Consider the following 116,892-nt stretch of genomic DNA (forward strand, 5'->3'; position numbering starts at 1 on the left):
CTCCTGACTCAGTTTTTCCCTCCTGTGCTTGCCAAACAAGCTGTTTCTTGGAAAAAGGTTGTCTTTGTGGTCCCTAGACAATATGCTGCTTCATTTTTGCATTTCTTATACACATTACAAGAAAAATGGAAGATTGACCAGTATTGATGTGCATGTGAAGGTAACATTTGTCCAAATTAATTCAGAATATCCATGGCAGGGTGCAACTCTTCTGAGCCCTACTCCAGTGCTCTATCCACAAGGTTATATTGCCTTTATAATTGGCAGTAGTAATTTACTAAGCCTTAAATCATCAAGCTCTGCTTAATTTAATGTCAGTGTTTGATACTGAAAATAGTGATGAGTCTGGCTCATTGTGCCTCCCTCCAGTGTTAGTTTCTTATGGAAATGAGCATATGCCACACTGGTATCCATACCATAATTTATCTCCAAATGTTTTTTAACCTGAGGGCATTTTATCAGCATTCAGGAGACAAAAACCTGAGGTAAGTATGTTCTGTAAGAAATAGAAAAGGGAAATACAAATTTGTACTGCTTAAGAGAGAGGTTATAATGTGATTTCTTGTACCTGCTGGGCACTCTCTCTGTGCATCCCCCTCCAGGCTCCTGTAGGTCACCCATGATGGGGAGCTGGTGACACTGTAGGAAAAGGGTGATATCCTGGCAGGGGGAGGCTGAAATCACAGAGTGAGGATAGAGGAACACAGGGGACAATTCATAACCAGGCTTTGTGTGTTCCACTCAGGAAAAGCTCTGCTGCCCTTTTCACTGGAGCAGGGACACTGCTCTGGGGGTGGGCAGTTTGCTGGGCTGCTTGGATCCCCTGCCTGAAAGCATCAGCATCACCTGGAGAGGAGCTTCTCACATCCTCACTTCCTTCCTATCAAGGACACAGAGGCTGCCCTAGGCAAAAGTTTGAGTTTTGGGGTTTGGATTTTTCCATATCTCCTCCCAAAACGACTTGCAGGTTGTCAGAATTCCCAGAAATCTGGAGGCTACTGCCAGCTACAAGGGTTGACTTTTTGCGTGGGTTTGAGGGCAGCTTTGCTTTGCTGAAGTAGCACTGGCAGAAATCCTCCAGGAGGGGAACCCCCTTTGCCTCTGAACATCAACACTGATGTGGAAGTGCCTCTCCAACACCTGCAAGCATCTTAATTAATCAAAATTATGAGCCCAGTTAAACAACCCAGCCATTAAGCCCCAGCCATTAAGCATCATCAAGCTTTATTTGGTTCCCATAAGAAGCAGCTTGATTAAATGTATTGCAGTTAAGTGGAGGGTACTGCAGATGTGGAACTGAGATAGAGGCTTGTTTGCAGCAGCATCCCAATAAACTGCAGGTTCTCATCTCACCTTGTTCACAGTCTGTCCTCCAGTTGTGGTTGCAGAGCCACCATCCCCATTTTGACTTGTTCCTGCCTTCTCTCAGAATGATGGTGGTGTACTAAAATACACAGCCCAAGTCACTGTCTGAATTTCACCTCTCTTCATATTCCCCTTTGTCCACTTACTGCCCTGGGGCCAAGACACTTGCCTTATTCTATTGCTGGAGGAAGAGAAAACCCAGATGAGTTGCTCCATGTAAACACCTGAGACAGCACAAGAACATAAATTTAGATTCTTCCCTTAAATCTGCAGGCTCTCATTCTCATCTTCCTCCAGGTCTGCTGTTCATCATATACCCCTTCTGTTTGTCTTAAAAGACTACTTCATTTTTCTGCTGTTCAGATTGAAGTTTGTATCCAAACTCTGTGTACTTCTTGCACTGTGTGAAACACTGCTTTATCAGTTTATCCTTCCCTCCAGACCGAGTTTATCTAAAATGACTGAGCTGTACCTACGTGTACAGACACATCTGTCTCCCTCCTGCTGCAGCAGCTCCTTTTCAACCTGCCGCTGTTGCTGTGGACTTTCACCCTCTGCTCTGCAGCACCTGCAGCTTGGATTGCTCCTTGTTCCCTGGGATCCCCTTCAGGAGCTGCTGCCACAGACAGAGGCATTGTCTGCCTGTGGTCCTGGCTCCAGGGAAGGTGCCTGGAATATGCTGGGGGCTGGTTTGTTTTTTTCCTGTGATCTTCACAAACAGGAGATGATTTTTCTCTTGGTGTCTGTCTTGGTGTCTCTCTTCATTCTGTTTTCTCCTTCGGGCAAAATTCACTTTCAGGTTGTGATGAATTCATCAGAGGATGCTGAGCAGCATCTCTGCTTTTCCTTTCCCATCACGATTGTTTGTTCTGTGCTCTTTTCAGGAGACTCTGATCTCTTCTCTCCTTTCCTAAGTGCTTTATCTCCCCTGATTGTTCTCACATTAGGACATTTCTCACCAGAGCCTCCTGGCAGATTGCAGTTGGCATATCTGACCCTTGCTGGATGTTCCTAATGTGGGTGAAGGGTGTGATTCATTTCCCCTCACTCAGATCAGAGCTGGGTGAAGAGCTCTGTCCTCCCTTGATGTGTGTCCTGTCTGAAGGGGACACAAGCAGCAGCACCACAGCAGAACCTGGAGGGTGTTAAGGCACTGCTAGTGAAGGACCATGGCACAAAAGCAGCAGATGCTGCAGGCTGTGAGGAGTGTTGACAGAATTGAGAGGCCTCTTGAGCCCTTGCTTCAAAGGTAGCCACACATCCCCAGTGAGTCTGCTTATAAAGAAATGCACCAATTCAGAAAAAGTTAGAATCATTCAGAATTTCAGCCTTCCCCAAGGCCTGAAAAGTTTCTCTCTGCTTCCTGATGTGTGTCCCCACATCCCAGGTGAATGCTTAAAGAAGGTTTTGAAATCTACTCCAGGGCAACAGTGACACAGGCAACAGAGGAATGCCTTTGGTTCTGGAGTACTTCTCTCAGTCCATGGGAATCTTTGATCATTTGGGGCTTTCTCATCTCAAGGCCTCCCTTTCATCTTTTTTCTCTGCCTCCACACACTCATTTCTGAAGAGAAGATCATAGGAAGCTGCCAGAATGACAGCAGCTACTGTCCACCTCCAGTCCTTAGAGACCATCTCTCTTTAATTGGGTGTCTCCTTTGTGCAGCTCAGCAGCCTGGAAACTCACTTCTGATGCTGATCAATATTTTTTTTTTAACCATGCCATTTTAACTTGATGGTATCACAACTCAGCAAACACTTCCAAGAGTGCTATGTTGTATTTACTGAAACAATTCTCTGATTCTATTTGGCAACCTGTCTCCTGCAGCTGCTGAGCAGAGAGAAAAAGAGCCACACACCTCTTCTGGAAAACTCTTGTCATGTCAGAAAGCTGTGTAAAGAGGAACAGGATGGGAATGGAGATGGACACAGCTGATTTTGTTAACTCATCAGGTGATGTGGGCAAGGCAGACATTTGCCAAACAGGGACAGATTAGGAAATGTAAGCACCAATACTTGAGTTAAATACTGTGAGCTCTGGGTGGGTTCCACCCCTCACAGGGGCCCAGGTAATGAGAGTTTAACACCCCTGGCATTTCTGTGACTGGGATCTCCTGACCCAGATTCCTGTACTTATGTCCCCAAAGCTGCTCTTGGGGGGCACTGGGGCAAGCTGACAAATACATAGAGGAGGATGAGGGATTGACTCACCTGGGATAGTCAGCCATACCTTTTCTCACCTGAGCTGAACCCTAGGGAGCCAGAGGATTCCATCCAGGATGAGGTAAATGGAGAGGAGCAGCACTGTGAGAAACTGGATGAGCCTTAAACTGTGTTTAGGGCAAACTAAATGGTGGGTGTGGATTGAGATGCTGAAAGTGAGGGAGTGATGTGAACTGGGCAAAAGCACAAGTGGGAGAAGAAAGACATGATCAAAGTTTCTTTAAAGCTGCTGTGTTGAAAGGGAAGTTCAGAGCAGCCAGCCACCCTGGCTCAGGGCTGATGAGATACCTTTGTTAGAATGTCACCAGCACTGAAATTCCTGTGCCAAAGGAAGCTGTGGGAAGGGGACTGTGCCTGGAATAGCTATGAGGTCTCCAAGAGGGCCTGAGCACTTGAGTCATGGAGATTTATTGGGCTGGGAACCTTGTCTCACTCTGGGAGTCAGACTAAGGTGGCCCATTGCAATTACTTTTATCAACAGCAGATGAAAGGGGAATTGGTGTTGGGAGTTCATGAACCCTCTCAAGTGCTCCCAACAGCCTGAGTCTCTGTGCTGTCCTTGCAGCACCTATTTCTGGGTAAGCAGAGCTGTGTGTGCAGTGCCTGGGTGACAGATTGCTGTGCCCTGACCTGGAACAGGGGATGTCACATCTACTTTTAGGCCTACATGCATATGCATGCTTGCCTCCATCCTTTTCCCTATTTAAAGCAACCCATGTTTATTTTTAAAACATAAAAAATAAAAACAAGAAAACAAACACCCACAAAAATAAACACAAATAAATACCACAAGGTTCTGCTCTAAGATCAGTAGGTAAATAGATAAATGAGGGCATTAGAATTGTTCTTATTCTGGAGCCAGGTGCTGCCTTCAGACCAGGGGTAGGGCATCCCTCAGATGAAGGGAAAAGTTTCAGAAAGATTCTGCAAGGTTGTCTTGAACCAGTGCTTGGATAAGAGAGCTGAAGGTGATTAACTGCTTGCTGTAATACAGATGCTGAATGAAGAGAATGCCTGAAGTAATAGAAAATCCCATTTCTGTTCTCTTGCATCATGAGTTCCCAAGTTTATGCTTGGTGAGTTTATTTAAATTGGACCACTGCTTCTATTTGGAACTAATATTCTTGTTTTCTTGAATGAAATGTGTTTTCCAATGTTGTTGCCTTTCCCCAAACCACAGCCAAGCAACATCTCAGCCTACTTTCTTAAATCAAGAGAATTGTTTATGTCCTTGGGAGCTGGCATAATAACATCTGAAGGAAGCCATGAGACACTACAGGAATTCATTCATAAGTTAATGAAAGCTGTGCAGTGCAGCATAAGGATGATCAGGGCAGGTCTTGGGCAGCATTTGTCAAACTAAAATCCTTTCTGTTGAAATTGTTTTCCTTGGAAGGATCATGGACCAGCTTAAATACTGCTTCTATACAGGTTTGTTATATAGTATTTTTTGGTATAAAAATGTGTAATAGAGGAGGGTACAGCACAGAAAAAGAAGAAAGAAAGAGAATTGCTTAAATGCCCACCAAAGGGTGGGGGAAACCCATCTGGGTAGTGTGGCATATTGTCCATGGAATTTGTCACCTGGAAGCAGAATGTTTTGGTACTCACTGGAGGGAAATGGAGATGGGGCTGATGCCAAACAGCTGATAAAACCAAAGCACACAGAGCCTGAAGCCCTCTGAAGAAGCCCTGAAAGAGCTGGATTGAATGAGTTTGTGTGCAGGATCTTAACTAGAAGACAAGCTGCTATGGTGAGCAAGGTCAACTCTCCCCCTTGATTTGGGATTGCTCTTGTGGTGGGAAAATGAGGTCCTAGAGTAAATATGGCCTTGAATGCTAAAGCTGTGTCTCAGTGCTCAGAGCAGGTGGCCAGAGCAGGCCAGTGGTGCAATATCACAGCCTCTCCTGGGCTGTGAGTCAGAGCAGACTCGTCACCATCACGCGGCTCTCCCGTCACAAGGACGTGTTTGTCCCCTTGCATTGCCCGGTGCCTTCAAGGAAAAGGAGCCCCTGCTCAGCTCTGTGCCTTACTCTGCCTCAGGTCTGCAGCAGGACACTGTGCCCAAAGGAACTGACCTGCTCCTGCTTCCCCTTGCTGCAAATCCAAGTGGGAGTGTGGGAATGGAGATGGCCATGGCTGTACTGGGCACTGTGAGGGCACACCCTGAGTGCTGTGCCCAGCTCTGGCCCTTCAGCTTAGGAAGGACTTGGAGATTCCTGAATGTAGGCAACGAGGCTGGAGAGGGGCTGGGAACACAAACCCTGAGAGGAACCCCTGAGGGAGCTGGGGGTGCTCAGCCTGGAGAAAAGGAGACTCAGGGCTGCCCCCATCACTCTGCAGCTCCTGAAAGGTGCCTGTGCTCAGCTGGGGCTGGGCTCTTTCTCCAGCAGCACTGACACACCCAGAGCACACAGCCTCAAGCTGCACCAAGGAAATACAGGTTGGATGTTAGGAAAAGGCTTTTACAGAAAGGGGATAAAGTTCTGGCATGGCTGCTTGGGGAGGTGGTGGAGTCCCCATCCCTGGGTGTGTTTAACAAAGCCTGGATGTGGCACTGGGTGCCAGGGTTTAGTTGAGGGACTGGGGCTGGGCTAGACTCGATGATCTTGAAGGTCTCTTCCAACCTCATTATTCTGTGATTCTGTGAAGGTCTCTTCCAACCCAGTCATTCTGTGAATTCTGTGAAAATGCCCTCCTGAAGCATGGGCTGGAAGAAAAGCTGGGGGTGTTAGCCCTCTCCTCCATGGAGGTGGTCTCGTGCTTTTCCTGCCTGGGAAAAGTTAAAGAGAGTCAATTTTGCTTGTGTGAACAACCTCTGTCAAATGAGAGCAAGGTGCTGAGCTACCAAAGCCTGTTTTCCATGGATCTGTCCCTCAGTGCACACAGGAGGATCTAAGAGGGCCCTCAGTGATCAGAGCTCTGTTGCAGAGCAGGATGTGCCTGTCATCCATGTGGATTGAGATGCCTGAATCAGCACACTCATTTCCCCAGCAGTGGGAGCATCAGTAGGTTTATTTTCCATCTAGATGCTTGTTGACATGCATGGTGTAAACCCATCATTCCAGCTAACACTGACAGAGGCAGAGAGGTCTCATAGTCATTAACCACCAAGCTCAGATGTTGCTGAGAGTGGGAGGGGAGAGGAGCTGCAAACAGCATACTGGCATCAGCTGCCTCTTTCTTAAAAAAAAAAATAAAATCTGCCAAACAAGTTTAAATTGCTTAGAAAGCTTTGGGAGTAGGAAATTAAAAAAAAATTAAAATTAAAGAACCCAACTGCAGTTGCTCTGGGGAAGGAAGAGAGTGGCAGATTTGTGGTACTCTAACAAAGCTGCCAAGAGCCTAGCTCAGAATAGCTAGAGAAGATAGACATCATGCTTGCAGTGACTTCTCAGACTGGAAAGGGTTAACCAAGCTGTTAACTTTTCCATTCCCAGCGCCTCAGGCTACCAGATAAAGTTGAGTTCCTAGGAAAGACCCCTTCCCCAAATATTGGCAAGCTGTGAGCTACAGCTGGGGTTTGGCTGACACTAATCCTTGAAAGCCCAACTGCCTGTGTTCCCCAAGGCTGCTCATCAGCCTGAGAGCAAAGGAATGGTGTGCCCAGCAGGAGCAGGGAGCTCATCCTGCCCCTGTCCCTGGCATTGTCAGGGCACACCCTGAGTGCTGTGCCCAGCTCTGGCCCCTCAGCTTGGGAAGGACCTTGGGACACTGAGCACATCCAGAGGGGACAACGAGGCTGGAGAGGGGCTGGGAACACAAACCCTGAGAGGAACCACTGAGGGAGCTGGGGGTGCTCAGCCTGGAGAAAAGGAGACTCAGGGGTGCCCCCATCACTGCACAGCTCCTGAAAGGTGCCTGTGCTCAGCTGGGGCTGGGCTCTTTCTCCAGCAGCACTGACACAACCAGAGCACACAGCCTCAAGCTGCACCAAGGGAAATACAGGTTGGGTATTAGGAAAAGGCTTTTACAGCAAGGGTGATAAAGTTCTGGAGTGGCTGCCTGGGGAGGTGGTGGAGTCCCCATCCCTGGGTGTGTTTAACAAAGCCTGGATGTGGCACTGGGTGCCAGGGTTGAGCTGAGGGGCTGGGGCTGGGGTAGACTCAATGGTCTTGAAGGTCTCTTCCAACCTGGTGATTCTGTGATTCTGTGAAAATGCCCACATGCAGCACCTGCAGCCCCTGTACTCACAGGTAAATGGAGGCAGCTTTTTCACTTGCTGCAATACTGCTTCTGCTTTGTAGGGAAAGAAGAGTTAGTGGGCAGTGGAGCAGCCACTCCTCAAAGTGGGCTCCAGTGCAAGTGGGGGTGTCAGGGGTGGATTTTACCTGCCCCAGAGCCGCTCCCTGCTCTGAGCAATCTCAGGCTGCAGCTACACCAGCACGAGTGAGGCAGCCCCAAATCGCTGGTTTATTTTCCTGCCTCTGCTTTATCTCACCGAGATCTGTCTGCTGCCTCCTGGCCTGAGCTCTGCAGGCTGGTGCAGTTGCCAAGGGAAGCAGACATTCCTCCCCAGGTCTCAGCACTTGCTGCTGCTGTCTGAGCTCGATGGAGATCAGGGGCTCTGTGGGCAGGGACACGGCTGCCCTCTTGCTGATGCAATGCCAAGCAGGCTGGGAGCTTTCAATAAAAAGTAATTAATGGTAAAGCAGACTCCTGCAGTCCTGCAGTCTCTTCTATTTCTGTTACTTAGGCTTTTAAAGGCAACGGGATCACAGTGGTTTGACTTCCTTCTCTGGCCAAAAAAAGGAAGCACACTTAATCTGGTGACCTCACATCCATCTCCTGCCCTTTATTAGCACCATCTGTCTCCTTCTGCCTGCTGAAAGGAGACTCTGCCTATCCTCATGGCTGGGAGAATACAAATATTGCTCAATCACAGCCATGCTCCAAATGCAATTACTCAATTGCAGTGTTAATTGAATTATTTGAGTTTAATTATTCCATTAGGACTTTTGTCAGTAAAGCTAAGCTGCTTGCTTTCTCTCTGGGCTAGCATCACAATACAGCATCTGGCTGCACAGGGAAGGACTGATTTCACTCACTCAGACCCAGTGAGGCTGAAGGAAGTCTGGCACTGTGCAGAAATGGTGCTCTCAGGTTCAAGGAGAGGTGTCTTGGCTGCAGGGACCTTCTTTTCTCCAGTCCAAGCACAATGATTGCAAGCAGAGGGCAGGGACTATTTATGCAGAAATAATTTTGTCTGAAGAGTCAGTGACAAAAATACCTGTGAGGGTTTTGGAAGTGAAGGGATCAGTCCTAAAAGATGCTGGGCAGAAATCAAAAGGAGCAGTTGCACAACATGGGCCTGTGATAGAGCAATATATACTCAGGGAGACAGCTGCTAAGGGTTCCTTACAGCCCACAGAGAGGGGCTGAGGTGGGGCTGCAGTGGCAACTTCTCCAGTTCTTGTGGTAAATTCACCCAGGCAAACAGAAAAACTGCTTGGAATTTATTTCTGATTCCTATCCCAATATCCTGCCACTATCACCAAATCACAGAGTTGTTAGGGTGGGAAGGCACCTCTGGAGATGATCTAATCCAGCCCTACTTGGGTTTTCCTGACTCTTACCATCATGCAGGACCCTGTCCCCTGCCCGCCCCTGTGCCCCTGCTTGGTGGCTTTGCCATAAATCCATCCCTGGTTACATCACAGGCAGCCCCAGCCAAGCCCAGGGGCATTGGAAAGCAGCCTCTGGATTTGTAATTTTGTTCTTTTTTGACTCCAGTGCCTCATTTAATATTTCACAGCCCCAGCAATGCATTCCTGTGCAGGGACAAAGGCTGGCTGGAGGTTCAGCCACTGACATTTACATTATTAGGCTGGGGCTCCAGAGCTTGTGCTCAGCGAGGTGAGCAGGGTTCTTCCTGTGCTCCTAGCTGGAAATACAGGGTTGGCAAAAACTTTTGGCACTTGACTTTTAGTGCTGATCCAGCTGATGGTTATGGATGGTGGAGAATAATCGAGATAACATTGCTTTTGGAAACTTTGCCCCAAGCTTGCTTTAAATGTGAGGTCTGGACTAGGATGAAGCCATCGAGAACAGTGTTGGGCCCACACAATCCCAAGTCAGAAGCTGTTTCCAGTGCTCCTGCTCTGAACAGCTTCCAGACCCTCTAAACACACAGGTTTAAATAATTGCCCTTCAGTCTGGAAATATTGGCTCTTCTCTTGTATCAAATAACACCTAATGTCATTGTTGCTGAAGGCAACCAGGATGAAATTGCCTGCCTTATTTTTCCCAGTGTGTTGGCTTTATGCACTTGGCAGCATTTGGAGTCAAATCAATCTTGCTTTCCTCTCCTGGACAGGTACTTAGTTTTGCTGATGTCAGGGTCCAGCTTTAGTGCAGAGGAGGGAGAGGAGGCAGGGCATGGCTGAGAGCACAGGGACTTGGCTTGCAAAGCCCAAGGAAGGATTGAGGCTACTGCATTAAATCATAAAATGGTGGGTTGGGAGGGATCTCAAAAACCTCCTCCCTCCAGCCCCCTGCCATGGCAGGGAGACCTTCCCCTATCCCAGACTGCTCCAAGCCCCATCCAGCCTGGCCTTGCACATTGCCATGGATGGGGCAGCCACAGCTGCTCTGGGCACCCTGTGCCAGGGCCTCACCCTCACTGTGAACCATTGTTTCCTTATGTCTAATCTAAACCTGCCTTCTGTCAGTTTAAAGCCATTCCCCCTTTCCTATCACTCAATGCACTTGTTAAAAGTCCCTCTCCAGCTCTCTTGGAGCTCCTTTAGATACTGGAAGGGCATTCTCCACATTGAAGAGGTTCTCCAGGCTGAGCAATCCAAATTTTCTCAGCCCGCCTCAACAGGAGAGATGCTACAATCTGAGTTTCCCTGGCCTAGTGCTTCTTCCTTGTGCAGAAAAGGGCTGGCAGAGGTTTGGAGAGCTCAGCTGGGGATTTGGGATGCTTGGGGATTTGTACCTGCTGCTGCCCAGGAGGTGTTCCTTGGCCTGCACCAGGAGCTCCTCCTGTGGCAAAGCTGCCTTTCAGATAAAGGGCATTGGATGCTCTGAAGAGGAGTTTCAAGGGACAGTGAAGTACCCCAGGACCTGTGGGGACTCCTGACCAGTGGATGGGTGGCAAATCAGCCTTGGGAGGAGCTCAGGGGATGTGCTTTGCTGTACACTGAACATGTACAGCTTCCCCTGGGCTGTGAGTGCCCAACTGGCTCACAGAGCCAGACCTTCCCTTCCCTTCCCTTCCCTTCCCTTCCCTTCCCTTCCCTTCCCTTCCCTTCCCTTCCCTTCCCTTCCCTTCCCTTCCCTTCCCTTCCCTTCCCTTCCCTTCCCTTCCCTTCCCTTCCCTTCCCTTCCCTTCCCTTCCCTTCCCTTCCTTCCCAGCGCTGTCTCTTCTCTCCATCTCTGCACATTATTCCTTTCATCCTCTTCAAGAGGCCTCCTGCTGTCCTAAATCTCTTTTTTCACCTTGTTTAAACACTGCAGCCCAGTCCAGGACCTGAAAAGGCTGAGCACGACCAAGATTATGGCTGTCCCTGTGGGGTGCCCATGGGCAGCCTGGTGGCAGCTGGACAGAGCACTGCCACGGGTGCTTGAGATGGCCGGGGTGACCTCCCTGGGCACACAGATCTTTAGGAGGTTTGAGCTTCAGGATCTTTGCTGGTTTGAGCCTTTCACTTTGTTAAACTGCCTTCATCTTGACCCATGAGTGGTTTTTCCACCTGCTTTTGTCCTCCCACTCCATCCCATTCCCTCTCCTGCTGAGGAGGGGAGGGATAGAGCAGCTTGGTGGGCACCTGGCATCCAACCAAGGTCAGCTCACCACAGGAGTGCAATCTTCTTTCCTTGCTTTATTTGTGCTGTGACTGCTTTGGGCTAGTTACCTTTAATTACTAGCTCTGCTGAGGCTGGTTGAGTCTTTTCCAGTGAATGGTTTGGAGGTCCTTGCTCCCAAACAATGAAACCACTTACCATCACTTATCTTTTAAATCAGAGTTTATATTTAGCTGGTGCCTTCCATCCAGGCTGCCTCTCCACAGCTGCACAGAGGAAAGCCCTGCAGTCCTGCTGTTCACAGGAGGATTGCAATGCTCTCCCCAGCCCTGCTGCCCAGCTGAGCTGTGATCTCCAGGAGAACATCAGGCCCCACACTGCTTGCCTTGATGTCGAGCTCAGTTTTGGCAATTCCTTCACTTTGATCATCATTATAGAGTGGAAAACTCTTCTAGGTGTGTACAAAGACATTAAAGCTCTCACAGCCACCACACAGAGGAGAGAGCAGCTTAGAGTCCCCTGTGTGAGAGCAGCTCTGCTTCTCTTTCCTGGGGGTGGGAGCAGAGCTCAGTGAGGGGACCAAGCATCTGCTCTGGATCCCAAAGGGCTCGAGACTTCTGAATGTGAGTGTTGTAAACCAGGAGATGGGAGGGTTTGTCCTGAAATAACTTGTGTTTAATGCAGGCTGAAGGGAGCTGGGAGCAGCCTCAGCATTCCCCAGCCTGTTGTTTCCCTTTACACACAGCCCCAGGAGCAGGAACTGCTGCAAGGATTTCCTTCAGCAAGCACTGCCTGCACCAGCAAGAGCTGTGCTCCCACCAGCCCTGCAGAAATGGGGCAGTGGGCAGGGAAACTGTCCTTCCACTCATCCCACCCACTGATCGTGGCTTTGGGACAGCTCTCTGGGGACACAGTGCTTTAAACACCATGGGATCCTTTTGGTCACCCACACCCAGCAGCCAAACCCAGCTGTGTGGTGTCCCTGAGAGCATCTGGGTGTGCAAACTCCCTCTAGGATGCCCTGATGGGGAGACCCCTAAATAGTTCTGTGCCAGGACTGAGAAACAAACAGACTTTTGGTTTTTTCAGTTTTCAGGTTTTTCTCTCATCAACAGTTCAGCACTCTGTCTGCACGCCAGACTTAGAGTACAAAGGGAAAGGCACCAAAAGTCACAAGACACACAGGTTCAAGGTCTTTTAAAACTATTTTGTCCAATTAACTCTTGGAATGTATTTTATTTCTATCTTTCTACCAATTAACTAATTATTTGTCTGTTCACACAACATCTGCATTGAGGCTCTTTCTAACCAATCTCCCTGTGCCACCAACACTACAGAAAATGGAGCAGATGAAGAGCAAGAGGGAAATCAGACAACACCAAAACCCTCCATCTTGTCTCCTATCCACCTCCAAACTAAAAACCCAGGACTCTGAGTTTTTCACCCTGTGATAAACTATACATTCTGGTTTGAAAGCAGTGAGAGACTCCAAGTCAGAAATACAATTTATTAGGAAAAGGAAAACCAAAATACATGCAATAAAACAAAAGAAAAACCACTGACAGAGTCAGAACCCAACCTGACACTCTGTGGGTCAGGGTGTTGGTATCAGTCCAGTTGGAATTGTGGCTGCAGCCCTCCTGCAGTGTCAGGGGTGGTTCTGTTGGAGCAGGGATCCTGGAGAAGGGTGGAGTCTCTTCCTCTGAAGAGCCAGTGGAAAAGGCAACTGTTGCTCTGGGAATCCAGTGGAAAGACTGACTGTTCTGTCCCAAACCCCAGATTATATCCAGGTGGGGATGCTTAGCTCCTCCTGCCTGGATGGAGCATCTCACAACGGGCTGATATCATTCTCTGATTTATGTGATCCATTGTGGTCCAATGTGGTCCATTAAACAGAAATGGCTCCTGGAGGGAATTACTCTGAGTCGTGGGGAAAGGCATTGATGGGCCTATTAACAGGAGATAAGGAAAAAAACGATGCCCCTCCTGGTTTCAGCAGCTCTTGAGGATGGGAATAAAATACATCTTTATATTGTAACCTAGGACACTACCACCATCTATTTAACACTCTTCCTAGATTCCAGTTCATCCCAAAGCCTTGGAAGCTTTCTCCATGGGTGAAGGTTAAAAGCAGTTTTCTCCTGGGGGTCAGGACATCTCAGGACAGGCAGAGGAACATTCCCTTGTGCTCTGGGTTCCCACACCTGGGGGCTGTCCCCCTGTTTCTCAGGATGGAGGTGTGTTTGGGCTGAGGCTGTGAGCTCAGAGGATGCTGTGCCCAGCCCCACACGCCCTGCTGGCTGCCTGACCCTGCTCCACACAGGACAAGATGCCAATGAGAGGGCAAAGAGCCCTCATCTAATTATTGTGCTATATTTGTACATGAGAGAAGGGAACTGAGCAAGAGCCACGCTGCTGCTGGGAACTTGATGGCTTTAGGTGAATTGAGAGACAGGGCACTCCAATTAAGGCTTTTTCTTTCCTTTTTGCACACAATTCCTCCTTTTTCCTCTGCCTGCCTGGGAGGCTGGACTGCCTGCAGTGCTTCCCATGGCAGGAGGTGGCTGCAGGGGGGTTAAGTTGTGCATCCCTGGGAGGATGCAGAGGGGTGCAGGGACAGTCGGGAGCATCAGGGGACAGCCTGTCCGACCAAGGGGTTGTGACAACACCCTCCTGGCGCTGGCCATGCACAGAGGGAAATGAAATGCACCACTCTCTTGACGGTGTTTCAAAATGCCATTAAGGGATCAGAGCATGCTCCAGCCCGGGTGCTGGCAGCAGGCAGGGGAGTGAAAGAATTGATTGGCTTCTCCCCGTGATCCAAAAGGGTTCCGATGTCAGGCCATTCATTGTGGTGGCTGGAATGCTAACACCATCCACAGGAGCCAATGGGTGACTGTGCTAATGGCTAATTCGGGCTGATGGATGGCCTGGGGGAGATGCTGCTGCTGCTGAGTAAGGGGGAGGCAGCAACAGGCTGGGACCCAGCAGGCACTTTCCCAGTGTGAAAAACGCCAATCACTTGGTTTTAAAATTTTAAAAGTTCAATAATAATAAAATGGTTATAAAATAGTAATATAATTAGAGTAATATTAATTTGGACAATTTGGATTAGGACAATACAAGACAATAAGAATTGAGAGTTAGGAACATCCGGGTACCTCTTTCTGGGCAAAATAAGCCCGAAAAAGGACACAGTTAACAGAGGATTAACCCTTAAAAGCAACAGCCTGTTGCATATTCATACATCTCATACATGATGCATAAATTCCATTCAAACACAGGATTCTGTCTGGGCAGTGTCAACTTCTTCCTCTGAATCCGGAGGCATCTTCAGGGCTGAGTGAGGCAGGAAGAAGTTCAATTCTTCTGATAATGGAGCAATAAATTCTTTTTCTCTGAAAGATTTTGGTGTCCCGTGGCTGCTATCTCCATGTGAGTACCTCATTCCTTTCTTTAAAAAAGCATCCCACATACATAGTTTCTATTTTAACTTTTTGTTATAACCTAAAACTATATTTAACACACTACTTAAGAAAATTAATACAGCATAACTCTCTAACATAACACATATAATATTCATTTTAATATTTGCAAAAAGCCAGTCATAAAATAGGCATTTTTCACAGCAGCCAGTGTGGGAGCTGGAAGGGGGAGGCAGTGGGCAGGCAGCTCAGGCAAGTACCCATGTCCTGGCCCCCCTGCTCAGGGTGCTCACACAAGAGGTAACATCTGAATTTAGCCACTTGGTTTTTGCCAGGTCTGAACTACAGAGTAACAAAGAGATGGCAAAAGCCTTCCCTGTGTCCTCTCTGCAGCCCTTTTAAAAACTCAGATATATATCTTTATTTTGAATTAGAACTGCACTGGGGTTGCCAGCATCTTCAGAAAAGATGAATGCAAAAGAGAGGGCGGTAGGAAATAATAAGATTAGCAATCCCATGGAGGGCAGTCGTGCTAATTAGCAGCAGACAGGGGCTGATGTGTTCCCCAGCACACCAGCCCAAGCTTCCTGTGGCTCTAGGGACAGGTCCTGCCTCCCCAGGCACATCTCTGTGTTGAGGGAGCTCCTGGTTTGCACTGGGGTCAGGAGGAGCAGAGCTGGTGCCTGTGGTCCCCCTGCCCTGAAGGGGGGGCCCACTGGGGAAGGTTTAACTGGACCCCACCCCTGTGGGGGGATAGAATGTAAGAAAATAAAGATAGTGCAGGAGGCAATCTCACCCCTGAGGAGCTGCAGCTGTGCTAATCCCCAAAGATCAGGAACAGGCCTGCCCTTAACAGGGCACAGCTGTGTCCAATGAGGATGAGTGCTATAAAAGAGTGGGGTAGCTGGGTGAGAAGGGAGTTGGAGTTTGTTGGCTGTGCTATGAAGAGGAGTCAGTGCTGTGAGGAGCCGCCCATGAGAAATCACCAAGAAGGTATGGGACTTTTGCATTAAGATGACAGCAGCACCCCAAACCATGGCTTGTGCTGAGCTTTCAGTTCATGGCCAGGCTGGTGGCTCACAGGGGGAGGGCTGGGGCTTGCCAGACCCCTGGTTCCATCTGCACAAAGGCTCTCCCATAGCACCTTTCCTCCAAAACACAGCTTCCATACCTGTGTGCAAGGGAACAGATTGACTTCAAATGGCTGCAGCCCAAGGAGCCTCTCTTGGTGTTATTGATCACCTACTGATTACTCCAGCACTTGGTATTCAGCTTGTAAATAAGAGTACAGGGTAAATCTAAAATGGAAGCAGAGGGATGATAACATTCTGCTCATTTACAATAAACTCAAAGAACTTTCCCCCTTCTGCCCCCCCCTCCAGCTTTATTATGAAGTCCAATAAAATACCCTGGGGACAAGGAGGAAGAGAGAGTATCAATTCAAAGGCAACATCAAAAGGCATCTCTATTTATTTCAGCGTGTCAACAGGCACAGAGAGATGCTCCCAGCCAAATGCAGCAGCTGCTCCAAGTGCAGCAGCCCAGCCCCTTCCCTGCCATGCCCAGCCAGCTCTGCTCAGCCCAGGGCTGTGCTGGAAAGACAGGCCCAATCCCATCCATTGCCCTCAGATAAGTTTCTATTTTGATGGCAAGCACTTCAGGTGTTAGATGGGGAGTTCAGTGCCATGGTCTCTTCTCACTGCTTCCAGCCCATCTCTGCAAAAGAGAAAAAAAAAAAAAAAAAAACAAAAACCAAATGTTCTGTGGCTAAAAATAGCTATTCCTCTTCTCTCTCTGTGCTCTGCAGGGCTGTCCTTTGGGCTCCCAGCAGTGCCAGGTGCCCTGCACCTACCACAACCAGCTGAAGAAGACTGTGATTTAATGGCAGGATGTTATGCCCACCTTTGCCAGCCTTGCAAACATCAGTTTGTGATACCCCATGGTTGAAGTAAGCCCCAGCTGCTGGGGTCATGGAATTAATGAGGATTTTCAATCCTGGGAGAAGCCCAGTCTCTCATAGACAGCCATGGGAGGTTTCTCCCATCCTCTGAGGGCAGGGGAAGCCTCTCCCTGCTCTGACTCCCTCACAGGGACCTGTGCAGGCACTGCCCAAAAGGCAAGGCTTCTCTGCACCTCCTTTATGGAAAAAGCAGCCTTGGGCCCACCACTGAAGCCTATCCATAAGTATTAATAATATTTAATGTATGGGTTTTGTCATTGTTGTTATGTTAATAATGGTCTAATTTGACTAGACAGTGTTTGGTAAATCAGCTGTTTTCCGCTCATTTAGTGGAGTAATGTTAATCCAGTCTTCCTTTGATTAAAATACTGACTAGAATTGGTCAGAAAATATCAGAAAAGCAAGTCTAAAACTAAAATAATTGTTTCCATAAAGGAGAAAGTAAGACAGCATTGGGTAGACGTGTATGGCAAGTTGTATTCCTTTGGAAAGTACATTGATGCTAAGTAAGGAAAATGCTACTTTTTGTCAGTAGCAAATTATACTTCTAGTGTTTTCTCACACTAGGTAGAAGGATTTTGGATATTGGCTAAACTATGATCAAGAGAGGTTTGTTTTCTCTCTACTGCTTCAAGCAAGGGAAAAAATCTCCTGGAGTCACTTGAGGCCCTGACACCTTTCAGGTGCTCCAAGGCTCAGGAGGATGGGCTGTCCTGCCTTTCCCCTCTGGGCTCTTTAGGAGACCTGGGAATGTTTTGTCTAAACTGTGCTTTTCCCCAGAACTTTTGAGGTGGCAAACCCTGAGCAGGGACTGTGCCAAGTTATTTCCCCTCAGTGCCATGCCAGGGGAAGCTGCAGCCCCATCCCCTGGGAGGATCTGGGCTCCCTGGTGCTGAGGGCAGGTTGTGTCCTTGCTGCTGGTGTGGGGCACCAGCACTGCTGCCCTCCAAGGGTGCCACACTCAGTGCCAGCACTGAGGACAGAGTGCTTTTGTGGCAGTGTTCCCTCAAGAATGAGGCTTTTAAATATAGCAGGATTGACTCAAAATCCCAGATTAATTCACTTCTAAATACCAGCTCTTGGATTCTCATCCTCTGCTTCTAGGTGCATATCCCCAAGCCTCAGTGGGTGTTTATGAGATCTTGAAATTTAATCCTCGAAGAATACATTAAAGCTTCAATTCCTTGTGCAGTCCAGTGATTTTGGAGGCTGAGGCCTGGAGGAACAAATAAACATTCTGAGACAATCAGGACCAGCAGTGTTTTGTGCTGATCCCCTTGGGGCAGTGACAGCCCTGCACAGCCTGAGGCATTTATCAGGTGGATTGAATGAGGGTTTTCACAGCCTTTGGGTAGCTACTGAGTTCCCCCTTTTCCTGTGTTAAGAGAAGGCAAAACCCTTCCCTTAACTTCCTTCAGGGCAAGGGCTTCTGCTTGTGATCCACAGAGCCTGAGTGTCCATTATTTCTTGGGTTGAGGAAAAAGATGAAGTGTTTGAAGCCTCTAAGTGCAAGGGTAAATTTCCAGAGGGGGTTGTGCCCTCTGGAGAAATTTCAGTGGCATCTACAAAGCCTTTCATATGCAGTTTCTGGCTGCCAAGGGATGGGGCAGCCCCTGAGCTGTGGAATCATTGGCGTGAAGCTTCCAGATATTTGCAAGCTCAGCTGAAAGTCCCCTCAATTTATATTTTCAAGCCCACAGCCTCACCAAGATGCTGGGGGAATATTCAGGTTTTCAGCAGGAAAAAAAACTCCAGCACCCAAGGAACACCTATCCCACCCCACAGCCTCTGCTGCTGGGCTGGAGTGGTGGGGAGCAAAGCCTGCAGCCTCATTTCCCCAGCAAGAAGAGACCTCTCCAGCCTTCAATGCACCACAAGAGCTCACAGCTACACTGAGGGCAGAGGAAAAAAAAAAGCTTTCTCCTATCTGAAAAGAGAGGACAAAGTTAAAAGCAACTCCACAAGTGACTGCTGAGAATAGAAATCCCCTGTGTAACCATGGCTTCCTCACCACATGCACGCCTGAAATGCAGGTGCCTGATGCTGGCCCTGCTGTGCTGCAGGTAGGGCTGGGAGATGGCCCAGGCAAATGCTGCCCTGCTGGCTGTGGGTGATGCTGGGGACAGCGATGGCCTCGGCCCAGGGTGGGGGTCCCTATGCTGGAAGTGCCTGAGCAGGGGGCACAGAAGCAGAAGCACCAGTGACTCCCTGTCCCAGAGGTGCCTGAAGGCGCTCAGGCCTCTCCTGCCAGAGCCAGCCCCAGTGGAGGGGCTTTGCTGGCTGTGTGACACCCAGCCTGTCCTTGGGAGCACAGCTGAATCCTCCTGGGACAGGCCAAGGCCACTCTGCCCAGCACAGCCTTGCTTTCAGCCTCTTGGGTGCCTTTTGATCCTCACTGGCAGAGAGCAGCCAACACTTGTGTTGTCATCTTATCACAGGGGTTCCCTGCTGTTATCACCTCATCACAAGAGTTACACACCTGCTTGGTGTTTCTCATGGGCAGCTCCTCAGAGCACTGACTCTTTCTTCTTCTCAAAGCAGCCAAGTGACTCCAGGTCCCTTCTCAACCCCACCCCACTCTTTTATAGCATCTTCTTCTCACTGCTTACAGCTGTGGCCTGGTAAAGTCAGGCCTGTTCCTAATCTTTGATCATTGGCCCAGCTGCAGCTCCTTAGGGTGAGATTACTTTCTACACTATCCTTATTCTCTTATATTCTATCCCCCTACACACCCCAGAGCCACAATTCTGCTGCCACCAGCTCTTCCAGGCCCTGCACCATGGAGGGATTCATCATGCAGGCAGGCAACAGGGGAATAAACACGTGCCAAGACTGAGAATGGCAATATGTGAATGCCTCCAGTTCCTTCCTCCAAATCAATCACTCTGGGACTCTAATTACCACACTTGCCCTGGCTACACACCAGCTTGATATGGAAAATGAGTGTGGAGCATTTATTGCTGCTGATCCTAGAGCCTTCATTTTTGATATTAAACCATGTTTAAGTCATTGCAATGCAGATTAAAGCAAGGCAGGCCATGGGCAGGCTCTGGTTTGCTTAGGGAGGGTTTGGTTGCTCCCTGTCCAGGAGCAGGATGGTGCTGGCCCTGCTCCCCTCTGTGCTGACTCTGTGTCAAGCCCTGCCTGAATCCTGTCTGCTTTCACCCCCACACCTCCTCTGCATGTGGATTTATGGTTGTTTAGACACCAGGACTAGGGAGACTGCTGTAAGTGTGGTATTTTCACCAAAGGGACAGGTTGCAGTGGTGCTTATAACCCTGCTAGATGCAGCAGAAGTGGTGGTTTCTGAGGTTTTAAGCTTTCCTAAATAGATGGCCATGCCTGTCAGTATGAATCAGCTCTTGCTTTCAGAAAAGCTTGCTTTCTTTATTTTGTTACAAGAGCCCTTGACCTTCAGTGACTAGTTTGCATTGAATCTTCAACAATTGTGAAATCATTTCTCACACAATCTGGGAGTGTGCTACAGAGCCCAAACCTTTTTTTGCCCTATTTTGCAGTACAGCTCCTGCAGGGTGATGGGACCTTGGCCACTTACACAGGGCCTCAGTCATGAGTGTAGGGACACAGTTTGGGGTCACTGGGATGGGGCTGTGCTGTGTGCACACAGTGTGGGGTCACTGGGATGGGGCTGTGCTGCAGGCACAGTTTGGGGTCACTGGGATGGGCTGGCCCAGCCTCATCCCCAGTGGGCACAGCTGTGAGCAGCAGGTGAGCAGCACTGGCAGCAATGAGCCATGGAGTGCCCAGGTGTGCTGAGCAACCACCAAAGGGAGCACAGGGCACACAGGGGCAGTGCATCAACGTGAGGGGGGTAAAGGGTTGGGCTAAAGAACAAGAAGGGCAGATGCTTGCAGCCTTCTGAGGTGGTCTGGTGTCACTCTGTAGGGGTTGAACCTTCTGAAATTGTATGGTGACACTCTTTATTGTGGCTGTCTTGACTGTGGCATCTACTGTGACACATGGGGTCTCAAAGTGATTTTCAGAGCAGGGGAGGGAGCAGAGAGGGTCCAGGGATGAAAAGACATGGAGCAAACACCAAGCTTATGGTTCACCCTGAGTAGGCACAGGCCAGGTGGAGGAAAGGGAGAATCAATGTAAGGCCAGCCTGAGCAGGAGGGCTCCCTGGTGGCACTGGTGACATCCCAGACAGCCCAGCTTCTTGCACACACACCTGGTGACACCAGGCTGGTCACCAGCTGCTGCTCTGTCCTTACAGGAGGGACCTGCACCAGCTCCGCCCCATCCAATGCTTTCCCATTTCCCCGATCCCACCCCTGGCGGCAGCTCAGGTGAGTGTGAAATGTGATTCATGCAGGGCACGGCGGAGGGGAGGAGTGGCCGCTGCTGAATAATTCATCCCTGCCGGAGCAGAGTGTCCCCTCCCGGGCAGAGGAGCAGGAGGATGTCACCTCGGGCTGGGTGCTGTTCCTGCCCCTGGAGGGGAATGAGGACCTGCACTCCCTGCTTGGCCAGGGCATCTCCAGCCCTGTGGCATCAGCACAGCCCTCCCGGGGCAGCTGCACATCTCAGACTCCCTCTAGAGCACCCGTGGAGTGCCAAGGCTGGGATCTATTCCTCTGAGCACACCTGGACAGGACGTGTCTGTGATTTGGGGCACACGAGGTGGGGAGTCCTGGAGGAGACCATGTGTGTTAGCTGGCTGGAGGGAGAAATCAGTCTCTGGGGCAGCAGTGTTTCATCTGCCACAGCTCTGTAAGCCCCACTCTCCTCCTGCCACCACTGAAGCACATCTGATGGGAAAGGAGCTGCTCCAGCCACGGGCCTGGGAAGGGCAAGAAATGAGAAGAAAAAAGCACAGAAGGGAAATGGAGGGAAACCACATGGCTCACCCTGACATCTCCTTCCCTCTCCAGGCCAGCCCTGAGCCCTGGCTTGTGTCTGGTGGTGGGACAGAGGATGGGCAATGCACCCCAGAGCTGTCCCAGCAGGCACAAGGAGCCCAAAGCTGCCCCGAGGGGGGATCTGCTGCTGGGCAGGGTCCTGTCCCAGCCCAGGGACAGAGCGGGGAGGTGGCAGCGCTCCACATCGCCATGGCAACCTGCAGAGACAGCTCCATGCCTGGAATCCCGAATCGCTGGGTGAGCCTGGCAATCTCTGACCGCAGCAGGGACAGACAGACAGACAGGCTCGGGCTGGGGGCCCCTGCTGGGGATTGGCCACAGGGCGTCTCTGCCCTCCGAACAGGGATTCGCTGATCCTCTCTGGAGCAGTTTTGTCCCGTGCCAGAACAGCTGAGCCAGAGGTGCTGCTCCTGACAGGGCACCAGTGTTTCTCTGCACGGATATTCACACCCTGACTCCTGCTGGGAGGGCTCTCTGCTGCTGAAACTCAGTGGAGCCTTGGTTAGTGCATGGCAAGGGAGAGGCTGTGTCAAACAGAGCTGATGGGGAGCTGCTGTCCCCTGTGCTGGTGGAGCTGCTGGTTAGGGACATGTTCCTGCATTTCTAACACTCTGGAGATCTGGTCCAAGGAGATCCTCAGAGGAGATCAGCAGCCTGGAGATGCTCTTGCAAGGCACAGTGTTTCTGCTCCAGTGGGATGTGTCCCCATCCCTCTGCTGTGGTGACACACAGGTGCCTGGTACCCCCTCTCTTCCATTTCATCAGCATGGCCCCATATGGGACCAGAGCATGGATGGGAGAGTGGGGCTCCCCAGCTTTGCCCCTGCTGCAGTTCCATCCACATCTCCTGGTGTGGGAACCCAGAGCATCCCTCTGGCTGTCCAGGACTGCCAGGACCCCTGCCAGGGGGCTCAGAGACCCTGGCACGGAGCCCAAAACACCTGTGGGTTTGATTATGACCCATGGAGCAAATTACCAACCTTGTATGAAGGTCAGCAAGCCACAACAGTTTAGGTAGAATAATAGTGAAGCTATCACAGGGTGGAAAAGTAGATTTTGGGGCTTTTGGTATGGGGGTTCAGGGGGCAAGATGGAGGGAACTGGGCATGTCCAGCCTTTCTCCTTCTTCTTCTTGGCCTCCATCTCCTGCTGTGATGTTGGCACTCACAGATTGGTTTAGAGTAGAAGCTCAGTGTCTAACATAGGTGATGGGTATTGGGAAGTAACTGTAAACATTGTATAGGTAGTTTTTAGTATAAAGACATAACCCCACCCCAGGGGCAGGCAGAGTGCCTGGAACTGTCCTGCTGGACAGACCTTGGCTGGACAGGAGGAAATTTTTTATAGATAAGATACAATAAACAACCTTGAGACCGAGAACTGAAGAGCTCTGACTCCTTCTTCAAGCGCTCAGGCTGGGAAGTGAGACTTTAACATCTCTCAGGGTCACAGGAACCAGCAAAAGATTCTGAGATCCTGGGAGAAAAGGCTTTGAGGAGTCCCATTTTAGGAGACAGCCCTGGGGCTGGGTGCAGGCAGTGCTGCTGTCCCGTTTCCTACCCTCCTGATCTGCCTGCTGGTGAGGTCCTGCCCAGTGAGCATTCCCAGCCACAGGAGCCACTGTGTCCCAGCATGTCCTTGAGACACAGAGCACATCCCAAGGCTTCCCAAGAGCCTGGCACGGGCACAGTGCTGTGCCCAAGCCTTCCCCAGAGCAATGGGCAGTGATGGCCCCGTGTGGGATGAGTCTGTGCACACTCAGCACGGGGCACTGTGATCTCCCCAGCCCTGCTGGTGTCTGCCCTTCATTCTCAGCTGAGCCATTTAACACATGGCTGCATGTGCCATCACACCAGCCCTGTGCCACCCTGCCCAGCTCCCTGCCCTCTGCTCAGGGACAGACCCCTCAGCACTCCTGCCTTCCCTTTCCCCAGCTCTGCTCCCCCTTCCAGCCTTCCCCCAGAGCCCAGGTTTATCTGGGGCTGATTTGTGCTGGGGCAGAGGAGCCATTAAGGCTCTTGTTAGCAGAGAGGGAAGGATGCCTGCTGTGTGCCCATGGCTGGGTGAGGGCAGTAAATAAGGTTTCACTCTATTACAATGATTGGAAAGCCTTGAACGAGAGCAGCAGGCTGGCAGAGCTGCAGAGGTGTCCTCCAAGGGGCCATTGTCACTCAGCACCTTGCCAGCTGTCCCCATTTGTCTTTCTGTCTTGCCAGAGATGATATCAAGCTCCTGGTGCTGCTCGAGGTGCTGAGGTGGCCACAGGTGTCCCTGGGGTTGTCCTGTGGGCCAGGACAAAGGGAAGGACTCCTTCAGCAGCAGGAGCTCTGGCCCTTTGCTGGGTTATGGGCAGAAAATCTGCTTCCAGGGGATCGTGGAGGAATGTAAAACATGGGAAGGGTCTGACCAGCCACAGGTGGCACAGAGCCAGAGCTGCAGCTGCCCCTGGCTGGGATGCAGAGGGTGGTGGAGATCCCCACTCCTGCCATCTCCCTCCCCCACTGGAGCATCTCTGTGTGCTGGTTTCACCCCCAGCCCAGCAGCAGCTCTGCTTTCCTCTCCTGGCTGGCTGTTGGGACACAATTCATTAGCATTAACGAGGTGTGCCTGGCTGTGCTGCAGCAGCACCGTGGCACAGCTCAGCTGGAGGAGTCTCAGCCCTGGGAGATGCTCACAGAGTGAATGTGCTGTGCTTACAGCCCTCTCTTCCCCCTGCTGCTGAGTCACAGCCAGGCTCAGCTGCAAAACAGGCTGTGAAGTCCTTGTTGAGGGTTGATGGGGTGCCTGGTCCATGGCAGCGTGTCTGAGCAGCTCCAGTGGCCCTGCAATGGGCCAGGCTGGCAGCAGGGCTGAGCTCAGCAGCTCTGAGCTGCCCCAGACACACAGGCAGCGTCAGGAGAGGGGCAGTGCTCACTGAAGGACTCACAGTCCTTAACTCATCCCTCTGAAGGGCAGCACCAGGTGCCTAAAATTAGACTCCCACCTCCTAATTTAGGTAGTTCAGAAAATAGGCTGATTTGTGTATTCCTTTCTCCCTACCCTGCTGGCACAGCTCAGCATCCAGAGATTTCCAGGGAGCTGCTCTGTTCTCAGGCAGCTTGGAGCACTCCAGCAGCACCCAGCGAAGGAATCCCAAACGTTCCTGTATCCCTGGCTAACCCTGAGTGGGAAGAGAGGAGCTGCTGCTCCATCTCTGCAGGGGAGAGCCCTCCTGGTGCTGCAGGAGCCTGATGTTAACCAGAATTATCAAAGAGCAGCCTGGTCCTGGGCCTCAGCTTACCCATGGTGGGCTAGGGTTGCACCTCAGCCTGAGGGGTTTGTGATACCCCAAAGCAGGGTCCCTGCAGCACCTCCCTGCTGCCTCTGCACAGCCAGTCCTGGGGTGCCCTGGGGCTGTGCCAGGGTGCAGCAGGCAAGGACAGAGCTGCCACCATGTGTAGCCATGATATTTTATGAAAAATCCTTTCCTTAGGATTTTTCCTCCTGAGAAGCTGAGAGGCCTCAGGAACAAAATGTAACCAATGGTTATCTGCTGCTGTGGGATGCAACAGGTGCATCTGGGATTGGGCTCATGTGGTTGTTTCTAATTAATGGCCAATCACAGTCAGCTGGCTCAGACAGAGAGTCCAAGCCACAAGCCTTTGTTATCATTCCTTCTTTTTCTATTCTTAGCCAGCCTTCTGATGAAATCCTTTCTTCTATTCTTTTAGTATAGTTTTAATATAATATATATCATAAAATAATAAATCAAGCCTTCTGAAACATGGAGTCAGATCCTCATCTCTTCCCTCATCCTGGGACCCCTGTGAACACGGACAGAGCCATGCTCCCAAGGGGCAGCTGTGGGGAGATGCTGGGGCAGCAGCACTTTGGAGGTGGCTGTGAGCAGGAGGACCCTGAGATGTGGGAGTGACAGGGCTGCTCTCCATATGGCAACCTCTGGAAGCACCAGAGTGGTTCTGACACAGTAGGGAAATGGGGGACGTGGCCAGTGCTGTGCAGGCACAGCTGGGGCTCCAACCCTGTGTGAAGGGAGCCATGGGGCCATAGCAAGGCCACCCTGGCCCCAGTGCTCCCTGCCCGTGCCTGGGAAGGTGGGTGACAGCCTGGCAGCTCCTCACACGAGCCTGCAGCTGCAGGAATCTGCACGTTTCATAGTACACGTGTCCCATTAAGAAAAAGATCAGAGTTCCCAGGAGCTAAAAATAACAGCAGGCAGTGGAGTTTGTCCAGGAGACAGTGAGGGATGCGGGGGTGTGGAGCAGAAGGTGTCATTTCACTGCTGGCTTCACCAGTGACAGGGTGCAGGGGAAGGGGAGTCAATCAACCCTGCCCTGGTGCAGGAGATCACTGCTGAGGGAGCAGCCTGGGGCTGTGCTTACTCAGCTCCAGACCCACTCCTGTCACACCTGAGGCAGTGCAGGCTCCTGGGGTGCCCTGGGGCTGTGCCAGGGTGCAGCAGGCAAGGACAGAGCTGGCACCATGCTCCCCAGGGGCAGCTGTGTGGAGATGCTGGGGCAGCAGCACCCTGGAGATGGATGTGAGCTGGAGGGCCCTGAGATGTTGGAGTGACAGGGCTGCTCTCCATATGGCAACCTCTGGTGCTGAGTGAAAGAGTGAGTGCAAACACAGATCCTAATTGCCACAGCTCCTCCACAGCCAGCTCTGCCTGCTCTCCCCAAGCTGTCAGATGCTCTCTAGCAAATGCCTCCATCTCTCTTCCATGGCTGAATTGAAGCTATTTATTCTCTCCTCAAGATCCAGCAGCTTCTGTTTTACCACTAGTTGAACAGCTGGGAGAGAGAGCAGGAGGAGTGAGGAGGGGAGAAACCCCTGGAGCTCCTTTTAGCACAATCCTAAATGCCAATTCCTTTAGCACCAGCAAATCCAAGCCCTGTGTGAGAGAGAGAACAGAGGCCAATGCCTGTCCTGGGCCAAGGAAGCCCCTGGCCTGAAACAAGCTTTGCTGGAGAAATGACCTTCATTCCCTGAATGTTGTCAGTGGCAGGAGGAAGGGGATGGGCAAAGGAGTTTGCTCTTCAAGGATATTTAACTCCTTGCCCTCCAGGTCCTGCATCCCAGCACGGGTTAGGGCACCTGGCAGGGCCCAGATCATCCTGTGAGGACAGGCTGGGGGAGATGGGGTATCCAGCCCGGAGAGGCAAACACTCCAAGGAGACCTAGAGCCCCTTCCAGTGCCCAAAGGGACTCCAACAGAGCTAGAGCAGGACTTTGGGCAAGGGCCTGAAGTGACTGCAAAAGGGGTAAAGGCCTTAAGCTGAAAGAAGGCAGGGTTAGGTTAGAGAATAGGAAGAAACTCTTTACTGTGAGTGTGGTGAGGTCCTGGCACAGGGTGGAACAAGAGGGTTTTTAAGGTCCCTTCCAACCCAAACCATTTTGTGATTCTTACCCCAGGCTCCCACCACAGCTTGGAAGGGAAACCACAAAAAAAACACCAAACCAAAAAACAAAAACCCAACCTAAACAAGCAAACATGGTAACAGGTCCAATTAGCAAAGGCATTTGGCTTCCCAGCACCACTCCCCATTGCTGCTGGCTTTTGGAAGGGCTGGGTGAGATGAGTGGCAGCTCCAGCAGCTCTGTGCAGATGGACACATCCACTCTCTATCTGGAGAGCTCTTGTTCCCCCAGCCAGCCCTGGCACTCCTCAGCTGCTGCAGCCAGAACAGAACCAGCACCCATCACCTCTCCTGCTCCCAGCCTCAGCCTGCTGGGACCTCAGGGTGGGTCAGCACCCACAGCACGTCCAGGGTGGCTGTTCCTGGGTGCTGCATCCCTGCAGGGGCTGGGCTTGGACCCTCAGGTGTGCAGTTACTCTGCCCCAGGGCTTTGGGGTTCCTGCATTTGGGGGCTCATACTCTCAGCATCATTTCCCTGGGTGCCTGTGCGTGTTTGCCTCTCTGGCCTGCCCTCAGCTTTGGGGTGAAACCCAAAATCTGTTTAAATCTGAGATACCCAAAGATGATATCCAACAGGTTTCTTGAAAATCAGCAACTGAGTGGAAGATGGAAACACTTTTTCTTGCCCTCCATAATGGGGAAAAAACATCTGGTCTGAAGTAGGAGACAAATCACAGGGAAATGGCTTTCCTTGGTGCCTGTCAAGGGGGAATTCCATGGTCCTCATGGGTCCCTTCCAGCTCAGGATATTCTATGATGTCCACTGAAATAAGTGCAGGTGCCAGCCTGTCCTGCCTGCTGTGATGAACCCTTTGGAAAAGGCAGTGGTTTCCCATTGCTCCCAGCCCTGCTGCTGCTCTCCTCCCAGCTGGTGAGCCTGTTGATTATATAAACTGCTCATTCTCAGCATTGATAGAGCTGTTTGCCTCCCACCCCACTGGGCTTTGCAAGCTCTTTTTGTTTTTTTCTTGACTTAATGGGTTGTTTACCCCACAACAGCCTTCCCTCAACAGCCAGCAGGAGGAACTCTGAGCCACCACCCCAGCAACCCGCTGGCTTTCACTCTGAGCTGGGAGTACACATGAGTTTCCTCCTTGCTGCAGCTCCTGACACTGCTGGGGTTGAATGCTGGTCCCCAAATCCAACTGAGGGGTCTTGCAGCTCATTTCTGCCCTGGGGAAGAAGGAGGGAGCTCATAGGTTTGGAAATAGGGACTCTGAGGTTTGGAGCCTGAGGACTCTTCAGCCAGATAGGGCTGGGTCTGAGGTGTGTCCTGCCCTGTGGTGACAGTGCAGCTCTAACCAGGTGACAGGGAGGTGGCTTGGCAGCTGCTAGCCTTGCCTCATGACAGCTGCCAGGCAGGCATCAGGTAGTCGTGATTTCTCCTACTCCCTCTGCCTTGGAGCGAGGGACAGAGTGGGAGGGGTCTGCTCAGCTTTTCCTGGGCAAGAAAGCAAACACAGATATGCAGAGACTCCTTTCTCATCTGTCCACACCCAATGCTCCCCACCTGCTCCCTTCATCTGCTGCCCCAGGTGCTGCTGCTGGGGCAGGGAAGGTTGTGCCAGGGCAGGAGTTCTCACAGCATCCCTGCTTCGATCAGTGCCTGTGCATATTGATGGGCAGCACCATGACACCTCTGCCACACACTGGTGTCATCTTCCCTTACCTGAGCCTCCAGCACTGGAGTGGCCATCACTGCTCATTTCTTCAGAGAACAAGAGCCCTGTGGAAGTTTGTCTCGTGCTTTCCATGAGCTCTGTGGTGTACTTTGGTGTATTGGCCTCACCTCCATCCTGCTGTTCTTTCTGACTATCAAAATCCCCAGCAGGCTCTCAGCTGAGCTTCTCCCAGTGCTGCAGTGAAGCTCTCACCTTGTCATCACAGGACAGCAGGAGTCCCGGGGGGAAAGCAGCAAAGCAGCTGAATCCCAAGGGGATAATCCAGCAGGGAGCAGCAGTGTGGAAGAGTGGCAAGAGTGCAGTGCAAAGCCAGCAGCCTTTGTCCCATCCTGCAGCACGGAGCGGGGGATGTGAGAGTCTTGACTCCGTGTTTCAGAAGGCTGATTTATTATTTTATTATATATATTATATTAAAAGAAAAAGATATATTTAAACTATACTAAAAGAATAGAAGAAAATATTTCATCAGAAGGCTTGAAAGGAATAGAAAAGAATGATAATAAAAACTTGTGACGCTCAGAGTCCAAGCCAGCCAGACTATGATTGGCCATTAATTAGAAACAACCAACATGGACCAATCAAAGATGCACCTGTTGCATTCCACAGCAGCAGATAATTATTGTTTTTCTTTTCTTCTGAGGCTTCTCAGCTTCTCAGGAGAAAAGTCCCAGCAAAAGGATTTTTCATAAAATATGTCTGTGGCACATGAGCAAGGGGCAGGGCAAGTCCACGGCACCCACGGGAGGGAGGCCTCTGGTGATGGCATTGTGAGAGCAGGAGATGCCAGAGAACTGTCTCTGAATTAACTGCAGCACGTAGGGAGCCTTAAAACATTTGAAGAGGGCAACACATAACCACAAAGGAACGATTCAGGTGCCCAGGGAAGAGAAATAAATTTGTGTTTCCCTCACAGGAAGCGCACAGCATAGGGAGCAAGTTGTTCATGTTACAGTTTCCCACTGCTTCCCAACTCTCACCCAACACCAACTGCAGAACAGTTGTCTGGCAAATAAGCTATGAAAAAATAGGGAAACTTTGCCAAAATCGCAGCTGAAAGAGTAAAACTCTCGCAGATGATACTGCTGCTCAGAGACACTTGCCTCCTGCCTTTAAGCAGGCTTTATACCAGCATCCAAACATAAAGAAAGAAAATCTGACAGGTGTATATAAGCAGTTGGAGACAAACAAACAAATCCTCAAACTCTGCAAGGAATAGGTTATGTTTTGAGGGGGCTGTCTTCATGTACAGACGTGCAGGGAGAAGGGTGTTTTATTTTGGGGAAAAATTTCTGATATTGAAATCTAGAAAAGCATTTGAGCTTTGCTATATCTTCTCAATCTCCATTCTGGAAACATTCTTTTAAAATCCATAGCGGCATCTGTAAAGGGCCAGAAAATGCAAACAGGTTTAAAATGGATATATGAATGAGTCAAACAGATGTCAACAGACAACCTTAAAAAGTGCATGCTGTATCAAACAGGGAAAATGGGAGAGGATATAAATTTGGGGTGAGCCAGGTTTTAAGGTGTGACATGCTAAAAGCATAAGAACATATAATGAAGACTATGCCAGGTCATTAGAAGAAAAGCAGCCAGTGCTCTGCTGGGTTCTTGTGTTTCTGTGGCTGCAAAGAGCTCTGACATTAGGGCATCACATAAACCAGAATTAATCCCTTTACATCAGGATCTGCCATGAACAATGTTAGAAAATTCACATACTCTGCCCTTTCCAGTAGCAGATAAATGTAAAGAACATTTCCTAAACTGAAATGTCAGAAAATGCTTTTGGAAAATACTGATGAGATGGAGAGCAAGGGATTGCCAGGACCAGGCAGGATTTCCCTACAGGTTCTGGAGAAGGAGCAGGTGGAGTTACTGAGCCTGGGGTTGGGTGCCCTGCTCCTGGGATGAGCTCTGAGATCATGGAGATGGGGGGCAGCAATTGTGACTGCAATTCCTGTCAAAGCTTAGAGCCAGGAAACTATATCCGAGTCCAACTTCTGTACAGGGCAAATGAGTTGCTTGAAGCTCTGATAAAGAATAGAATGGGAAGATGTGGAAAGTCATATGATGGAAGTCAGTCATATTTTCAAAGGAGGAATTCGTGGCTTGCAAATTATTCTTTCTTATGTTAGCCAGCTAATAGTGCACTTGAATTCCTCAATTCCATGGTAACCTACCTCCCAGCCCTTGCTTCTCAATCTATTTGGGAGAAATGCACACAAGCCTCCTTTCATGCATTGATAATGTAGTTTCCTTAAGAGGTTTTGTTGATTTTTTCCCCGCCAAGACTGGGAGAGTGGTTACCATGGAGTTACCTATGGACAGGCAGGCAGACAATCCCATGCCTTTGGAAAAGGGGACGAAGAGTAAGGTGACAATGTTTGCACACCACGTATAATGTCTAAAGGTAATTAACAAGAAACCTAACGAAGCACCGCAGGAGGGTTTCATGATGTTTAGCGATCCGATGACAACACGGCAAGCGGCATCCAAAGAGAAGGGCTCGCAGGGCAGGCCGGTGGCCGCCCGAAACCGGAGCTGCCCGGGGAAGGAGCCGCGGCCGGGCAGGCTGGGGAAGGCACCGGGCTGCCGGGGAGGGGTGCGGGATGTGCGGGGCTTTGCGGTGCCGGAGCGGGGACACCCGGCGGGGGACACGGGCGCGATGCTGCGGCTGGGCCGGGGCGCAACCGCGCGGGGCGGGCGGGGGTGGGCGAGGGGCTCCTGCGGTGCCCGCGGCGGAGTCCCGGCCCTCCGGTACCCGCCGAGCGTGCCCGCCCGTGCGGAGCCGGCGGGGCCCGGGGGGCGATACCCGCGGTGGGGCCCGGGGGACGATGCCCGCCGCTCCCGGAGGGGGCGTGAGGGCTCCGCAGCCCCCGGCCCGGGGGGGCCCGCCCGCCTCCGCCCGCCCCGCGCCCCGCCCCGCCCCGCCGAGCCGCCGCCCGCCCTCGCCCCGCAGAGCCGCGCACCGCGCTCGCCGCCGCCGCCGCGGGCACGGAGCAGCGGCCGGGCCGGGCCGGGCCGGCATGGCGGGGGCGGGCCCCGCGGGGCGGCGGCAGCAGCAGCGGCGGCGGGCCCCGTCCGAGCGCTGAGCGCGGCGGGCCATGGGGGCGGCGGCGGCGGGGGGCTGCGGGAGCCCTGCCCTGCCCTGCCCGCCCGCCCGCCGAGCCCGCGGCGCTTCCTGAGGGAGCGGCGGCGGCGGAGCCCAGGTGAGCCCTTGCCGGCCGTGCCCGGGGACGGCCGTCGGTCCTGCGCGCCGCCGGGGGAGTTCGCCCGCTGCCCCGGGATGCTCCGGCGGCACCGAGGGGACCGCGAGAGGCGGGAGCTGCCGCCCCCTCCCCGGCGCCTCTTCGCGTCTCGGTCGCAAGGGATGCCCGCTCCTGGGCGCGGGGTGCCCGGAGCCATCGCCGGAGCGGAGCTCTGTCTCGTCCTGCGCTGGGTCCGCTGGAGATGTGCCTGTGGCCTTCTGCCGGTGCCGGGGTGCCGCTGATGGGGTCCCCCCTTCGTGCCCCGTGTCCCTGCCGCCGCCTCGGTGGCCCTGGCACGGTGCAGCCGCGGGCGGTACGCGCCGGGATGCGCGGCAGGAGGAATGTGGCCGGAGGGGCTGGATCGGATCGGTGCAGCCGGGCACCGCACGTACCTGAGCTGGCTTTCCCCCATGGCGGGGAAGGCTGAGCACGGAAAGTGGGGCTCGGGGCAGGGAGCTCCACCAGTTCCCCCTCGGGTCACCTTGGCGTGCTCCTGGGTGACAGTGTTCTGCTATTAGTCTGGTATCATGGCAGTTGCCATCGTGAAGTGTGGCTGATGGAGCTGAAAGAACAGAGACAAACGCACTTGGCTTCTGGCTTGAGGCTTGTTTGGGTTTGGTTGGTTTTGCTCATTTTCCTATTTTAGAGCAATTTGGATGGGATGAGTTTTCCTCCTTGTCGGCAGCAGAACTGGTAGAGAGACGTGGCTTGCTTTTGAGGAAGTGCAGTTTGAAAACATTCTCACCTTTCTCTTCTCTGATGACAACCAGAGGGCTGTGTGCCACCTTCAGCCTTCCCGTGCCTCAGTTTCCCCGTGTCCACAAGGGAAAGGTGGAGGAGAGAAGAGCTGGGATGTGTGTTCTTGTGTGTGAGCAGCTCTGCTGCCATGAGGCTGCCTCGAGGGCAGAGTGTCTCCGGGTGAAGCCCAAGGCAAGCTGAGCCTGTGGCCCACCTTTGGGAGGGGGCAGGTGCTGAGTGCGGGGGAGGGCTGGCACTGCCCCTGTTCAGGGCACAGACCCTGGCAGGATGCTCCTGGGCTTTAGCAGCCCTCCAAACCCATCCACGAGCTGCTGGCATCCATGTTGTCCTGCAGTGAGGAGCTCCTGCTGCACCTGAGCAGCAAACAAAACAGCATCCCGGGTTTTTTTTTAATTAAAAATTGGGGGTTTTTGGCTCTAACATCCCCTGTGGTCATTTCCTGGGCCCTGTCCCTGTGCCTTGGAGCTCCAGCCTGTGCTGAGCCTGCAGCCTCCCACTCCCTGGCTCTGGCTGAGGACCCCCGTGATGCTGAACTTCCTCTTGCCTCTGTTGCCATGCTGCTGCCTCCTTGCACTGTGGCTGTCCCCTCACAGCCACCAGGACAGCCTTTGCTCATGTGTGTCCACAGCTTCTGGCTGGAGCTGGGCTCTGGGGTGCTGGGGACTGGCTCTGGGTGCTCTGCCTGCACGGAGGAGTGCTTGGTGCTGGGAGCAGCTGAGCTCCTCAGGCTCTGTGATGCTGCTGCAGGAGCCTCTGGGGGCAATCAGCCCCCCTGGGACACCCTGGCATGGGTGGGGAGCGTGGCTGCTCTCCTGGATTGACAGTTCAACGTGCCAGCTGCCCACTTGATTGGCATGGCAACAGCCACCGTGCTGCAGCTCTGCTTGGAAGGCACAACTTCAGCCTTGCTGCAGGACCAGCCCATGAGGGGGCTCAGGGTGCTGCTGGTTGGGTGCTCCACCATGGACAGCACTGAGCCAGCAGTATCCCACAGCTGGAGCATGTCTGCCCCTTCCCAGGGCTTCAGCCCTGCTGGCACCAAGCACTGGCCCTGCTGCAGCCCCAGCTGATGGGGCTTGTCCTGGTGTGAGGTCCCTGGGGGCCAGTGCTGCTGCCAGCAGCTCACTCAGCTGCCCAGGGAGCTCTGTCAGCTCAAGGGAATTGGGATCACTTGTTAAGGATGGACCCGTGGAGCAGATGCAAACCCACGTTCTCTTGGCACAGTGGGAGGTGTGGGGAGCACAGTGCATGCAACAGAAGTGGGCTCAGGCCTGGTCCCTTCTGTAAACCAAGGGGTGCAGGGCTGGAGACAAGGCTGGGCAAGGAAAGAGGTGCCACATGTATTAGGGTGGACAGGGACCTCAATCTTCCTAAGGCAGCAGGGCAGCCACAGGCTTGCAGTTAACAACAGTGAGGTTGCAGCGAGCCTTGGAGCTCATTTCTGCCTCAGACCAAGGCAGTCTGAGCTTTGAACTGGAACTGAAGCCCTGCCTAGCACAGGAAAGGTCCCTGAGAGAGAGAAGATGCTGTTTGCACCAGCCACCTTCATGCTCACCACCTGAGCTCCTGGGAGCTGACCTGCAGTGCTGGGGCTGAGCAGAGCTCTGGGACTTGCCTGTGGACCTGCAGAGCTGGGATTTTACCTCCAAGGCCAGCCCCAGGATAGCAGGAAGATGCTTTTATCATTTGCTTGGTGGCTGCACCCTGACACTGAAGGACAAAGCCTCCAGTCCTCAGCTTTGCCTTAGCACTGGTCCTTCCTCCCTCCCACTGAAGTCAGTAGCAAGCCTCTCTCCTGGTTCATGCCCATGAGTTCTGTGTCCTTTGCCAGGGCAGCTCCAGCACTCAGGCTCCATGGTTTTGTTGTGAAAAAAGCATTTAGATAGAGGTCAGGTTGGATGCTGCCTTGAGGAGTCTCTAGCCTGGCTGCAGCAAGGCTCAGATCATCTGAGGGTCTTCCACAGAATGGGTCCCCCCATCACCACTGGGGCAGCAAGGCTGCTCCCACCTCTCCTACCATGGGGCAGAAAACAGCCCAAACCTCCCAGGGCTGAGATGCTTTTTGATGCCACCTTCCTGTGCTAGGACATCCCTGGGTGATGTCTCAGAGGCTGCAATGGCAGGAGGGAGAGGAGCTGATATAAGGGGGCCTTTTGCTCCCTGACAGAGCAGGGCTTGTTTGGGTGTGTCCTCCCCATCCACAGCACCCAGGCTGCTGGGCTGCCCCAGCTTTGGAAGCAGGGGACAGAGACATGGACCCACACCAGCCAGGGAGAAGCACTTGGGAGTGTGGAAGGAAAAATGGCCCCATCAAGTCATGCAGCTCATCTAAGCAGTGGCCTTGGGCACTGGCTTGTTGAAGGACACACCTTTTTCCACTTGATCCACCTAAAACAGAGTCATTCTTCTTCTGTGGCTCCTTCTGGGGGTGTGTGCAGCTCCCTGCTTCTTGGAGGGCTGGAAATCTCTGATCTGGCTGGATATTAATCCTTGTGGCTGGCTGTCCTCCACAGGCAAGAGAGGGATGGCTGCTTCACAGCCTTCTGTGAGGCTGAGTGAGCTCTGCTCTCACTTGTCATGGTGGGAGTTGTCTTCCCTGAAAATGGAGAGCCAGGAGAGGGCTGGGGGAGGCCCTGCATGTGCCAGAGCAGAGACTTCCACAGCCAGGACAATGACCAGGAGCCACCTTTGAGGACCTGGCAGTCAAGAACCTCTTTCATGCCATTTGAAGAGATGATCAGAACACCATGGCTGGGTGTGGGGTGGTAGAGGAGCCTCAAATCTGGTGCAGCCACAGCTGCACTGAGGGAACAGCGTGCCCAGATTTAATTTTTGCTCAGTACTGCGAGTGCTCACACGCATTCACAGATGGGCCTTTTCTCCCTAAGAGTGCACAGATCCTCCACTGTGGAAAAACTGCTGTGCTTCTGCCTGGCCATACCTCCATCCCTGACCCTTCCATCCCTGACCCCTCCATCCCTGCCTGCACAGCCTGAGCACGCACATGGATGCCTGGTGACGTTGGGAACACTTCAGAGCTCCCTCGTCATCCTCCCTCTCTTTCAAATTAAGCAAGAGCTGGGCTCAACAGCCAGTCAATAGCAAGACTTATCTCTTAAATAGCATTATTGATTGCCCAGGAAGCCTGGGTTTGTATCAATAGATACATGCACACACAGGCAGGTCCTGTGCCAGCTCCTGGTGGTGAATGGCACAGAGGAACGTGCAGAGATGGTTTGCTGCAGGTGGGGACACACGTGTGAGTCCATGTGAGGAAGATGCAGCTCTCCACTGGAGAGGCACCTCAGGGTCTTTGGTTATGGGCCTGTCACATTTGCCCAGCATTATTGTGCTGCCTTGACCAGTCTTGAACGTGTGTCCCTTTCTTCCTGACAGGTGACATTGTGATGCAGGTTCTGCCAGCTTGCTTTGCCTCTGTGGTTGCAGGGAGGCTTCTGGACTCTGCCTTTGGAGAAGATGTGCAGGTGTCTGCCCACAAATTGTGTGGTCTCCTCAAAGGTCACTGACCCTGCAGGGATTCTTCATGTGGGAGATTTGGGAAAGATGTGCAAAATTCACTCTGCTGTAGCATCATCCAGAGGGACTGGCTGGAGAGGAGGATGGACGAGACCCATCCTGCCAGGGAGGGCATTGCCTTGTGTCCAGCTCTGTGCTGGCAGTGCAGGCTGTGAGCTGGCACGTGTGGGGACTGTGGTGGCACCTGGCTGAGCTCCGTGTCCCAGGTGGAGCCATGGGAGTGTGGCAGGAAAGGAAAGGTGTGCTGCGGCTCTCGAGCTGTCTCCCTCCAGGTAACAGCAGTGGGTGTAGGAGGGCTCCCAAGGGCTGTGGGGCTGTGTCCCCTCGGGGCTCAGAGTGGCCCTTGTCCCTCGGAGGTGGCAGAGTGCTTGCAGCAGCCGGGTCGTGTGTGGCTCACTGCTCATGGCCCTGTTTGCCAAGGCTCCTGCACTGCCCGTGCCTTCCTAGCATGGAGCCAGCCCCTCGTGTGGGGGCAGCCAGGAGAGGGCCAGGGAGTGGAGCAGGGTGTGATCAGAGCTGTGTCCTTCCTCCTGTGCAGCACCCCTGCTCTCCCTGGAGCAGCTCAGCCCTGGCTGCTCTGTCCTCCAGGGTCGTGGAGCACGGCCAAGCTACGGTGATGCTCGTGAGAAGAATTGCAAAGCCTCCTGCTGGCTTTGCTGTAGCAAAGTTCAGGCTGGGGCAGTTTTGCCCTGGTGCTGCAGAGCCCTGTTGCCCTCCCTGGGGCTGGGAGCCCTGTGGCTGCCACAGAGCCAGCCTTGCTCGCCTCACCACGTCTGCTAACTCACACTCACTCAGGGACAGGGCCCCATGTCCCATACCTGGCATCCAGCCTTGCTTTGGACCATGCTGGCTGATGTTCTGCTCCCTCCTGGGGTTACCTAAAGCTGAGGGAAGTGTCAGCAGTGTGATCACAGGCAGCTGAAACAGCTCAGATGATCTCTAGGGTCAGCTCGCCAAAGCCCGGCGAGCCCCTACAAGTAGGGGCTTGTAAGATCTCTGTCTGTGTCACTTTAGCTGATCAGTGGGCACGAGAAGTTCTTGGCTGTCATGCCTATGTTTCCATGTGTATAAATGTGTGTGGATATGCAGCACTGTAAGATCTTGCTCCTGTTTGGACCCTCTGAGCGTTTTTCTTGGCAGTGCCTGCCCGCGGCGAGCGCCGGTTGCTTGATCTTAGCCAGCCAATGTATGCAGGATCTCAGGAAAGAACAGTTGGGGTTTTATGAAGCTGGCATAATTTACAGCTAAAATAGCACACCAGATATATGTCCAATCCAATCTCCTTTGTAATCTTGTTTTCATTAATGCCTCCAGGGTGGTGATGGGGGGAGTAAGGCAAGCAAACTGCGAAGGGAGTTTATTACCCGTGCCGGGGAGATTTGCATGATGCTCTGCACCAAGTGACCTCAATTTGCAGAGGTTAAAGCTGGCTGTGGTGGTTCCTGGCTTGGAGGGGTGTCTCCTGCCTGTGCTGGGGGCACTGGGCACAAATCCTTGTGCAGATGGCCGTGGCTGTGTTCAGGACCATGGACACTGGAGCCATCCCAGGCAGGAAGAGCCATGGATGCATCCGTGTCACCCTGGCCAGCTCCAGGGGAAAAGGCAGGAAATGATCTCGCTGCCTTTGCAGGCTGCATTTCTCTTTAGTGTTCAAACCACATATTGTCCCAGATCTCCTGCCAATAGCAGGGAGCAAACTGATAATGCAGCTGCTATTAATAAAGCAGCGTTGTTACATATTCATATCAATCAGACTTGTAATCCACAACATTTTTTCTCCAGAAGAAAAGGCAGTGCTTCACTGGGGCGATGGAGGAAGCTGTCAGGTGGGATGCTGTTGGAGATGCCTTCCACCAGCACTGGCAGAACCTGCTCCCCTCACGTTTCTTCCCTTGGGGATTCCTGCCCTGGGGTCCTCATCCACCTCCCCTTCAGCTTTCCTTCTCCCTGGAAGTGCTGAGCTAAAAGGGGGGATCCCCAAGGCAGCTCCAGGATCCCCAGGGTGCTGTCACTGTGGGGAAACATGAGCAGTGTGAGACAGAGAAGTGCTGAATTCCAGTGGCTGGTTTGGCAGGAGCTGCTCCATGCTCTTCTCCATTTTATACAGGAATTTTCGCATATTATGCAAATTTCAAAGCAAAGTATGGAAAATCTGGGTGTAAATCTGGGATGTATGTATGTGTGTGCAGCCATTAGATAGGAAAGTGTACCACAGAATTCTGGCCAGTGGATAAATATACTTACACTGCCATTCCTACAGTAAAATATGCTTTTTGTCACTGCTATAGTATAAAAGAAGTACTGTCTCCAAAACTGTAGCAGCACTTTATGGTACACTATAAATTGGAAGAGATACCTGATTATTCATGGAGTATTATGGAGGTCTCAGTGACTTCACCATTAAGCCCACACCAATACTTTGTCCATAAAGCAAAACCCTCTCTCTGACTTCTTTATGATCGAATTCAATGTCCAGATTTCCCCAAATAAATCTTGTGAGGCTGAGCACGTTTTTTCCATGAATGTTTTTCTGGAAACTTTCCCTTTCCCTCGGGCTGGGAACATTTTGAAGCCTTAGCTGTGGGATCTCCAAGTCCTAAACCAAGGCTCACAGCCCTCGAGCCTTTCCAGGCTCTCTCATCCCTGGCGCGTGGCAGAGCTGCTCCCAGCTCATCCCTGAATCCCCTGGCTGCTGGCACATGCCAGGGAATGGAGCATGGCTGTTCCCCCAGGTTCTGTGGTGGCAGCCCTGGGGAGTGGGCTGGCATTGAGCCCTCCTGGCAGCAGCTGTCAGTCGCTGCAGCAAACAGTTTCCAGGCAACTCAGAGGCTGGAAAGACTCCTGATAGAGGTTTGTGATATTAATTGGAGTTATGGAAAGGAGCAGCCCTGAAGGGCGGCTGGTGTGGTGTCACCAATGTCCTCCTGCCATCAGTAGTGCCACAAGTGCTGCCACAGCCTCTGCTGGTTCCCCTCTGCTGCCCTGGCATGCAGGGCACTGCTCTCCTGCCAGATCTTCAGCTGGGGCAGATGGAGAGGGGGGAAAAGGTGTCCCTGCCCCAAAGAGTTTGTGTCTGGGGCCTCCTTGCAGCTTTGGCACCTTCTCTGAGCATTGCTCAGCTGTGTCACAGCCTGCACGAGTGCTCTGCTCACCTGGGGACAGGAGGGAGGAGGGCACTGGGTGGATCAGTGGGTCTGCCTGCCTGTGCAGCTATCCAGCCTCAATCCATGCCATGCATTTTCTCTCTGGAGGCTTAACTGCTTCTTTCAGGTCATATTTCCTTGCTCTGCCTCTCTTTATTTCCAATGTTTGAATGCTCCCTTGAATTCTGTGCCCATTTCCTCCATGGGCAGCAGCACCTTGGAGCATCCATCCCCTTCTCTTCACTTTGCTGTTGCTTGCACCCACTGGGCTGCAATGGGGGCATTCCCACAGGGACTGCTCAGTGCTGGCAGTCACCAGCCAGTGCTGCCTTCAGGTGGGGAGAGCAGTGGGAAGGCAATGTCCACAGGCACCTGGGGCACTCTGTCCCTACACATGGAGCACTGTGGAGGTTGTTCCCTCCATTCCTTGACAAGAACAAGCTGGAAATGCTCCTGCTGCTGCTGCTCAGAGCCCTGGAGGCTGATGTGGACCAGGAGCTGCCATCAGTGTCACATCTGCCTTGGCTGTCACATCCCTCCCACCAGCTGCTGGGGTTGGACCTAGCTCTCTCAGGGGAAGGCTTGGAGGGGTGTCTGGATGGTTCCTACCATGGCTGGTTGCTCTCCAGCCCCATGTAAGTGTTTTCCATCCCAGGGGCAAGCACAGATACCAGCACTACACTCTGGTTGGGGTCTGGGAGGGATCTAGTGGTGAGTGTCCCTAAGTGGACTGGCAGCCAAAATCCCTAAGCATCTCCAGAGGACCATGATGGTGCCTGGAAAAGTTCCAGTGCAACAGAGGGGGATTTTACTGCCTGGATGCCTGAGCTGTTTGTCCTGAGGGTAGTGAAAACACAGGGAGATGGGGTGTGGAGAGATGGATGCTGTGTGGGCAGCTCAGGGGTTCAGGTGCAGAAAACTGGTCACAGGAGGAGGCAAGCAGGATCTCTGCCTGCATCCCCATCAGCAAAAGCATGGCAAGGAGTGCTGGGACACTTCCCTGTGGCCAGCTGGTGCTGTGGGAGAGGCCAGCAGTGCTCCTGCCAGGGTTTCTGACCTCTCAGAAACCTGAGCCCAAGGGAGGAGAGATGCCATGGCAGTGCTCACCAGGATTTGAGCTCTGATGGCCAAAGCTAAGCCCTTCCTTTGTCTGGGGTGTGAGAGACAGCTGGGAACAAGTCCAGTCTGCCCACATTGGAGGCTCCAGTGCCACCAGCCAGCTGTGCACAGTCTCCATGGGCAGTCTCTGGTGTGCAGCCATGGCAGGAGCTGTGTCTGCCACCCTCCCTGCCTGGGTTAAGGTTCCATGTTCAGGTTCCACATCAGCTCCTTGGGCTGATGCAGGGTTGGAATTTTGGGGAGAAGGGAGGTGGAGGAGCAGCCTGTGGGGTGTTGGATGGGAAGGAGGAGAGAGCAGGCACTGCCAGCTGTCCCTTGGTCCCCAGCAGGGTGGAGCAGTGGGGGCCAGCCTTGTTCCATGTGAAGGGGGTACAAACTGAGCTTAGTCCTGCACTGGCACCTCCAGCAAGCCCCTTGCCCCCAGCAGAGCTCAGGATGCTTGATTTTGGGAAGGAGTAAGAGAGTCAGAGCTAACTGAGAGAAGTCAGGAGCTGAGCTGGCAGCAGGTGGATTACTGGTGTCACAGGGGAGCTGTGAGGTGCCTGTGCTGTTTGCTGTGGCTCTGCAAGCAGGAGACATCTGGCTTTTCTTACCTTGGCTGTGAATTTAACTTTCTGTCTCTTCTCAGGCAGTGTCAGCTCAGGATGGCAAGGGAGATAAGGAGGAATTGGGTTTTTTGGTGATCAAAAACAAATCCGACAGACACGTGGTTGTGAGCAATTACAAAAAGTGTGACCTTGCAGGAGTGCAGAGGCCACAAGGAGCTTTCTGTGGAAGAGAAGACTTGCCTGAGGATACTGGGGGTGAGCTCCATCTCTCCCTGTGCATGGGAATAAACTGCTGAGTGTGTCATTGGGACACTCAAATCCAGAGATGGATTTCAAGAGGCAATGGCTGTCATGGACCAAATGGGCAAAGTCCTGGTCCTCAGGCAGATTTTTCACCCTGGAAATGGAAAATGGGTGACTTGGCAGCTCCTCTGTGTTGTGGTGTGGGCTGAGCCCCTGCCTGCTGCCAGAGCCCCCAGGGTGGCCCCTCAGCCCAGGGCAGCAGCCAGGGGAGCCACACAAGTGCTGGGCAAGGGACACCAGGTTATCTGTGACACTCCCAGTGTGTGCCAGGGCTGCACAAGGCAAACAGAGAGGGGCTGTGACAGGAGGAGGGAGGACAGGGCCATCCTGCAGGGCTGGGGCTGCCTTGCAGCACAGGATCCCAGGTGCAGGCACAGCCAGGCAGTCAGGAGCAGATGGGCTGTCTGTCTGTCTGTCTGTCTGTCTGCTCAGCCCAGCACCGCCTCTGGGTGATGGGTCCCCAGCTGCTGGAACACCGGGTGAGGTGCTGGGTGTCACCTCGGGTGCTGGGTGAGCAGTGGCAGGGTGCTGCCCAGGGAGACACTGGCACTGGGCACTGCTCCAGGCACAGACTGGGAGGGGCTGCTGGGACCAGCACAGCAGTGCCTGTGCTGCCATAAATCTGCCTGGCAGCAGTGCAAGGAGCATTCCTGCTGACTTATGGCTTCTGTGCTCCACCAGGGTAGGAAACAGCCTCTCATGGCTGGATCTGCTGGCATCCACTGCGTCATGAGCTGTCCTTCCTCCCCGTGTGACGTCAGTGGGACACAGAGGGTGGCTGCTGCTGAGGGCAGGGGTGCTGTGCTGGCGGCTCAGACCCGTGGCAGGCTCTGGTGGCTCCAGCAGCACGGTGACAGGCAGCTGTCCCCACTCAGGGAAGCTGTATGGCTGTGGCAGACCGGTGTCGTATCAGCTGCCACTCTTAGTCCCACCTTGCACTGAGCACAGGGTGGTGGCCAGGTGTGAATGGTGCCACCCCTGCTGTGCTGTGCTGCCTGGGGGCCCTTGTCTCTGTGTGTTACCCTCTATCCTTGCAGGTCAGTGCCTGATCCTCCCAAAGCTGCCTTGCTCACAGAGCTGGAATGGCTGCCAGGGTCCTCTGGCACCACCGAGGATGGCACCACCCCTGTGGCTCTGCTCTCAGCAGTGGGGCAGCCACCCTCACCCCTGTGGCACCACAACACACCCATGGTGGCAGGGGATAATGCTGGGAGAAGGCAGCAGAGCACAGCCAGGGCTGTGCAGGGTGGTGTGATGGTGTTCACAGGGGTCCCAGGATGAGGGAAGAGATGAGGATCTGACTCCATGTTTCAGAAGGCTGATTTATTATTTTATGATATATATTATATTAAAATTCTACTAAAAGAATAGAAGAAAGGATTTCATCAGAAGGCTAGCCAAGAATAGAATAGGAAATAATGATAACAAAAGCTTGTGGCTCAGACAGAGTCCGAGCCAGCTGACTGTGATTGGCCATTAGTTAGAAACAACCAACATGAGCCCAATCCCAGATGCACCTGTTGCATTCCACAGCAGCAGATAACCATTGGTTACATTTTGTTCCTGAGGCCTCTCAGCTTCTCAGGAGGAAAAATCCCAAGGAAAGGATTTTTCATGAAAGATGTCTGTGACAGGGTGGCACACTGAGCCCTGCTGCTCTCAAGCCAGCGGTGCCAGGCCTGGGAATGTCCCTGTCCCCATCTCACTGTCCCCCTGTGCTGTGGCAGGACAGTCCTTGCCTGGTGAATTGAGACTCACAGGTTCCCCCTGAGCCTTACTCCCACCAGCCTTGTGCTGTCCCAGCCCATTCTGGGTGTTCTATGGAGGTATTTTTCCCCCAGTGCCATTCTCTGTTGTTGCCTCTCTCCACGCTTCTGCTCCAGCTCTGGGAGGTCTGACCTGTCCCACCCAGGGCACTGGGCAGCAGTGGGGTGCCCTGCTCTGCTCCTGGCAGCACCTCAGCCTCTTCTCTGCACTCTGGGTCTCATTGGCCAAGTGCCTTCTGCTTCTGTGCCTCAGTTTCCTTGTTCTTGCAAGGAGAATGTGTCTTGAAGTGTTTTGGGAGGAAAGGGAAATGCCACGCACCATCTCTGTCCCTGCTGTGATGGTCACCAGGCTGTGGTGGCCTCCTAAAGCCTCTTTGCCCAGGGAGGTCCCTCTCCACTTCTCAGCACTATAAATAGATGTGATGCAGCTCTTGGCTAAACAAATTTTCTCCACGGCTCTTTTCTTTCCTACTCAGAATTCAGGGAACATCATTTTGGTAACCAAGGTATTTGCATAATCAGTGTTTTGTGGTAATTGCTCCCTTTCAGAAGAGGTGCTTATCATCCCATCGGGTTTTGAGGAGCCTGTGCTATCTTTGAGGCCAGGCAGGGAGGTGGTTTCCAAAGGGGAGTGCCTGGGCTGCTGCCCTGTGCTTTGGGGGATGCCTCCCCTGGGCTGAGCAGGATCAGAAGAGCCTTTTGCCTCTGTGCCTCAGTGATCTGCTGCAAGTCCTCTCCTCCCCCCGTGCCTCAGTTTCCCCTTAGTCCCAAAGCCTCTGAGCTGGGAGGGAGGAGATGCCCCAGTGCAGTGGGACACAGGGTGTCCTTGTCTGCAGGAGCCCCTTCCCAGGGCCATTCCTTCTCTCCCTGATGTGGTGGCACGGAAAAGCAGCCCTTGGGACTGGCTCTGCAGTGCTTTTACAGCTACCAGCCCAGTGGAGCAGGGTGGGAGGCCTGGGGCTGTCCCCCAGCTGCAGTCTCAGGATTCTGCTGCTCAGAGTGACCCCCAGATGTGTCAGAGAGTCTCTTTTGCTAACCCAGCAGTCGAAGAAGGAGTCAGAACTCTTCCATTCTCATTCTCAAGGTTGTTTATGGTTTCTTATCTATAAAATTCTTTCTCTGGCCTGCCAAGGTCTGTTCAGCAGGTCAGACAGAGGCACTCTGACCATCTTGGGGTGGTCTTATCTTTTTATACTAAAAACTACGTGTACAATATTTACCATAACTTCCCAATACCTATCACCTATGTTAGACAGTGAGCTTCTACCTTAAACCAATCCAAAAGTGCCAGCATCACCCAGAACATGGAGGGTAGGAAGAAGAAAGAAGAAGGACAGGGTACGCCCAAATTCCTCCATCTTGGGACCCTGAGCCCCCATTCTAAAAACCCCAAAAATTGATTTTTCACCCTGTGACAAACTAACTATCATTCTACTTAAACTTTCGTGGCTTGTAAATCCTCATATAAGGTTGGTAATTTTTTCCATGGGTCAAGATCAAAGGCACAGGGGTCTTGGGCTCTGTGCCAAGGCCTCTGATCCCGCTGGCAGGGGCTCAAAGCCAACCAGGACTGTCACAGACATATTTTATGAAAAATCCTTTTGTTAGAATTTTTTCTCCTGAGAAGCTGAGAGGCCTCAGGAACAAAATGTAACCAATGGTTATCTGCTGCTGTGGAATGCAACAGGTGCATCTGGGATTGGTCTCATGTGGTTGTTTCTAATTAATGGCCAATCCCAGTCCGGCTGTCTCGGACTCTCTGGTCAGTCACAAGATTTTATTATCATTCCATTCCTTTCTATTCCTTGCCAGCCTTCTGATGAAATCCTTTCTTCTATTCTTTTAGTATAGTCTTAATATAACATATATCATAAAATAATAAATCAGCCTTCTGAACCATGGAGTCAAGATTCTCATCTCTTCCCTCGTCCTGGGACCCCTGTGAGCACCAGCACACAGCACAGCCAGAGGGATGTCCTGGGTTCTGGCACTGCAGGGATGGCACTGCACGGGCAGAGCCTGGCTCTGTGCCCCGTGTCACTGTCACTGCAGCTCTGGGCGGGCCAGTGGCAGCCAGGGCCCGGTGCCACCCTCGCCCAGCAGCGTGAGTCACTCCCTGACTGAGTGGCAGCTCCCACTGGCAGCGTTTCCAAGGAGCCCAGGGGGTGTCTCCCAGTGGCAGAGGCTGGGATGGGGAGCCTGGCACCCTGACCTCAGGGCTGGGCAGGCTGGGAGCTCCCTGTGCCAAGGAGGCAAAGCAGGCAGCCTGCTCCAGAGCAAAAAGCAGCAAAGCCTGGTGTTCCCTGTCATTATAGGACATGCACACACTGCTGTTCTCAAGGTAAAAAAGGGAGATTTCATTTCTGACTCCAGCATTTATAGATTTCCAAAAGTGACAGTGGATTGGAGGGTGAAAGTGCTGTGATTGTGCTCACAGGGGTCCCAGAACGAGGGAAGAGATGAGGATCTGACTCCATGTTTAAGAAGGCTTGATTTATTATTTTATGATATATATTATATTAAAACTATACTAAAAGAATAGAAGAAAGGATTTAATCAGAAGGCTGGATAAGAATAGAAAAAGAAAGAATGATAACAAAGGCTTGTGGATTGGACTCTCTGTCCGAGCCAGCTGACTGTGATTGGCCATTGATTAGAAACAACCAACATGAGACCAATCCCAGATGCACCTGTTGCATTCCACAGCAGCAGATAACCATTGGTTACATTTTGTTTCTGAGGCCTCTCAGCTTCTCAGGAGGAAAAATCCTAAGGAAAGGATTTTCCATAAAAGATGTCTATGACCAAGTGCCACCTCTCCAATGACACTGGGCAAACCAACAGTCTATCATATTTCTCCTCTTTTGTAAAAGAATGCAAAACAATAAGTTATTTACAGAAAGTTGGTAAAAAGATTCATTACAAGAATGTAAACATTAGAAAGCTTAAAAAATCTTAAAAATCAAAACAACAGTTTCCCAGCACTGGCAAAGGCTGGAAGAGCTGTGAGGAGGGAGCTGCTGGCTGGGGTGTGGCAGGGAGAAGGGGAAATGCCCAGCTCTGTGTGGTATTTTCAGGGTCCCCCAACGAAGGGAGGAGTTGATGAATCTGACTCCATGTTCTTAAAAGGCTAATTTACTATTATATTATATATTATATTATATTATATTATATTATATTATATTATATTATATTATATTATATTATATTATATTATATTATGCTATATTAAACTATACTAAAGAATAGAGAAAGGATACAGACAGAAGGCTAAAAGATAATAATAATGAAAAACTCATAACTCTTTCTTCAGAGTCCGACACAGCCTGGCTGTGATTGGTCATTAAGTCAAAAACAAGTCACATGTTGGATAAACAATCTCCAACCACATTCCAAAGCAGCAAAACACAGGAGAAGCAAATGAGACAATATTGTTTTCCTTTTTCTCTGAGGCTTCTCAGCTTCCCAGGAGAAGAATCTTGGTCAAAGAGGATTTTTCAGAAAATGTGATGGTGACATTCTGAGGGCTCGGGCACCCCTGGTCCTGGAGGAGAGGCAGGCAGCCAGCTCTCTGCAGGCTGCTCTCAGGTTTGCTGCATTCAGCCTCTTGTGCCTTGCCAAGCCCAGGTGTGCTGTGCACAGCTCCTGGCGTGCCTGTGGGTCAGGGCAGGAGTGATTCAGGAGCCAGGTGATGCAGAGGTTGGAGCATCCCTGTGCTCCCTGGCTGCAGAGGGAAAACAGCCTGTCCTATTCCTGCCTGGTGCTGCCTGAGCTGCCTGCTAAGCAGGGCTGGGGCTCCTTGCAGCACTGATCTCAGTGCTCACCGAGCCATCCCTGCCTCCTTCTCTGCCTCTGTCCCACTCCCTGCACTGCCACCATCCCCGGGGTGGCCCTGCCGTGCAAACCCAGCTCCTGTCCTGCCTGCCCCATCCTCTGTGCCCTGCTCCTGTGTGCATCAGCCCGAGAGCACAGGCTGCTCCTACCCTAGCACCGACTGTTCCCCCAGCTGTATTGGCTCTATTTATCTATATAAAATTTCATGTCATTCATTGTCCTAAAAGGCTGGCAGGTAATTCTGTAATTACCATCCCTCCTATGGTGCTGGCCTCTCCTCTCTCCCTGCTAGTTGGATATCCTCTTCAAGTTTAATCCTCTGGGAATTTACATTGTGTTTGCCATCCCCAAGGGAACAGTGCTGCTAAATCCAGGTGCCAGTGCTGGCCTCTGGGAAGCCCTTAATTACCTTTCCCATTAGCAGAATGCCCAATTAACAAGCCCTTGTGACTCCTCTGCTGGTCCTTCTCCTGACAGAAGTGGTCTGGGGCTGGCTGTGTGGGCTTGGATGTGATGGAGTCCCTGCCCTCTTCCCAGACAATCCAGCCTGGGGTGCTGGGATGTGCCAGCACTGTTTGTCCCACACCCTGCAGACCCCTTTGATTCCTTCCAGGGGCAGGGAAGACTTCAAACTGCTTTGCACCCACCACTTTTCCTCACAGGCTCCAAACCCCATGGAGGTTTCTCATTGCAGGCCCCCAGACCATCTCATGAGCAGGGTGGGAAGGGGGGAGGCTGCACTGGAGCCTCTCCCAGGCGTGGGGGCTCAGAGCAGCATTTGCAGAGAGCATTTGCAAGGGCCCTTTCTTCTGGTGAGGCAGAGGATGCTGTGAAGCACTTCAGTGCTTCATTGCTTTTTGTGCTTTGCTTTTTTGTTCCCTTTAATGGGAATTGTATTCTGTGCATGGAGCAGCTGGTGATGCTTCTGGCTGCTGCTGCTGCATCACCTTTGAGCAGCGCTCATGAGACTCCTCTTTTCACTGCCTGTACAGAGAACTGGAGCTAAGGAGCCCTGGGTGTGTTCCTGCTGCGACCCTACTGATGAGAGGGACATTTCTGAGGAGGCAGGAGACACCTGGTCCTGCCTGGGGTGGGGACACAGGGAGAGACCTTGGGAGCTGTGGGGGTTCACATGGGGTCTGTGTAATCACAGCCAGCAAAGCACAGGGTGTGCCCCACTGAAGGGTAACAGCAGCAAAAGGCTGGGTTTTGGTTGTTATTTCTTCTTTAAAAATATGCTTTCCTCAGTCAGAATCCTCAAGTTGCAGAGGGAACCAGGCCTGAGCCAGGGGAGGGAAGAGAGCATTCCCAGGGTGTGGGGGCCTTTCCAGAACTGTGGGTTCCTCCTGGGAGGAGGAAAGGCTGTGGGAGAGAAGCAGGATGCTCCAGTCTCAGCTGCCTTCCCTTGGCTCTGTAAGAGGGAGATGCTGGGGTTTATTTCAGCTCTTCAGATGCTTTATTTCAGCTCTTCAGAGGAGATCCCTTAATAAAAAGGGAACATCTTCCCTTGCTGCCCGTTCAGGCAGGGTAAGATCCCAGTTAGACACTCTGCTGATGTGATACTGATGACTTGCCTGTGTTTGCCTGCCCCTGGCAGGATTGCTGCAAATGAGGTGTCAGCAGGGGTGCAGGCTGTGTGGGTTTTGCAGCAGGCTGAGCTGTGGTCAGGGATGCTGCTGGCTCCCAGCCATCAGCACGTGGGGAGCTTGGAGCTGACACTGCCTCATCACTCGCTCACCCACGGGCACCCCTCCAGCACAGGGACCTTGTGGCAATGGCTGGAGCACCAGGTGTGCTGAGCACAGCTCCTGCAGCCCCTCTGCTGAGGAGGTGGCACTTTGTTAGCCCAGCTCCTGCCCAGGCTGCTTCCCCAGGAATCCCCTGCTTGTCATCAAGAGCAAAGGCCATGCACAACACCTGTGGGTATCTCAGTCCCTGTGTGATTTAGCTGCAGAGCCCTGCTCTCTGGTCACATTTCTCTCCACAGAGAAAAGCAAGGCACAGCTTCCCAAGGATATTTCTGGGATTCACATTCTCTGAACCTCAGAGAAAGAAAAAAACAATTCTCATCTCATTTACTGCTTCTGTGTTTTGGAACAAGTGGAATGCATTGAAGAAGATTATTTACCTGAAGGAATTTGCTTGGTTTGGTTCTGGTGTGAGTATTTTGATTCATTGACCAATTGAGTCCACGTGTGTTTTGGGACTGTTGGCTGACAGTCACAAGATTCTGGTCAGTTCAGTGCAGATGGGTGCTTGTGCAGGTTCAGTGTAACATAGTATAGAATAATATAGTATATTAAAGTAATTAATTATAGTATAGAATAATATAGTATAATAAAGTAATTAATTAGCCTTCTGATATTCATGGAGTCCGCCTTGTTTTCTCTCCCTGCTTTTACAATGCTGTAAAGGACAGCTGCTCCTGTCTCCCCATGAAGGAGCAGAGGAGTCTCTGATGTCCCCATCCTGCACAGGGTGTCAGGTGTCTCTGAGGTGATGGGAAGCACATCTCCATCCCCAGCACGGTGTCTCTGTCTCAGACTGATTTGCTCCAGGGTCTGTTGGTGAAGGCAGAGCAGTGGTGCTGCAGGCAGATCTGGCTGCTTCACTCTCCAGCAGCTCGAGGGCACAGGAAGGGCTGGTGGCACAGGGCAAGGGCGGGGATGCAGGGCTGTGTCCCCCAGGCCTCAGAACCCCACCAGCACTGGCATGAGGAGATGTTTTGCCCTATGCCACCACCAGCCATTATTTGGAAACTGCCCCTGGACCCTGAGCTTTGTATTGCCTGCAGCCTCCAACATCTCCTGACCACTCTGTCTGCAGCAGCAGGACTGGTGGGGCTGTAAAAAGGTGACCAGAGACTTGGGAGCATCTTATGTCTGCCCTGCAGATGTGTGGTACCAAAATGCTGCTGGGTAATCCATCCCCAGTGTGTGCCCAGGCTGGCACAGAGCCATGGCTCCAGGGATCTGCTCCTCCTTCCTCCACCACTGGCACTGGTGTCAGGATTTGCAGCTGCTCTTGGCCACAGGGCTTTGTCTCTCCTCCCTTTTAATTGCCACAAGGATAATTGGGTTTGTGTTGAGCAGGGGGAGTCCATGAGCTCTCGTTCCTCTGCAGCACCCATGCAGCTCCCTGCCAGCAGGCTGAGTGCTGAGAGGGTGCCAGAGCATCCCAAGGTGGGAGCTGAAACCCTCCCCACTCCTTGCCCAGCTCTCCCAGATGGATGTCCCCAGGATGGAGCCTGCAGCTCCTGTCCACCCATGACAACGAGCTGCTGGCAGCCAGGAGGAGGGAAGGACCAACTGGCTCATCTGCTGAGAGCATTTGATTGATGCTGTTATCGTTTTGATTACCTTTTTTATAGGCTAACAGAAGGATTTTAATCTGAACAGTGAAGCAGGAAATGGGAGAAGCTGTGCCTGGAACATGACGAGGAGGCAGCGAGGGCTGGTGGCTCCTTGTCCATGCTCCTGGGAGGTGACTTTGGAGCTGTTGGCCAAAGTGAGAGTGTCAGGTAGAGGCATTCCTGATCTTACAGGAGCTGCAGCTGCCTCTTGTGTTATTTACAGCGCAGCTGGAGCCCAAGCAGCTTAACCCCACCTCACAGCTGCCCAGAGCCAGGCACTGCCTCGAAGCATCGATCTGAGCCAGCAGAGGAAGGGACAGCAGGCTCTGAGGCCAAGCTCAGCTCTCTGCTGCTTCTTGTGACCCAGGACAAAGTCATCTGATGTCATGCCACCAGTGGCTAGGAATTGTCATTCTCCAGCAGTGCCAAGGTGACAGCTGTGGGGACCAGGGGCAGTGCTGGTCCCGGCTCTGCGCTGCTCTCTGGATGTGAATGCTGCATGAGAGAGCTGCTGCTGCTCTGCTAACTGGGCCACCTCTCCTCTGAGGCTCTACCAGTGCCCTGCAGAGGGTCCAGCCTGCCCCAAAATTGATTTGCTCCAGTGTTGGTTGGTGAAGGCAGAGCAGTGGTGCTGCAGGCAGGTCTGGCTGCTTCACTCTCCAGCAGCTCCAGGGCACAGGGCAAGGGAGGGGATGCAGGGCTGTGTCCCACAGGCCTCAGAACCCCACCAGCACTGACATGAGGAGATGTTTTGCCCCATGCCAGGCTCTCCATGCCACCACTGATGGTTCCTGGAGGGTGTTGCAGGGTGGGTGTGAGGTGGGCTGGGCTGTAGCATGGTACCTCCATCTCCATCCTTCTCCCGGTATCACCAAAGGGGTGTCAGGGACAGACAGAGGTGATGCAGAGACTCCATCATGAAAAGGCATGAAAATGCATTTTATTATTAGAAATTCACAGTTCTTACAGAAACAATGGTGGACCTAAGACCTGATTGGCCTTTAGGAATCTTCTCTCACCTATTGGTCAAGAAGGGACAACTCCTCCTTATAAGCATCTTTAAGAAACAGAGGTTGCCTGCCAGGTGCAGAGATTGAGATAATAAGTGTTTTAATTCTTTCTCTGAGCTTTCTAACAGGAAAATCCTGGGAGAGCTGTGTCTCTCTGTGTTCAGAGGATTTGTGATTACTGCACCCCCGTGCCTGCCCCAGCTCCTGGTGCTTCAGTGTGGGGGGATAGAATGTAAGAAAATAAAGATAGTGCAGAAGGTAATCTCACCCCTAAGGAGTTGTAGCTGTGCTAATCACCAAAGATTAGGAACAGGCCTGCCCTTAACAGGGCACAGCTGTGTCCAATGAGGATGAGTGCTATAAAAGAGTGGGGTAGCTGGGTGAGAAGAGAGTTGAGGTTTTGTTGGCTGTGCTGTGAAGAAGAAGAGGTCAGTGCTGTGAGGAGATGCCCATGAGAAATCACCAAGAAGGTATGGAACTTTTACAATAAGATCACAACACTTCAGTGGCAGCCAGGTGGTGATTTTAGCTTGCCATGGCCTGCCATGAGTGTCCTGCTGCAGGAGAAGACATGCAAGGAGCCAGGTGCCAAAAGCAGTGGCTGGCACCCCTTGGGCACTGCCCAGAGAGGTGATGGGGCTCCCACGTGCCAGGCTCTGAGTGCTGTGGCATGGCAGGGGTGGCACAGCCCCGTGGCAGGGTGGCTGCAGGGTGTTGTGCAGCAATGTGTTGCAGCTAATGCAGTGTGACAGTTTGACACGTCCTGCTGGGACAGCCAGAGCTGCCATGGCATCTCCAGAGCTGTCACAGGCTGGCACAGCACGGTGTTGGCTGCACACAGGCAGGGAGGGGAATGCTCTCCCCTGTCTGGGGAGGGAGAAGGGCTCTGGGCTTATTTGCATGTCCTCAAATGATCAGGAACATGTCACTTGGCACTGGGATGGATCCTTCAGAGAGATGGAGCCAGCTGGGGCAAGGGCAGAGAGGAGGAGGAGGGGGTCTGACATCCCCCTAAACCAAGGAGGGGATGCTGAGTATCTCCCTTAGAAGATTCTGGCATGAGCAGAGCATTGCCTGCCAGCCCAGTGAGGGGTTTCACACCCACCCAGGCAAGCTGGGGCTGCCACAGTGCCCAAGGGCAGGGTACAGGCTCTTTGGGGCTGGGGTAGCCACTGAGCCCTGGGGGATGCTCAGTGGGGCCCAGAGAAGGCTCTTGAGGCAGCTCCTGCCCAGCCCCACAGTTAAACCTGGAGCTGGATGTGGCATTTCACAAGTCAAATGTAGGAGCAGAAGGACACAGTGCTGCCTTTCCCAGCCTGCTGAACTTCACCCAGGGTGTGAACAGTGTCCTGTATGGGCCATTGTCCCCTGGCAGCAATTCTGGGGCACAGGGTGCCCCCATGGAGCAGCCCTGGGGGATGCTTGTGATCCTGTACCTCCTGTTTCTCTGCTCTGCCTGCTGCTTTTGATGAGCACTGAGGCTCACAGAGCTGAAACCCCTTCTCTCTGAGAGGGAAACAAACGTGGCACAGGCCCAGGGGAGCAGATTCCCCGTGTGTCTGGGGAGGCAGGCACTGGAACCACACAGGCTCTGACAGCTGCTTCCAGGGCTGCAGAGACCCAGCAGCGTGTCAGCCACTCACAGCTTGTCCTGCACAGCATCAGCCCCCGTTTTCCTGGCTGCTTTTGCCATGCTCAGCTCCCAGGAGCTGCCTGGGTTTACCTGTCCTGGCTGTGAAATGCATTTGGGGGGAGAGCTGGGGTGGCAGCCATGGGCTGCTTCCTTGTGGGATGAGCAGTGGGGCTGTGCCAGTCCTGGCAGTGGGACTGGGAAGCAGAATGTGTTCCCAGGCTGAGTCATGCTGAGGATTGTGTCTTGTGCCTTGTTACGGGTCCACTTGCAATATTCACTTGGCAGAATCAGCCCATCCTCCCTCCCTCTCTCCCCATTTGTGTGTCTGTCTGTCTGTCCCTCCCACCTCCTTCACAGAGCAGCAGAGTAGCACTTGTAGGGGGGGAAAAAAAATGAAAATCTCTACCTGGAAGCTCTGCAGGCTGTAAGGTCAGGACAGCAAGCACTGCTTGCTATGCAAGACACGGAGCTGGTGTGCTGGGCAGGCAGGTACTCACCCAGCTGCAGGGCTGGATTTGGGGTGGGAATTGCATCCAGGGGAGGGGAAAATGGTGCCAGCAGGGCCAGAAAGGGGTGGCAGGGAGATTGAGACACACAGCTCCTGTCCTCTCTGCTAGAGAGGGAGCTGCAGAGAGGGACAGGGCACCTGCACTGCTCTGTCCCCCCTCCCTGAGCTGTCTCTGCTCAGCTGCTCTGTGTCTAGGTTATTTTAGCTTTGATTCAGCTCTGAAATTGCCTTGGCTGAAAGTCTGTCTCTATTGTTTTCAGTCTGCAGAAGCATCATTGAAAGTGTCAAAAAGATAAATTGGAGAAAAAGGGGGGGGGGGGGGGGGAAAGAGAGGAGTGCAGTGCAGTTGGTGAGGAGAGCCGTGCTGGCTGTGCTCCCCAGGGCAGCTGCCTGCTCCAAGCCCACACTCCCTGCCCAGAGGCTGCTCCTTGCAGCCCTGTCCCCTTCCCTGCAGGACTGAGGCATCCCCTCCAGACACCCTCCTTTACCTTCTGCCACAGGGCTTTTCCCCCTTGGCAGGGCTCATTTAGGCTGAGCATCTGTCCTGCCTGAGCCTTGTCTGGAGCATGGTGAGCAGTCTGAGACCTGCTCTCTGTCTCTGCCCTGCCTGCTGGGTCAGCCAGAGCACCACAGCAGGGCTCTGGAGATCAGGAAATAAATAGGATGGGCAGCAGGAGGGGTCCTGGGTGTGGGCAGGGGCTCAGAGCAGACCTGTGAGCATCCTCAGGGGTTTCACTCACTGGTGGCCTCTCGGGTTTTGTGTTGCTGAAATGGCTCCTGAGGTATTAAAAAGTCTCTTTTTCCCAGCCTCACGACCAAAGAAGAAGTCAAGATTCCTCAGTTCTGGTTTTCAAGGTTGTTTATTTTCCCTTATCTATAAAATTCTTTCTCTGGCTGAGGTCTGTCCTGCAGGTTGGGTTGTGGCACACTGACTGCCCTTGGGGTGGTGTTAGTTTTTATACTATGAACTAGGTGTACTTTATTTGCAATAATTTTCCAATACCTATCACCTATGTTGGACAGTCTGTCTCTGCTCTAAACCAATCCAAAAGTGCCACCATCCCAGCAGAAGATGGAGGACAAAAAGAAGAAGGACAGGACATGCCCAGATTCCTCCATCTTGCCTCTTGAACCCCCATTCTAAATCCCCAAAATTCTACATTTTCCCCCTGTGACAGATTAACTATCATTCTACTCAAACTCTTGTGGCTTGTAACTCCTCACACAAGGTTGGTAATTGTTTCCATGGGTGATAATCAAAGGCACAGGTGGTTTTGACTCTGTGCCAAGGTCTCTGAGCCCCCTGCCAGGGTCTGGAGTCACCCAGGGCAGCCAGAGCAATGTCCTGGGTTCCACCAGTGGCTTTGTGCACACCTTGGGGTCTGGCCCCACAACACCTGGCCCAGGGTGTGCAGAGCTGGGGAGGGTCTGTGCAGGTCTGATGGGTCAGTTTGGGCTCCAGCCCAGGAGTTCAGGGCAACACTGTCCCACAGGTTTGAAGAGGGCTCAGGCTTCTGCATCCCTGGCAGGATCCAGCCTGAGGGATGAGGTCTGGGCTCTGTTTGGGGTATCATTTGGCTCTGGAGGACATGGTGCTGCCCATGAGCCAGCACTGGGGCTGTGGCATTGAACAGCATGGGGTGGGTTGCTGTGTAACACCTTCATAATTGCTAATTACCTCTGGGGAGGAGGGGGAGCACCTGGGAAAGGAGCTGGCAGTGAGTTATGGGAGGTGGCAGTGGTTGTTGCTGCTGCTGAGGACGCTGGGGCAAATGAATAACCTGTTAAATAAAATGTCAGCCAGGAGTGGATGGGAACTGGCATTGCTTTTTCCGCTTGCACTTTACAAAATGAATCTCCCTGTGCGTGGTTGATTTGCTTATTCAAAATAGGCCGTGGTGGAGGGGCTCTCCTGCTGAACCTGCTGGCACCAAGGGCTAAATTGTGTAAATTCCGTTATCCAAACGCTCCTCTGAATGGCTGCAGTAATCTAAGGACATAATCCATTGCCAGAGGAGAGAGGTTTTCAGAGCCTAATTCCCTTTGTTTCTGGGAACAATGAGAATGTGAGAAATGAAGCTGAGAAATTGCCACGGAGCTCCAAGCTGCAGTCCAGTGCTGGGAAAGGTGAAACCATTCCCTGCCCCAGTTGCCTTTCACACCTGCAACGGGGAAGATCGATCTGTGTGAAAACTCCAGGAGGCAAATACTGAGTGGGTTCCATTAGATAAGGCTGGTTTCAAATGGAAACTGATTTGCATGGGCTGATTAAGCTCATTACTACAGCAGGAACTCAGAAAATCATCAGATCCCTATGCAGCACGAGTGCTGAGCTCTGCTGCTCGGGGTGCAGCACTGCTGTGCCTTCAGCAGCATCTCCTGGGGCTGCACACAGCACCTGGCCAGCACCAGCCTGAGCTGGCCAGCTTCTGACACCAATAGTTAGAAATGATTTGGCCTTGTTTAGAATCCTGCTGGGGCGTTTCTGTCATTACAGGCGCTTTCAAAGTGCCCTGATGAGTGCAGGGCTGTGGGCACCCACAGCACGTGGGGAATGAGCTCCTGCCTCTTGCTCTGGTCCTAGCTGGTACCCAGGGCCCAGAGGGCTGTGCTGGCAGCCCCTTCTCTGCCACAGCTGGGTGAGTGTGACCCTGGGAGCTCTGGCAATAGGGGCACCAGCATGGAGCTGTCCCTTGGGCTATCTCCTGGGGACAGTGTGTGCATGGTCCCACAGGCACCTTGGGGCATGCCAGGAGCAGCTCTGTGTCCCCCTGTCTCTTTCAGACTGAGGGCAGATTGATTATTAGGAAATAATTCTTCCCTGTGACAGTGGGGAGGTCATGGTAAGGGGGCTGCCCCATCCATGGAGGTGTCCAAGGCCAGGTTGGATGAGCTCTGAGCAGCCTGGTCTGGTGGAAGGTGCTGCTGCCCATGGCAGGGGGCTGGAACTGGATGAGCTTTGAGATCCCTCCCAACCCAGGCCATTCTGTGGTGCTGTTCCTGCAGCATTTCCCCAGGTGAGCAGCTTGTGGTGCCCTGAGGGTGAGGAGTTACAGGGCTGTACACAAACAGGTGCTGCTGCTTCTTCAGTGCAGCATTTATACACCCACGTGTTGAAAACAGAGTCCATGTGGGCAGGTGTGCCTCTAAAAATATATGTATATATATACACATACACCTGGCAAATGCACTGCACTGATGAGCACACACAGACTCTGCAGTTTGCAGAGTCCCCTCCTCACCCTGCACCCCCAGGGCCACCCTGGCACAGGCAGCAGAGCTGGGAGCTGATTGTGAAGAGATTATAAAGAGGTATAAACTAAGCCTCTCTGCTAGAAAGGCCAGGAGCCCCAGGCTGGAAGCATCACACACAAAGGCTCCTCTGCTTCAGTGCATTTTCTCTTTTTAATGTTTTTGCCTTTATCTTGCATCAGCTCAAGAGCTTTGCTGAGCCCTGGAGCACGGAGAGGGATGGGAGGAAAGGCAGGGGTGGAGGGGGCTCTGTGGGGCTGTGTCTGTCACCTCCATGGGCAGGTTCCTGTGCAGCTCTTGCCAAGGCTGGTGGCAGTACTGGGGCTTGTTGGGACAGTCCCTGCTGCCATGCAGGTGAGCTTGTTGGGCCTGTTGTGTCACAGCTCAGGGGACCATCTCACCAATGCTGTAGCACCAAAATGCTCCAGTGTTTGCCACCTCTGCATGGGCTGGCAGGGCTGTGGGTTGCTGGGTGAGCTTTGAGTCCAGCTCAGGCTCCCTCTGCAGCCAGGGGCTGTCCCCAGCAGTCCAGGCTGGGGATGCTGTTACCTGTCCTGCTGTCCTGCCTCCTCTGGCACTCCTTCCCCCAGGTCCTTTCCGTGCCCTGCTCTGTGCTGTGCTAGGTAGAGATAGCAGTCCAAGTCATCCACTGAGGAAATTGCTCACTGTAAATCCATACTGAAAGTCCTGGGATTCCTGAAGGCCCAGAGGAAAGTGCTTGATTGGATTTTCAAGCCTCCCTGCCAGCAGTGGGAGAGGAGGGCTGACAGCCTCCCTGAATCTTCCTCCCTGGTGCCTGGGAGGGGATGCAGGCTGTGCCTGCTCGCTAATGGAATGTAAAGGATGTGTAAATCTCCTGCCTTATTTAACTCCCCCCTGAACTTTATATGCAGCCATAAATTTCTCCTCCTGCAAATCTGCTGGAGCAAGGTGGGGCCCTGGTGCCCACGCAGGCGTGGGGGGAGCCTTCTCCTGGCTGTGCCATGCAGCATAGCCCCTGTCCCTGAGGGGCACGAGGCTCTGGGGACACACTGGGTGCACTGGGGGCTCTTGCAGGAAAGGCTCCGTTTGGGTTCAAGCTGCCCATGCCAGCAGGAGAGGCTGGGGCTGGTGTCATCCCCTCCTCCCCACGGGGCCAGGGGTGTTTGCCTGCAGTGAATAAGACACAGAGATCTCCTGAGTTACAGCTGCAGCAGTGACAGGCAGAGAGTGGCCAGGCTGTGCTGGGGAACTGGTATCACTCCAAGCCCCCATCATGCAGCTGAGCATCACACAAAGAATGGAGAAAAATGCTGCAAATTTTATTCTATTGCTCCTTATCTCTGATTAATCCTCTTATGTGTTCATCTCATTTTATCCCAGTGTTGACTGTCTGTTTATTGTATTTCTGTAGTCCTCACAAAGACAAAAATCCCTCTGAGTCTTGCCTGGCTGGGCAAGGGGGGGCTCCTGTGGGCTGGCACCAGTGGAGCACCACAGAGGGGAGGACCAAGGCAACATGCCTGTGGTCACCACAGCAGATGGTGGCAGAGGAGGGGCTGGAAATCAGTTTCTCCTGGGCCCTAGATTAGTTCCCAGCTGTTTGGGTATCCCTAAATGCAAAGAAAGATACCCTAAAAACCAATTGTGCTGTGGTGTGGCTTTGCAGCCCATGCTCAGGGCACGTTCCCAGTGCACTAGAGAGGAGACAGGCTTTCCTCTTCACACCCCTCTCTCACTGCAGGCAGATTTGTCAGAGCCCTGCAAGGGAAGCCCTGCCTGTCTCAAGTCCCTCTTCTCCAGCCCAGGCTCCCCAGCTCTGCCCAGTTTTGCCAGCAGCCCCCTGGTTCTCCACCTGCTGCTGGCTGAGTCAGGAGCACAAGCCTTCTGGGCCTGACCTATTGCTAAAGGATTTTGCTTTGATCCTCTTCTCCAGCTGGGGAGAGCAAAAATCCCTTAAACAGCCAAAAATCATAGGGAAGATTGGAGGAGAATTTTTTTACCTGAGTGGGAGCCCCTGGTTGGAACAATTTGGTGGAGGAGGATGGTGACTGTAATAGCATTAAACAATTTGGAGGAGAATGATGTTTGTAATGTGGTGGAAACTTGCACAGATGAGGGAACCCACTGTCTTTGGGGGGCATTTAGACAGGTTCCACAGCACCCCAGCCTGTCCCAAACTTGTGCAGGCATGGCCAGGCTGTGTGAGTGAGCAATCTGGAGGTTGTCATCATCTCACACTCAGCATCCTTCACTCCTGCAGGTGCTGAGTGCTTGCCCTGGGACCCGAGGGCATCCAGTGGCCCACTCAGCTCAGTCCCATCTCTGCCACACTCATGTGCACCTCGGGCAGCCCATACAGGTGCACTGTGCCAGCCAGGTGGGCTCAGGTCCTCTCTCCTGCTGCGCATTGATCAGACAACACTTGCTGTAAATTCTCCCAGGATCTGCCAAGCTGCAGCAAGGAAAATGTGGAGACTTCTGGCTTTAGTAGCTGGAAATTGCTTTTAAAACCCAGTAGAATTTCCAGCCTCCCCAGCATCCTGTGGCAGGAGCTCCTGGGATTAGCTGTTTTCTGTGTGGCAAAGTGCTGCCTTTTCCATGTGTCAAACCTCCTTCCACAGGTGCCTTCCAGTTCTCATCAGTGCCAGCTCCCTGCCCAGTGTCAGGCTGCTTTCAGGGACCACCATGGTCCCTCTGCTCCTTTCTAGCCTGGAATGCCAAGTCTCAGCTGGGGAAGGCAATGTCTGTGTGTGTTTGCCTCTGGAAAGTGCAATATGGGCTGAGCTGCAGATTCTCATCTCCCCGGGCTTGTTTCAGGACAGCCTCTCCCTCTGCAGAAGCTGCTTTTTCTGGTGACCTGAGCATGGCTGGAGGTTGTGGTGACACACAGGCTCTTTGCTAGCCATGCCTATGCTCTATTTTTTAGAATTGGCATCATTACTTTGAGAATTTTTGAGCCCCTCTTTCCCCCAGCACCTTGTTGAGCTGGCTCCACTCCTTGCCAGGGGGCAATAAGTTCATCTCTGCCATGCCCAGGATATAACAGGTCCTAACATTTCCAGCTAGCCCCCAACTCACCTGGCCCCTCAGCATGTGTTTATCTCTAGGTGAGATGCCAGGAACATTTAAAAAGCTGCAGGCTGAGCAGCAGAAGGCTGCAGCTGCTGCCCAGAGCCAGGCTGCGGCTGCTGCCTCGTTATTTACAGCTGCCTTTGGCTGCTCATCAGCTTCTCCAGCAGCTCTGCTGGACACTGCTCACTGTCTGCTTGTCCCTGCTCTGAGAGCCAGGGGTATTTGTGCCCTCCAACGGGTGCCATCTGGCACCCACCTTTGTACCAGCAGCATTCCCAGCTCAGGACAGCCAGCTCTGTCTGAGGAGCTCTGCTGGGCTCAAACTGCTTCCCAATCCTGACAGCAAATCCAGGCTGGAGCACAGGGGGGAAAGGCACGGGCCATATGGCAGAGCTGTGTGCAGGCTGCATTCTCCAGGCTGGGTCCAGGAAGGATTTCACCCGTGAAGGCCAGGGTTATTGTGCTGCCCTCAGGGTTGGTCTCACCCAGCTCCCCTCGTTTCAGTCAGCTGCTGAACGCTGCCAGAGCAGGGGCAGCATTACCAGCCTGTCTGGGTCTGTGTGACTGAGCAGCTCCTCAGGAAGGACAGCATCTGTTTGCCCATGCTGGGGGTGTCTGACACCTAAACGTGGGCCAAATGGCACTGCCAAGGTGCCCAGATGCCTGCTGGGTGCAGCTGCAGGGCTGATGGAGCAGACATACTGTGGTGGATCCCGTGCCAGCAGCTCTGCCTGCTCTGCCTTTGTCCCTGCTGTTGGTCCCCACGTGCCCTGGCAGCCCCATGGCTCCATCTGAGATGCAGACCTGGCTGTGAGGCTGGAGCTGCCATATGTTCCCCATAAAAACCCGTCCTGGCCCGTTCCCCAGCATTCCCTGCCACTGCCACACGTGCCCAGGATCCCACATGCCTCACCAGCCACTCACCAACTGCAGCCTGGCAGATGGAGGAGCAGCCATGGGCTTGCAGTAGGAGAGGCAGGACTCTCTTTGTTCTTGGGTTGTTCACAGAAGGAGAGGAGAGCTGGCACACCTGCAAACTGCCCCTCTGCAGAAGGGCCAAGACCTTCCCATCCCCACTCCCCATCCCAGAGCTGAGCTCTGAGCCCTGCCTGGGCTGCACCAAGTGCTCTCACCTGGTGCACTTGTTTAAAGGCAGTTGGAAATGGTGTGCATGTCCTGGGTAGATGGAGACCATGGTTCCTCCCAGGCAGGTGGTGCTGGCTTGTTCTGGTGGCAGATGGCCAGTCAGCATTGAGAGCAAAGGCAGAAAATCAGTCCTCAGAGGGAGCAGAGATTTATTGCGGTAGGAAATTAAAAACGGATGCGTCAGCTTTTGGAGTAACTCCTGTTCTGCCTTTATCTGTTTGGGGGGGATGAGGGCTCTGTGTTCAGCCCTGTTCATGGCAGGGAGGTCTGAAGGTGCTCAGGAGGCTGAAGGCACATCCCTTGGTGGTGGGTGTATCATGATGGGCAGTGACTGCACCGAGCTGATGTCTCTCTCACCTTGGGTGGCAGAGTGTGACCAGATCAGCGTCAGCTCTGAGCAGATGAGTGTCCCAGCCTCAGGAGTGGGATATCTTCATGCCACATCAGTCAAGGCACCATGAAGACGTGCTCCCACAGGGGTACCTCTGTGGTGGGCTCCTGCTGCTGCTGGGCACAGAGAGGTTTCTCCTGATAGGTCCTTTCACTTTGTGCTGAGCTGTTTTCCAATGGCTGTGCCTTGGTGGTCACTGAGGACACAAGGGGATGCAGAGCAGGCTCTTGGGCTAAGGGGTGGGCAGCAGGCAGGTAGGGACACAGGCAGGCTGGGGACAGGGACACAAACAGCCATTGGCTCCCTGCAGGGGGATGGGGTCAGTGCTGGTCCCTGTCCACCGAGGTGGTGGCAGTGTGGCCCCAGGGTGAGGCTGCGTTTGGGTGCTGCTGAGCTCCAGGGATTGTTTCATATCCTCACTCCCTGCTGTGAGAGCGAGCCCAGCCCGTGAGCTTTGCAGCCCAGCACAGCTCTCTGCCCTGAAATCAAAAGGAGGAACACCAAAAAAATCAGGCTCCAAGGAAGTGATAGCTCCTGGGATGCAGCCAGTTACAGTGTTAGGGAGAGAGCTCCCTTAGCCACTGCTGCCGCTGGTTTCTCTGACCTCTCCCTCTGGTCCGGGGTGAGCACACGTTAATCCCCAAGCCCGGCAAGGGAGAGCTGCTGCAGGAAGGACAGAGCCACAGCCTGGAGAAGGCATGTTGTACCTGCTGCTGAGCACATTACTGCTTCTCCAGGAGTGGATAAGTCCTGCTTAGGAGGACGCTCATCCTCTTTTATTTAATTTCCTGGTAATGCTTCTGCAGCGTCCAAGTCTTATCAGGAGAGGAGCAGCTTAAGAGGCCGGTAAAGGAGTTTTTATTGTCAGTATCCATCTCTTTATTCCCCTTTTCCCTTTGACGCTGGATGGCAGGCTGGTTGTGGCTGAAGTGAGGTGTGCTTTCCTTTCCTTTTGTCTGTTAAAGCTGCAAGGGTTTCAGGCAAACCAATTCTGATGGTAAATTGGGCTGCGGGAGCCGCCGCTGTCCCTGGTGCTGGGCTGTCCCCGGCTGTGCCTCAGCCGCGGGTTCCCTGGGGACGCTGAGGGTGACACCGACACCCCGACTGCACACAGAAGGACACATCTGGGGACACAGCTGGGCAGCTCTGCTCTGGCACTCGCCACCCACTTTGCTGTGACTTGGTGGGCAAAGCCCTGCCTCTGTTTCCCCGGAGCCATCGCACTGGGCTCAGCCCCATCTCCGAGCATCCCACTGCTCCAGGCTCTGCTGCTCATCCTCATCTTCATCTGCTGGGGCTGTGGGCAGCAGGGCTGGGATGAAAGGAGTGTCCCCTGGGAGCCAGCAGCTCGGTGACTGCTGTCTTGTGGCAGCCAGCTCTGGCATCCTCCCTGGCCGTGCCAGGCGTGTGGAGACGCAGTGCTGCATTCAGCCTTTTCAGCTGCACACAATGGCCTTGGAGAACGTTTGTTTGAGAAAATTGGCTGGATCGCCCGATTCTTTTTGTTGTGGTTGTTACTGTTGTTCTTTTGAATGCTCATGGGAGTAGCAGAGCAGCTAATGAGGCGGTGCAGAGACAGTGGCTGGGGAGATGCTCTCGGCAGTGCTTCCCTGCAGCTGCACTCTCCTGGCGCTGGGGCTGGGGCTGGCTCTGCTCCTGCTGGGAGCCCTGATGGGTGCGGCACTTCCCGAGCTCAGGGGTGCCCAGAGCCTGCTGCTCCTCACCAGTTCCCTGCCCCAGGCATTGCTGTTTCCTTCTCCTTCAGCCATGTGCTGCTGCAGGCAGGAGGGGAAAACCACGAGCACCCACCCAGCTGGGCGCTGGGAATGGGTCACCTGGCTGTGGTGACATCCCATTGTCACAGAGTGCAGCTCACCCGTGGCCAGGGCTGGATCCCTGACCCTGGGCAGACTCACCTGTGCTCCCGTGGCAGACATGGCATCCTCCCTTGGAGGGTTTTGGGTGGGTACCTGGGGATCAGGCTCAGCACTGGGCTGTCTTTGCTGATTGTGGTGTCCTCAAGGCCCAAGCTGTGTGTGCTGGTGTGGAGCTCCTGTCCCCTCCAGCCCCACGTGCTGTCCCTCTTGGCTGTGCAGCAGGTGCCAAACCCAGTGCTGGGAGCAGGTAAGGGTGTCAGAAATGCAGACAGATAGCATTCGATGGATGATGCATCAAATCCTAAACTGATAAGAGATGGAACAATTGGTGTGTTGTCAAAAGGCCGGGAAGGATCTCTGTTAAATAGACTAAATAGTCTGGACAGGAACAAGCAATGAGCAGCACAGAAACAACAGCACGTTCACCACTTTGTTTTTCTGGCTGGGCTGTGCGTGTTGCCATCTGTGCTGTGCTCTGTGGCCGTCCCGTGGTGCTGGGATTGCTCCCCCATGCCAGGCTCACAGCCTGGAGCCGTGGCTGGCATTGCTCCAGGATGCCAAGGGCAGCTTTGACATGACCTTGCCCTGGGCTGGATCTTCCCATCTTCTGGTTGTCTCCATTCCAAGGAGTCCCTGGGCTGGTGGTGATTTGGCTGTAGCAGCACAGCTGAGCCTGCCTTAATCCCAGTTTTTAGACTGGCTAAACTTGTTTTCACTTATCTCTGATATTGTTGAGCTGTGTTACACAGCAGGAATAAGCCAGCCCTGGGGTTTGCTCTGAAAGCTCTGCAGAATGGCAGAGAGAGCTCTCAGTCTGCTGCTGTCTGCCCTGACCCTCAGGGAATGGCCAGAGCCACACCAGCAGTAGTTTACCCCACAGAGATGTCCCATCTCATGAGGGCAGGGGTGGGACAGTGAGGTGCTGGAGAGGACGGTGTGATTTACCCTTGAGTGGCACCTCCATCAGTGTCCCCTGCCCGAGGTGCCGGTGCAGTGGCAGGGACAGGCACGGAGCAGCACGGCTCTGTGGCAGGGACAGGCACGGAGCAGCACGGCTCTGTGGCAGGGACAGGGCTGTGGCTGCCCCAGGAAGGGGCCGGGAGCGCTGCAGGGACAGTGAGGTCCTGGGAGAGGACGGTGTGATTTACTCTTGTGTGGCACCTCCATCAGTGTCCCCTGCTGGTGCTGTGGCACGGATCAGCACAGCTCTGCAGGCAGGACCAGGCTGTGGGCACCCCGGGAAGGGGCTAGGGGCTCTGCAGGGGGATCGGGGCTGTGGCTGCTCCAGGAAGGGACTGGGGGCTCTGCAGGGGGGTCGGGGCTGCCCCAGGAAGGGGCTGGGAGCGCTGCAGGGAGATCGGGGCTGTGGCTGCCCCGGGAAGGGGCTGGGGGCTCTGCAGGGGGATCGGGGCTGTGGCTGCCCCAGGACGGGGCTGGGAGCGCTGCAGGGGGATCGGGGCTGTCCCGGGAAGGGGCTGGGGACTCTGCAGGGGGATTGGAGCAGTCCCGGGAAGGGGCTGGGGGCTCTGCAGGGGGATCGGGGCTGTCCCGCAGCCCCAGAGGGCTCGGAGCAGCGGGCAGGGCTCGGAGGGGCTCCTCACACACAGCCTGTCCCTGTGCCTGCAGCGCAGCCATGTGATGCCGGAGGAGCGCGGTGGCGATGATATGGAATGTGGGCAGCTGCCTCCGGCCACGCTCCGACAGGTGACGGTCCAGCGCCACCCCCTCCACGGATTCGGCTTTGTGGCTGGCAGCGAGAGGCCCGTGGTGGTGCGCTCGGTGGCTGCAGGTAGGGTGTGGGGCTGCTCCTGGACACGGCTGCAGCGTGCCGGGAAACACAGCCCTGCTTCCCTCCCTGGGCTCCTGTCCTCTCCTGTCCCCTCTGCTGGGCCTGCTGCAGGGCGTCCTCCACGGCCACATAGGTGGGCAAATGCTTTGGGGATGCTTGGGACCCCTCGTGCTTCCCCTCCGCCCCGCAGCTCCGGGATGCCCGGGTTGGCCCTGACCCTCTCTCCTGGCAGGCGGCCCCTCTGAGGATAAACTCCTGCCAGGAGACCAGATCTTGGCCATCAACGATGAGGATGTGAGTGAAGCCCCCAGAGAGAGATTCATCGAGCTTGTCAGGTGAGGACAACGCCCCTGGGGAGGGGCTCACGCCAGGCTGCTGTGCCCATAGTGCCCAAAGCCTCGCAGTGCCAGTGCACACCCAGTGCTGGGGTGGGGAACTGCCAGCCTGAGCAGGGGGAGAGCCTTGGAGCAAGTGCCATAGCCGTTCCCAGCTGGCCAAGAAGTGGGAAAGAATCCACAGCCACGTTGTCAAGCACCCCAAGGAGCCCACAAAGGTCCCGGCCACCACTGGGCTGGAAGGGTGGGATGTGCTCTCAGCAGCCAGTTGCACACCTTGAGGTCCATCACCATGAGGTCCCATCCATCTTCATTTCTCCTTTCTGTCACAGGAAGGCCAAGGACTTCATCATCCTCACAGTCCTGCACACCCACCAGGTGAGACTGGCAGGGCCATGGCCAGCTCCAGGGGAGCCAGGACAGGGGTGAAAAGCCCTTTTGGAGACCAAGGCAGGGTCCCTGGAGACCTTAGGAGACCTGGACACCACTCAGGCAGCTCAGCTGATTTGTTGGGGCCATGTCCCAGCACCCTGAGGCTCTTCCAAGCTGTGGGGTCTGAGAGCTGCCACGGCCCCTTGGGGTCAGTGGGCCTGCAGCCATCTCCCTGCCCTTGTCCCCAGGAGGGAGGGAGGGAAAATATCCCCATCCCGTGTGTGTGATGGGGTAACCCACCGTGCCAGGGGCGGCAGGGAGGGGTCGCTGCTGGCCCGGGAGTCGCTGGGGAGCTGGGAGGGCTGGGGATGCTGATGCTGCCCTGGGGCACACCGAGCTGTCACGCCAGAGGCACCGTCTGTGCTTCACCGAGTCCTTGATGTTGGGAAAGGAGGGGGTGTGAGAGCTCCCCTGTGCTCCCCTCCTCTCCAGAAAAGAGATGCCCCACCCAGCGCTGCTCTGTCAGGAGCAGGGGCGTGTGCCACACGCCAAAAAAGATTTTTTTCCTCCCGGCCCGGGCTGGCCACCAGCCAGGACAGGCAGCTCAGCTGGTGCTGGCACCATCAGACACACACAGCTCTGGCTTGACTGTCTCTGTGCTGGAGTGTGTGCAGGCACTGCGACCAGAACATCCTGCAGGGATGCCCGTGGTGCTGCCATCTCCCTGGGGCTGCAAACCACATCCAAGGGGTTCATCACTCCCATCCAGCTGGTGCCAGTGCCTCCAGGCAAGCCCTGGCTGACATCTGCTGCAGCTCAGCCTGCACAAGGAGTGCCAGGCACTGGGGTGCAGCCTCCCTGCCACACTGATGCTGCTGGTGTGACTTCAGGGGCTGCTGCTCATCCTTCTGGCCCTGCCTGCAGCTCTGTGTAACCACAGCCAGTGGGGTTTGCTTTCCACCCTCCCCATTTCATGGTTTGCTGTGTAACCACAGCCAAGGGGGTTTGCTTTCCACCCTCCCCATTTCATGGTTTGCTGCCCACTCCCCATCACCACGCTGGCTCCAGAGGGGTTTCCTCTGTGTGTCTGCCTTTCCCCACACCGTGGCTCCCAGGGCAGGCAGGTGATTGACCCAGTGCTCTCTTTCCAGTCCCCCAAATCTGCTTTCATCAGCGCAGCCAAGAAGGCGAAGCTCAGGTCCAACCCGGCCAAAGTCCGATTCTCTGAGCAGGTGACGGTCGGTGAGACAGACCCAGTAAGTCCTGCCCTGCCTTCCCTGTGCTTCACCCCCTGAGGTGTCTCCAGGGCCCCTCTTCCCTGCTCTGGGCTCTGCAGTTGAGAGCAGCTGTCTGGGCTGGGGAGCCCTCGGGCACAGTCAGTGCTGTGGGTCACTGCTGGGGGGACTTTGTCTGGTTGTCCCCTGTCCTTCTGAAGGAGCCCTAAAAACTGGCTCAGAAACCTGGTCTCAGCTGAGTCCCCCTGAGCACCCAGGCAATGCCAGTGCCCGCTCTAAGGAAGATCTGTGACTTCCAGCCTGATCCCAAAAGCTTTGCGCTGCAAATGTGTGGGGCAGGGTGACCAGGGCACTGCTGAATGGCTGTGGAAGCTGGAGAGTTCCAGCCCAGTGCTTTTATCTCTTAATTGCAGAAAGGTTTTATTAACAACAAAACAAATGTGAAAAAAAAAACCCTGTAAAGCGCTTCTAGCATGTTCTATTTTTAAGCAAAATCAATTAGGTAATTATCTGATTGAAAAGCTTCTCACCAAATAAAATCAGCCTTCTCCCAACTTCCTGCAGAGGGGGTGGGCAGGGCTGAGGGGGGATAGGTTTGGGGTGAGGGTCAGGCAGGAGGGATCAGCTCTGAGCCACCCCAGCCGTTCCTCCTGCCTGGGACAGCAGCTGGGGAGCAGGACAGGCTGCCAGGCACGGGCACTGGGTGTGCTGGGCAGAGCCAGGTGCTCTGCTCCACTGCAGCTGCTGCGAGCTGAGCAGGTGAATCTGTCAGGCAGCTCTGAATTGCCTCGGCTCTGCGCTTCAGAACGCTGGCTTTTCAGGGGAAATGTGCTCTTAGCACAAAGCCCAGAGCAGCAGAGGATGCCACGAGTGCTCCATCACTGACACTCTCTCTGTCCCCGCCCTCCCTCCTCTCTCCGTGCCCCCCACCCTCCTCGCCTCCCCCTTTGCTGACCCCACATGCCAGGACATGTTGAAGAAAGAAGCTCTCCTCCTCATTCCCAACGTGCTGAAGGTTTTCCTGGAGAACGGGCAGATCAAATCCTTCACGTTCGATGGCCGAACCACTGTGAAGGTGAGCCCCTCCTCTCCCTCGGGGCTCGGTGTCCCTCCTCTCCTCCCACCTGCCCGATCCATTTCTGCTTCCTGAGCACGATCAGCAGCGCTGGGCTGGCTGTGAGCCGCTCTGGCGTGATGGATGGCCCGTCTGCCTCCCCAGGCAGCACGCTCTCAGCTGGCAGGGATGGGGCTTTGCTGGCTCTGCCTCTCCTGACTTCTCTCCCTGCTGTGAGCCTGCCCTCCAGCCAGGCTGGGTCTCCTGTGAGTGCCCCTGCCAGGGGCAGCTCCCCCAGCACCACCCAGGGTTAGCCCAGGTGCTGGTCAGCTCCTGCTGCACGGCCACTGGTGCCACCCTGTGCACCCTCTCAGCCTCATCCTGGCACTGCCCTGCCTGCCAGGGACTCTCAGTGAGCTCAGAGTGGGCTCTCAGTGAGGTCCCAGCTCCCCCTTGGGAAGCAGCCAGTGCCTGGCACCCAGGGCTGTCCGTGGTGTTTGTAGGACGTGATGGTGACGTTGCAGGACCGCCTGTCACTGAGACACATCGAGCACTTTGCCCTGGTCCTGGAGTATTCCAGCCCAGAGCAGAGCCACCGCTTCCTGCTGCTCCAGGACAAGCAGCCTCTGGCCCATGTAAGCTGCTGGGGTGGGAGAGTGTTGGGATGGCCCAGGTGAGGGGCTGGGCATGGAGAGCCTCCCCTTCCTCCATTGTGGGCTTGGCTGGTGTAGGGGCACAGTTTGGGGTCCCTGGGATGGGCTGTGCTGTGTGCACACAGTTTGGGGTCACTGGGATGGGGCTGTGCTGTGTGCACACAGTTTGGGGTCCCTGGGATGGGGCTGTGCTGTAGGCACAGTTTGGGGTCACTGGGATGGGGCTGTGCTGCAGGCACAGTTTGGGGTCACTGGGATGGGGCTGTGCTGTGTGTGCACAGTTTGGGGTCACTGGGATGGGGCTGTGCTGTGTGTGCACAGTTTGGGGTCACTGGGATGGGGCTGTGCTGTGTGCACACAGTTTGGGGTCACTGGGATGGGGCTGTGCTGTGTGCACAGTTTGGGGTCACTGGGATGGGCTGTGCTGTGTGTGCACAGTTTGGGGTCACTGGGATGGGGCTGTGCTGTGTGTGCACAGTTTGGGGTCACTGGGATGGGGCTGTGCTGCAGGCACAGTTTGGGGTCACTGGGATGGGGCTGTGCTGTGTGCACACAGTTTGGGGTCACTGGGATGGGGCTGTGCTGTGTGCACACAGTTTGGGGTCCCTGGGATGGGGCTGTGCTGTGTGCACACAGTTTGGGGTCACTGGGATGGGGCTGGGCTGCAGGCACAGTTTGGGGTCACTGGGATGGGCTGGCCCAGCCTCATCCCCAGTGGGCACAGCTGTGAGCAGCAGGTGAGCAGCACTGGCAGCAATGAGCCATGGAGTGCCCAGGTGTGCTGAGCAACCACCAAAGGGAGCAGAGGGCACACAGGGGCAGTGCATCAACATGAGGGGGGTAAAAGGTTGGGCTAAAGAACCAGAGAAAGGACATGCTTACAGCATACAACCTTCTGAAGTGACCTGGTATTACTCTGTATGGGTTGAAGCTTTCTGAAATTGTGTGGTGACACTCTGTGTATCGTGGCCATCTCAACTGTGACACGTGCTGTGACAGGCTGGGATTGTGCTGTGGGGTGGCACAGCCTCTCCTTGCCTCTGGCATGGTCCCGCAGGCTCAGGGGTGAAAAGGGTGGCCAAAGAGGGAGACAGTCAGGGTTTTATCCAGCCCACACTGACAGCACCATGGAGCTGCTCTGTGCTCCAGCCTGGGCAGCTGCAGACAGCACTCATGAGCATCCTTGGCTGGGAGAGCCAATAAGCTGGTGCTGCACAGAACCAGGGATAAAATGGGGATCATGGAGCAGACATTATCCTGAGTGGCATAAACCCTACAGCAGCAGGCAAAGCTGTCCCACCAATGGGATGTTGTCAGGATGAAAGGTGGTGCATGGAGGAGAAAAATCAAATCAAACACCAGAAGAGAGGAGAGGGCACCTCGTGCCCTGCATCCTGTGGTTCCTGGGCTCACTGCTCCCCTCTGCTCCTGCCACAGGTGGTGCAAAGAACACACTACCACGGCATGAGATGCCTCTTCCGTGTGAGCTTCTTCCCCAAGGACCCGGTGGAGCTGCTGCGCCGGGACCCTGCAGCTTTCGAGTACCTGTACATCCAGGTGGGGACTGGGGGCTGCTGGTGCTCGTGGCCCACACCTCTGCCAAGGCTGGGCCCTGCAGTGGCACCCTCAGGTGGCAGTGGCTGTCCCTGGGGCTGTGTGAGGACACCTCTTGTCCCTCCTGCAGAGCCGCAACGATGTGATCAGAGAGCGCTTCGGCACAGAGCCCAAGCCTGAGATGCTGCTGGGGCTGGCTGCCCTCCACATCTACATCACTGTCTCAGCCACCCGCCCCAGCCAGAAGGTCTCCCTCAAGAATGTGGAGTGAGTGCTCCTGCCTGTGCCCAGGCTCCCACACAGCCCTCCTTTGTTGTCCTTCCCCGTGTCCCTGTGTCACAGCCATGTTTTGGGGAGTGGAGCTGGGTGGTGGCTCAGGGGCTTGGCAGCAGTGACAGCCACCCCTGGTCCCAGCACGGGGCTGTGTAAGGCCCCCCCATGCTGACATGCAGCAGCCAGGGCTGGGGACACTTGCTGTGAGCCCAGGATGATTTCCATGGGAACCTGGGCTGGTTTTCCACCTCTCTCCAAGGCAAGGAGAAGCTCTGTGGCTGTGTAACCTCAGCCTGTCACCAAGCACTGGCTCAGCCCTCCTGTGGCTCCTGGGGGACCTAAACCCATACCCAGCCCATCTGTGCAGGCTAGCCTTGCCCAGTCGACACAGGGAGGAAGGAGGGAGGGGTCACCCTAAAGGAGGTTTGGGAATTTGCCCTGCATCCCTAAGTTTACATGAAGGTGAGTGGGAGCCGGGGTCTGCTGCAGAGCGTGGCACTGCTGTTCCCCAGCCTGAAGCTGGTAGCTGTGTCACCAGCCTGGGGTCCCATTCCCTCGGGGACCTGAGCTGGGGGCTGCTGCTGCTCCGCCTGTGGTGCCAAGGAGGTGCTGGTGTGGCTCCAGCTCCCTCTGACGGCAGGAGGATGCTCTGGGACAGTTCTGTGTCCCTCTCTGCTCGCTGGCAGTGCCTCCGACCTGGCAGCTCATGCAGGTTTCCCTCCCCACAGGAAGGAGTGGGGGCTGGAGCCCTTCCTGCCCCCCTCGCTCCTGCAGCTCATCAAAGAGAAGAGCCTCCGGAAATCCCTCTCGCAGCAGCTCAAAGCCCACCAGCACCAGCCTGGGGGCACCAAGGTGAGCCCAGCCCAAGGGGTCCCTGTTCAGGGCTGGGGGGTGGCAGCCTGCTGTCCCCAGCTCCTCGGGGACTTCTGTTATTAAATCCCCTGGGATGGAGATAAATCCCACAGCCAGGTAGAGTCTCTCTCTCCTGAATCCACTCTCAGGAGCTGATGTGGATTGCAGGGAGTGCAGTGAGGATCAGGGCTGAGATCAGCTGAGGCTTGGCTGAAGTAGCACACACCAGCTCGTTGTTATCTCTGCTCTGGGCTTGGAAAGCTCTGGAGCCATTGCCTTGGTCCCTGCAGCCTTCACAGCTCCCCAGGGAGGGAGGGAGGGTGGGTTGTGCATCTCAGGGGGGTTATACATCAAGCACTGGGGCTCCTTCCTGGCTGTGCCCTGCTCTGAGTTTCCTCCCAACAGCTGCCCAGGATGGCAGGGGAGTGGAGCCCCCCTCACCCCTGGCTCAGACTCGCTGCCATGCCCAGAGCTGCTGTGCCCCCCTAGCTGAGAGCCCCAGCTCTGCCCCAGCCTCCTGCCTCTCCTGTGCTGTGCTCACAGTGATCAGCTGTGTGGTGTTTTGGCAGGTCTCCACAGCCCAGGCAAAGCTGCAGTACCTGAGGATCCTGAACGAGCTGCCCACCTTCGCTGGGGTTCTCTTCAACACAGTGGGACTGGTACGGTAACCCAGGCTGGGCTGGGGGGTGCCTGCTCCTGAGTGTGCCATGGGGACACGTGGCTCCCACAGAAATCACTCCCCTCAGTCTCCTGCTCTGCCCTGCTGAGCTCCAAGCCCACCCAGAAAGCCTTGGATGCTCTGCTGTCAGCAGGTTGGGTTTCCAGATCTGCAGGGTCAGGGAGCTCTGTTCCTGCCAGCCTGTGGGGCAGCAGCATGACCTGCTCAGTGAAGCTGGAGGAGTTTCAGGCATGTGTTTGTAGCTCAGTCATGCCTGGCACATCCTGCCATCCATCCTGGAAGAGGGCAGCTCCTGGCCAAGGCCACTGTGGTCCCTGCTTGCCCACAGCTGGGCTTGCTGCCCTGTCACAGGTGCTGCAGCCTGATCCCTGCCACAGTGATCCTTCATCTCCACTGCTCACCCCAACCACCTCAGCAGGAGGAAAGCCACAGCACAAACAGGACCTGGCTCCCCCCTCATCCCTCTCACTCCACCTCCCAGCCAGAGGTCCCCATGTAGGTGTCACCTCTCTGCCATCCCTCCCTTTACCCCCACCCGTGGTCTCAGCACTTCCCTGGCTTCCTGTGCTTTGCCTGCTGGGTTCCATCTCTGGCAGCCTTTGCTGTGCTCTGTCCCTCACCCCACAGCTCAAAGGGCTGCCTGCAGGAAATCAGTGCAGGCACAGCCTGGTGGTGTCTGCTTGGTGCCATGGCAGAGCACTCAGAGCCTGCCCCTGACGCTGCCTGAGTAGACAGCATTTATTTTTTTTATCTCTGTCACCAAAGCAATGCCTCTGAGCCAGCCTGTGAGTTGAACTGTGTTGAAGTGGTAAAAAGTATTCCCTTATTTTCCTCTGCAATGGTCTGCCCAGTTCCTGTTCCCCTCCACACCTGGCTTGAAGCATCCTTTTAGACCAGAGCAAGAAACATCCCTATTTCCAGTCAAGCTTTAGTCTTTCTTCTTTTCTGAAATCCATTCACTCCCTCCTTTGCTTCCTTCTCTCAGAGGCAGTGTCAGATCAGACAGATTTGTAACACACTTGCTTTAGTGTAGTGACACCAGTGAGCCTGAATATTTCATGTGGACACTCAGTTCAGAGCTTTACTTTTAAACAGCCCTGGCATCCTGCACACCACTCCCAGCTCTCCAAGGGGCTCAGGGGGGCAGGTTGGTGGCACCAGCCTCACCCACTGCTCTACCAAAGCCATCCTGCAGCTGACCAGGCTGCCAGCACTGAGGCTGGGCTGCATGGAGAGAGCCACGTGCAGGCTGTGCCACGCTGGGTGTGTCTGTTCACCCTGCCTGTCTGTCTGTCTGTCTGTCTGTCTCCCCACGTGCCAGCAGGATGAGAAGCAGCCAGCCACCACCCTGCTGGTGGGACCCCGGCACGGCATCAGCCACGTCATTGACCTGAAAACCAACCTCACCACGGTGCTGTCAGAGTTCAGCAAGGTCAGCAAGATCCAGCTGTTCAGGGAGAACCAGGGCGTGGCCCGGGTGGAGACCAGCATCCTGGATGCCAAGGTAGGCATGGGTGCTGTGGAGATGAGGCTGGGGCTTTGGGGCCAGCCTTTGAGGGGATTCACATCACAGCTGTGTGCTGGAGAGCCTGCTTGGGGATTCCTAGAGACTCCAAAACCCCTTCACAACAGGGTCTGCAGCATCTCCCCTGCTGCTCTGACTGCTTGTGCCACACAGGAATGGCTGCTGAGGGCCACAGGGCAGGCATGGTGCCCTTCTGGCCATGACCCAGGGTCACAGGAGAGGCATGGTGGCCTTCTGGCCATGACCCAGGGCCACAGGGCAGGCATGGTGGCCTTCTGGCCATGGCCCAGGGTCACAGGGCAGGCATGGTGGCATTCTGGCCATGATCCAAGGTAACAGGACCCTGGCCATGACCCAGGGTCACAGGGCAGGCATGGTGCCCTTCTGGCCATGACCCAAACACCTCCCTAATGGTTCAAGCAGGATCCTTGGGCAGATGGGGTGGCACAGGCCGGGCAGGCAGCAGCACCCTTTGGAGGCAGGACAGCACCTCACCTGTGCTCAGGGCTGGAGAGGAGCAGTGCATGGCCATAGCTGGGCTGGCTGCAGCTGCTGCAGGGGACTGGGGGGTTTCATGCATTAGTAGCACTTGTGGAACTTGTCAAGGCAGGCAGGATTGTTGAATGAAGTGGAAGTGACGGGAAGGAGGTGTCAGGCTCAGGGTGAGCACAGATGGCTGTGTGTCCCTGGCCCAGTAGCCACCCCCTGGGTGCCCTGCCAGCTGTCCCTGTTATCCCCCCTTCAGCCCCCAGAGCCCTCCTTGGCACACCCTGGTGAACCCTGCTCCTGCTGTGGTTGTGTACTGCAGTGCTGGTTCTGATGGTCAATCCCTGTGGTCAGCCCCTGCCACCCCTCCTCACCCCTCAAGGCTCCCAAACCCTCCAAGAACAGTGTCAGCAGCACAGCAAGATCTTTATTTCCTTCTTCAGTGCCTGGTGCAGCAGCCACCAGATCCTAAGGAGAATCCTTGTCCTTTGCTGAGGATTTTAACAGCTGGGCCATGGCCCTGGCAGACTCCAAGGCACACAGCTGTGTGTGTCCCCAGGGCATCCTCGGTGTCCCTGCCCCCTGGGGAAGGACAGCTGAGAGGCAGAGATCTCACTGATAAATGAGTGAGATCTTCTCCTCTCCTCCCACCTTGAATTCAAGAGGACAGAGTGAGGATCGAGTTTGGAGTCAATCAGTCAGGAGCAGTACTTGGCAGAGTGTCTGGCACAGTGGGGCCAGGGCTCTGTGGGGCAGGGAGGTGCTGCTGCACAAACCCTCTGAGCCTTTGGCTGTGGGTCAGCTCTCCTACCCCAGCATTCACCCCTTTTCCCCTAGACTGATGAAGCTGAGCTGCTTTGCCAGCTGTCTCTGTGTTTCACTCCTGCAAGGTGTCCAAGCCTCAGCCCTCTCTGCAGCCCTCTCTTTGCACTGTTTCAGTGGTAGTCTCACAGCTGTAATCATGGTGGATTTGTTTAGGATTCTCCTGCTGCCTCCTGTCCTGGTGGATTTTAGCACTTTCTCCCACCCAGCTCATTAATTCCTCCAAGTCTGTTTTCCTGCTGCCACTGTGCCTGCTCCAGCAGCTCTGCTCACCTGCACTAACACCCCAGGAGCCTCTGCCAGAGCTGTGCTAATCCTCATCCCCTCCACAGCCTCATCCACAAAGCACTTTCTTTGAATTCCTAATCCAGTGGGTATTTGGTCAACTGTAACATTTTTAACATTCCCTCTTCTGCATCCCACCGAGGTCAGTTGTTGTGCAGTTCAATCCTGGGTGTCCTGCTGTGCCTGTCCCAACCCTTCAAAGCCCTCACCTTCCCCTGCTGAAAGCCCTCCAGCTGCCTGGGCAGTGCAGGAATCCATCCATTTTCTCCTTACAGAGCAGGAATAACCAGGGGATATTGGCTGCACCACGAGCAGCCCTGCTGCTTCCTCCTGCTGCCCACATCCCTTGGACTTGTGTGTATAAAACCACCCCATTAATGCATTAATAATGGGGGATTTGTGTGTATAAATTGACCCCATTAGTGCATTAATAATGGGGGATTTGTGTGTATAAAATGACCCCATTAGTGCATTAATGACAGGCTGCTCATGCCCCTGTTCCTGTGGCTCACTGTGAGTGCTCTCTCTGAGCGTGGCTGTCCCCATTGTCACCCAGCTCCATGGCACTGAGCTCTTGGGGTGCTGCTGTCCCCTCCCTGGTGTGGAGGAGAGCCCTGTGCCCCCCAGCACAGGCTGGCCCCAGGAGGGACAGATGCTCTGGAGGCTTGGGTGGTGCTGGCATCCATCTGCTCTAAATTAGGTGGCAATTCCCACGCACTTGTCCACGGATCCTGCAGCGCTGCTCCCCACAGCCATTCCCTGCTGCAGAAATCCACTCTGTGCCTCCTCCAGCCCTTTCCTGCTGCAGGAGCAGACTTTCCCCTGTGACCCTGCTATCCAGCCCCCCAGAGGCTGGAGAAAAGCCAGCTCACTGGAGTAAGCAGCTCACACCTTCCTGCAAGCACATCCACATGCACGGTGCCTTTATCTCCAGGAGAAATTCCAGGCAGCTGCCTCTGGCCACCAAAAGCCCCTCTGCCTGCCTGGAATGGAGCAAACACCCCATTTATGGATCCCAGCAGCTCAACAGCAGCGTGCCAGGGCAGGGCTGCTGTTATCTGTCTTCATTTAGCCATTATCTGAAGGGCTGGGTTTTAAAGGCAGAATGTTTGCTCCAAAACCAGGCATATGCTAATCCCACACAGGACAGGGATGGATGAGGCAGGCTAAGAAAATCGGGCAAAAAGATCATTACCTCACAGTAATCTGCTAATCTGCTCTGCAATTATTCTATTGCACTGAACGTGTCACTGGCTAAAGCCCCAGGTTGCAAATCAATCAGTTTCTGCTGTGAGTTGCAAACCATTAGAGGGCTCAAAGTGTTGTCCTGGCTGCTCTGGGGACCTGTCAAATCCATGTCACCCCTGGGAGCCTGTCAGAGCTCCAGTGTAGGAGGGGATGTCCCCCTGGGCTGCTCACCCTGATGCCTGGCACTGCTGCTGTCAGAGGATGCTGGTGCTGGGGCAGCTCCCAGCCTGAATCTGTAGGAGGTGCTCACTGAGTTACTGTGGAAACACAGATGGCCAATGATGCTTTAGGGTTTTGTGCAGAAAGACCATCTTGAATTTCTAAGTGTAGCTAAAATGGGTTAAAAAAAGGGTCAGGTCATGGATCAGCCCCCAGCTGGGGGTCCTGAACAGCCTGACCAAACCAGCCAGCACAGTCCAGACATCCTTACCTGCTGCTGAGCTGCAACAACAGCCCAGACTCACCTGCCAGGAAGGAGCTGGGGGAGATTTTCAGGTAACAAACAGGCTTGAGGAGATCATAAACCATTTGCATTTATTTCGGGTGGAAAAGAAACACTGTTTGTCTTATGAATTATTCACTAGGTATAGTTATTGGTTTGTTTTGGAGTTTTTCCATCCTGGGCTTCAATTTCTGTTTAAAACAGCCCAGGGATACAAACCCAGATCTGGAACCTCTGCTTTTTGCCACTGTGGCAAGAGGGGGGCAGATGCTGATAGAACCCCTCAGAGAGGAGCCACACAACCTCGGGACAGAAAAATAAAACCCTCCAGGCTTCTGCTGCTCATTCCAAGGATTTTTATTCCCTGCAAGATCTGTGAGAGCTGCAGGGAGGACAGGAGCAGGTTTTGTCTCATCAGTCATGGAAGGAGTGAGCAGCTCTGCTTGGGAATGCTGAGAAAGTTCTCAGCCTGCAGCTGGGGGCAGGACTGCACGTCCCCAGCTGCACTGCAGTGGTGCAGGTGGCATTTGGCAGGTTCCAGTGGTCATTTGGCAGGTTCCAGTGGTCATTTGGCAGGTTCCAGTGGTCATTCTCACCTGACAAAGCCTCCTTTCTGCTGGGGCTGTTGCTTCTCTGTTCTTCCTCCTTGGACTCAGTGTCTGGGCCCTGTGCTGGGGGCAGGGAGGTGGCACAAGGTGTCTCCTGTGATCTTTAAGCATTTTATATAATCTTTATTAAGTGCACCTTGCCAGGTTAGAGGGCTCTGCATCTCCAGGGGCTTCCCCCTCCTGCTGGGACCAGCATTTGAGAGTGGCCAGTGCTTCTGAGCCAGCTGAGAATGGAGCTGCAGGCACGCAGCTCCCTGGGGCAGCAGTGCAAGTTCCTCCTGTACCTGCCAGCAAGGACAATGCCAGCAGCTCCTGCCTGGCACCTGGGCAAGCCTGGCAGCCTGGAGGGGGCACAGGAGGTGGCTGCTCCCCCAGCTCCAGGAGCTGCTCAGCTCCAGGCTCCCCTGGCTGTGCAGCTCCACAGCCACCACAGGAGCAGAGGGCTTGTTCTTTCTGAAATGGCTTTTCCAATGGAGCATTTCTCCTTTCTGATTTACACAGCTGCACACTGCTGGGCTTTTTGTTATTAACAGGCTTGACATTGGGAAAAAGGCTGCTGAAGCACTCTGAATGTGAATGACAGAAGGTGCTTGGGGGACAGCTGGATCACCTGAGCCTGGACAAGCTCTGCAGAGGAGCAGAGGAGCTGGCCCAGGCTGTGCCCTGTTCCCTGTGCTGGGCTCTGGGGCAGGAGCCCGTGGCACTGGCTGCTGGCCAGGCACAATTCAATCAAAGGCATTGGGGTAATTCACTTTGGTCTCCCAGCAGGGCCTGCAGCCAGCCTGGTGCTTAAGCTGAGATCAAGACTTGAGAGAGGAAACTAAAGGAAAAATTAATTCAGAAAGGTCCCTGGCTGCTGCTGCTGCTGCTGCTGCTGTGCCTGGAATGTGGGTACTGGTGTTGGTGTCCTAGGGTGTGCTTCCAGCCTGCCATGGAAAACACAGCACCATGCACAGCTGGGGTTCAGCCCTCTCCTCTCCTCTCCTCCTGGAAGGAGCCAAGGAGCCCCCTCCTCTCACAGGTGATGGATGATGAGCCCTCTGAGCCAGCCCCAAGCCTGGCTGTGCTCCCTGGGCTGATCACAGCAGGGATGGGCTGTGCTGCTGAGGCCAGTACCTGATGTGTGTTTGCCAAACCCCAGTGTGAAAACAGTGGGGAGCCACATCAAAGTCACCAGGGCAGGCCAGGCTGACCTTCCTCCTGCTCCTGCAAGCACTGACTGAAGCCCCTGGGATTTCTCCTACAAGAAGAGCGAGCTTTGGAGTGACAATGGGCCTGCAGCTCTGATTCCTTATACTGAATTAATCTTTATTTGCATGAAACCATTCTGAAAGGCCATCACCATCTCATGGGAGAGAGGGAGGGATTGAGATTTCCTTTGGCTCAGTACCTGGGTGGGAGGGGCAGACACAGATCCCTGCTTGCAGTGGGATGAAAAGCAGAGGAATGGAATATAAGGCAAGGGAATGGGATGAAAAGCAAAGCACTGGGATGCAAAACTCAGCACTTCCCAGCTCCAGCACCACCCAGAGCACTGCCTGCAGGCACCCAGGAGAGGAGCCAGCCAGAAACAGGAGATGCAGACATGTGGAGAGGATGGGTTTCCAAGCCTGTAAAGCCAAATTTGATTTGTTCATTAAAAAAAAAAAAAAAAAAAAGCCCCAAACCTAACCAAAAAATGCAACCTTCTAAGGAAGGAGAGAGCTGCAGGTCTAACCAAGGCAGTGCCCTTATTGATCAACAAGTGGGAAATGGGGGTCCTAGTCACAAGCAGCCTGGTATTGATAGAGCTGAGTTAATAATGCTGCAGGGGAGAGAAGGAAAGGTCAAAGTAGAAGTGAAAAATTGACTGCTGCCTCATTAGGCCCAGGTGCCTGTATTATTAAATAAAAACTTGGCAGTGCAGCTCAAGTAAACCAAGGAACATAAATTATGTAAATTCATCTCCCATCTTTCTGCTGCAGTGCATTAACGGAAGCAGGGTAGGACCCAAAGTACATGATAAAGGGGGGAGATTAAAAGGAAATGCATATCATCTTAGGGGTTATAGTATGAATAGATTGGATCATAAATTAATTTCAGTATGAGGACTGTTAAATTCATCTAGCATAACCCTGGCTAGAAAATTTCCTACAGACCTTTGTTTGAGCAAGAAAATACCCTCCAGAAGGACACTGAGATCTTATTTAAAAGCAGGGCATTATAGAAAAATCACTTTATCATTAATAAGCTAATGCAAAAGTAATTTCTTCTATCCAGTATAGACCAATTTAGTTTTACTTCACAGAGACACTGGTTGTCAAGCAGGAAACTTTGAGTGAAAAGGTGTCCTTTCCTCATGAGGCCTAGAAAATCTAGGAAACCATTATGCATGAAAGATCAAACCATCAGTAATTTCAGGCTGGTGTTACACATTTAGATGTAGGAAGAGCATCCTTGTGAAAATTTCCTCCCTTACATGTTGGAACTTTACAGGTCAGAGATGAACCTTTACCTGGGAATCTGATGTTTGGCCAGTTTTTAGAGCAGTAGGATTATCCCAGTAAGTTTGCTTCTGTGTAAAACTTGGAGTTTTCATTCTAAGGGTGCTGCTGTGCTGACAAAACACAGACAGGCATTTCTGCCTTTCCCCCCCAAGGAAGCAGAGCCCTGGGGGCTGCTGAGGAGCTGGAGCAGGAAGACTGTGCCTGTGAGAATGAGGAAGAGGATGGGCTGGTGGGCATGAGGCAGGCCAGAGGAGCCTGGTGGGAGGACAGCCAGGGGTTATCCAGGTTGAAAAGTGTCTTGGTTTGGAAAGACAGGTGCCAGCTAAGGAAGGCAGGAGCCTTCCCTGAAATGGAGAAAATGAAACCCCCTCCCTCTAAATTGCTATACATTTTAAATTAAGGGGCTCTCAGGCAAAAAAAAAAATTATGGGAGCAGGAAATAACAGTTCTTTAATAGGGAAGGAAAAATAAAAGGATAAAATAAACAATGCAGTAAACTAGAACAACACTGCCAGAGTCAGAACCCAGCCTGACACCCTGTGGGTCAGGCTGTTGGCACAGTCCCATTGGAATTGTGGCTCAGCCCTCCTGCAGTGCCAGGGGTGGCTCTGCTGGAGCAGGGATCCTGTAGAGAAGGATGGATTCTGCCTCTGAAGATCCAGGGGAAGGAGAGGCAGCTGCTGTTCCTCTGGGGAATCCAGTGCAGAAGCTGTGCTGGTGTTCCAGAATCTCCAGATTATATCCAGGTAGGAATGCTTGGCTCCTCCCCCTGGGCTCACATCTGCCAATGGGATGCTGTAGCTCTTATCAGCCATGCAGGGACATTCAATAGCTGTTATCAGCAGGTGTCCCCCAGAGGGAGGAGTGGGTGTGGAAGAGATAAGGAAAAATGCCCACTGAACAGAAGCCAGCTGCCATGCAGATGGTAATAGAATACACCTTGCCTTGCAGTCTGGAACAATAAGCTGTTCCCCATCAGTGATCAACATCATCTCCTGATCAGCAGCTGGGACAGAGGGCTCTGCACCTTGTGGCCATGGTGCTGCTGAGCAGGGCTCAGGGGAACAGCACTGCTCTTGCCCCTGCTGCATCCCTCCCTGCCTTCCAGCTGCTCTCACAAGTCTCTCCCCTACTGCACCCCTGGGATTAGGAAACTTAGGAAGATTCATGCTCCTCCAGGTTGCTGCCTTTTTGTTGGGTTTGGTTGAGATTGAGCAGCGAGTTGAGAAAACTGCAGGGAGATACACAGGGATAATAAACACAATAAACCCCAGCCCTGTGCAGTCCTGACCTCAGGCAGGAGCCCTCACTGCCTCTTGCAGGATGTTTCTAAGGGAAAGGAGGTGAATCTTATTTGCCATAAGCCAAGGAAACCCAAAGCACAGACTGCAGTTCTTCAGGGTTGTTCTCATTTAGAGCAGCTCCCCACAAAGCTGCCCTGAATTTGCCATCTAAAGCCCTCAGCACCCTCAGCTGGAAGTGCTTGGTGCACCTGCTCACAAAGTCAATATTTGCTCAGCTCACCTGTGCCTGGCTGTCTCCAAATGATCTCGTTTGCTTTGCCCACATGGACCAGGGTGGCCAAGAGTGCCAATGCCTAAAAATAACACCTCCATTATTAACAGCTGCCAGCCCTGGCACCTCCTCTTTGTGGAATCATGTCCCAGGGGAACAGGGCTGCTGCAATCATGTTGTCTCTTTGCCTCTTGACCCCATAAATCACTTCCAGATCTGCTGGCCACTCTCAGGGGGATGTGGCAGCAGGGTGGACATGCCAAAGGCAGCTGAGCTGTTGCAATCTCAGCAAAACTACTTAATAGTGTGGAAGAAAGAGAATCAGTCATAACCCCGTGTGGGAAGGGCTGAGATCCTATGCCAGAACTCTGTCAGTGAGCAGCAGAGGAGCCAGCAGGGCCAGGGGAGATGCACAGCCTGACTGCAGTAGCTTTGCTCACCATCAGTTGTTGCTTTGATTTTTTAAGATTTTCTAAGCCTTCTGATGTTAACATTCTTGTAGCAAACTTTCTCACACACTTTCTGTAAATAACTGATTGTTTTGCATTCCTTTATAGAGAAAGAGAAAGTTGATGGACTGTTGGTTTGTCCAGTGTCATTGGAGAGGTGGCACTGTCACCCTCCAATCCACTGTCACTCTTAGAAAACTATAAATGTTGGAGTCAGAAAATAAACTTTCCCCCTTTTTTCTTCACCTTGAGAACAGCAGTGTGTGCTTGTGTTCTTTCATGTCCTATAAGCAACAATCAGTGTCTTTGTAAAAGCTCCTAACCCATGAGCAGGACACAGACCCAGGTGTTGCTCTAGGATATGAAATAAAACAACGTGGACACTGGACTTTCCAAGGTAAAAAAGAGGGAAAGTTTAATTTCTGACTCCAGCATTTACAGATTTCCAAAAGTGACAGTGGATTGGAGGGTGACAGTGCCACCTCTCCAATGACACTGGACAAACCAACAGTCCATCACATTTCTCCTCCTCCATAAAGGAATGCAAAACAATGAGTTATTTGCAGAAAGTGTGTGAGGAAGTTTGTTACAAAAATGTAAACATCAGAAGGCTTAGAAGAACTTAAAAAAACAGGACAACACCCAGGCACTGTGGGCTCCCAGGCCATGGGGAGATGACACATCCACAGCACAGCTGAATGGCTCCAAGCTGCACCTGAAGTGATTTAATCCCCAATAACAATATTTAAATGTTTGACAACTGAAGAAACCTCACACAGCTTCCCTGCCAGTATATCAGAGTAATCTTTTCCAAACTGTAACATTAATCAGGTTTAAGATTCCTCCTTTTCAGGGCAGAGTGCCACAGTTAAGCCTTGCATGCCATGCATTTATTGCTGGAAGCCATTCTGGAGGTTGGACTTGCTTGGAGAACTGGTAGAGAGCTCACAGCACCCTGGTGTTTCATTTGTAGTCCAGAAACATCAGTCAGGGTTGTTGTATCTCAGTCCTGTCACCCTTCATGAGGACTGATCCAGGGGCTGTGTCCTGCCAGCAAGAACCTGCAGTCCCATCTCTGGATGGGTGGGAGCATCCTGAGGCAGAGGCAGCTGAGCCAAGATGGAAACATGGGGAGATGGAAATGGGTCCTGGAGATGCTGGTCACCAGCTGGGAAATATGGAAAGATGGAAATGGGTCCTGGAGATGCTGGTCACCAGCTGGGGCACTGGGGCTGCCCTGGGGCTGCAGGGTGAGCACTGACATGGGGGCAGTGAAGGTTCACAGCCCTGTGCCACTGTGCCCTGGTGGGATTCACACATGGTGGAAACTATCCCCTGATTCTCCTTTTGGAGGGGGACTCTCAGCCCACCTTGGCCCCTTGGTTTAATCTCCCAGCAGTGGGTGTTCATCAGCCACTGCCTCCCTCCCACTGGGATTTGCTCCCTGCCTTGCTGCTGGCACTCCAAACCCTGCAGAGCAGAGCAGGAGAAATGCACAAATATGTCCTCATTCAACAGATGGCTTGAAAAATCCAGGAGGGCTTAGCCCTGTGTAGAAGCCACTTGTTTTAAGGATGCTTCATACACAGAACACATGGTTTCCTTTCATCACTTATGTCAAGACTGGAGCTGGGCTAAGAGGTGTCACCCCCCACCACTGCATGCCTGCCTCCTCTGAGCTATGTTGAGAACCTCTTCACTCCTCTCTCTCTCTGGTTTGGTACTTCCCCTTTGATCTGTGTCATCTCAGGTTTATTTTCCAAGATTCAGAAAGAGCCTTGTCAAGCAGGCAGGGGCAGAGCCTCTCAGCAGAGCACGTTCACTTGTCAGGCTGCTTCTCCTCCACATCAAGTTATTTCTTTCCCTTTATCTTCCTGCACAGCAGCCAAAGAGGGAACTTCTTTACCCTGGCCCTGGGAGAAATCTGCCAGGGGCTGGCATGGCTTGGGGATCTCATGTTGATGACTTCACACCCAAATTTGTTGCACTTTATGGTCCAGAGCATGACACTGACCTGAGATGGGCCTTGCTGTGCCAGAATTGGCTTGGTGGCTTACAGAAGAAAATAATAAGCAGAGCACAAAACTGGCCAGTGGGTACCAGGAACCTCTTGTGGTTATAAAACAAGAAAACCAAAATAGCTTAAATGCTTTTCACACTGTGTAGGCTCAAGCGTTTTGTAAAACAGCCTTGGTGTTCCCTCAATGTGGTAAATGAGTTGTTCTGAGTCCTGGAGGGCTCTCAGTGTGCAAGAGGCTGAGTGTGGCAGGACAGGCAGCCTGAGAGAGCAGCAGTTCAGCATCCCCAGCTGGCTCAGATATCCCCAGTACCTGGAGGTGCTTTGTTCAAGGGGTAGATGAGGGCAGGAGCTGCATTTGCCATGACTGTTGAAGGCACTTGTCAGTTTTTCCCATCTCATGGGTCTGTCCTGAGCAGTGCTGGGGGCTCAGATGGAGCAAGGACCTCCCAGGTGAGCTGTGCTGACAGGGGCTGCTCTGCCCAGGCTGCTCCCAGCAGTGCCCAGGACCTCACTGGGTGGGTAACAGTGAATCCCTTCCCAAAAGCTTCCCTGGCAAGCTGATCTTCTGCTTGGGACAATCTGGGAACTGGGAGTCACACTGTCTGCTGCTAGATTGTGCTGTGGGGTTATATGTGTCACACAGATCATGTCTGAGTTTTATTTCTCTTTCAAGCAAAGATCTTTTTTAGCATGCAAATAAATGCTCTCCTAAAAGGGAAGGCACCATCTGCTCCTAAGCACAAATTTAATTTTCCAAAGGGTTAGGTTTAAATAAGATCCACAGTCTCAGAGTGGTAGCTGGGGGAACCTGTAATGGGGTTTGGCCCTTTTGGCATCTTGCTGGAAGCAGATATTTTAATTTATGGCAGGGAAACACAGTGCCTGCAATGAAAGAGGGGTTCTGACAGCTCTGGAGACTCCCAAACTCCCTGTGCTCCTCCCAAGGCCCTGATGGTTGAACAGGTGCTTGCAGGTGGGCTCAGAGCACTGATATGCACACAAAGGACCAGAAGGCCATTGGTGTGGGTCCCTGAGCAAGCAGGAGTCTCAGCTGCAGCCAGGCACTCTCCTGTGCTCAGCTGGGTGAGCTGGAGCCAGGCTGTGCAGCTGCCTGGTTTCACCTGGCAGTGCTGGGAGCACCAGCAGCTCACCAGTTCCACCAGTGCAGGGCCCAGCAGAGCCCTGAGCAGCTCTGGTGCCCATCAGCTGAGCCAGGGGCCCTCACTCTCTGTGCCCCTCCTGCCTTGCAGCCCCTGGTGTTGCTGATGGAGTGGCCTGAAGCCACCAACTTCGCCTGCCTCATCGCGGGCTACTGCCGGCTCCTGGTGGACTCCAAGAAGATGATCCTGGCCAGGGCCCCCAGCCAGCCACCCCCACCTCAGATTATCAAGGCAGGTACGTTTCAGCCTCTGCTTTCTGTGCCAGCCCCTTGCCCAGCCTCCTGCCCTCCCTGTGCTCAGCACTCTGCAGCATCAGGAAGGGAAAGGCTTTCTCTGGCAGCTCCACCTGGAGAAGCAGCAGACTCCTTCTTTAACCAGAAAATAAGGAGCAGGGAGACAGGTGCTCATTTTGGGTCAGCCAAAATGCCTTGTGGTGTCAGCTCAGGCCCTAAACACTCCCCATGAGCTGTGCTGGCAGCTCCTGGAGCAGCTCCAGGAGGTGCTGTTAGAGGAGGCCTGTAAGGCTGCCAGCCACATGCTGGGGCTCACAGAGCAGCCTGTGCATTCCCTGGCTGGCATCCTGCTCCCACCTGAGTGTGTGAGCTCAGGGGCTGCATTCCTGCTGCCTCTGACACTGCTGCCCCCAGCCTGGGGCTCTGAGCCTCAGGGGCAGCCCTGTGAGCCTGGCTGCTCTGCTGATTTCCCAAATCAGGAATGCAGCTTGGCTGTCCCAGCTTTTCAGGGAGGAGGAGGCTGTTCTGGACACAGCAGGAGCTTCTGTCCCAGCAGGCACCAATGCTGTCCCCTAAGGATGGATTGCAGGTGTGAGTCACCCTCCAAAAAGAGCAGTGATTCTCAAGAGTGATTTCAAACAAGAGCCAGCCATGAACCACATGCTGCTGTTCACATCCAATATATTTTGTATAGGAAATATAAAATATGGTTTAGTGACTGGAGATGGGCAAAATACCAACCCAAGGTCACTCCCAGAGCTCTCAAGTGACACTGCAGCTCCAGAGGGCTGTGACAAGTGCTCAGCTTAGCTGCCAGTGTCAAACCTCCCTTCTCAAGATGGGCCTGGCTTGGGGAGGTGGGAGGAGTGCAGAGGGTCCTGGGGAAAGCACTTGGTGCCTTTGAGGAAGGCACCCAGGCATGGATTTGGCACCTGTGGGAGGACACTCTCACAAGAGGGATCAGAAAAGCATCTGCAGCAACCTCAGTGAATCCACAACAGGCCTGGCAGGTGATTTTGGTGTAAGTACCAGCAGTTTCCTCTCCTTTCTTCTTCTGTGCCCCTGACTGACAGCTTCACTGTGCTCTGCCCTGGTTTGCCCTATGGATTTAATCACATTTTGCTGTGAGCAGAGGGTGTTTGCAACTGAGCTGGTTTAGCTGCCATCAGAGTGCTCCTTCCCTGGCTTCTGCCACCCTGACATGGGCCACAGGGACACAGGGACACAGGGCCACAGGGACACGTGGCTGTGGGGAGTCAGAGAAGGGCAGAGCACCCCTCACCCAAGGGCCTGGCAGGAGGCTGGCAGCACCCACAGTTCCTGGCCTCTCTGGGGTGTCTCAGCACAGGCAGGTGGTGTTTTCCACATTCTAGCTACTGTGACAACAGCCAGAATTTTTTCCTGAGATTTCGCTTCAGGGTCTTCATCCAAACCTCTACCAAAAAGAGTTGTAGGTCTTGCCCTGCTCTTGATAGTCTCAAATAACCAATGTAACCCTGCAGGGGTGGGAGTGAGTGTGAGAGGGACTCACAGCGTGGTAGGACAGCAGTGGGTCTGTGCCAGCCCTCTCTGGGTGGCCTGGCCCATGCTCCTGGGTGCACTGAAAACCTCTGTGACCATGGAGTGGAGCAGGCCCCTTGCAGACCCAGGGCACTCAGCCCAGCCACCCTTCAGCAGGAGTGGGTTTAGGGTGTGTTGGGCAAACAGTCTGCTCACATTCTGCTCTCCTCAGGGCTGCAGGCTGAGCTGTCAGAGCTGGGTGGATCACAGGGAGCAGGGATGCTGATCATTAGCACATCCTTGCAGGAGAGGGCCCCACTGGGATGAATTAAGTTAGCCCAGACTTCCCAGGCTGCAGGCAGACTGTGCCAGAATCTTAAATGTAAAAATCAAGCCTTGGCCTATGCTTTTACCTAGAAGAGGAGCACATCCATCTTCCCTGAGGCCCATTAGAGCCTCCTGCTGAACAGCAGACATTTTTAGAAATGCACACGCTGTCTGAGTGTTGTCAGTGAGATCCATCTCTGCATTTCCCTGTGGAGCCAATATGCCACAGCCTTGCCCTCCACTGTGCCCTGCTGGAGCTACCCAGGTGATTCAGCTCCCTGTCCCTTCTTCTCCCCACTCTCACCCTCAGCCATCACCAGCTCTGTGCCCTTAGCTGCTCTCTCAGCTCCTTGTCAGACAGTTCTCTCCTTCCTGAGCATGCAGCAGCTGGATTTTGGATTTCTGGGGTTTGGCCCCATTCAGCAGCAAGCCTTGGCTTGGCATGGGCAGCCAGGAAGCCTCTGCCTCATCCTTTGCCACCCTCCTAGAGCCCACACAGCTCTGGCAGCCTTGTGCTCCCTCTCCCAGCTGTCATTTCTGAGCGCTGCCATGGCCAGGCATCAAAGAGATTTTATTTTTATTGGGATTTTAGCATTGCAGGTGATGAACAGTATAATACAAACATGTGTTTGGGGAGACAAATTGTCCAATTTGTCGAGCTAATGAATTTAATTAGGATTTATTTGATTTAATTTCCCCTTGGTCAGACAGAACCTGCATCCCCTGGCTCTCAGCACAGCTGCACAATCCAACCTGCAATGCAGACAGATTCCCCTCCTGAGGGATGGACCTCTGGCCAGAAATTCAAGTATTATTTCAGCACTTTCCCCGCAGAAGGGAACAAGGGGAGGCTGTCACTGGGAGATGCTTAACAGCAAGAGCAGCAGGCTCTGTTATAGCCAGCCTGATCCAGTAGCTGTCAGCCTGATAGAAATAGCACATGGATCACAGGCAGTGAGGGACAAGGGGCTGTTCCTGTCACTGGAACACAGCCAAACTACAGTGGATGTCTCCCCAAAAGGCAATATTACTCCACTTTTAGTAGTCTCCTGATGAACAATGCTTGGTGTGGCCAACATTACCCAAAAATGGCAACAATTCCTTCTTGCCATATTACATGTGAGCTGGCAGGCTGAGGCTGGAGCTCCTTGTTGGAGCAGCTGGGCTGCTCCTGCTGCCCTCTGGACACAGCTGGTGGGTCAGTGATGAGCACCCACATCCCTGTGGATGTCCAGGGCCAGCTGTGCTGGCCAGCCCTGCTCTGGCTCTGCTCACCTGCCCCCAGCAGAGGGATCGAGCTCAGGGACCTGTCCTGGGACCAGAACTGTTTCATGTGCTCCTCAAGGACACAGCGGATTGAGAGCACCCTCAGCAAGTTTGCAGATGACACCAAGCTGAGGTGGTTTGGTTGAAGTCCTGAAGGATGGATGACATCCACAGGGACCTGGACAAGCTCCAGTGGGAATCTCATGAGGTTCAACAAGGCCAAGTACGAAGTGCTGTACCTGGGGCAGGGCAACCCCAGTATTGATCCAGGATGGGGGATGAACAGATGGAGAGCAGCCCTGCAGAGGAGCACTGGGGGATGCTGGGGGATGAGAGGCTGGACAGGACCCAGCCTTGTGCACTCACAGCCCAGAAAGCCAAGAGTGTCCTGGGCTGCCCAAAAAGCAGCATGACCAGCAGGTGAAGGGAGGGGATTCTGCCCCTCTGCTCCACTCTGGTCAGACCCCACCTGCAGTGCTGCCTCCAGCTCTGGGGTCCCCAGCACAGGAAGGACATGGAGCTGCTGGAGCGAGTCCAGAGGAGGCCATGAAGATGATCAGAGTGCTGGAGCACCTCTCCTGGGTGAGAGAGTTGGAGGTTTTAGTCTTGAGAAGAGAAGGCTTCAGGGAGGCTTTTTAATAGGGCTTGTAGCTATAGGACAAGGGGCAGTGGTTTTAAATTGAAAGAGAGTAGATTCAGATTAGATACAAGGAGGAAGGGTTTTCTGATGAGGGTGGTGAGGTGTAGGCACAGGAACATTCAAGGTTTCCTTCAATGTTGGACATGGCTCTGAGCAACCCAATCTAGTTGGTGTCCCTGCTCACTGTAGGGAGATTGCACCAGATGGCCTTGAAATGTCCCTTCCAGCTCCTTCTGTGGTGCAGGACATTTCTCCTACCCTCATTCCTGGCAGCCAGGCCCAGCAGGTTTTCCAAAGGCCATCAGGTGGCCTGGCTGTGCTGCAGGGAGCGTGGGTGTCCCCCTGGAGGGCAGAGAGCACAGGGATGTTTCTCCAGGGTGGGCAGGAGCTTCCCCGGCTGTTTTCCCCTCACTGGGTGCTGCTGCTAACGTGCCTGTTGTGCTTTTGGTTTAGATTACATCAACGCACACAACTTCCAGCGGCCTGCCACGGCAGGGCACCTGGGAAAGAAGGAGAATGGGCTGGTGGGTGGCTCTGCCACTGTCCCCGGAGCAGCCGGGGCTGCTGCCAGCAGGGACTCGGAGCTCATCCGCTTCTGCTACCTGCACATGCGAGAGCAGAGGAAGGAGAGGGAGAGCGCCACGGATATCAATGAAAACCTGATCTTTTTTGAGGAAACTCGTCCCAGGACCAAATCTGACCCCACTTCCAAAAGCTCTGGCCAAGGCTACAACGGGGCAGCCAAGGAGTTCGACCCAGCTGGCCTTGAGCAGGAGAGGCAGGGCAGCAGGGCCAGGGCACACACCATAGACACGCACCTGCGCAGCGACAGCGCCCACCTGTACTGCGAGTCCTGCCAAGCCAGGATCAGGAGCCGGCTGGCCTCGGGCACGGCGGGCAAGCCCGGCAGCACCCGCGACACCACCGTGGACTTGATGTCGCTTCCCCCTCCCGGGAATGACGAGGAAGAAGACGAGACAACATCCCTGCTCCCCGCCATCGCCGCTCCCCCTCCTGGCTTCCGAGACAACAGCTCCGACGAGGACGACCCCAAGCGCCGGGCAGCCGCCCAGAGCCAGGAGCAGGGCCGGCACCTCTGTGGCATCCTCTACGACGAGATCCCGGTCACCCTGATCGACAGCGTGCAGCCACGGACCGTCCGAGACCACGCCCAGGAGCTGGACGATGCCCTGGTGTCCACCCTGCAGGCGCTGGAAGCCCTGGCTGCCTCAGAGGATTGTCCACATCCCCCACCACAGCAGACAGCAGGTATTTTAGTGGCTGTGACTCCCCTTTTGTCCTTTATAGCCTTTCTTTCCTACTGTACATCCTTCCCTGTAGTCTCCCCCTATCCTATAAGTGACTTTGAAGCAGCTTCTAGTAAAAACTAGATTGTGGCAGCAGGCTGTAGCAGGAGCAGCCAAGCTGCTGCTCAGAAGATTTCTGAGAAGCTGAGGTGGGACTCCTCTCCCTGGCAGAGGCTGAAGGAGTCTCTTGGTTTGTCCCAAATCTGCCATATGCCACGATGCTGGGGCGGGTCCCTAACCAGCCTGCACTGTGAGTTCCTCCCCTCTGTGACCCCCTCAGCTGGGACCCTTGGCCATCGGTCTCTGCAGGTTCCCACCCAGGTTTTGCAGTGTGTGAGCTCTTCACAAGGCAAACCTGCTGCCAGATGGGTGACTCTGGGACCAGCCTGCTGGCAGCACAGTCCTTTGTCCCTCTTCCCACCTTGGTTGCCCTACTCACTGTGGCAGAGTACCTGTTGCCCAATTTTCCTTCTTGTGCCAGACACATCCCTATAGCTCTGCTACCACCAACAATGGAAAGCTTCACAGGATCTCTTCCTGGGCCAGAAGCTCTTGATGAATTGAGCTATCAAGCCAGCTCAATGCTGACCAAGTGATTTCCCTTACAAGCCTTAACTCATAGTTGTGAGAAGTCACAGAAGTTTCTCCAATGTGCCCTGCATTCCTGGGAGCCTCCTGCCACAAGGAGTTCCCCTCTCCTCCACACAGCACTGTGCTGTGAGGGTTGTTGTGGGGTTTTCTTTGTGTCCCTCCTCAGGTCTTATTGTCCTGGCTGCCATCACTCCTGAGTCATCCTTGGACTCTGGCCACGAGACAAACTCCTCGGAGCTGACCGATGTCTCGGAGATGGTCTCTGCCATGAAGCAGCACCAGAACGCAGCCTACTTCCTCACCCAACACATCAACAAAGAAAACCTCCTGGCCAGGAAGGACTTGCCTTTCCGAATCCAGAGCTGTGCTGCCCAGGCTGTTCTCACCTCTCCCTACCCCCTGAGCCGCCAGGACCCCTCACTGAAGCCAGCCTTCTCCACCCAAAGTCCCAGCCTTACCAACTGCAAGAGCAAGCAGGAGCAGCAGCCCAGGGAGCAGAGCTGCACCTCGGCTGCCCAGCCAGGGCTGAGCCCCCAGCTCAGTGAGCAGAGCAAGGGGGCTGCCGTGCCAAGCTCTGAGTGCAAAGCTGCAGGTCACACAAAAGCTGCCTCTGAGGTATCTCTGCATGCCACAGCAGCCCCGAGCAGGGAGCAGGCACAGGATCTACAAGAGAAGATGCCCAAAGAGGTGCAGCCGAGCTCCAAGCTGCTTCTGGACCAGAAGAGCAGTGTAACTTCAGCCATCGTTTCAGCTGCTCTGCAGCAGGTGGCAAATGCAAAAGCCTCAGCTCCCCAAGTGGTATCAGCCTTAAAAGAAGACCAGAACATGAATGGTACCAGCAGCAAGTCCTTGACACTTAAAGGAGGTCCACAAACTGCAGAGACATTGTGTAACTGTCAGCAGCAGCAGCAGGTCTCTCCACAGCAGCACTGTGAAGTTTCTCCAAGTCCTAAGGAAGCTCCTGGCAGTCAGGCTGAAGCTTTCCACCTCACCTCAGCAGGCGAGGAAATGATGCCCAGTAAGACTTTTGCCTCTAAAAGCTACCAGCAAAAAGTGAGTAGAGATGCTGCAGGAAAAGCTGCGAGTGGAGAGACAGGTCAGAAGGCAGGTGGGGAAGCCACAAACCTCATCTTGCAGAAACACTCAGCTCCTTCAAACCAAGGACAGAAAATACAACAGGAAAGCTCGGCCAAAATCTTAAAAGCTGAGAGCAGCAATGTGCACTCTCCATCACCTGGTAGCACTTTCAGGAGCACCAGTGAGGAAGCCAAAGGGCCAATCCAGCTGGTGCCCAGATCTGAGAGCCTGCAGATTAGCACTGTGCCTTCCAAAAAAGTAGAGAAAGTCCTGGAGGTAACCCAGCAAGATGCTGATGTCCCAGCTAAACCCAAAGCCCCAAAAGCTCCCTTCAGGCTTAGGAACCTGTTCTCTGCAACATTTCCCACCCGGCTGAAAAAGGAGACGGACGAGCGGCAGGCCCAGCTGCAGAAGGTGAAGCAGTACGAGCTGGAGTTCCTTGAAGAGCTGCTCAAGCCAAAGAGCAAAGGTGACCTCCCACCACAGGAGTATCTGCACCCACCTGCCCCTGGGCGCTGCAGCTGCCAGCTCAGGAGCAGTCCTGTGCAGAAAGTCCCAGGGATGTCCAGGGAGCAAAGGCGCAGCTGCGACTGCAAGCGGATTTGCAGGGGAATGAGGCCACCCCCCAACCAGCTGGTGGTGCCAGAACTGGAGAGGCGAGGCAGGGATAAAGTTGCAGATGACCAGAAGCAGGTGGAAGCCATAAGGCTGACCAGCATGAGCAGCCCTTCCAAAGGCAAACGGATCCGATCCACAAGTTTGGAGTCCCGAGACAACCGGTCAGACCCAGAGAACGGCATGTCCTGTCTGACAACGTGCACCTCCCGGGGGGAGTGCATGGGTGCGCCCCACTACAGGAAGCTCTTGCGTCGCTACAGTGTCAGTGAAATAGATAAGACTGAAAGGACATCCCTGTCCTCTGATGTCTACCAGAACATCTACACAACCAAGCAGAAAGGCCCCCAGAAAGAGCCTGAGCCCAGCATCCTCTGTCCTGTTCTGAAGAGCAAAATCCAGGAAGCCTCTGGAGTGGCTGACCCCTCCTACGTCCAGATAGCACAGGACAAAAAGAGCCAGAAGGGTTCAGCAGTGTTCTCTGTCCAGGAGGAGATGTACCCGAGTCCTGCTGAGCTGCGGGATGAAGACATGGAGGATGAGAAGTGCTGCTCCATCCGGTACTGCTTCTACTACAGGAAATGCGATGTGGCAGATGACGGGAGCGAGAAGGATGAGCTGTCCTATTCCATCCCCATGCAGATACTCCCGGGAATGAAGCTGGACAATCAGATGGTCCCAGTCATGAGCAGGACTCTTCAGGTCCTGGACGCGACAGCCTGCAGCAGTCCCAATGAGAGCCAGACCCAGGAGATAGATTTAAGGACCTCCAGTTTTGAGGGGAGCTTGGCAAAGATCAACACCCTTCGAGGCCATGCATACAGCTTCCCCAACGGGTTTCTGCAGGTGCAGCTGGACACCAACGAGCTCCTGACCATCCTGAGGCAGTGTGTGCTGAGCCCCGAGGTGCGGGACTGCAAACCCTACATCTCCCAGCTGGCTGAGTACAAGCAGGAGCTGGCGCTCAAGTTCAAGGAGTTCCGGGCGTCCTGCCGCCGCGTGGCCGCCGTCGACAAGAGTCCCACCCACATGCTCTCGGCCATCACGAGCAGCTTCCAGGTGCTAAGCAGCCTCATCGAGACCTTTGTGAGGCTGGTGTACGTTGTGCGCTCCGAGTCCCAGCGCCAGGAGCTGCTGACCAAGGTGGAGGAGGTGGTGAGAAACTACACCTTCCTCCTGAAGGCTGCCGAGGAGTCCACGGCCAGGACGCTGAGCCACCAGCAGACTGTGGAGCAGCTCGCCCGTCAGTCAGCCACGGTGGCCACGGTCATGAGCACCCTGACACGCTCCCTGAAGACGCTGATCAATAAGTAAAGCCAGCTGTGAAGACCAAGGAGGCAGTGTGTGCCAGGCCGTGCTCTCACATCTCACAGGTCTGCTGAGGATGCGATGCCTGCAGGCCCACGCTGACCGGGGTCTGCGGTAGCCAAGACACTCTTTGATCTCTGCAGAATGCATGGTTGTGTTGGTGATGGGTTTGAAGGGTGCATTTGTGCCCTGTCACAAGCTGTGCAATCTGCTGGTCCAGGGGCTCAAGCAGCTTCTCTGCTTGTTGTCCCACACTGGCTCGTTGGTGACAGTACTTGGGAGGTACAGGCACCCCATCTCCACACCAGTTTGGTTCCATGGGGTTCTGGGCCTCGCTCCTGCAGACCTCTGTCACAGTTTGTGGTGGGCCAGTGAGCTATCAGGAGCTGAGCTGAGATCTCCTGGCTCCACTTGGGCACTCTGGGGCCAAACCAATGTCTCGCCACGTAAACAACTCTTCTGCCTCCAGGATCTTCCTGGCCCACAAACACAACGTAATTAGCAGCAGAAGGGATCTCTGGGGTGCAAGCCCCTGCTGCTGTGCTAGGGCTTGGCAAGCAGTCCTAGCAGGTTATGGCAGGTTGCCATCACGCTGGCACAGAGCTGGGGCACCCTACTGGGCTCTGCTCTCACAGCCCCAGTGCTCTAGTCCTGAGCACAGGCACTGCCTGTGCCTCAGGCAAGGGCTCAGTGCCTGCAAGGGGGGACAATCCAGAGAACTACAGGGCTGTCAGTCCGACCTCAGTGCTGAGAAGGTCACGGAGCAGATGATCTTGAGTGCCATGCCATGGCACACACAGGACAAGGGGATCAGGCCCAGCCAGCACAGGGGAAAGGCAGGTGCTGCTTGAGCAGCCTGGCCTCCTTCTATGACAGGGTGACTCTCTGTGGGTGAGGGAAAGGCTGTGGATTTTAGTAAAAAATCTAACACTGTGTTCTTCACTGTGTTCTTCAGCATTCTCCTGGAGAAATATGGATGGATGGATGGATGGATGGATGGATGGATGGATGGATGGATGGATGGATGGATGGATGGATGGATGGATGGACGGAGGGGCCCCAGAGAGTGGTGGGGAATGGAGTTAAACCCAGCTGGGGCCATCACCAGCATTGTTCCCCAGGGCTCAGTGCTGGGGCCTGTCCTGTTTAGTACCTTTGGAGGACACCCCCAGTCAGTCTGCAGGTGACACCAGTTTGGGTGGCAGTGCTGTGCTGCAGGGCAGGAAGGCTCTGCAGAGGGACCTGGCCAGGCTGGCTCCATGGGCTGAGGGCCAGCCAGGTCCTGCCCTGGGTCACAACAACCCCTGCAGCTCCAGGCTGGGGCAGAGGGGCTGGAAAGGGCCTGGTGGGAAAGGCCCTGGGGGAGCTGCTCAGCAGCAGCTCAACAGGAGCCAGGTGTGCCAGAGGCCAATGGCACCTGGCCTGTCCCAGCCACGGTGGGGCCAGCAGGACCAGGACAGTGACTGTCCCCTGCCTGGGCACTGCTGAGGCCACTCCTCAAATCCTGTGTCCAGCTCTGGGCCCCTCACAACAACACAGACACTGAGGGGCTGGAGCGTGTCCAGAGAAGGGAACAGAGCTGGGGAAGGGTCTGGAACACAATTCTGATGGGGAGCAGCTGAGGGAGCTGGGAAAGGGGCTCAGCCTGGAGAAAAGAAGACTCAGGGGGGACCTTCTGGCTCTGCACAGCTCCTGACAGGAGGGAGCAGCCAGGTGGGGATAGGTCTCTTTCCCCAGGTAGCAAGAGACAAGATGAGAGGAAAAGGCTTCATGTTGTGCCTGGGGAGGTTTAGATTGGATGTAAGAAAAATTTCTTCACTGATGGTGGTCAGGTTTTGGAACAGGCTGCCTAGGGAAGTGGTGGAGTCACCATCCCTGGAGGTGTTAAAAAGACCTTTAGTTGTGCCATTTGGGGACATGGTTTCGTGATGCCCTTGGCAGTGCTGGGGGAATGGTTGGACTCAATAATCTTAGAGGTCTTTTCCAACCAAAACAATTCTGTGTTCCTCTTCTGGATGGCTGAATCCATGCTGGAGACCCTGCAAGGAGCCCAGACTGATTGATCTTTGACCACTGCAAGCCAGAAGGTGGGCTGGCAGCTGTGGGGAGACCACTTCCAAACCATTCTCCAGAGGTTAGGTTCATGCCCCCAAGGCTCAGCCCAAACCCTCTCCTATTTCTTTTCACTGTGACCATCAGAGAAGAGCCCTGGATCAGCTATGACTGTGAGCCAGGCAGGGGCTGTCCTCCTTGCCAGGGTGTTGGGGTTCTTCTTCTGTCTTCACCAGGCTGACTGCCATAAGAAGCATTATTTAGTTCTCCGAGGTGGTTATTTACTTGGAGTTGGGGTTTTTGATTGTTTTGGGGTTTTTGTTCTCACTCCTAGGTGAATGGTAAAATGATTCCCAGTTGTGTTCCTCCCCACCCCAAGGTTCCCCTCCTGCTCCTCCTCCCAGTCTAGTAATAGACATAATCAATGAGACAGCCTTAACTGGTGTTTCCCTGCAGCCACCCACCCTCCAAAAGAGAGCAAGGAGAGAAATGCAAGGTCACACATGGCATTGCCCTCCCCCTGCCACCCACTGCAGCTCACGTGTCCCGCCGGGATCCCGTGCCTGTCCCTGTCACAGCCCTCTGGCCAGGCAGGAGGGCACAGCCCTGGTCACAGCCCTGGCCTCAGGGGGTGAGGGCAGCTGTCCAAGCCAGGCAGCTCGGCCCAGCCCTTGGGGATGAGCAGTCGCTTCCCATCTCTATGATTTTTGATAAATATGCACATTGGAAATGTCTCGTTCTTCCATAGGAGCTATGGAAATGCACAAATGTGCTTTTAATACTGCATCCTCGGAGTGCAATAACCTCCCCTGGCCCGTGGCTGTCAGCAAGGCACAGAGCATCCTGCTGTGGGCACAGCCTCCTGACTTCAAGAACCATGTAGCAAATATCCAGTGGAAGAGCCAATTGGGACTTCAGTCCATGATGGGCAAGGCCTGTTACAGTGCTGAAGGCTGACAGGGTGTTTTCCTTTTCCCTGGGAATTACCTAGTATGAAACTCTGAGTTTCTTCAAAGCTCCCCGTTATGCCTATATCATTCCTCCATAAATCTCTCAGTCTAATACAGAGGAAAATTTTTTTATTGTCTGTATATATTATATATAAATAAAAAAATATATGTTATATCTATACACAAATTTATGTCTTGTTTTACAAACAAGAAAGATTAAATATATTAATCTTAATATCCAAACTAGCATTTGTGTCTTTTTTTAAGAACTTTGTGGAAATGTGGCTATTCTTAGATGTACAAGACACTGTTTGTAAGCAAAACCTCCTATTTTTGTTGCTATAGAAATGCAGGTATCACAGACAGGTTTGAAATGAACTGTTTGACTTGCCAAGATCACTTTTGTTTTGCTGAGAGCTGTTTTGGTTTAGTTCTCCCCCAGAAGGGGAAGGCAGCAGCAGTCACCCCTTCAGTGCTGGCACTGGGCACTGTGGCTGTGCTGGGACACCCTCCTGCCCTAAAGCTGGGGAGAAAGGGGTGATTTAACAAAGCCCTGCCTGATCCCTCTCAGGTGAGCCAAGGTGAGCACCCACGGAGCAGCTCCAGTCTGTGTTTTCAGCCAAGCCTTGGGGTGACAGTGTGGCCCTGCCATCGGTGGCCTGATGGCTCTGCTGCCCTCTGGGACTGCTCTGGATGCCTGCAGGGAAAGCCCAGCAGAGCAGAATGCCAGACCTGGGGAGAATTCAGAGCCAGGCAAGCAATTTCCTAGCTACAGACAATATCCAATGTACACGTCTTTGCCTGGCACCATGAACTGATCTCTGTTTATCAGGGAGGAAGGTGTTGATGTGTGTTCACTCCATACACCCCAAAGCCTCCAGGAATTATAAAAGCCAAGTCTAATAAGGATCCAACCCAAAAAAAGCCCCTATAGGAACTGGGTCATTCTCTAGACGGGGGTTGAATGTGTGGTCTAAAGCAAAGGCGGCAGCACTTGAGACTCACACAGCACTTGAGCTCTCTGTGCCTCCAGGCTCGTTATTTTAATCTGCATCACACCCTTTCCCATGCTGAACTAACAGTGACACTGAATGGCACAAACCCCACCTATTTATAAAGCTGGATATGGATCAAAAGCATGGAAAAGCCAAGAGGTTTTCTAACAACCCCCAGAGCCTGACAGTGTTATTGACAGCAGGCAGTTAAATCAGCGATTTCAGCCTCGGTGCTTGGTACCATCTAGAGGGCAAGAAGCACAGCATCAGAATGGTCATTTGAACAGGAATGATATGCAGGAGCAGCCAGATGTCCCTCTGAGAGCAGAGGAGCTGGACTGGTACATTCCCTGCAGGATGACATTGCTGTATTTCTATCTTAGCTTTGGTCCCTGCTCTTGTTGGGGATTTGTAAATACTCCCAAAGGAAATGATCCAGGTAAAACGTTCTTGTTAATGGTTCTGAATCACAGCTATTTTTAAAAAATGCATCTCAGTAACATAGCACAGAGAAAAGTGGATTTTTTCCTCCAAATCTAGTTCCTATTTCACTGCCCATCTCCCTGCAGACTGCCTGGTTCTCATTTAGCACCAGCAGTTCACCTCAAAGCCACTGTGCCCTGGGAAGTCAAAGTTAAAATACTGTGTGATAAACCAATTTTTCTGCATCCCCTCCCACCAGAGCAATCTGCCTGAGAGTGGCAGATTGTGTTTGCTGCCCTTCAGCACCCCCTCAGAGCAAACCAGCAGTCCCTGCCCTTCTCACATTGCCTTCCCCCTGAGTGTTCTGCTGTAGCCTCACAGCTGGTGCAGATTTCCTCCAGGACCTTCCCAGCTCCTGGATCCAGCCACAGCCTGCCCTTCCTGGCCATCTGATGTCCCTGCATCCCCACAGCCTGCTCCCTGCCTTATCTCCTCTAATCTATGTCTGCTCTCAGGGAGTTCTCACCAAGGCTCTATCAGTGACCATGCACAGAAAAGGAACAAAATCTGGACCAGGCTGGTCCCTCTAATGCTCAGGAGACCAACAGAGGACCTGGTGTGCTGGTTTTGGCTGGGCTAGAGTTAATTTTCCTCAGAGCAGCTGGGTTTGGTTTTGTGCTGATAACCCAGGGGTGTTTGAGCTCTCCCTGAGCAGGGATTGCACACAGCCAGGGCCTGTCCTGCTCCTCACCCTCAGCAGGGAGGAGCTGGGGGGCACAGCCAGGGACACCCCAGACCTTATGGCATCACCCTCAGCACACAAAGCTGGGGGAGAAGGAGGAAGAGAGGGGACATTCTGGGTTTGTCTTCCCAAGTAATCGATGGAGCCCTGCCTGCCATGGGAGGCAGTGCATGAATTCCTTGTTTTGCTTTGCTTGCTTGTGCAGCTTTTGCTTTATCTGTTCAGCTGTGTGGTGCTGCTTTGCCAGCTGAGGTTAAACCTCACTACCTGTCTGTCAGGGGTTAAAGCATCAAAGGCAGAGGTTGGAAAACCAGCAGGCCTCAAGCAGCAGTCCCAAGACAGGTTTTGTGTCTCCATGATCTTTGCTGGTCATTGTCAGCTGGAGACAGCAACTGGGCACCATGGCTGAGAGCACTTTGAACTCTAATCCCCATGGCAGAGCAGTCACATTCTCCTGTCAGGATTTCCACCCTCTCCAAGGTCTTGGCAGCACTACACAGGACTTGCAGGAGCCCCAGATACAACAGCAGAGCAAGCTGAATAGCTGGGACCCACTGCTGCTTTCATCGTGCCCAGAGGAGCTGACAGTCAAAGGGAAGTGAGTAATGTCTAAATTTTCTCCTCATTTACAGCACAGTGTCTGGATTCCTGTGTGAAATATCCTAACAAATCCTGGATTCCTGTGTGAAATATCCCAACAAATTCCTCGCGTGGGCAATCACAGTGGGGCTGGGCAGGACACCTCTGGCCTTCTGTGCACATGGGAGAAGTCTGCCAGGGAGCAAAGTCATCTCAGCCTATTTACAGCACCCAAACATGCCTCATATACACAAAAACAGTCTGGTTTTGTGTATAATAGGAAATTTTTCCAGAGGTTTTGTGTCATGTTATGTAATTCCATGTCAGGGCATGAGCAGACCCCTCACCCCACTGCAGCTGCTGCAGAACCCCCCAGGCCAGCTGAGATGGTGTCCCTGGCTGTCACCTGTCCCCCACTCACAGAATGGATGGAGGGGGTTCCTGCAGCTGGAATATTAAAGTTATTAAAAAGCAAACACACTGTGCCCAAAGTGGGCAGGAATTCCAGTGCTGCCCCTCTAAGGTTGAGAAGATGAAAGGGCTGAGGACATGCTCTAGGTCAGGACACTTTAAAATGCTTTAGTAAATCCCACTTTCAAAAAGCACCTTGGAAATACTCCTAAATCTAATGAATATTCACCTCTTCCCAAGGCAAGAGGGCTCATTCCTCACACTTTTACCTGGGCTCCTTAGAAAGGCACAGTAAAAACGCTGAGTGGAAAGAGCAAGAACACAAAGGGAACCAGTCAGGATCCCTTAAAAACGATCTCTGAGTCTGTATTGGTTCCAGAGGAGACTTGGCAATACCGTTTATTTCCCAGAATTTTCACTTTTTCCTGATAAACGGTGTGCTTTTCCTTGGTGGGTGTGGTCCAGCGATGTCCTGTGTAACTCTGGGAATATTTACAGTGCTAAGGGTGAGCACCATTCCTAAATTTCCCCCTCTCCGCCTGCCCTCATGTCAGTCTCTCACCCCTTTTTGGCATTAACTTTCAACCTCCCTCCCTTTTTTAGCCTCTACTTTTCAGCCTTCCTTTTATTATTATTTTTTTTTTCCTCAGCCTCTACTTTCCTATCCATCCTCCCACTTTCTATCTACCTCTACTTTTCTTTACTTTTTTTTTTTGACCTTCAATTTTTCCAGCCACCAAGGCAAGAGGGCAGAGCCCGGTGTCATTTCCATCAAGTGCCATTCATTAACAGAACCGGCTGTGAGGCAGGGAAGTCACAAGGCAACAGAAAGAAATAACAATCCTCAGCCACGGGATTTTTGCATGAAAATGTGCTCTTGATTAGTGGCTGGTGGTAATTGAGTGGCAATTGTATGCAGGAAAGTGCCAAGAGGGGGACGAGGGCTACTTGTCTTGATTGATGTCGCCATGAAATTTGATGCTGTTAATGTGCTGCTGGAAACTTCCTGGGAATTTCATTCTCAGCTTGTGACACACAAAGGTATTTCTGATTAATTGCACCTCCTTCGAATCAGGTAAGTAAAGATTTTTTGCCTGTTTGTGTTTTTTTAGGTTCTCCTCAGTTGGATGCTAATTTAATTCACAATTTTCAGAACTTGATGGAACACAGCACCTCAGGCTATGAGCTTGTCCTTTCTGCTTGTCCAGGCCAGCTTGTGCTTGTCCCTACTGTAAACCACTGGAAAATTAAATAAACTCCTTTAGATTGAAAGGAAATAATTCAATTTCTTGTATTTTGCTTTCAGAATGAGGCTCACCAGCTGCAATGAGGTGCTTTGAGGTGAATAAGGGCATCCACACCAGAGCTGAGACACTCCAATGCACTTCTTTCATCATCTGTGATCATTTCCCCGGGCAGCCTTTGACAGAAATCCTGACTCCCAAGCCAGTTTGGTTTGGTTTTCAAGGGATGCAAGCAGAGTCTCTCCTTTCATCCCAGGAACCAGATAAACCTCTCACTCTTCAAAGCTGCTCCTCCTTGTCCCTGCATGGCAAAGCGCCCTGCTCTAGACCAGCTGCGGCTGAGGAACCTCCTGAGCGAGTTTTGCCTTTGTTTAACTCAGACTCTGGTGCATTAAGAGCTTCTCCTTAAGCAAATCCCTGAGGTTATCCTGTTCCAAAGCTCGGGGAGTCGTTAGTGGAGGTGGACTTTTGTCCTCAGGAACAAAGCCCCGGCCAATCTACAAAGGCTCCGCGGAGGCTGAAATAGGAGGGAAGCAGGTGGGTGTGAAAACACACCTGGCTGCCAGCTCAGAAAGGGAAAAAATATCTTTGATTTTACACAGAACAGGTTGCTAGTTCCTGGTTTTAGGATTAAGGATTTAATTCTTTTTTTTTTTTTTTTTTTTTTGGTCAGATTTTTCTCTCCCCCAAATCACATCTCTGTGATTCCAGGAGGATCCTGATAGGAAGCTGCTTCCAAAGTCCTGTGGAGGGAAGCCCAGGCAGGGCTCATCAATGAGAGGCATAATTTGCATGTTTAAATATACCCTCTGCTGCCTTCAGCCTCAGGGCCCCACTGCCTGGTTCACAAATATCAACTGAGATGTTTCTGTTTTCTGTGCCTGGGCACAGAAAACTCTCATTCTGTATACAATTAAATGGAATTTAAAACAAGAGTTTTAAGCAAATACTTCAAAACCAAGGTGTGCCCCAGACCTGGAGGCAGCAGTGAATGGCTGCAGGGATGTGGATTTGGGGCAAAAATGTGTCTGCTGGAAATTTGGGAGGGAGCCTCAAATCCCATCCCTTGAACCATCAGGTAGCCACTGCCCAGTGAAGTTTTCTTCACTGCTAAGATTAATTTTGTTTGTTAAGATGATTGTTCTTTGCTAAAATGAGCAATGATTAGCAACAAATTAGAAGCAAAGGGCTGTGTTCTTCCTTCCCCATTCCCTGGATTTGTTGTCTGTCACAGCATCTCAAAACTGCTGCAGCTACACCAGAAAATAATCAAAATTACCGGTATTAATATTCCAGTTCCATCAATGCAAAGCATGGGAATCAATACCTATTTTTATGCAGATGAATTCCAAATTTAACGACACTGTACAAAATGTTCTGGAAAACCTCCTCCAAGTATGGTATTGCAGTCATTAATTTATGGGTCTTTGGGGATAGTGGCAGCAGCATTTGGGGCCAGGGGAGTTTAAAGAAAATAAAGAAAACATGGCCAGCCCCACCCCCCCTTGATTGTGGATGATTTCTTCTGGTTGAATTCTCAAGGACTGGAAGAAAATCAATGTCAAATTCACTGCAGAAGTTTATTGCCTCTTAGAAATTCAGGTAACATGAGCAGGAATTATACAATTGCATAAAAATTCTGAAGAAGCTGTGGCTTATTTATATACATATATATATTTGTATGTTTCTATAAATGTATCAATCTTCCTTCTTCACTTCATGGGGAAACAACAAGCACAGACAGGGAGTGAAGAGTCCCTGGCTTGGTCTCATCATTACCCTGGATTTGCTGGTGTTGTGTGTCTGATAGAAACACAGAAATGCAAGGAATTATCAATTCCTGCATTCTCTATGATGAAACACACGGCCTCTTTATTTTGAAGGGGTTTATAATAATGTATGCAAGCTAAAATTTGAGTATCATTTCCTTCAAAGTAGTGAAAAGTAATTTGAGATAATTAAGTCTTAGAAAAAGGACAGGACTATATTGGCCTATTAACAACTGGAGACTGGATCAGAAATTTAGAGCAAGAATAAACCACTATAAAAATCACTTTGGTGGGATTCTTGGGGGTGTCCTGTGCAGGGCCAGGAGTCAGGACTTGGTGATTCCCTCACAACCCAGGATATTCTACGATTCAATGATATCCAGGTTTAAAGGTTAAAAACCCTTAAGCACAATGTTTATTTTCACCAAAGATAAATTAATGCGCATAATGCAGTCACATACAGACCGATAATTCACAGAAGACTGATTTGGTATTAGTCTATAGTTAGTTACATATATAATTATATATAGTTATAAGATAGATATATACATACACATATCTACCTTATATATATATATATATATATGATATAAATCTATAATTTGGTATGGAATTGGGTACAAAATCCCGACTATAAACATAAAAACCCCTCAGGAATTAATCAGCCGCCAGGCGGGCTGCAGCCCTGACCCAAAATCAGCACAGCCCTTGAAGGGCAGGGCCGGCACCCTGTCGCGGGGCTCGGAGGTGCCGCAGCGGGCCCGGTGCCACCCGGTGTCAGCCGGTACCGCCTCACACGCGGCCCGCCGGGTGACGCCAGCTCCGCGCAGCGCCGCGCAGGGCGGCGGGGACGGACGCGGCGGGCGCGGGCAGGCCGGCATGCTCAGGTAACGGTGGCGGCGGCGCGGCAGGGCCCCGCTGGCGGCGGAGGGGCGGCGGTAGCGGGGCAGGGGCGGCGGGGGCGGCGCCGTGAGGCAGCAGCGGGGCCATGGCCCGGAGCCTTCCCCCGGCGCGGGGGGCGCCATCATGGCCGCCGGGGGGCGGCTGCACCCGCGCGGACACGTGGGGCAGGGCCGGCCGCGCGCTCGGCCCGCCGCCGCTCTGGCCAATCGCAGGGCAGGTTGCCACATAGCGACCAACCGCAAGCCGCCTCCTGCCTTAGGCCCCGCCCCCAGCTGGAGGCCGCGCGCACCGCTCCTCGCCCTCAAGGGGAAGGAGACGCGTCAAGCCACGCCCACTACTGCCGCGCCGTTTAGGGAACCCCGCCCCCTGTGGCGGTACAGCCAATAGGAAGCGATTGGGGGCGTGTCCTCGGGGCGGAGAGGCTATAAAGGGTCGGCGCGGTAGGCGGGAAAGGGTAAGATGGCGGCGTAGAGGCGACTGGTGTGACCTGTACCCACTGTGCCGCGTCCTCGCAGGAGGCGGGCGGGTCCCCGCGCAGCAGCCGCGGGCGCTGCGTGGCGGAGCGACGACGAGGGGGAGAAAAAGGGCGCCGGTGCTGCAGCCGCCGCCATGCCCAACATCAAGATCTTCAGCGGTAGCTCGCACCAGGACTTGTCCCAGAAGATCGCCGACCGCTTGGGCCTGGAGCTGGGCAAGGTGGTCACCAAGAAGTTCAGCAACCAGGAGACATGGTGAGGCGGGGCGGGGCGCGGCCGCACTACAGCTCCCGGCAGGCCTCGCGACGCTGCGGCGCTGGGTACCGCGCGGCCTGCGCGCGGAGGATGATGGGGGTTGTAGTTTGAGGGCCGTGCGGTCGGGCCCGGCTGCAGAACTGAGCTCGGAGACCTCTCCAGAGCGCTCCCGCCGGGCCCCTGCTGCCCCGGAGCCCTCGGGTGCATCGTGCACGTCCCCCGGGCACAGGCGGGTCTCGGTGCGGGACGAGGCCGGGCCGCGGTGCGCCCCGGGAGCCATGTGCGGCCCGGGCCGTGCCTCCAGCGGCCCCCGCCTCACGGCGCGGGCCCCACGCGGGCTCCCCCCCGCCGCCTTTGGGGCTTCCAGCGCCCCTTTTGGGGCTTCATCAGCAGCCGAGGCCGCGCGGGGCTCCTGAGCTTGCAGGGTTTGTATGACCTGGCCGCTGTGGCCACTGTTGGAGCGGTGCAATTCGCCACCCGGACCTTGCCCTCTCCACCCCGAAGCCGCGACCTGATGGGACGGCGCAACTCGGAGTTACACCTACACTGACCAGGCTTTTTCATGCTTAAATGTAAACTCTGATGACTTGAGGCTTGATAATTTTGTGTTTAGCATGTAGCTGGTACCTTTAAACTTCGCTGAGGAGCTTCAGAGTCTTAGAAAGTATCGCTAGAATTCTTAAGGAGAGAGAGGAGGCTCACACCTCCGTGCATCCCACGGTGCATTTGCAGTCACGCAGTCTGCTTCCCTTCAGCTTTGAAACCTCATGTTCCCCTTGTTTTATGTAGCTATGCTTTAAAAATCTTGCCGCCATCCTACGTAAAGCTAAAAAGGAGGTTTAAACTTGTTCAGAGCTCCTTAAGCTTGCTTTAGAGAATACACTAACCATGTATACACCAAAGAGTATAATATAAAGAACTTGATTGCTCCAGCCCACTCCTTCTGGAAACAGATTTTTTTTTCCCCAAAAAAAATCCAGGATGTACATGTGACGTACAGTATTATGTTTCTCTTGCCATGGATATCGATTGTGAAACCTCAGAGGTAGTACAGAGAGTTGTAGAGGAGTTTTAAAAAGTTCTGTTTGATTTACAGCCCTTGCACTGTTCTCATTGTTCTTTATTAATTGCTCTTACCCATCTAGCTGGCTGGCCAGCAGGTTCCCATGTCAGCAGGTAATGTGACTTGAAGACTTGAAATACATCTTATTTACCCAATAAACTGACAGCAGGTGCTTTCCCAAAAGAGTAAGACTGTTTCAACAGAATAATTAGTAGACTTTTTTTGTACCATAAATATCTTAAATCACCCTAATATTGAAGATGACACTTTGATGCTAACTGCTGATAATCAGACAGTTCCCCAGCAGAGTTCTCATTGACAGAAGCTCTCCATGGGAGATGGATGCATCCTGTAAATCAGGGGGGCAGTAAAGATGACAGCAGCTTGCTGATGGATATTGAGCAGTAAGATATAAATAGATAACAGTCATCAAAAAAAGTTTGAGGAAGAGATCAGAAAGGTCAGGGAAGAAAATATTAGAATTAGAGCTCTACCCTGAGGGGCTCTATAGCTGAAGTGGTTTCTTTCCCACTGTTTCTGGTGCAGGTGTCTCCATACATGCACTGGAGCTGGCATTTTGCTGCTGGCAAACAGGACCTTTGGCTTGTGTTCAGGCCCTTCATCAGCAGGGATTAGTGTGCACTGCATCCAGGAGAAAATTAACCCCAGAAGCCTTTCCAGAGTGAAAGGCTGGAGTGCTCCTCTGCTGGAGCCCCAGAATGGCTGTTATGAGTCTCAATCTGATAATTGGCTGCAGTGTTGCTTTGGTAGCAGTTTGACCCCACTCTGGCTGGTGGCTGGCCACGCTCCTTGCTCCTTTGTGCACTGCTGCTTTTAGAGGTGGCTGTGCTTGTGATTCCAGGGGAACAAGGCCTGCTCTGGGGTGTTTACATACTCAGCTTGTGTTGAGATCAAGAGTACAGGCTGAGTGCTTTTAGCCTTACAGGCTAGACCATTAAATCTGATGAGAGAGCGCTGTAAAATAGCCACTGAGCAAATAAACAGCAGTGTTCCTGTTCAACAGCCTTGATTATATGGCACTGTCACCCACAGAACCTTGGGGATGCAGGGCCTTGGTTGCTCTGCAGGCACAGGTAATGGCTGTGCTTTAATTTGTGTTTGGCTCCAACTTTCTTCTGATGTTTCCAGCGTGGAAATAGGTGAGAGTGTTCGTGGGGAGGATGTCTACATTGTGCAGAGTGGCTGTGGGGAAATCAATGACAATCTGATGGAGCTCCTCATCATGATAAATGCCTGCAAGATTGCCTCAGCCAGCAGAGTCACAGCTGTCATCCCCTGCTTCCCTTACGCCCGGCAGGACAAAAAGGACAAGGTAAGGGATGTGGTAAAGGTTTCTGCAAGGAAGTTAAAGACACAGCTTGAAAGTCCTGACTGCTGGAGAGGATTTAAATGAAGTTTTGTCGCCTCCTCTGAATATCCAACCTCTGTTCAGTTTGTTAAACTTTGAAACATTAGACTGCAAAATGATCTTTTCATAAAGATCTAGTTCTTCTTGAAAATATACTAAAGTCTAATCGCTAGCTGATGAGAAGATGCAATGTTAATGAGTGCTCCTTTTAGTAACTGCTTGTGAATCACTGCCTGGAAGCAGAAGGCTGACATCTTGATGAAGGAGTTGAACTTGTCTTATACTGTCTTTTTTTTTTTTTTTCTCCTGTACCAGAGTCGAGCTCCAATCTCTGCCAAGTTGGTTGCAAACATGCTGTCTGTGGCAGGTGCAGATCACATCATCACCATGGACCTGCATGCATCTCAGATTCAGGTAGGAGCAAAAATCAGGAAGGGACTTAACCAGTTCCAGTCTGAGCCTCTTGGCTGCTTTGCAAGCTTTCCAGTCATCTGCTTTTTGGAGATACTGCAGTGATCAAGACTTGGGAATTTGGGACTGGATGGCGAGGTGGGTAACAGGTTAACCTGTAAATGAAAGTACAGCTGTTCTTCATCAGACTGAGTCTTGTGTAAATGAGCTAGTAAATGATCACTACAGCTTTGTGGCCACACACTGACACTGTTTGTTCTTCACTAGACCTTGGAGGAATGGGAGATGGAGAGAGTGTCTTTAAATTCTGAGCAGTATTTCTGATACTTAGTGTGTTGTCTTGGAGAGGTGAGCAGTTAGTTCTGCCCTCAGGTGTCCTGGCACAGCTGCATTTGTGGGTTTGGTTGACCAGGACAGTGATCTGATAGCCTGCCTCTGGCAAAGATGGGCAATCCCATTTGTATCCATTTCTGGCAAAGATGGGCAATCCCATTTGTATCCATTCAGTGCCACCCTCCCACACAGGCTGGCCTTGGTTCTCTCCCAGGCTGGTAGTGAATTGAAAATCATTCATAGGCTTTGTTGGCTTATGAACAAAATATCTCACAGAGCAACTAAAGTCTTGATTTGGGCTGTGTAAGAAAGCTGGCAGGAGTATTTGCCAGGGAGAGGAGAGGAGATGCTGCAAGCTCAGGTTGATTTTGTTTTTCTCTCTCTTGAGCAAGTGCTCAAGACCAAGAAACCAACTCAGTGCCACTGAGAGGGGTGTGGCAGAGGGAAGGATGTCTGTTGTATTGCTGCATAGGGTAAGGTAGCTACTGCCTGCTGAAGTAAGTGGGCTGGCTGTTGTTTTAACACTTGGAAGTGCAGTCATTCACACTTCAGTATGATTTTCCCAGAAATACTGTCTCAGATGAAAAAAAAATCTGTAGGGGCACAGCTGAGAAGGCTCTCAGAAAGAGCATGAAATAACTGAGCCCAAGGGGGTCCCTCTTCCTACAGGGCTTGGAATTGGTGTGACTGAAAGGGCTGACCTTGCCCCAGCAGCAGTGATTGGGATTTAATGGGATAATTTGTGCACATGTGCTTCCAGCATCTGGCTGGTTTCAGCCTGGTTCCTGTAGCTGCTGTGTTGCTGAGCACAGAAGGAATGATAGTGAGAAGGGTCTGTTACCCTGTACCTTGAAGCATTCCTCAGGAGCAGCTGCCCCTCGCTCTCCTGCCTGTTTACTCCAGGGATAAATTCTGGTATTTTGTGACCTATGAGATTTGGAGAAGTCTGCAGGGTCACTGTAAAGTTATGGAACCAGCTGCATTACTTTAAAGACAGATGTTCCTCAAGCCTGTTTTGTAGATGTGAACAGTTTGGGTAATGAGCTTTAAAGACTGACTGTAAACAGGCAGCCAGCTGCTCTGGAAATGAGTGCATTTGCTGCAGGCTTTCTGCAGCCCCCAGGACAGAACTAGTTTCATTTTGTGGAGGTGTTAAATATAAAGTGTTATTTATGCTGCTGAGCTATTTCTGGCTCTGAAGACTTCTTACATTACTATTCTGTGTATCCCAAAGACTACTGCCCTTACATCGAGGGAAGTAAAAAGGAAAGCTGACGGCTGTGGAAAGGTGATGATTGCATGCCTGATGATATAGAAAGCTTCCTACAACTGTTTCTGGAATGGGGCTTTCAGCTACATCTGTTCCTGTTGTCTTCCTTGCAGGGTTTTTTTGACATCCCTGTTGATAATTTATATGCTGAGCCTGCTGTACTGAAATGGATCAAAGAGAATATTCCAGAGTGGAAGAACTGCACCATTGTTTCACCAGATGCTGGTGGAGCCAAGAGGTGAGCTGTCAGACAGGTAGCTTGAGATGCTGCTGCTGTGTCTACTTCAATTCCTAAGAATCCTTGAGACTCTATTTTTAAAACATGTTCCTTCTTTCAGTCTGCCTTCTCTCAGGCAGTCTGGGACAGCTGGTGAACAGTGGTCAGATAACTCTTCCTAGGGAATGTTTAGAAGGTTTCTTGGGCTACATGGAGCAATTAATAGCTTCTAGAATCACAGCTGCATAGGTAGGAATTGCACAACAGCTACCTCCCTTGGAGTAAACCAATTTGTACAAGGGTGTTTATGCCAACTGAAGGAGGAAATAGTGTAGCTTACACCCCTATGCCAAGGCAAGCTTACTGCTGATGATTAATGATACATTTTTATCCAGGCTGCTTTCTTTGCAGAATTAAACTTAGTCTCTTGAGGTATTTTCTTACTTTATTACCCTGGATTTGAATATCTAGCTGTGATTTAGGCCTGCTGCCTCTCTTCATCTTCCCTGAGAACGAGGAAGATAGATGGTTCCTTTCCAAAAAGCAGCAGCATATGCTATAGCACATTTCTATTTTGATAGCCTTACAATCTCCCATCTCCCTGCAGACAAACATGCCAGTTTGTGGGCAGCCCAGAATGTTCTCAGAGGCTTTTTAGGAGAAATAGGCTGTTCCTTGATGCTTCTGTCTGAGGGCTACATGTGAACAGTAGAGGGACACAGATGTATTCTTTAATCCAGGGCTGTCACACCAAAATGTTGGTGGGTGCTGATGTGATTCACATGCCTCAGAATGTTTGAAGTGACATGTTACAGGCAGCCAAGAGACACAGTGGAGGTCACTGGATGTCTTCTGTAGCTCTGCTGTGGTCCATGGATTGGGCAAGACCTCCTGTACATTCAGCTATTTCTGTAGCTCGTTGCATAACACAGTATATGAAGTGCCAAACCAGCCAGATATAATCTGACTCTTGAAAAAATCTGCTCAAAAGCCTCTTATACTGAAATGTGTCGATCTTGGCTGGTGCAGTATTTTATGGAGATACGCAAAGCCAAATACTTCAGTTTAGTTTAACAGTCTTGTGTAGGACCACCAGGATGTTAAGTCTGATCTAGTGGGGCTAAGAGTCTACTTACCTCAAGTGAAGAGTTTCTTGGGAGCATGTGTGTTTTACTCCTTCCGCTCTTAATGCTTTTAACCTCTTTACTGTTTGTCAGTATCAATATATAAAGTTAAGATCCCTCTAGTAAGGTTGTTCTGCAGTCACTTTAATGGGAATAAATGTTAGGTGGTGTATTTGAATCTCCTGGATGTGTAATCCTGCCACAATCTGTGCCAGTGCTTGTGTGCATGATGATTGAGTGCTTACAGGAGTGACAGTAAAGCCCTGTCATAGCACAACTTAAGCCTTTCCCGTGTAGTGTTACAATGATGACAACTTTCCAAGTGTTTGGATTGCTTCAAGTTTGCTGACCTTGCTGATTAAGATTTGTTTTCAGCTTAAATGCAAATTAGTTTACAGTGGTCATGATGAAAGATGAGATCTGTTTGCAGTCACTGAGAGAGATTAGATCAGAGGTTGCAGTTTAGCTGCTCGAAGGGAAACGAAGGTGGCAGAGTGCCTTCTATTAATTGCTTGGGAGCAGTAGCAGATGTGGTGACAGCTCCTCTTAGTGCAGTGTGTTTGATATTGAGAGAGCTTTGCCCAAAGCTGCTGTGTGAGTTAAGTGTTGTTTGGGAACTGTTCTCTCCTCAGAGTGACCTCCATTGCAGATCGCTTGAACGTGGACTTTGCCCTCATCCACAAGGAGCGCAAGAAGGCCAACGAGGTCGATCGCATGGTGCTGGTGGGGGACGTCAAGGACAGAGTGGCCATCCTGGTGGATGACATGGCAGACACGTGTGGCACCATCTGCCACGCTGCAGACAAGTGAGTGGGGCTGGCTGCTGCCCTCCTAACCCAGGAACCTGCTCTTACACGGGGAGCACCGTGTAATGGGTTAAGCAGATTATTTGTATGACAAGTTTCACAAGGCTCGTGCAGTTTCTTGATTATTCATGTCATACAAATTAAGGAAAAAAACCCAGTAAAAGTTCTTGCAGTCGGCTCATGCAGTTTCTTTATTATTGCTGTCATATAAAATAAGGAAAAAGACCCAGTAAAAGTTCTTGCAGTGGGAATAGTAGAAGACCATAATGTCTTTTTATTTCCCTGCATTGAAAATGGACCATCACTGACCAGGCCAGGTAGAACTAAGTGTTGTCTGGTCCATCAGCTGGTTTTGTATTAGAAATAAGCTCTTCAGACTTTGATATCATTCATGCCTTTTACTCTAGAAGCAGTAACATATTAACTGTAAAATACAGTATTAAAAATCAGCACAGTATTTCATACTGTATTAAATAAAGTATTAAAGTATTAGCACAGTATTAAATATCTGCTACCTTGTGTAAGCAAAAATTACAGAAGGTCATTTGTATGATCTGTTCCAACTATTCCAGAGCTAAGAACAAAGGGGTTTTTTCCAGTGTGTGCTTTGCCTGTAGTGGATTTCATGGTACTTGTAAAACTGTTTTGTTTTTTTTTCCCAAGTCAGTAGAGTAGGGGAATCAAAGGTAACCTGTTCCCTAGGCACATGGTGCTGTCTCCAGTCATGCTTACCATGTGCCCTGCTCTTATGTCAGTTTAATACTTGCTGAGAATTACTCATCCTTGTCCTTTACTCCCCCTTGCAGGCTTGTGTCAGCTGGAGCCACCAAAGTTTATGCCATCTTAACTCATGGGATCTTTTCTGGGCCAGCAATTTCCCGCATTAACAATGCCTGTTTTGAGGCAGTTGTAGTCACAAACACAATACCCCAGGAGGACAAGATGAAGCAGTGCCCTAAAATCCAGGTGAGCATCTATTTTCTGTCACTCCTGGAGGGTGGTAGCCTTGTCTGGTCACCTGTTGGGGGTGAAAATCCCACAATACTGTGTAGTGCTGACAGTGGTTCTGTTGGTACTGCCTTCAGTGTTGCCTAGTTCTCTTGGCCCTGTTGCTGTGGGGTAACAGACATGTTACACTGATATAAAGCAGCTTCTGTTGCAGCTCATTTCAAACAGTTCATAAAGGATCTTTTTTTTACAGGGCTTGTTTTACCTAGATCAGGTGTCTGATTTAATGGGGCCACGATGTAGGCAAGTAGTTGGATGTGTGCCCTTTGGAGGAGTGATGTGCTGATGTGCAGTGCTGAAACAGAGGTAGACAGGAGCTTCTGATGTTGGTGCTGACAGCTTTGTTGTATATCTGTCACTTTATGCTCAGCCTTTGCCATCCATGTGAAAACTAAAAGCTGATAATGAGCCCCAGAATCTGCTGTTCTTCCAGTTCTCAATCCACTCATCCAGTGTACACTTCTTGGGTTTTGCCTGTGAGGATTTCATGACAGACAGTGTCAGCAGCCTTGCTGAAGTTGACAATATCCACTGTTCTCCCCTCACCCATCCAGGTAGTTGCTTCCTCATAGGTGATCAGGTTGGTGAAGCATGATTTGCCTTGGTGAATCCATGCTGACTATTCCTGATCATGTTCTTGTCACCCATGTGCACAGAGATGGCCTCCAGAATGAAGTGCTCTGTCACCTGCCCAGGGATTGATGTGAGGCTGACTGGCCAGTAGTTCTGGGTTATATTTGCTTTCTTCCAGTCCTCAGGCATCTCTGCTGATCTGCAGGACCTTTCAGAGCTGATCATGAGTGCCTGGCTGTGATGTCTCCCAGATCTCTCAGTACTCATGAATGTATCCCATCAGGGCCCATGGACTTGTGGATATCAAATCTGCCCCAGTGTCCTCTAACCCACTCCTCCCTAAGGAAGAGTCTTCCTTCCAGCATTCCCTTACCCAGGTCTCCTGCATATCAGTGCAGACTGATGCAAAGAAGGTGCTCACTAACTGCTCTCTGTGCATCCTCTGTCACCAGGGTACCCCTTCCCTTTAGGAGCAGGCCCACATTATTCTTAGGTTTTTCCAAATACATCAATAACAAAAGGAAAACATTCTTCTTGTCCCTGATGCCCTTTGCCAGATTTAATTCCAGATGGGCCTTGGCTTCACAGCACCAACATCTGGGACACAAGCATTTGGAGAAGTTCTGGCAGTACTCACACTCAGCCAGTGCTGTGGTGTGGGTGTAGAGGTTTCCCCACTGCTGGGCTGCTGGTGAGAGGGCGGCTGAACTGGTTGAAGCTCCAGTCATTTTTAAGCTGCTTTTGGAAATATGTTATAAGCTGATTGCAAGCTGCTGTTGGGTTGCAATTCTTTCAGCACTAACTTCTGAATGATACTCCTGCAGCCTCTAAAACATTTTCTGGTGCTTCACCTTGTTTTCAGACTCCACACAGCAGCTGGTGTAGGCAAAATGTTAAACTGGCAGCCTCTGTGTAAGTAGCTGTTGCCAAAGATGCAATGGAGCAGTATTCCAGGCTCTCCTCTAATACCTCACATTTACACACTGGTGTCTGATGTTGAGGAGCACAGAGCTAAAGGATTTGTCACAAGTCTCAGGCTTTACTCTGCAGCTTGTTCATTTTTTCTTCCCTTCAGAAACAAACTATCTAGAAGATGAAAAATATTAAATACAATTTTCACTTGGTTTCCTTAATGCACCATGAATATAGTGATTTTTACTAGACTACATATATTGAAATGCTTTAGCTGTGGGGATTCAGAGCTGGGATTTGGCTGAGACTCAGCTTTCCCTCCTGCTACCTTTCTGACCCCACCAGATGGAGCCAGCACAGCACCCAGGAGCTGAGCTGCAGCACAGCAGCTTCATCTCTCAGACTGCTGGCAGCAGTGGTAAAACCTCTTGGCTCAAGGGAAGTGATTTCATCTTGATTTAGACCGCCCTAGCTTCTCTGCACAAAGTGAATAAGAGAGTCCTGTGGTAAACAGATTGAACCTAGGGAGTCTGACCAAAGCAAGGCAACAGTAGAATGTAACTGACAGACCAAGTAGAATATTTGTAGTGCTATTTGTGGGGTATCTTCAGGCTTAGATGTAATTAAATCCTAATCCTGTGTAGAAGTAATTTCTCTGCATCTGGCATGTTAAAATGTGGGTGATGAGTTTATTCTTTAGGTTGTCCCTGACTTCCCAGCAGTTCTTTCAGGCTCGATGCCTTTTCTCAATGGCACTGATGCATCTTTCTTCCCTTCCAGGTGATTGACATCTCCATGATCCTTGCAGAGGCCATCAGGAGGACTCATAATGGGGAATCTGTTTCCTACCTATTCAGCCATGTCCCTTTATAACAACAGATGTCAGCTGCTGCTTGTATGGCTTTTTTTTTTAAAACCAAAAGTTGTTCAGCTTGTTGTAAAGTTCAGTAGAAGACTCTGCTTGTTCCAGTGCAGTTCTCCACATCTCCTGCTTAAGTCAGGCTTACTGGCTCTGTTCCCAACACTGGGAGGCTGGAGGGGAAAGCTCATGTTTATAACAGCCAACTCCACCAGCACCCCCGTGCATGGAGCTGGTCAGTAGCACTGACTCAATTCTGCAGGTCTGTGGAGAGCAGGACTGACACATGGCTAATTGCCACAATTATTTTGAGGGGGGGAGGGAGAGGGTTTGTCTGTGGGCAGGGTTAGATGATCTGGCATGTGCATCCTAAATTGTTTGGGAAGTAGAGCTCCCTAGGACATGTTGATCTGGATCTACAGCAAGAGCCCAAGAGACTGCTGGCTGTCTTACCACTCTGTACCTGACAGAGCCCTTGGAGAGTGGTGGGGAAGGCTTGTGTCTTGGCCAAGCTTGACCCTTGTGAAGCCCTGGGAGACACCATGGGAGTGGTTCTGCTACAGCTTCCTCCCATAAAAGGAGATCAGTGTAGCTTGCAAACTTGAATTCTTCTTAATTGTTGATGAAATTAAATGCCCTTTAGTGCACTACACAGCAAAGTGAGGGTGAGAGCAGAGTCTGTGCAGTGCTGTACTAGCTTAGTGGGGAAGGTGCATCCTGGACAAGTGTTCTTTTCCAAAAGCTCTGACATAGAGAACTTGTGGTGGTTGTGTGCTTTGGTTTCTAGTGCAGGCTAAAGCCAGCTTCTCAATTTCACAGCTTCCTGTTAGCCTTGCTAGCTAACTAGAGCTCTGCTGTCATGTGCTGCAGCTGCACCTTGACCTGCTGTGCAACCCCCAACACTTTTTTTACCAGTACAGTAGTAACAGAGCCTCTGTCCAACAGCAGCAAGGTTGTTGCATCTAGCAAGTGCCTGCTCAGATGCTGGGGTGACCTGAAACACAACAGCTTTGTGTCCAGCTGGCTCAGCCTCTCACTCATTGCCTGTTACAGTCCTGCTATCCTGGAAGTTATTGAGACATTGTCCTGCTCACTGTCTGCCTTTCCTTGAAAGCCTTGCTTCTTGCAAAATACCCTAAGCCAAGGAGCACTGCAGGTTGCAGGACAACAGAACCTGAAGAAGCCCTTGGAGTAGGTCTGATGCTTCCCAGGAGTGTTCATGGCAATGGGTTGAAGAGGCTGGTGATACATAATACTGGGAGAACTACAGATTTAACACCAACCTGACAGGCCACAAAGTGCCTGAAAGAAAAATACCAAAACTAGAGCTGGCTGAGGCTCTTGGATGTAATAAGTATCATCTGAAACTTGAATACTTTGAAAATGTACCAGACAATCGTAAGGTAAACTGCTAAGTCTCTCTTGAACTCTTACGGTTTATAGACCAAACTGTTTTATTCTGGTTTTCTTTTGTTTTGGTTTTTTTGTTGTTTTTTTTTAATAAGCACTCCTTTTTTATTTGTTTTTGAGCTGGAGGAAGGGAAAAAGGGAAAAGAAGGAACTTGAAAATTCTTTCTACAGTAACCAGCATGGCTTTGAGAGGCTGGGGGCTGGGGTATAAGTGGAACTAACTGAAAGATGTGGTTAAAATCTAGGGAAGTACTTCTTTAGTTGTGCCTTTTACTGAAGACTTCTCTCCCTTCCTAAACTCCTGTCCTGTGGCAACATTAACACTTCTATTAGTGTAGAGCTTTTCTTTTTGTATAAGAATTGGTGTTTGTCTGGAAACTGTGCATCTCTTGCTTCTTTGCTTTGCATCCTGCACTGAGCTCTCCTGAGAGTCTGTGATCCCACCTGTATGGGAGCCCCTGCTGCCATCCTGCTGCTGCTCTGAGAGCCAAAGGCCAGGACATCAGAGCAGTGCTGGGAGGATTTTCAGCAGCATTTGTGTTTAAAGTTAAGACCTGATGAAGGAATTAAACTTTTATTTAAAAACCACGGCCTCTGCTTGTAAATACTTCCAAAAATCTTAAGTGACATGAATCTTCTGAATTGGGTCATTTCAAGGGTAGATAATGAAGTACTTTTATTTAGAAGGGACCTTGGAAGGTCATCTGGTTTAACCCTTGTGCATGTGGGCATCTGTGAGGTTCAGCTTGGCTCTGCTCATATTGCATGGAAGGAAAAGCATAAGACCAAGCACTGAGTAATTCCTTTTGTCAATGTTTGATGTCCTGGACTTAATTGTTAGAGG

At 52.7% G+C, this 116,892-nt stretch overlaps 2 protein-coding genes across 9 annotated transcripts; both read left to right on the forward strand.

The window, feature by feature from the left end:
* Positions 1–30,969: 30,969 nt before the first annotated feature.
* FRMPD3 (FERM and PDZ domain containing 3) lies at positions 30,970–97,139 on the forward strand. 8 transcript variants are annotated; one of them, XM_077186116.1, is made up of 15 exons: positions 30,970–31,118; positions 64,815–64,977; positions 65,210–65,312; positions 65,645–65,690; positions 66,836–66,940; positions 67,887–67,994; positions 68,477–68,608; positions 70,064–70,183; positions 70,311–70,447; positions 71,182–71,305; positions 71,875–71,964; positions 73,306–73,488; positions 85,121–85,265; positions 89,450–90,265; positions 91,061–97,139. In XM_077186116.1, exons 2-15 carry the CDS (start codon positions 64,827–64,829, stop codon positions 93,898–93,900), a joined length of 5,100 nt encoding a protein of 1,699 aa, XP_077042231.1. In that variant the 5' UTR covers positions 30,970–31,118; positions 64,815–64,826; the 3' UTR covers positions 93,901–97,139. The 8 variants fall into 8 exon arrangements, with proteins under 8 accessions (XP_077042231.1, XP_077042235.1, XP_077042230.1 ...); XM_077186115.1 differs by lacking the exon at positions 30,970–31,118 and adding an exon at positions 31,646–31,917; XM_077186117.1 differs by lacking the exon at positions 30,970–31,118 and adding an exon at positions 31,646–31,917 and having other exon boundaries at positions 64,820–64,977.
* Positions 97,140–103,796: 6,657 nt separating this feature from the next.
* On the forward strand, positions 103,797–116,636 carry PRPS1 (phosphoribosyl pyrophosphate synthetase 1). The gene is made up of 8 exons (XM_054641567.2): positions 103,797–103,946; positions 104,478–104,693; positions 106,906–107,089; positions 107,441–107,539; positions 109,253–109,377; positions 111,113–111,286; positions 112,093–112,252; positions 114,560–116,636. The coding sequence occupies exons 1-8, from the start codon at positions 103,939–103,941 to the stop codon at positions 114,650–114,652; spliced, it is 1,059 nt and encodes a 352-aa protein (XP_054497542.2). The 5' UTR covers positions 103,797–103,938; the 3' UTR covers positions 114,653–116,636.
* Positions 116,637–116,892: the final 256 nt, after the last annotated feature.

The sequence above is a fragment of the Agelaius phoeniceus genome, chromosome 14 (genome assembly GCF_051311805.1).
Source record: "Agelaius phoeniceus isolate bAgePho1 chromosome 14, bAgePho1.hap1, whole genome shotgun sequence".
Classification (NCBI taxonomy): domain Eukaryota; kingdom Metazoa; phylum Chordata; class Aves; order Passeriformes; family Icteridae; genus Agelaius; species Agelaius phoeniceus.

What these genes read in the sequence shown, in the direction of transcription:
- FRMPD3 (XM_077186116.1), top strand. Translation starts at nt 64,827, where the DNA reads ATGCCGGAGGAGCGCGGTGGCGATGATATGGAATGTGGGCAGCTGCCT. An exon ending in ATGGCCGAACCACTGTGAAG is followed by an intron (nt 67,995 to 68,476) that starts GTGAGCCCCTCC and finishes TGGTGTTTGTAG; the next exon opens with GACGTGATGGTGACGTTGCA. An exon ending in CCCACCACAGCAGACAGCAG is followed by an intron (nt 90,266 to 91,060) that starts GTATTTTAGTGG and finishes GTCCCTCCTCAG; the next exon opens with GTCTTATTGTCCTGGCTGCC.
- PRPS1 (XM_054641567.2), top strand. An exon ending in GGCAGGACAAAAAGGACAAG is followed by an intron (nt 107,090 to 107,440) that starts GTAAGGGATGTG and finishes CTCCTGTACCAG; the next exon opens with AGTCGAGCTCCAATCTCTGC. An exon ending in GATGCTGGTGGAGCCAAGAG is followed by an intron (nt 109,378 to 111,112) that starts GTGAGCTGTCAG and finishes TTCTCTCCTCAG; the next exon opens with AGTGACCTCCATTGCAGATC.